Source organism: Xiphias gladius, chromosome 23 (genome assembly GCF_016859285.1).
Source record: "Xiphias gladius isolate SHS-SW01 ecotype Sanya breed wild chromosome 23, ASM1685928v1, whole genome shotgun sequence".
Lineage (NCBI taxonomy): Eukaryota > Metazoa > Chordata > Actinopteri > Istiophoriformes > Xiphiidae > Xiphias > Xiphias gladius.
The window spans coordinates 5,739,190-5,883,368 of record NC_053422.1 but is presented as its reverse complement, the minus strand read 5'-3'; the positions used below and the strand labels follow the sequence as shown (position 1 = coordinate 5,883,368).

Here is a 144,179-nt window from a genome sequence, read left to right as displayed (position 1 = left end):
CTCTCTATAAAGACCTTAACCAGTCATAGCTAATGTGTTTTACTGGTTAATAAAGCACGATGCTCTCTGGATAAGTTATAAGCCAATAACGAGGACAACGTTTGGGTCGCCAGGTTGTGAAAACTGCCTTTGACTTGGTCAGACCCCTAGAAAGAGGGCTGCCGATGATCTGGACCGAAATCCGGTTATTACCTTCTTATTAAAACTTTCAACTGCAAACTAGACATTTTAAACCCTCTGCCAACGGCCCATTAACGTTTACAACCATGGAACATCTATTGATGAGTTATATAGGAGTTATTGATACACTGATACACCGAAGTGGAATGGAGAAACACAAACTTTGTTCTTATTAATGGCTTATAACTGAGCCACGAGGCAATAGTGAAGGGTCTATTAATCATGAATAAAGACAATAGTTACAACATTTGAGCCTTTTACAAGGAGTGCTTTGTTAGAAGGTGGTGCCACGTTTCTTGACTTTCTAATAAAGCCCATTTCCGTTGTTATAGATGGCGATAAGTCGTTGGCCGCAGTGGTAAGTGTCAATAGGATGGTTAATATTTGGATTTCGGTTCAGACCAAACGCCGATCACCAGCCTCTTATTAACCATCAGAACCGCAAAAGACCCTGTTTATGATTCGTCCCGATTTAACACCGCGGGCCCGACGGCCTCTTTGGACCGCGAGAGACCCAGGGGTATGTATGAAATGTGTTACCGGCATTTAGAGACAGCGGCCGGCGGGATTTTTCCATAACCCGGCGGCCCGAGCAGGTCGCGTTTCAGGCGGATTTTTAAGATAAAGCCACCGCTCGGTTACACAAAAGACGGCGCCCCAAGTGAACCGCGGCAGCGCGAACCGGCGGCGACGCCATCGCAGGCTCTGTGGGTTCGCGTATGTATTTCAGCGGCGGCCGCGGGTTTACGTTCCGCTCCGCGCGAACTCAAACGTTTTTCTTTCTCCCCGGGCCCGCGGCGCGGTTAACACCGGCCCATTTACACGTCGCCGTCTGCGGCTCTCGGTGCGGGCTCGGACAATGTTTGGCCATTTACCCGGCCTGTGTCTGCGCGCTCCGCGGAGGTCTCGACAGAAATGGATACTAATTGCGGGGACTGTACACTGCTGGCTGGTGGGGCGCCCGCGGGCAGCCGGAGGACCCGCTTGTCACCGCCTAATTGACAAGGGCTTGTCTGTCCTGGGAGCAGCTGGTCCTAAGCGCTGGCGCACAATCGCAATCTTGACACGGCCCTCCACTCGCCCGGAGGAGTTTGGGAGGGGAAACGCCGTTAAAGCGAGATTTATTGAATCTCCCCTTTGGGTGACGCTGTATTAAGTACGCAATATAGGCTTATTTCCGCGGGTGCAAAAGGGAGCCACACTCCCGGTATTAATAACAGAAGGTGCCAATTAGGCCAGACAGGTGACATTTCTCGTGGCATTATGAATCACCGCAAACAAGACAAGCGTGGGTAAATAAAAGCCACGAGCAGCGCCGGGTCTGAAATCGGTTTTAAGGAACAGGTTATTTTACTTTTCGCAGCTTACATGACACATAATGAGCCTGTATGCGCAAATCGGATGAATGCAGGGGGGGGTGGGGGGGGGGGGTCGGATGTGTTGCACCAGCCATTCAGCTGCAGAGGCGAGAGCACAAATAACATCAACCCTCACAGTAAAAATAATCAGTTCATTATTCCGGCCTGTTTCTATTAGGCCGAGCCTTTATAGCTGAATGCATCGAGAGGAAAAAGCCAAGCGAGTATTGTTTTCGCCTGCAAGTGGAAAAGGTTTTCCTCCACTTTCCCACTGCCTGTAAAGAAATGCTGCTTTTCTGGCCCCTTTTGAACTGAAAATCGTGATTTTTTCCCCTGGTGTTCTCCGGACGCGCTCCTTTCTTTCTGGGGAACAATGACAACACTGGAGCACCCCGCCGGTGCGCCACAGTTGGGGATCCCCCGGATTGTCTCGGACATCTTTGGATTTCATCAATCAAAATGACTGCAGTTTTCCATAAAAATGCTGAATTTGGTCCTGGAACCGAGCGGGCAAGGTGGAAAATACGGGGCTGTCTTTCTCGATGATAAATGGCCATCCTTTGATTGAGCAAATAGAGAAATGCGTGCCACGGTACTGAGAGTGAGCACTCGTGGTCTCTGCCTCAGATCGTGCCAGAAATGAGTCGGCCAGAGCCGCTAGGCTGTAAAAACCAACTTCCTTCCCCCCAAAACTAGGAAACGTGTGAGACCTAAGAGCAGGATAAACCTTAAGTGGACATTTCTGTAATTATGTAAAACTCGTATGGAAAAGTACTGACCTGACTTTTCTTTTTTTCTTTTTAAACTTGGCCACCAGTAGCAGAGTGATTAGTCTGTCGGCTGCTTTTTTGGAAACAAATATCAACAGTAACAGCAAGAGGATGAAGGCTGCCTCTTCTACTGGCAGATATGAGGTTGAGCTACCGGTGCCACAACACTGGTCTTGCTCCCCAGGCTACTGGGTGTAGCAAACCAGATTAGGACCTATATATCTAACTATATATATCTAACTATATATATATATATATATATATATATATATATATATATATATATATATATATATATATATATATATATATATATATATATCTAACTATATATATATATATATCTAACTATATCTAACTATATATATATATATATATATATATCTAACTATATATATATCTATATATCTATATATATATATATATATATATATATATATATATATATATATATATATATATATATATATATATATTATATATAAAATGAGGTGTTGTGTTATGAGGTGATGTCTTTGCCTGAGACTGCAGGAAGCTGATCCACTAGCCCCGCACGTCTTCCCACCAATAAGCCCCATGTTAACATGCAAAGTACCGCATCCCATTGACTAAAACCCGATTACCCGGCATCTCGCAGCAGCTCTCGTCGGAGCAGACCTGGAATAGAAATTTGCACAAATTGCAAAGTAAAAACTTTTAATTTCCCGAAAGAGCAATTGTGATTTAATGAGCGTGCGGACGCGTCTCAAGGTGTCCTCTCTAAATGGCCTCAGTGCTGCGGCTAATTATCCAGTACTGACATTTTGCCCCGCCTCGGGTCAGCGGGTCAACAGCTGGAGATTAATGGCACCGGAAGGAGGTTATAGGACAAGACAACAAGGAGAAATCACCGTTATATTACTATAATATTTATACAAGGCGTTAGATTTCGGCTTTGTCGGTAGGTTTAGCAGGTTTGGGTTTCAGTCCCGGGTCTTATATTGTGCCTCTCACAGCCTATAGCGTCGTTTTTGACCTTATTGCCCTTTATGATTTTTTGATATATCCGACGTCTTATTAATATAACATTTAAACGCGATTAAAATAAGGGTTTGTAGTCTGCACTTGGTCGTGAGTAGTGACCTTATCTTACTGTTGGGCCTTTATGCTCCCTTTTTCCATTTTAATGCTTTTTATTGTAGGATAGTCCCCCCCCCCCCAACCTCCTCCTTTCTCGGAGATACAGCAGAGTTGACTGGCTTGTCGTGCTTGAAGAATTGTTTAATTTCAGGGCCCCGGCGTTTCCTGAGGTGAGGTCTGCATTGGCTGCTAATAGAGATCTAATTGATGGGCCGAGTCCCGTTTCCGTGCTCTCTCTCCCTTTATTGCGCCCCGGCGTCTGCTGTAAAATAGGTCTGTAATCGGATTCCGCCTATTTCTCCTGGAGCAGGATGAGAGTTCAGGGCTGCGGAGAGAGATGGGACAAAAAAAAAAAAAAAAAGAAAAGAAAAAAACAAAAGGAGGGGAAAAAAAATCGTTATTAAAAAAGTTAAGCCCTGAGTAGAAATTCGAGGCTACTGTTGCGGCTTGATGAAAAAGAGGCGAGTGGGCCGTAACAGACAAATTCTCCTCGTTTTTGTTTTGACTTTTGCTTAAATAAACCTACATTATTCTCTCAGAAGCCTCTAGCCTGGCTGTGACACACTCGCTGGGCTTACAGAGACCTTATCGGGTCCTTAACTTCAGGGATTTACAGTTGGGCTTTAATATTCGTACACCGAACCCCTCTTCCAAAATTCAGAGTTATAAGATTAATATTGATCTGTCATAAAAGGCTTTGTTATTGCGGCCAAATGCCTTCTGTAATTATTATTTTAACGTGGTTATATGTTCTTTCATGACTCAGACTCTCAGTTCATGATCTAATCAAATACCACACAGGCCAGTCTGCCAGTGTTGTCATGCACCCAGAAGGTAAAGAAGATGCCAATCAAATCAGACTTGAGACTGGCAGCGGCGGAAACAAACTGATTCTCCGGTTTTTTTTTCTCCCCCTCCTCTCCACTTCTCTCTCCATCTCCTATAGAGCTTCCTGGAAGGCTGTGATTGGCTGCCTGTCCGGGCAGTGATAGCAGCCCTGGAGCCAAGGATGATTGATGATGGTGAGGGCAAGGCCGAGCGCTGGCAGCATAAAGCCCCATAGACGCCTCAATAAAGAGCCCGGCTAGTGGAGAGCCAGGGCCCCGCTCAATAGGGCCCCTCCGCCTCCGAGGACCCGCGGCTGGAGGAGTGCATGGAGAGACAGAGAGAGAGAGGGAGAGGAAGAGAGGGAGAAGGAGAGGTGCTCTGTTGTTGGATAATCCGTTTAGCTATCGAGCCAGCAGCCGTCTGAGGCTGGATAAGTGCAGCGACGGATGTGTGTGGGGTGAAAATAGCAGGGGTTGGCTGGTGGAGTGCTGGAGGAGGAGGGGGTGCTGGGACAGAGGAGATGGAGAAAGAGAGAGAAAGAGAGAGGGAGAGATGGATCGTCCAGTCTCAGGATGCATAATGGGAGAAAGGGAAGTGGATGAACCGAGCTGGAAATGAGATCTGCAGGCCGCTTTTCACACACGCTAGAAATTATCACGAGCCAAAAAAGTGATTAGTGGCTGAAGTGAGCGATAAGACCTCTCTGGTGCTGCTCTGGTGGCCATCCTTCAGCCCACGGATGCATAACTGGGGGTGACCTTTGCTTCAGCAGATCAATGAGACCCTGCTAGGTTGGATTCCATCGGTGCCGCGTCCGCCGCTGTGGCCCCGGACCGCATGCGGCCCCGCATGGAACCCCCCGTGCACAGCAGCTCTGAAAAGCACAATTAGGCAGCAATCTGCTCCTACCAAGCCAGCTTTCAGCGGCTCCTGCATGGCTACACGATGTCCTGCAGACCCTCCTGGCTGGAGTTGGCGGGGCGGAGGCCGGAGAATGATGGCCTCATGACCGTCTTCAACCTGCAGGATCCAGAGGGATCAAAGATATGAGATCGTCATACAGACCCCCGCATATGTTGCACTTACACCCGATTTTCCAAGTACCCGGTTGATTCAAACAGGTTTAAAGTTACGGCCATTTCAAAACAAGCTGAATCGAGGTTCCCAGAGGCACAAGAAGTCTGAACTGTTGTTCATTAAAACTGAAATGAGTTTTAAAACATTTTGAAAATGTCCTTACCTCGAACATACTTGGCACATATTCTCTCTTAGCAACGCCCTGTGTAATTCAGTCACATTAATTTGTTGTCCTATCATATGCAAAGTCAGTGATGGATATCGATGCTATTTTTAATATTGGTAATGTCCTTAATGAAAATAAAGCTTCCGAGGTTTCTACAAAACGTGTGCTCTTTGGTTTTTTTTGTTTGCTTTTAAAAATCTCTGCTCTTCCCTGCATTGATTAAGGAGATGAAGTAAACGCTCAGCTGTTTGTTAAAAACAGTCCTTTGGGAGAAATGCTAGTCACAGGCCATCTGAGACCAATCCAAGCAGACCTCATGTCCAGTGTCTTTAAGCCCATGTCAAAAAAAAAAGTGCCAGTCATAAGACAAGTCATTCAGATCCGCATACCTACATGTCGGACATACAGGTAGCTTTTCCGGATACGAACCATTTCTTTTCAATGACAAAAGCCAAGTTGCTTTCATCAGTTTTACTGGTGCGCACTCAACTGGCTATTGATTATATTTCAGTCTTTATGACTACAGGTGCTCATAGTAAAATGTTACTGCATTCAAACCTTTCTGGGGTGGCCGATGGCAAAGCAAAAGGCAGGGCTAAGCGGGTACGACTGACTCGTACACAGCCTCAACCATAGAGTCGATCAGAACGACTCAATGAATGAACGATGTTATCTGACGGTGCAAATTTTGTTTTTACAAAAACGTGCAACACACACCTCCATGGTAAATGGAGCAGCATTAACACCGAAGGGAAAACAAACCTGCAGGCTCAGCTGTTGTTGCTTTACAGGGTCAAAGCGAATCAAGATTTTGTTTTTCGACAGGGGAGACAAGTCAGGCCCCAAGTCCTGGTTTAGTGAGTAAAGTCGGAGTCAAGTCCAAGTCTCAGTTCTGCAGCTCTGCAAGTGTTTTCAAAAATGAGACCCCATTTGAATGGACAACCTTGTTTTTTTTGTATGTTACGCTGAAATCTCATAAAGAGGAGGTATAGACAAGACAAGACAGTGGTAGATATTCTAAACACAGCGTCTTCACATTCAGAACACTCACCATGTCCCCGAGGTCAAGAAAGAAACTCTTCGCACAAAGTTATAAAAGAGTTCAGAACAAGAAACTAGACCTTCGGCCAGCTTCGGCGACACTAATGCCCTATATATCCAAACGTGAACAAAACTTCTCGACCAGGTTTGGCAGTAACAGGGCCTCATCGGAGCATCGGGGTGTTTTGACGAACATTAAGAAGCGAGGAGCCACAGAACCGCAACGAGAAAATTACGAACAAAACCCAGGAGGCGACAGAAAAGTTGAAAACACTCAAGAGATTGAAATACCTGTTCAGGTGCAGTCTGAGGCTACAGACTTCACCTGTACTTACTCCTGCTTATACTGTTTTTGGCTCATTACTGAGTTTCATGATTCAAATTAATGACTTACACCGTTTACTAATGAACCGCCTAACTAACAACAAATTACATCTTATTGCTTTACAGCCAATTAAAGCCTCAAAAAATCTGTGCAAACAGTTCAAAAGCAATAGGTTAATGAGAGCATAGCAGTCAAACGTGTCGTTATTGATTTTGGGATTGGTGTTGGGGGCTTATTCATGGAGTATCCATAACTTGATTCTGCCTCAGATTTTAATTGCCTAATTGGAGAGATCATTTAGCAAAGGGAAACCATTCCCCCTGATCCTCCTCCGTCCTTCTGGTAGTATAAACAGTGTGATGACGGCCATGTGAGCGTGTACAGTTACACCCTCCCCAGCGGTGGAAGGAGTATTTCCTGAAGCAGAGGTACCAGTACGACAACGTAAAAACACTCTGCTAAGAGTGAAAGTCCTGCTTTCAGTGTACAGAAGCATTATCAGCAAAATATACTTTAGGTTTCAGTACACATTCTGCAGTTAAACGCCCCTGATATATTATTATAATGTAACAGTTATTGAACGCTGATGCAACGAGATGTAAGCAGCATTTTACTGCTGCATCTGCTCGAGGTGGAGGTGGTTTTAAGCACTTTATTTACAGTCGGTCAGGTTAGGACGGGGATTTCCAACGTGGCCCCGCCAAAGGGACGCAAGATAAGTCAGAGGGGTCACGTGAACCCTCTAGAGTCCTTCCATTCAGTGAATTTAGGGAAGGTGTTTTAATTATAGTAACATAAATTTGTTTATGTTTATACGTCATAGTTTTCTTTTGAAGGAAATTTCTGAAACTTATAATGGCATATTTACCAAGACACAAAATTGAGTTGGAATAAAATCACTTTTCATGTAAATATACTATATTATGATTTTATTTTGTACATTTTGTAGCTGCATTTGTGTGTGTAAATATTGAAACCATATTATTCCCAACCTTGAGCTTCTCCATAATATTATTTTAAGTGGTTACCACTAAAAAACTGTACATTTTTACAGGTGCCTGTGTTGTACTTCTTGTCTTTCGGATTCCTGGCAGCTCTATGCTTTTTTAAATTGACATAATGATAAATCAGACCTATTGCTGAGTTCGTGCCGAGAAAAGGGCACCGCGCATGAGAGGTAAGGACAAAGAAAAAAAAAAAAAATGAAAGCATAGAAAAGAAGCCAAAATAACCTAAATAATAAAATAACCATAATAAGGGTTAATGGGGTAGGACAGAAGAAAAAACATAGGTCTGCTGCACAAAAGACTTTTTTTGTGAATATTGAATAATTTTTCCTCTTTGGGCCAAGATGTGAAGAGTTAGGGAGTAATTAACACGTACATATTTTGTCCACACATTCTTCTGGAGCCTACATTACCCACAATGCAACCCATCTGCCAACGGCTCAGGCAGAGATTGGCGTGTGTTGTGTGAGTGGCAACTAACGGAGCCTGGACATGGCCTCGAGCAGAGATGAGGAGGGGGCTACGGTGGTCTGGTAAGCTCACTTCTTTCTAACCTCCAACCCACAATCTTTTTTTCACTTTCAAACTCGTAGTCTTCAGACCCAACCAATGTTTTTTCTTATCAGACTTCACACAGCTGTCCTGGGAGCCACAAAAGGTTTTATATGATTTTTTTCACATATGTAGTCGTATTCCACATGACCTGCAAAAGACTTTGAGTTCCCCTTTAAAATTCTACGCAAGTACAGTACTTAGGTAAATGCACTTATTTAATTTCCACCACTGCCCCTCCCTTCATGTTTCAAAAAATGTAAAGGGTTAAAATGAAGCCAGATTATCATATAACATGTACATTACAGAGATCTAGATTCATGCATCCAAATTGGATTCGATTCGTGATGGTCTCCTCATGACAAACAGATGTTTTCCACGTCTAAGTCCAGCATGAACAAATCCAGTCCTGCGTGGGTGCGTCAGGCAGAGCCATTATCCAGCACCGAATAATTTCATATTGCGGCTGTTGTTCTGCGCGTTGTTGGTGGGCAGGGGTTAGCGAAAGGCCAAGACGGATCCAAGCCACCGGCGTTGGCCGCATGGGGAAATGTTGGCAAGCAAACCAGAGAATAATCATAGGCTAATCGGATTTCGAGCTCTGATAATGGAGGCCAGGCTAAATAAGAAAAATTCCAGGCAAATTTGTGCAAATGAAAAAGGATTCCTCCTGACATAATGGTACGGTGCAAGGCAGCCTCTAATGAGCAATAATCTGTCTAAGAGCCTCTCTCTCTCTCCCTCTCTTTCTTGCTGGGTTTCTCCCTCCACCTTCTATCTCATCCTGTCTCACCCTCCTGCTCTCACCCCTCCCCTCCCCTCCACTCCAGCTCTCATCAGCTTTCCTCTGTTTTCCTGAGGAGGTGCATGTCACAGCCATGTGACGCAGCGACGGAGGAGGGAGGCGGGAGCGCCTGCGGTAGTATGGGGACGGAGACTTCAATATTAAATGGTGACGCATCACAAGGATATATAATGTACACTGCAAAAAAAAAAAAAAAAAAACCAAACTTCATCTTATGATACCACTATCATATCTGCCAGGTGAAATGGAGCTGCAGAGACAGCAGCTGGTTAGCTCAGCTCAGCGTAAAGACAGAAAGGGGAAAAGGGAGAAAGGGCTGGCCTGGGTCTGTCCCAGGGTAACAAAAAGCAAGAAGGAAAGCAGTACCAAAAATAAGTAATCTGCTCCTCAACATCTCTAAAGCTTGGTAGAGGTATTGCTGGACTATTTGGCCAAGAAAATAGTCTGGCAGATGCAATGACGCACCTAAAAAAATTACAGCTTTTTCCACTTTAAGGGTGCTGAGAGGCAATTTTTTGAAAAAAAAACCTTTGGACAAAGCCAGGTGAGCCGTTTCCTCCTGTTCCCAGTCTTTATGCGAAGCTAAGCTAAGCTAACTGGCTGTGGTTTCCCACTGAATGGACAGATACCAGAGTAGTATCAATCTCCTCATCTAACTGTCTTCGAGAAAGCTCATAAGGACATTGTTAACCCTTTTAAAGGAATATTATGGGCAAACAATTTAAATTTTTCTCCAGTACAAATGAACTTGGTTCAAGAATATTCTAGACTACGGTGTCAATTTTCTACATTCTGATGCAGCAATAGCCAGGAAAAAGGTTAGATTTAAGAAAACGAGACCTTATCACTTAGTTGCCAGTTTATTAGGTACACCCAGCTGGAACTTATACAGTCTGCTGCAGCTCGGCAAGAAACCTAACCTTCAGTTTAAAAAAAAAAAAAAAAAACTGTTTTAAAGAGGCGTTGATTCAATCTTATGGTCGTCTTGGAGGATGTAGTTCGTGGTGCTGTCGATTTGTACTGTGTTGGAGGTCTTTCTAATATTTAATCTACCCTCATTGATATTAATGGATTGGATAAAAAAAAAAAAAAGGTTTTTAACAGAAACCTTGATGACTGTTGCAGGGATGTTGTATTGGACTGCTCTGTTTTTAGGTGGGTGTACCTAATGAACTGGCCACTGAATGTATGACTCAATAATAGACAAAACTTAGTCAGAAAGGTGGAGTAAAGTAAAGTTAAGGGCCAAAGGTTAGAGGTAAACCCAACAGCGAGGCCTCGGCCAGTAATACTGGTCCGGAAACACATTAACGATGTACAGTAAACATGACAAACACTAAAATGGCGGTTTTTCCTCTTTACAGCACTGATACACTAAACTGTAATATGTGTTATAATCTCACTATTCGCAACAGCAGCAGCAGCAGCAGCAGCAGCAGCAGCTGCAGCTGTGAGACAATTTTAACTCCATAGAAAAATACCCCCCCCCTCGGCCAGTAGCAGCAGCTTGGCTCTGTGTTCCTGACAACTTCCATAAATTATTGGAGATTTTCATATTTCAAATTTCATCTGCATTCATGTGCGGCGGCCAGGACCCAGTGGAGACTAGCGTCGGGGTGTCGGGTGTGGAGGCAGCAGCCCCCTCGGTAGCAGCGCTGCCACTGGCTGCCTGGCTCAGTGGCCCCAGAGACCCTTGGCTAATTGAATTTCATTCCCTGATTAGATTATCCTTGCGGCAGCTTGCTGCCAATCTGAAGTATGGGTGCCTTCTATCCTACTTAACCCTTCTGCCCCCCACCCGCTGTTACAGGCACGCACACACACAAACACACACAAACACACACACACACGCAGGCACGCATGCACGCCCGCGCACACACACACACACATGCACACACACACAAACACAAACACGCACACGCAAACACAGACTCACACACACAGCCGATATATTCAGGAGCCATCAAAGTTGGGCAGTTTTGTTATTTTTCTTTTGCATTGTCTTGCCTTGTAAAAGTGGCCATCTTTCACCGCCTGGCCCTCACCACCATTCGCTCTTTGCCAAACGGCCGACTCTGGCAAACTGTGAGTGTCATTACTCCAAGTTAGTATTTCTGTTTGTTTTGCTTTTCCTCCACAGGCTTTGTTCAGTGACTGTGGCGCCAACTTTTCGAGGGACGGGCTCAACGGCGGAGAGGAAGCCGGCGGCCACAGGTCCAATCATGACAGGGATCGGCGCTTACAGCTGAGATTTATTTTTTATAAGACACTTTATTCATCACCCAATTCCATTTCCCAAGTTAAATCTTGTAATCATCCATCCCAACCTAATTATCCTCTCGCGTTGTTTGTGATCATTTGTGTTTCAACAACAGACTTTCGTCGTTACTATTTATGCATGGCTTATTTAACGCCTATATTCCGTCCCTCTATTGTACATACGGTGTACATACCATGACAGAACATGTCTTTGCTGTAAAATAAAGCTCTTTGCAGACAAGCAGTGGTGCAAAGTATCATTTACTCACGGACTGGGCTTAACAAAGGTTTTTGACGTACTTCTACTTCACTTGAGTTCTTCCATTTGACGCCACTTGTACTTGACCACATTTCAGAGACAAGTATTCGAGTATCAGCTACATTTTTTTACTGGTCGCTGAACAGTTCCAGATTTTCCGTATGAAATATATAATCTGTTTATAAAATATGATGCATTTTTATAAATTGAACTATTCAACAGTACACGACTGAGTTAAAAATAGCTACAACATTAAAATACCCCTTAAAGGTTAATGCATTATAATAAAACAAAGTCATAAAAACAATTATATTTATCTAACAGTATGACCCTCGAAAGGCTCCATTATACATAATTAGTATTTTTACCTGTGATATTTGTGGTATATTTTGCTGATTACAGTTCTGTACTTCTACTCAAGTAAGTAAGTTTTCAACGCAGGACTTTTGTGTATTATTTTCACATTGTGGTATTTCTACTTTTACCCAAGTTCTCGGATCTGAATACTTCTTCCACAACTGTGTAAACCACCAAAAATTTTACGTAATGGCAAGTGATACAAACGGAAATAGAAAGCTAACCTCACTGCTAAAGAACTAAACAGTGAATCGCATTCTGTTAGTGCTCACACACTGAGTAGCAGCTGTTTTATTTAATAAATAGCACTAAAACTGGACAACAACTCAGGCTGTAATGTTTTCTGATGCGGTGAAAGGTCTGTTTACGTCAGTCACGTCTGTAAACGTTGGCCCATATCTTTAATTATGGTCGAGAAAGGCACAAAACTGCTGATTTTCCTCCGATAATCTGCATTGACTTAACACCATTAAAAAAGGTGCCACGGACACATTTACTCACGCAAATTTGAAATTCTTAAGGAAAGTTTGATATTTGTGGTGGCGGTTCTGGGTCACACCAAAGCCGCCATTGGTGACAGTATTCCTCTATCCGTGTCATAAAATACGCCACACAGCGATGCCACAGCGTAGTATTTTGGACAAACAAGTCCGCCAGACATCGTAAATGGACTCCAGCCTCATGACCCTGCAGTGACTGCAAACACCGCCTCAGCCCCCGCCCTCCCCCCAAGACTCTGGGACTAGCAGGCCATGCCAACGAATGCATTGCCACATTTCGGTTTTGGGCCGATGCATAACCCAGATGAATATAAGTGTTCAGTGAGGAAAAGTCATGTTCTGATATAATTATCATCTATTGCTTCCTGTAATCATATCAGATCTCTTTTGAACAATAATCTCATGGTGAACGTCTGGAACGGAGCCCTCCTCCCTGTTTATTGTTCTCCACTCCGGTAAAACACAATTGAATTGAGGACTCAGCTATTAGATTGTTTGCTCTGTAGAATAAACTGAAATCGTATTTTTGCTGGAAATTATCAATACATCTTGGAGAGCAAAAGTAAGGAGACAGAGCAAAAGTAGACCCTGGGTAGAAAGAGAGGGGGAGGATGAAATAGATGAAAGATGAGGAAGAGTTGATGGGAAGACTTTCACCAACTGGAAAAGGGATTTATTGACATACTGAGGTCAGATGTATATGCTACAGTTTGCAAATCACATCAAAACTGTAAAATACTGCTCCTGCAGGGGAGATACTTTATTGTGTGCCTGTTAAATCCAGTAAATAAAATGGGTATGTATTGAAATGTGGAACGGAAGCCGTGTACAGTACATAAAAATGCCATTTCACTGTTGCGAATAATAAAAAATTAAGCAAAAATTGCCTTTTGTGGTAGCACAGCAAATAAAGCCAGTTGCTCTGCGAGCACTTGTACCTGTCTGAAAAGTTTCAAAAGTTATGAGGCTCATTTATCAGCTAGATTACAGTGTCAACTTTTAAAGAAAAGAACAAAAAAATACAACAATATCGCTATCAGCAGTGGTTAATGGTCTTCTAGTGAACAAATCATCCGCTGTACACATAACAAACACTAACATAGCTTCAGTTTGGACCAATATTACAGCAGTTTTCTGTTTTTGTTCTGTAAGCCATTCCGACAGAATCAAAAAGAAAATATCGAAAATCATACTTACGGACTTTAAAGCGACGCAGCAGGTCCGCAAGTGCTTTGCATCCGTTCCTGCGAAATATTGATGACACAGTTTGAGGTGAAGCAATAGCTTTAATCCGATCAGCAAACTCAGACAGTAAACATGGACAGCTGAAGAAATCCATACTGAAATGTGATTTTTTTAAAAAGCAGCGGTGCAGCCAGGGAGTTTGTGTCTGGCAGTGAGATATTTGCAAACAGACAATAATGGTAGAAATATATATAAATGTCTCTACAATTACCTTGGGTGATGGGGAAGAAACTGTACTGGCTGATCGAACTCTATTGCTCAAAACTTTGGCTTTCTTTTCTTGTATGGAAATAGCGCAGTTTGACTGGCTGCCTCTGTTTTCCCTCTTTGACACCTAAACCAAGAATTGTGGGTGGCTAGTTGAGGGAAACAGTTCCCCAAAGTTTAGTATTAGTGAAACTACGCACCAAATAAATAAGGAGCCACTTACTGAGATGAAACTAAACAAAATTTCTGCTCTTAAAATGGAGACTATGGGTAATTTTTGGCCTTTGTTTAAGAGCGTGACACCAGTTTAACCATCTGAATTATCTGTATTTTTGAGATAATGAACCTCGAATTATGTTTGGAATTGTTTTTAAAATGGAGTTTGGAGCCACTTTTTGCATTCATAGTTAATACTGAGGACACTTAGGTCATGTCCTCAGTGTGGTTTCAGACGGCGGCGCCGGAAAGAGGTTTGAAGTGATAGGCTCGTGAACCTTTTCACGTCACCTTCCCTCTTCTCATCAGTTTAGTTCCAGATGAAAATGGTAGAGGCTTTTTCTTTCTTTTTTTTTTTTCATTTTTGATCACTCCCAGAGCAAAAGCTATTAACAGCTAGCCGTTAGCCGTTTTCTCCGTCATAGTAGACAGGATGCAGGTCTTCGAATGGGGGGGGGGGGGGGGACTTGAGAAACTCCGCTCAGCTGTGGCACTGGACATCGGCACAGCGAGGCAGAGACGCAGTAGCTTTATCATTTTGTCACCGTAAAAACTGAAAGTGGACAAAAAAAGTCAGGTTTTCTAGCAAATGTCCAATCATAACCGTAACTAGGCGCGACAGACCTGTCAAGCAATGCTGTACTCAGAGCCCAAAGAGTTCGGAGCGTGACGTCTTTTATTTTTTAGCCTTTCCAAAAAACAAAACCACAATAGCAAGAGTAAAGTGTTGGAATGGATTAAACAGTGTGTTTGTCTGGTCTAACGTCAGCCGCAAAAACTAGCATGTCTGGCTAACTAGAGTACACAATGCTGCGTCACAAGAACGTACCATTCACCAGCTGTACTATTTTCTGGGGTTACAGATTACGTTAAAAAAAAAAACAAAAGGAACCTTTCATGACTACCATTCACAGTTTGGAAGCTGATTCTCGATACTACTCAGCCCACAGTTTGTGCCCCTCGTGTATTAGCATACATTTAGCTCACAGAGCTAACCATTGTCTTTTTCTGCTGTTCTGATATTTACAGAATCCTAAAAGACACTTCGGACCATCTGGATGGAAAAAAATACTCTGTCCACTGCCCAAAAAATTCCTGCCTTTTACCATTTTCCTGAGTTGTAGGACCGTTTTTTTTTTAAAAATCTGGCCGGCCAGTGGGATGCCATCTTTGTCTTGATACGGAAGGAGCGGTGCAACTTGGGTAACGGGGGTTAAAAATATTTTTTACCATTCAGTTGGCAGAATTTTTTCTTTGAGGATTCTAGAACAACATTACGTGTCTTTAAAACGAACTTCTGGGTTTTCATACATCGATGGTTGATTAACTTTGAGAAAAAAACAATAGTTAGTCCTGTGAGCCGAATGTATGCTAACAAAGACGGGACCGTGAGTTTTTTTTCTTCTCCTACTTTCAATGCAAGGACTGAGTATCTCTGCTGCAACAGAAGGGCAATGCTGCTCCTTCCACGTGTTCTGCATATATTCAACTGGTGACAATGCTTTTGGCCTGAGACCTGTAGCTTTAGCCTCAGTCGGTCAGCGTAACGTATGTATAAAGTGACTAATTAAGACTCTTTTGCGGTCGTGTTGTTTTAAAACGAGTCAGCTGGAAAGATTAAAAACTGAGCCAGAGACAACATTTTCAAACAAGTCGTGGAGGTAGCGCTAGCTGAATTAGCTAGGCGGCTACAGCTGATAATGTCGGGTAACTCTTGGATAGAGGACAGTCGTCATATTCAGCTGGTAAAACTGAGAAATTTGCCAGAGGAGAAATGAGAGGCTGATTTTCCCTGCCTCCGTCTGAATTGAAGGAGCCATTAATTCTAGAAAGTTTGAGTGGTAAATATGCCACCATCACATTTGGACCCATCATATAGGCATACATTTATAAAAAATATCACTGAACAATTGAGTTGCTAAGTGGGACAAGCCGCTGGTTTTGGAAACAATTTCCACTAGTTTGTATTCTTAATTTGAAAATTTTTCTTTAAACATTATCCACAACGTTACTTAACTTAGAAACCGTACTCTCCTTGACAAAGTAACCATCCTACAGATTTATGTTATGACCACCACTCAATTCAGCATGGCAGACGAATCCAGATACTACAGTACCCATGAGCCTCAGCCGGTAAATAAAAGACAGTGCCCTAGTTGCTCAATTCATCCAAAACTTGCCCAGGATCCAAAAGTAAACCGATTTGATGGATTGTATTGTCAGTTCTGTCAACGGTGAAATCTTTAGCGTCCACCTACCGTCAGCGGCTCACTTAAAAGAATTTTAAGCACTGTGATTGAATGTTTCACGGCGCAATGCACCCTGGGAGTCGTAGTTAACTTCTCCCCTGAACTTTTTATGCACACAGGCTGACTTTTATTTTTTATTTATTTATTTATTTATTTTAAATCAAATGGTCAGATCAGTTTTTAACACAGTTGTTCATCGTTTGGCCCTGATGACTGAACTGGAAGAGTTTCATGCCCAAGTGCTCCAACTGTCAGTCATGTAACTACGCCCACGGGAAGAATAAATGGGACCTTTACCTCTGGATCCAGGGGTGCCCATAATGGCTCCTCCCGCTTTGCAACAGTATGAATATAGAAACAGTTTGTTTTTTTTTGGTTTCACTGAGACGGTGGGGTCACGCTGGTGAGTTTCATTTTGTGCCCTTAGTATTTCCGAAATCCGAGGTGCTTGCGTTGGTTTCAAATTAAGGTTGAGCGAGTGAAAGAGAAATCTGCTCACCTGTTTCGGCCGGTCCAGGAGCCTGAGGACGCTCAGGCATGTGCAGAGGATCGGCAGCCTTCCTGCTTCCCCCAGTAGCCATCCAACCATCCATCCATCCAGCCAGCCAGCTCTCCTGAGTCACTTTTCATAATTATTGAATTACATTCCTGGCAACCCATTAAGCAGGACATTCTCTTCTTAACCACCTGCTCTTCCCCCCTCCTCCACCCCATTTTACGCCATCAATCTTTCAGCGTTACCGGAGCCCCTAAAAGCTTTCTGACTGCTCTATAATGGGGGACAGCGCGGGGTCAGGGGGTGCTACAGGACTGTGTGCTCAGCAGCAGTGATGCCTCAGCATTCGGCTGGGGAGTGGGGCAAAGGGTTGGGTGTTGGTGGTGGTGGTGGTGGTGGTGTGAGGGGGCAGCGGGGGTCACTGTGTGCAGCCTGGCTGTAATAGGTCACTGACTGGACCTTTGGCTGGGAACAACAGGGGAAAAAAAACAAACATGTTTGTACGTGTGACTGTTTGACTGAGTGTGTAAACATCATGCGTGTATGTCACGTCACCTGTTCAGGTGCTTCATAAGTAAAACAGAGCTGAAGAAAAAAAAAAAACAGACTGTCAGATATAAGCCCTTCACGTTCAGTACGTTTCATCTTTGCCATTAAGTGTTTTAAGAGTAAGAACGAAGCTATCACTTGGGTATCGAACACTCCCCCCGTAGTTGATGAAACAATCTCACAGCAAGGTCCAATTAGTAGCTGGTCTGGGGCTTAAGATCTTATCGTCCGTTTTCATTGTATCACATTATACCGGTGAGGTTGTCTTGTCAGGTGCTGTTTCTAAGGGGAAAGGATGAACTTTCACTCTCAACTTTCAAGCCAACGTGAACGACAAGTCCACGATGTGCTCAGAGGAATTTAGATTGGAACAAATTCGAACTACGGGAGCATACATTGAAGGACGGTCAGAGGGGGGACATAGTGCCGTCAAAGGGTTTTGAAAAGTTTCTACGGACATTTGGAATTTTTTTTTTTTTCTTCTGAAAATGGGTCACAATTGGAATCCATTGTAGCTTTCCTTCAAACTAAATGCATGCCAACCCAGTACAAGGTCAAATTTTCAGATTCTCATCACTATCAACAGGGAGGCCTCAGTAGATTCTTGAAAAGCATTACACAGGATTAATCTTCTAACTGTTATCAAAGTGAAATAATAGATTGCTGTGATGTATTCTTTTTGTGTGTTTTAACCACCCTTGAGGTGATACTCTTATTGTCATCGGGTTGCATTATTGGATTTTAAGCAAAGAATTGTGAACATGCTATTAAAATCACACGGTTTGTTCCATTTAGGGCTGTATGTACTTGGATTATAAAAGACTTAAATATACCGTAAATTTTGTAATCCTATCTGGTTCCACCCATTTCAAAATGCAAATCCCCTTAAGCATCCACTTTATACAAACACACTTAACCAAAAAGCAGGCGTGACTTCCTGTTCGGTGTAATAGCGGCACTATTAGACACGTTGGAATGCTAAATGCTTTGACACCGATCACATGAACACCACTAACATTTTGACGTGCGAGGCGTTTTGGTGTCTTAACGTGCAGCGCCCTTTTCACCGTGTTGTCCGGGAGATTCCGATCGAGTCAATGTTAAGTGAATAGCAAGGTTAGGTTTGACTCTACCCTGCTGGCTTATTGGCTCGCCTGTCAATACCACTGCAGGAAAAATCCATAAAGCCTGCAAATGTTATCTCAACATCCGTTTGTGGGCGTGCGTGTCCACTCGTGCATGTGAGGCTTTAAAGGTCTTATACAATCCTTGACTCTAATGTCTCCTCGTGTCCGTTGCGGTATACCGGTATACCGCAACGGACACGAGGAGTGTACTTCAAAAGAAGGATGTTTCATTTACAGTCTAGTTTCTGTCCACAGATCTGATGCTACAGTAAGTCCAGTATTCATTCTGCCTTTAGGTTTGGTTTAAACGCCACAAAATCTCCGGATGAGATTCACTACGGGATGTGGCATCACATGGTTATAGTGAAACCTTTTAATAGGGTACTGCACGTCTTAACTTGCTCTGACGAAGGCGTGCCAATCCTTGAAACATTGCCGAACCCTATTAGGAGCTTTAAACCGGTGTTTATGATCTAACTGTTCCGGCTACTTGGAGCAGTGGCAAGAAGCCGCAAAGACAACACTGACGTATCACCACCTTCCGAGTTGATGCGGCGAGCCTCTTGACAAACGGTTGCTTGTTTACGCATCACACACTGGAGTCGTGTTTCCCCGTCGCTTGATCAACAAAAGTCCACCAGTGACTCTTCTCTTCGCCCTGTTTTTCTCTCTACCAACTCTTGAGAAAAACATCGGGCTGAATGCTCTGTATGTTCACCAGATAGTTGAAAACTTTTCATGGCTGCTCTTTGGAAGTGGGTTGTACAGCGGCTTGATCAGACCTTTTTCTGCCGGACACACTGCCGATGAGACCACCGAGCGTTAAGCAAGACGGTGAAGTTTTGGAGCGTCGACTGAAAACAGTGAGTGGAAAGACGGTGACGTGCCCTGTAGAGCTGAGGGGAACTGTCGAGTCCGGTGAAAACTACCTGTGGGTTTGTCACTATGAGCAGCACTTTTTCAAAGGGATGTAGATAAAGTACTGATTAGAGCAACTTAAAATATATCCCCTGGCCTAAATCCTCCAAAATCATGTGGCTCTTTAGTTGCTTGATATTTGCAGAGCATTCTAGGCGAAAACAGCCGCCCGCTGCTTGCTGCTGGAAACCAGGTTGATGAGACTGGTGAGACTGAGCACTTGTGTAGATGTGCCACAAAACCAAAACAAAGAGATAAAAGAGGCTTAAAAAGGCTCAGAAAAGCTGCAGAGTAGGTGATCTTCGAGTGACCCTGATCTAAGGGATTTGAGCCAGATTTCATATAAAAAACTGCGGCTTTAACGTTCACTTTCTGCCAGGGTTAGGTTAGGGAATGAGACTCAGGTCCTGACAAGGGTAGCGGAACAGATGTGTTTTGTGTTTGTGGTTACGCGTAAACAGTATCAATGCAGATGGAGGGCTGGTGCCTCACCTCGCAGCGTGCTACTCATTACCTAATGCTCAGATCCCAACACATATTATTCATCTCTGACAGCTCGCCGCGCTGCGTAAGAACCAAATACACACATAAACACACTGGCGTGCGTTGCTGCACGCACTCAAGAACACGTGTACCCCTAAGATAACAGGCTGTTAGGAATGCATACACACTTTACAGCTCCTCAAATCCCATATACTGTATGGACGCACAGAGCACAAACATGCTGCACACAAAAGTGACCTTGCTGACCATACTTCAACATATGCTTCATACACACACACACACACACACACGCACGCACACACACACACACACACACACACACGCACACACACGCAGGCACTGAGAGCATATGAGTAATGAACAACCTTAATAACACCTCCAACTTTTCCTTTTCCTCTCTCTGCTGGCTGTTTAAATTCACATCCCCCTTTAACGTCGCTCTAATCTCATTACTGCCGGGCTAATGGCTCTCCTTCTGCTCCTCCCAGACGCTCTGCCCAGACCTTGGAACACACACGCGCACGCACACACACATACACACACACACACACACACACGTACGCACGCACGCAAACACACACAAAGAGTGTTCAGGGTGTGTGCTGCTGCTGCTGCTGCTGCAGAGGAGCTACATCTGCAAAGTATGGCCGAGGGAAAAGAGCTGAGAGAAAGCGAAAGAGGGAGAAGCTGGTTTATGGTGTTTATATGCATGTGGGTGAATGTTTTTGTGGGCGGGGGGGGGGTGGCGGTGGATCAGCGGCCAACTCCACTCCAAAACCCTCCCCTCACTCTCTCTTTCTCTTCTCTGCAATACCACCGCCGCCCCCCACCTCCCCCTCCCCCTCCCCTCGAGTAAATCTATAGGGAGGGAAGGCAGAGACAGGTGCATTTCTCCACAAATTGAGTTAGCCAAGACATGCCACATCCAATTGGACTAAATTGATGTGAGAGTTTGTGATGTCTGCCGTGGGTATTACAGCAAAGGTCAGTGTGCCGAGACAATGACATCAATCTGGTCCACGTGGCCGAGCGCTCGGGCCCCTGCAGCCCCCTGATTCAGATGCAAACCTGCAAACACAGCCAGGGGAAGGAGAGGGCGGACAAACGCTGGTTGCAAACTGGTGGGCATTTTGTGATTGCTTTTGAATGGGGGGCTCAACAAGACCTCGACACTCCCAAGTTGTTGCCTTTTGGCGTTATATGCTACGGATGGTCGATAAAATACTATGGATACCCTATAGATGAAAAAGGATCATTTGTTTTGATTGGAAAGCCCAAAAGGTATCAAGAGACGTGAGGGATACGGATACTCAGTTTGGGCTGTTCACCTCAGTACTGATGAAACCAGCTGCAGCGTTACTTCCAATAAAGAAAAGAAAAGACAGACGCATTCATAACAGAAATGTAGGAATGGTCCTGTTTAGCACTGCTTTCTATATGCCGTCATCAAATTTAACCCATAACATGAGACTGAATGAATGAAGTTATAACAAGAGTCACGCTGAGTCCTTGCACTGACGTACATTTTCATCACATTGCTCCACAGAACCAACGATTTTAAATTTTAGCTACGCTTGTACAAGGCACTTTTGGTCAACCATGGGATGGACTGCCCTGAAAACGTACAGGTACGGTCACTGACTTTGGTGAGCTTGGGTCTTGCGTGACCTTCCAGTACTTTTGCCACACAGTTCGTGACAGGATACCTCTTCATCTAATGACTGGCTTCCTAATTGCCCGAGCTGTGCTTTGAAGTTGTCGCTAACGTACCACATGGCATGCTAACGTACGAAAAGTTAGCGTGTTATACAAAGCTAAACGGCTGCAAGTTATCATGATAACTGTATGTATAACATGCTAACATGCTAATGCTGCAATGAGATGCAGTGTCTGTAGAGCGGCAGAAACCCGACAATTTTTTGTTTATTGGACTACCGCTCCCCAGCCCCTTGCCGCACCGCCCTTGTAGTTGCATCATACAGATAGCCTCACTTAACGATTTCTTTTATTGTCTTACATCTCGGTAGCGGTTTGGAAGCAAGTAGACAGAAACAAACAGAATAGCTCCAATTTGAATATCTGAATCAACTCCGTCAGTGTTAATGTTGGAGGCAACAGGTGACACTTCTGTATTTTTTTTTTTCCCCCGTAGCTCAAGGCTCGCGTATTCACGTGCGAACTGTGGGTATGTTAATATATTCAGAAACAGAACAAATAAATGAGACAATACATTTAGTAGGTGCCCTGCTCAGAGGTACTTCAACAGTGGATTTTCATGCTCCTTTTCCTTTATTTTCTGACTGGAGCTACAGTAATCAGCTAATACTAGCTACCAAGGCTCATTTACCAAACCACTATCACTACTAACAATATTCTATTTCTATTACTACAGGTCATGATGTCAATACAACTTCAAATGCTACAGCCGACCATTAGTGGAGTCACTTAACGCGTACACCACATTTTCTGGGATGTTAAACAGGCCTACAACCTTACAAAGTCTACTGACGTAATTTTCCTTATGAACACATACTGCCCATCAATTTCAGATCCAACACGTGAGTGGCAGTGGTTAAGGGCTACTTTGCCTCTACTCTCAGGAAATCCAATAGAAACTTCATCATGCTGTCACCTCTGCCAGGCCCCGCAAACCCAGATTTCAGGGGTATGGCTTTCATCCCACCTCTATTCAGAGAGCCATTTTCTTTGATCACATTAGCTTTATTGCTCCTCTTACGGTTCCCTCCGTCTTCTCACTGCTACTCTATATCAGCCCAGGGCTATTGGTTTTCATTCTGTGGCTTCAATCTGGACCCGGACCAGGCTGAGCTAGACCATCTTACACTGACGTTAATTCATATAAAAGCGAAATGAACAGCAAAGTTCAACTCCTGATTTCACGAGCTCACTCAATCAATGGCACATAACATTTGACAGAGTGTATTAAACGGTAAGTAAACCGTAATAATAATTTGAGGATGAATGAAGCAATAAACACTCATTTAAACTTTACCTGAAGTGCTTGTGTGTATTCGGGTCTGTTTGTTGGTATTTACTTTTACTTTTAGCAAATGTAAAAACATGTGCAAAATGACTGAACCACAATACTTTGTGGATAAAAGTGTCTGTTTTAAGTGTGGCTTTACCTTTTTTTAATCTTTATTTAACCCACCAGCGGCAGTACTGGAGGGGCTTGCTGTGCAGTTTGGTTTCGGTTAATCTCACCTTTGGTTTTTGCCAAACAAGTGGAACGTGACTAATTTCACATTAGAGCATCTGCAGATCCCAGCCGATTAAGGACAAGTCATCATCTGCTCTGCTTGACAAGGTTTTGTGGAACCCATGGGATCCCCAAAGAAGTTTCAATTCATCCCCTGGAATCCCATTTGCTGTCATTTGCTGGAGAGCGCCGGCCTGATGCATAAACATCGTTCCTAATATGCCAATTCATCATCAGGCAGCCAGGGGATTCTGGGTGTGTTCTGATCAAATTTGCACCCAGCGATGATGAGGGGCATGTTGGTTTTGCTGCAGAAAAGTGCAGATCCAGCTATTTGTCACGTCAGGCTTCCACAGGGGAGGGAAGATACACGGCATAGAAATACAAGCGATAGAAAAGGAAGCTAAGTGGTGTGCCATAGCAGTCTCTTTTGTACGCTTGAGAGAGCGGGCCAGAGACTTGGCTCCAGGGACGGCGATGTCGGTCGGTCTACTGCTCCCGTTCAGACCGAAATATCTCAACAACTATTGAATCGATTACCTTGACATTTCGTACAAACATTTATGGTCCCCAGACAATGAATCCAACTCGCCTTGGCGAGTCCCCTCACTTTACCTCTGGCATCACCATGAGGTTTAGCAAATGTGGTTCTAAGTGAGATGTCTCGCCAATTACTGTAATAACTGACTATTGGTCAGTGGCCATCGTTAGGTCAGATTTTGAATTTGTACTTAGTTATGACCGAATACCTGCAAAACCAGCAAAATCCCCATCAACCTCAGCTATACTTTGAGTGTAGCCTATTGCTAATTAGCAAACTTTAGCAAACTAACACTCTAAACATACCTGCTGAACATCAGTATGTTGACACTGTCACTGTGAGCCTGTCAGCATGTTAACGTTAGTGTTTATCCTAAACCACCGTTGTGAGCCACTAGCATGGCTGTAGACTCATAAGGCACCAGTATGCTTCTACCGAAGTGCTTCCGGAAGCCCCTCCCTCCACGCCTTTGCGACGCCTGCAGTGGGGGGGTAACCGATCATTTCTGTAACTTTCCAAAACTGACAGTCCGAGATTCACACCCATTTTACGCCGTCATGTGCCAGTTTTTTGCCAGACTGTTTTTGGAGACTCAGAAATGCTGTAAATTCAGCTCTGCTGCTGGTAAAAAAAATTACTTTAACATCCTTGAACAAGCAACATATGGGCTATCTAAGCCATGGGCAATGCGGCCCATTAACATGTATAAATCCCCCGTTTTGTGCGCCAGCCACTCCACGATCCACATTCATTGATTTCAGTGGGAATATCGAATCTACCTCCTCCAGCTCTGTGGTGCCGCACCATCCTTCAGAGCCCAGAGAGTAGCCTTCTGGGAACAGGAAGTGAATCAGAGTCTGCAGTGGACAGACCGACTCTGATGGCTCCCATCTGGCTGTTCTTTAAGTATTCCATCCAATCAAATTAGGTTTGATTGATCAACAGGCGCTGCCATTGGACGGCGGTCATGGCAATATAAATCACCCTCTGCCATCAATACGGATGGCTTTTCAGAGGAAGAGCAATAATGACACAGTGTACATGAAATTCAAGGAACTTGACTTCCTCACGTCCAATATACAGCTTACTAATTTGAGGTTTCTGTTAGCGAGGGGAGAGATGATGAGATTAGGATCCTAGCGCTCAGAGATGGATGTAATTCAACAAACATTCTGGATAATCAAACAGAAATATTCATTGCATCAAGATGTGCAGATCAAAAATCTGCCACCTGGTGTCATAAAATTATTTACTGGCCTATTTACTTCCTATTACTTACCGTGTATTATCAGCTGTTGTTGAGCACTTTGACTATGAAATATGTGGCTGTTTTTCTACAATAAACACAAGATAACGCCACTTTTCCAAAATGGATTTATCTGTGATTAAAGAAGAAACGTCTTCAGCTCTGTTCAGAGTCAACCTGATTAAACATTCCTTCCCAATTCAAGAAACTTTCTGTCTTCATTATTCACAAATTATTAGTGATGGGACACAGTATTGCCTATCAGTTAATTATCAGTGATTTCCCCTTAAATCCATTTCAATACCACATTTCACATTTGCATTTCATGGCTATTATCAATGAGAAATGCTCTCAGGTAGAGTTCCACACACAGGAAATGAGAATCAGTATAAAGGCTCTAATATCAAACCATGTTGGGACTAACCTTTGGATGAAATGCTATGTTGGTCGCGCCAACAGCAGCTTAAGCATTAAGGGAACGGTCGAGGCACAATAAAGCATCAAAAGACAGAACAAGCCGGTATGTATATAAAGGTATGTCTGCGAAGATTCCAGGTCATGGTATTCTCTAAGTGCTATGCAAAGGCAACCGGACTTGCCTGAAGTTCTCATCCGAAGGGCTTCTTCAGGTTCAGTTCAGAACTGGCAGATCTTTGACAGGACTTGAGCCAACAGGGAGGGGAAACGTGCATGAAATAAGTAACTTTAAGGGGCAAAACCGCCTAATTTGACATGTAGACAATACTGATATGAAAGGCCCACACCTGTGCACACCCACACGGGGGTTTTCGGGCATGGCTGATTGGAATGAGCCACGGGTCGAAGCTGCGGGGCCTTTTTGCCGGAGGTCTTCTGGAGGTCAACAAAGTCCACATATTAAAGAGTCTTAAAGCTTTCCGTTGCTCTGTCCTGACAGGCGCAACAACACTAACTATGGGTTCGGGTGCCAGTTATTCACAACCTGTGCGCAGGCACATGCACCTGAGGAGTAATCAGCCAAAAATAAGACAAAACACCTGTGTGGATGAACAGTGGGGAGGGGGGGCTCTAAGAAATGGAGGATTGAATGTTGGTCCTCCAGTGATACCGAGGAAAGCTTTGTTATAATATTAAATTACCACAGTCAACACGCATCCCAATCTCCCATTCAAGGATGTGTTCAATTAACGCCAGCTGATTGTGCTCTTGACCTCCCCGGGTCTACTTGAAATGACACCGGGCCGAGTGCCCTGTTGTGCGCTATGACTGTGTGACTCCGAGGCCTTTGTCGGGACTCTTTTGACTATATGGAAATAATAATTCACATGAGCTGCCCGATGGTTTTATGCAGATTGGAGGCTGGGGGGCAAAACAGAGAGTCTCGTGTACAATTGAGGCCACGCGTTTAGCCGGAACACATCAAAGGGATATGAAATCGAGAACCGGGTGCAGGAGGCGAGACAAATTAGCAGCTTTGGAAAATGATAGCAGGTGTTTACACGTGGTATCTTATGCATATTATAATGTAGAAGAAGGGAGGGGGTGTAATAAACATTACAATGCGTTGTATAATAAACAATATAATTCACAATGACCTTGACGTTTTATGATGGATTGGGAGACACGGCCTACTGTAATTGCCGCCCACCCTCCCTCCCTCCCTCCTTCCTTCCTTCCCTCCCTTCTTTCTTTCTTTCACCCTGACGCCTCCGCTCGTACAGACCAGTCTCTCTCTCTCTCTCTCTCTCTCTTTGACATTAAAAACCGCTCCATCATTCTCGATGCGCCGCCTTGTCGCCTGCCGCTCAGATGACCATTAATCGCTTAATTCCAGTAAACCTACGTGCGCACAAAGGGCCGCTGTCTGCCGCTTAATGCATGTGTGATTAAGCTTTTAGGGGGCCGACCACACGGCATTATTAGCCAGCAGGTCCTTGTATAGAGGGCCAAATGCCTTCAGGGGGCCCGAGGATGGTGTGGGGTAGTGGAGGAGGGGGTGGATGTGGAGAGGGAGAGAGGGGCGGGGAGGGGGCAAGTTAATGACACTGACCCTCACTTCCCCAACAGCTATTCAATTCAACAATAATAACGGGTCACGCAGCTGATTTATGAGGCTGGGGCTAATAATTGTCAATTGCTAATGCGGGGGCGGGGAGGTGGGGGTAATGCCAGTGGACTATGCTAAATAAAATATGCCCTGACCCCACTGGGGGTGAAATGCAGCGGGCAAAAAAAAAAAGATTTGACAGATGAGGGTCCAGATAGATCCCCCCCCCCTCCGAAGCGGCTCGACCGAGTCTTAAAGCACAATGTCGGCTCGGCGCCTGCGACGCCGAACCCCCGAACCGTTTTGAGAGACCGGGCAGCAGCGCCCGGGCCAGACCTCGGGCCCGCGCGCGCCCCATCCGTCCGCCTGCGCGGGCCCGCAATAAATTAATAACGACCAAACAATGTGTCGCGGAGAGGCCGATTCAATTACTAAGTTTATTTACAGGGGAAATCTCATGAAGGCCATTGACCGACGTTAAACAGCGCGGGATGAAACGATGACAAGAGCTCCGATAAGAATTTAATTCCATCTCATTTCAGACGATTTTATGAATCAAATTCTTGAACACTGGCAAGAGATTTAATGATCACATCTTTGCGAAATCTTATTTCAGACCCGGTCGATGGCATTTCTCTGCGTTAATGTCGACTTAGAGGTTGGAGTAATTTAGTAATTGATTCCTCGCCCGGCTCTCGCCCGTGCCAAGGCCGCGTTCGAGGGTAATATGTTTCCTAATCTTATCCCCCGGAATAAGATTTTTATGTTAATCCACTGGCTGCTCTCTTGGTCACTCGGGAAGCGCGGATAAAGGCTCGGAGGGGCCGGAGAGGCCGGGAGAGAGGAGCCGTGCCGCGGCATCCGGAAAACAAGGGGGACGGGTTAATGGGAGACGGCGGAACTATAGCACACGACACAACCTGTGGTCCACGAGAATGCCGCGTTTACCTGGTTTCCTCGTGGAGAGTCTCCACACAGGCTAAATGAAAGGCTGGTAAACTGACCTCCACCCTAGCGTCATGTCAGCGTTATGCTTGTCATTTTCATATTGACAACGAGTTGTACATACGCGAGAAAATTGAGTTTAGTCATTCGAAGATTGATTTACCCTCCTCTGCATCCCCACCGATCACCGACGCGCGCACACGGCCCACGGATTGGTGCCAAAGACAGAGGACGCATCAGGTGAAAATGCGTCAAAAAACGTCAAGTGACAACAACAACAACAACAACATGCCCGAGCCTGCCTGCGCACAGCAGGCTGGAACACTTACGTCTTTTTGTGCTGCTGCACGCTTTTTTTCCTCCGTTTTTTTTTCTTTTCCTGAAGACACCAGCTTCTAATTGAATCTTGTCTCTTCTCCAGATGTCACTTTCCATCTGTGTGCTCGGAAACGCGATGCGCCTTTTACGCACCGGCCTGGAACACCTTAAAGTCTGAGGTCCCCCCCCCCCCCCACCCACCGTCTCTTAACATGTTCTCCTAAGTAGGATTGTTTGAGATGTTAAAATTGCAACAAAGAAAAAAAAAACAAACATCAAAACGGATAATGATTTATTAGGGAACATTACTGTTGTGGATCAAATGTGAACGATCACTGTGGAACAGAGACTCATTCATTCCACCTCATCTGATTGCTTCATCTTCCAGGTGAAAGCAGGACCCTCGCCTTCATCCATCCTGTCAAATTGAGACATCACACTAAATTGCCACGAGAGCATCCCCCCAAAATGATTTTTTTTTTATCTGCTCGCGAGCCCCTCCCCTGCAACACGCGGCCTTATTAATAACCGTTTTGATAAGCGTAGGATTTCCTCGGGCGGAGGAATGAGACATTGTAGGTGAAATGTGACAGCGGGACCCTCCCATCGCGCTCTCTCTCCCTCCCTCTTTATCCTCCTCTGCTTCTTTGCCTTTTCGGGGGAGTGGATCCATCCAATCCATCCAGAGACAATGGCATTTTGTTCCCCTTTTTGTCCCTCCTGTCGACCCGCATTCCTATATTGCTGAGCAACGATAGTGCGCACTAAATGGAGAGGAGTTGCTCCCATGTCCCGGCTATTGTCCGGCACTTGCCAGGAGAATTTAGGGTCTTGCACACATCGCATTTTCCTGATTTATTTAAGTGAAGGCATATGGTTGAGGCTCTTTATTTGCCACATAATTACGAATTAACCACCGCTTTACTCGAATTAAAGGATCATTATGTTACTGTAAATCACCGTTTTCGCGCACTGCGGAATGCGTGGCAGCCTGCAGCCACCGTCCCCCCCCCCCCTGTGCAAGTGGACATGAACCGTCCGCACATTTTTGCATCTCGCAAAAGCTTAAAACAAAAAAAGGAAAACCAACAACAACAACAACCCTTAAATCAGCTCAGACTGCAGAGTCAAAATATCATACTGCGGCTTCTCGGCACACCCGAACCAGCTGAAAGAATTAAAAGATGTTGAAACTATAAAAGAGGAGGCGTTTGAATGGCTGGTGGACTATGGTGGAGGGACTATTGACCGTAAGAATAAAGAGCGGCCTCAGTGAAAGAAACCGATGGCTAAAAGCTATAATTGTATTTGCCTCGGCGAAATATCAGAAAAGACTTCTCGTTTCTTTGAGCGTTATTAGATTAATTCCCAGAGATGGCTTCTTTTCTCGCCGCCAGACGCGTGGAGGGAGGACGGTGGACCATTTGGCTCTTTGCTCCCAATAATCAAATTAACCATTTGGTACAACTTTTGGGTCCCAGCTCGTGTGTAGAAAAGGGGGAAATAAAAAAAAGAAAACATTTACATAATAGGGACCGGGCTGTGTCGAGAAAGAATTAACTTTTCTTTTCTTTTTTTTTTTGGACTCTCGTTGAGCTCTGAAAAGACAATGTACACACGAAAGAAAGGGGAGAAACACACTGCAACACGTCAGCAATTGTGGAGAAAAATAATTGATGTGAAATGCGAGCGGCCTCTCTCTATTTTAACAGATAATACGGGCGCTGCACCTCGCGACCTGAAGCCTTTGCGGACAGAATCTCTGATTTATAAAGGCCTTTGGTTGCACATTCAGTGTCAAAATCCACGTTTATACACACACACACACACACACATATATATATTATGAAAGCAAGACCAGGTTTGAACAACTCGCAGCCTTTATTTGGGTCTGGGGACATTGGCACGTGCATCTGAACGTTTATCTGGAAATTAGGAATCTTAAACCGATGTATCAGAACGACCGGAGCCAGGATTACCTCAGCTTTTCCAAGAAAAAGAGCTCTAAACGAAATTGCAGACCACTGACCTCAGAGGCTGAGATGGGTGGTTTACCAGGGGGAGACCTCTTATTAGTGTCCTTAGTTTTTAAATATCTGCCTGGTCCCGCTTTTAAGAAATAAATGCGGGAGTTTTTTTTTTGGGGGGGGGAAGATTTCTCCAGCCTCCTTTAATTACGATGAAAAATAAGATCAATATTGTGAAGGACAAAATCAAATCAAATCACCGAGGTTCTCCAGAAACAAGTCAAAGCCAAAGATCTATAATAATTCTCTAATAAAACCGAGTCGCTTGTGAGACAAACGTTTATAATATCTACAGTCCAGACTCATATCATAGCCACGTATGATTAATATATATATACTGATATAAACCTACTATTGAGCATCAAACTCAGACCCTCTAGGATTATTATAGTGTGGAGCCTCCGAAGAGGAACTGTACCACACAGATCAGTCACTGAAACGCGACCGTCGGTGAAGAAATTCAAAACATCAAACACTCGTCTACTAAATTTAATTGATGCGCCATATTTCCTGCTGCGCCTTTTCGTGTTTTGATCATTTGGAAGAGCAAAAAAATAAATAAAAAAAAAAAAAAAAATTAAAAAAACAAAACCCACAAAAGAAAGAAAAACCCGCAGCTTCGAACGAGGACTTGAACTCTGTCCAATAAAAAAGAAAAAGAAGAAGAAACACACGGAGTGTGTAAGCGCCATACAAAACGGTTCACCTTATTACCCAAACCAAATTAACCACTCAGCCAATATTGTGAGCCTAAGAGGTCCGATGACTGCCTCGCCAGTTCGTTACTTTCATTAGAAAGATGTTATTTGCCAAATAAACGGAATAATGAAAGTAATAAAGACAATTACAAACTCATTAGAATCATAAAAACACACCAGGAAGTTTAGCAGAGACGATTCTGCAGCAGCGCGGGGAAGGAATTGGGGAAAATGTGGCGTTTATTTAGCACCAAAGAGGCAAACAACGCCATCAGAAACGAAGCCGGTAAATATGGTTATTACTGCGCGTAAATTGGCGAGTCCCGGGCTTTTAATCCACAGAGACAGTTCCCCACTTTCATTTTCATTTGGGCTGCTACACAATCACGAACCTGAAATGGCAATGCCCTGATCTAACACTGCAAATCGCTAATTAAAAGCAATAAATTAACAAAAAAGAAAAAAAAAAAAGGAGAGTCACAAGTGGTGCAGTGTAAGGTGGAATAAAGCAGAGAGGAATCAAAACAAAGGGGGTATTCGGTACTAGTCTGCTGAACCGTTGTCGTGGATGTGATTGGTGTGCACACCTGATTTATCTGCACATTCAGTATGAGAATTTGATTTTTCTAAAACAGAGAGAAGCCTGTGGTATGAAATAATTCAGCTCAGTGCGTCTTTGCATGTTTAGGGTTTTTTTTTCCCCCTACTAGCAGTTTTTCCCTGAGAGAATGCAGAAGAAAAAAAAAACGGGTCACACACGGTGAGGAAAAAACAAACAAACAAAAAAATGTTACTGAAACCAGCCGAAACTGGATAGTCACGGTTTTATTCGTCCAACAACCACCATTTCTAAAAACCCAGCAAGTCCTTATATCTAAACGAGAAAAGAGCTCGCTGCACTTGATAAAAAAAAACAAAAAAACAAAAAACCAAAACGCTCATGTCTTGCTGCCTCGGCGGAGGAGACCAGAGTCAAAACCAGAGCGAAAACAGCCGGAGCAGACGGGCAGAAAGAAGAAGGCAGAGGGGGGATACTACATGAAATCCTGCCCAAGGTATACGGTCGCTTAAAAGGCTTAAAAGCTTGGAGAAAATTGGATCAGGGAGAATCGTCACCCAACTTTCATTATTTCCAAGTGGTGTGATTGAATTAAAGGGCAAGATGGTGGTTGGAGAGGAGTGGGGTGTACGGGTAGAGGGGTGGAGGGGGGGCGTCGGCGGCGGAGGGGCGCGTAATGGCGTGGTATTAAATTCTAATTAGAGATGCAGGGGATCAATGATAGGGAGGTTGGACAGCCCGGGCCCCCAGTGCCAGCCCAATAGACTGATGAGTTATTGTCATGTAAAAAAGCGCTAGCAATAAGACCAAACGCTTTGCTATTGTCCAAGCGGAAAGAGCCAAGTTTATTATGAGGACTATATGCTCTAGAGACCTCGGGCTAGGCGGCTCTTAGGGGGCTTTTCATAAAACAGGGCTAGGTTCCTATAAAGGAGGCCAGTTTTGGAGCGGGCGCTGAGCAGTGAACATCTACCCACCGTCCAGCCTCCTTCCAACCAGTTCAAACCAAACAAGTCATCTTTCCCCCCATCTCAGACCGCGCGTCCTCCTCATTTTGATTTTTTTTTTTTTATTATTATTTTTTTTCCCTCTCTAACCCTATTTTTTTGGGGGGTGTTTTTGTTTGACATTTTTCCCTGGACGTGCAGCTCTCTAACTCCACCGAGCCGTCTCAAATGTATAAAATGGAGTATTCTTACCTAAATTCCTCTGCCTACGAGTCATGTATGGCCGGGATGGACACGTCGAGCTTGGCATCGGCCTATGCGGACTTCAGCTCGTGCAGTCAAGCCAGCGGGTTTCAGTACAATCCCATCAGGACCACTTTCGGGGCCACCTCCGGCTGCCCGTCCCTCACGCCGGGGTCCTGCAGCCTGGGGACCCTGCGGGACCACCAGAGCAGCCCGTACGCCGCAGGTAAGCAGCGGCTCCGGAGCCTCGACCCGGCGTATTATAGCGCGCCTTGATTGCATTTGAAAATGGAAATGTGTTTAGTATTTACCAAACGAAATTTGCTTACACAAATGAAAGAATTTATCACGTTAGAAGCGATTGCAGGCAAGCGGTAATTCGGTTACGGGGTTATACTATCCCAGTCACACCCAAAACCGCCAACAGAATTATCTTAAGCTGCCAAAATGATAGGCATAATTTATTTACTTTGCGATGAGACATAAAGCTTCGAAAAATAATTAGATAAGCGAAGACTAAAGCTCATTATTGACACCGAATTGGAGTTACTGTAGCAACGAGCGGGGCGGCGGGGAACATTATGACAAGTTTCTCAAACTTAAGCCTCGGTGCGAGGAGCGACAATTAGTTTAACGGTACAATTAACCGCATCACAGGTCAGCAGCCTTATCAATTCAGAGGTGGTTCGCGGGCGATCGGAGGCATGACGGGATTGGGGGGCTCTAGGTCCGGCGCCCTTAACCGGATTTTAGACTAAATATCGAATTCGAATCTACTTCCCCTCCGACAACCTCGCGGTTAACCGCGCTCCCGTCCGCAAGACCACCGCCGGCTCTGACGGTGACCGTTGTCATTTCGCCCGCAGTTCCCTACAAGCTCTTCACGGACCACGGCGGACTGAACGAGAAGAGGAAGCAGAGGCGCATCCGGACCACGTTCACCAGCGCCCAGCTGAAGGAGCTGGAGCGGGTCTTCGCCGAGACGCACTACCCGGACATCTACACCAGAGAGGAGCTAGCACTCAAAATCGACCTGACTGAAGCCAGAGTGCAGGTACGCAGCCACCGGCTCCCACGACGGGCGCCGACCAGCTCCCGTTACGCACAACTACGCACAATTACGCATCGGTGGATTTATTATGCAAATAAGAAACTTTTTAACATAATCACTCTTTTTAAAAAACAAAACAGATTTTAGTGAAATAAAAGCTTTACTGCTTTCACACAATGAACCACCCGCCTCTGTTGAGGACCGATGCGTTTGTGCATTTCTTTAGGGACACTTTCAGATAAACCACCAAACGCATTTATAAGCAAAACGAATCAGGGGGTAATTCACCTCAACTCTGCTAAAGAGCCATTCTGGTCGTTATAGTTGTTTATTATTTATTTATTCATCTATTTTGTTTTAAAAACCGTCCGTCCACAGTGGTTTAATCCTTTAATCCTCTCTCAATTTTCCAGGTGTGGTTTCAAAACCGGCGCGCCAAGTTCCGCAAGCAGGAGCGGGCAGCTGCAGCGGCCGCAGCGGCTGCCAAGACCAGTTCCGGAAAGAAGGCAGACTCCAGAGACGAAGACAGCAAAGACACCAAATCCACCGACCCCGACAGCACAGGGGGACCGGGCCCAAACCCGGTTCCCACCTCCAACTGCGGTGGGCCGAGCCCCACCGGCGGGCAGGTCAACACCACCGGGAACGGACAAGTGGACCAAGTGAAGACCTCCGTGTCCACCGGCATGGGGGTGACGGCACCGAGCCAAGGCTGGGCCACCGCCCCGGGGACCATCACCTCTATCCCGGACTCGCTGGGTGGTCCATTCGCCAGCGTACTGTCGTCCTTGCAAAGACAGAACGGAGCCAAAGCTACATTAGTAAAGACCAGCATGTTCTAATGAGGCTCTACAGCGAGGGGGGTGGGTGGGTGGGGGGGAGAAGAGATACGTTTCCTCCTTCTCCGGAGACTGAAAAGCAATTCCCCAAGACAGACTTACGGACAATAAGAAGCCGTTTAAAAGAAGATGACAACTCCGCTATTTTATTTTTATGCCCTGCGTCGTTTCTCGTGGTCAGCTGACACTTTTGCTGTAAAAATATCCATCTTCACAAGTCACGGTGTCTCATAACAACAATACATATCTATATTTTCTTAAACAAGAGCAAGCTGGGCGAATTTTGGGACTGGATGTCCCGAGATAAGGCGCAGAACAAGGCGCAGAACACGGCGTCTTACTGTTCTAACGACAAGAAACTGACCCACCGTTGAGATGAATTATGCATTAATTCAGAGCAAGATCACACGTCTCATCCCAAACCAAAAGCTTCCACTACACAATTTAAGACCGAATTCTGGATGAAGTGACTTGTTGAGATGAATATTTTTTGGGGGGTGGGGGCAATTTGTGAGCAAACCCAGACGTCTTGCGCACTGGAAACCCCTGGGGGCACCAGCGAGCGACGGGGCCTCGTTCAGTCACGCTACATGTCAGAGTTCAACAGCTGCTTTGTTCGGTGGAGAGACGTTTGAGACCCGCCACCGAGGACGCGCTCTCAGAACCCCCCCCCCACCCCCCACCCCCAACGCGCTCGGAGACAGACGCCGGAACAACCGGCGAGACGCTGACACCTTTTGCTTTTCCGTTCCCTAAAAGACACAACCTGCTGTGTGGAAGTAGCCTCTTACAGCTGCGTTTCTGTTTTTTTTGGTTTTTTGTTTTGTTTTTGTTTCCAGAGCTGCTGAGAGTTTAGTTTCTTTAAATTATCGATATAAACACAATTATTCCCTCGAGAGAGAAAAAAAAAAAGGCACAAACTACTGCGATGTTCACCTCTGACAGGAAATCTGTATGTTTTGTGTGTCTTTCTACGGCAGTGTTTTTTGTGGCTCAAATTGTATAGTGTTAATACGTATTATTGTCTCCTATAGTTGAACCATAGGCCATACTCCCTCGTAGATCGATCATACAAGTCTTTTTTGATGTTTTACAAAATTTCCCTTGGAAGAATTTATTTTGGGTAAAAAAAAAGAAAAAAAAAAGGGGGAATGGATGCAAACATTGTATTTATTTCTATATAATTTGCATGTTGTCTGTTTGTCTGATTTTACAATGAGTTTCCCTCCCATTTTGTGAGCATTATGTAACATGTTTTGTCCAGGATCTGAAAGTTATTTATATGTAGGTAATGAATGCTTATATTTAAGAAGGAAATATTTCTACATGTGCACATAGTTTTCCAGGTGTACCATTGAAATGGTTGTTGATGATAAAAAAAATAATAATAATAGTCCAAGTTGCTTTCGTCATGTTTTCTTTGGACTAAACTAGCCAACGAAGGTATTAGGTAATATCTTCGTTGGGGGAAAACAAGTCGACATAGTCTTTGAGTGAACAGGCCCTAGGCCACTGTCCGACTGTGCTTGCTCATAAATGACCTTAAGTAAAGGTCAGTCGGTCATGGTCGTTTGAAAAGGGCCCGAGATTTCAGCACCACGGACAGCACCGCGTCGCCTCGCAAGCCACTGCGTCCTTGAGATTTAATTTTAAAAAAAAAAGAAAAAAAGAAAGAAAGAAATTTAAAAAAAAAAGAAGAAAGGTGGGAATATTTGCCTTTCGGTAAACAGAACCGCACGGACTCCACGATACAAATGCCCAGAAGCGAGCGTAAGTCCCCGGAAACAGGATGAACGTCCCTGACACCGAGGAAATGTCACTTAATTGGAGGAAAAAAAAAAAAAAAAAGAAAAAATTAAAAGAAAAGTGGAGACCAGTTGGTCTGAACCGGGCCGACACGGCACACTGTGCGACACCAGTGATCACGTATCTTAAAAAACCCCCCACTTGATTACTATATTTCAACTGCGTGGAGCCGGGGAGTCACCTTCGAGGAGGAAGACTCGTTGGCCGAACGTGCACTGACAGCTGCGGCGCGAGGACTCGACCACGCCCGGGCGGACGCTCGGGAGGGGAAGAAAAGCCGTGGCCGGCTGAGCGGAGGGACCTGGTTTTCTCTGCGTTTCCCTCTGGCAGCGCGTCAGGAGTTCGGCGTCAGGAAATTCAAATGCATTATCAAATATTTAATATTCAATATCTGTGATCAAAGGATTTATTGACCGCTTTTCTTTGGTTCAATAAAATATTAATTCATGTTTTTCTTTTTAGGTTTGCTGCAAAATTACAAGACAGACGCTCATTTTTAATTTATAACATTTTATTTATAAACATACAGTATGCTATAAATGCCATTGCATTTAAACACCAAATGAATCTATATTTCGGATAGTGTTCAGGTGAATATTACAATAAATACAGAACAAACGTAAAGGTTTTCATTCCCCAACTATCCTGTTAAGAACACCGTGTGTATATATAGAGCTCCGTCTCAAAGATCCCGCTATAAGAGACTCAGCCGAGATTTATTCTTTAACTAAATGAGGATAAAAAATAAAATACACAATCGGAACGGAAGCTTAAAAATACTGTAGATCAGAGATATGAACCCGGAGGAGAAGCTTGGCTATAGGACGCAGTTCAGGTGGAGGAGGAGGCGGCTGCTGCTGCTGCTAGTTTGCTTTCATACAGCAAATCATTTGGTTTTAGGCTTAAACGTGCATTTTTTAAATTTTTTTTTTTTTTTTTTAAACATCCACAATACATAACTGAGCTCTTCTCATACAAGTTCATAAAAAGAAAAGAAGCAAGTGACTTAAAATGTCCAGCTGGCGGCACAGATCTTTAGTTTTCATCCAACCAAATATTGCACAGGTGCAACTGCTGCTGGTACGTAATGTTCATATTACCTCTGCTGTTTAACTAGATGTAACATGTACTGGTGATTTTTATGTTGCTTTTTTTTATTTTTTATTATTTCATAAATGAACCCTACCACTGAGCAATTATCAAAATTATCTCAATTATTAGCATACATTAGTCTATATCGCTCTAGAGTAAAACATTCAAAATTAAATCAATGGTGTCCCCTGCAGTATATATATTATATATATATATACTCTATACTGTGTCTTCATCCAGATAGACAACAAATGTTTTCCTTTCTTCGTACTGGATTTATCACTGCAAATCAGAGGAATCACAAGGGTAGAAATATGAAATTAAGGGTGTTGTTTGTGTGAAAATAAACAGTACTTATCAACTGAAGTAAAGCCTGAAGTAAGGGAGGGCTGCAGCCTGTCTGTCTGCAGTTTTCAAATTTGGCCAAATCCCTCCCTCCACCCCAAAAAATTCTAATAATAATAATAATAATAAAAAAAAAAAGGAGAAATAAAACACCACGTAGCTGGTGCTTTTTTTCTTCCTGCATCACCTTGCTTTCCTAAGGCACATTAAAGTCCTGACTTTCCAAGCTGACAGGCTGACCCGAGGAGCAGCCTGCTGTGACCCAAAAGCACAAAAACAGCTCACAAGTCGTGTTATTGCCCTAATGATGAACTACATCCATAATATGTGTTTATATTAGAAGATAACTTTATTCTGAGCACAGAACGCGAGACACAAGAGATCACTGTTTGGGCCGAAGGATCAAAAAATAGTAACTTACTATATGTTGAGTCTGTGGATCTAAATAGTGGGTTTATTGAGACCTCAATTTCCCTTTCTAAATGAAGTTTGTGTATCTTTTTGTTTGAATCTAGTACTCCATTGCAGGGACGTCAAGTGAATAGTAATTTTCAGATCCAGCCTGTTAAGAGAAATTAAAAAGTCCAATCTGAGCTGCTTCACCACGCATTCAGTTTTCGTTCTAGTTGTTAGATTCTTATCATCCCAAATCAAGAAAATCTTTCTTAAATGACAAAAAGCGATTCAATAACTATGTGATATACTGCATATCCATTATATGGAACTGTATGGTAAATATTCACATTTTTTTTCTGTCTGGGAAAATAGAATCCGATTCCATTTAACCTAGATGTGAACACCATGTTTTCTCTGTGTGTGTGTGTTCATCCTGACGGTAACGGAGGCCAACATAGCCTGCCTGTGCTCGAAGCATCTGTAAATGTTGTTGCGTTTTCTTTTCAACATGGCCGCCACCCCAGAACAGTCTCTCTCTCGCTGCATGATGAAACAGAGTTTGTGGTGGTACGTGGACCAATCAAATCCAGATTTCACTCACGTATCAGATGACATAAACACTAAGAATATATATTTTTTTTAAACATTTGACTGTCCCCGGATCCCAGATTGGCCCACATGATGAATCTTCATTATCATTAAGCTGCAGAGGATGCAAAGATCCCGACATGCTGTGAAGGACATGATCTGCAGATAATCGGGTTAAAACAGGGATGAGGTTTCTTCCATGAACCTTGTGCTTTTCTGTTGAGTGTCACAACGTGGTGGGCTGTCCGGCCGCTTGAAAGGAAAAAGAAAGAGAAGGAAACCCACAAGTTTTATAAATAACATTTTTTTCCCCTGGGATTTTAAGGTCAATGACATGCAGGTCTAATGAAAGAAAAACCTCTTAATTTGCGATAATGACTCAAGAGTCGTTTGATTGAGTCTCTTGATTTGATTTTGTGGTTTTTCTGATCCCCGAATGACAACAGCTGCTCAGCGGTTATTTAAACACAAGCCAGAACTTTTGCCTTTCTGCAGTCGAGGTGAAAAAGGATGGAAAGTTACAGGCATCCTCTCCCAACTGCAACATCACCAGTTTCTCTTCCTGCCGATGCAGCTTCAGATCATCCCTCCTTTCCACTCTACTTCAGTGTGTCTGACATGTCTTTATTAAAAGGTGCACTGGCGAAGATTTTCACGTTAAGCTCAGCCTCACAGCAGGGCTGCAATTTTTCAAAAGCTGAAACCTTTGAAATACACCTAAATTCATTCATCATAGAACACTGTCACATTTACTTTGAAAACAATAAATCAAACAACCCTGTCTGTTTTTCTACCTGGTTCACTATTACTGTTATTATTGCATTAATGAAAACTGCATTTATTCATTAAAAAAAGTGAAATATGGACAACATTGGAAAACAATAAAGAAGAATTACACCTTATCCTTTTTCCAGTTTCAGAGAATGATTAAACTCTCTCTTAATGAGCATTATGTAACAGGGAAGTTGTTCATTCATTTCTGGTGGTTGTGTTTTTTCGCTGTACATGATGGTGTGGTTGATTTCCTTGGAACATGCTGACAGAACCTGACCACATTCATAATCAATTTTTGTTTTTGATGGATGGACGGAAACATTTGTACAGAGATGGTAGAGAAAGGGAACTGGTGCGAGGAAGGAGAGTGAAGAGATAGGGGGGTCGAGGGGGTGAGGAGGACACGGGATGGGAGAGATGGGTGGGGGTACTCACAGCGGGAGCGGATGTAGCACTGGTGGCAGTTGAGGAGGCCGTTTCTAATTCGGACGTCCGTCCCTGTGGTCGTGTCGCCTAACTGTCCCTTGCACACCCCACACTGAAGAGAGAGAAACAGGGGAGGGCATTTTGATTAATTAGTTATTACATGTGAATCTCGAAGGACAAAGCTGGTGTTATTTTGTACCTCTCTTTTTGTCAACAAATACCATCAAAGACCAAAACAATCAATGTGTTTTACTTTTACCTACCAACCCTGTGTGTGGCACTTTGCCCCAAGCCCCCTGATTGCTATTGAAAAAGTAAATCTTTAAATACAAAAGTAATTCATTTCTTTAAAAAAAAAAAAAAAAAAGAAAAAGAAAAAGAAAAAAAGAAGGTTGTGATTTCCTAAAACATCTGGGCACTGTAGTGTTTGGCAAATGTTCATCAAACAGGAGTAAATAGTGCATTGGTTGGGGACTATTTTCAGCGGCGGATTAAAACACATTTAGTCCTCTAGTGAATATTATCAGCAGCTAAATGGTGTATGGGAGATTGACGGAAAATCAAGTGGAGTGTGTGTGTTCATCATAATGAAGGAACACCCAGTGCAGCAGTGTGGCTCACTGATGTGTGTTAAGTAGCTTTAGGACAACAATGGAGCTCTGAGGCAAAGAGGAGAAGATACACAGAAAATACTTGTTAGTAGGATCAAGTCATTGTTGGTCTTTGTCTTTTTATGGATTTGTTAACTATAAGAAGAACCAAGAATATACCCAGACCTGTCCTTTAATCATATTTGTGCATTTTTACACAACGTCTCAGGTAGGATTCATACCTCTAACAGATGAAGAAAAAAACCCCAAAATAAAATACAGAATGAGACTAAATCTTTGATGAAAAAGAAGCACTTCAGGAAGTTGAGCACTCTCTTCGACACCCACCTTAAAGCAGTGAATGTGGAAGTAGAGGCTGAGGGTCTCTATGATCATTGCTGCCCCTTTCCCCAACGGCTGCCCACAGCTGGAGCACAGCTTCTTCCCACTGACAGACCTACAGGGGAGGGAGAGCGAAAGAAAAGCTTTGATACTTGAAGGGATTTGCCGTTCTGGAAAATTAACAATGACAAGGAGAATAAAATGCTGCTGATCAACGAGGACTGCTACAGAAAACTGTCTTACACCCAAAATATCTCTTAAAAACTGAGCACAGTCCTTCATAATAAACAACAACTGATCCCGATCTGAAGGTTAGATAGCAGCCTCTAAACTCCCATGATCCTTTAAGTGGCCTACAGTGAACCAAAATAAATATATTACATTTATTTTATGGGAAAAAAGTATGGTGGTGAATTATATTCCATGTCCTTGCCTAAAATATTTCAGGTGGCTCCTCCTGCTATTTAGTCTGTAAGCTTGTCATTGCTGTTTTTGTTTGCATTTCTATTGTTCAGGGTCCTTGCGTTCAGCAATATTCATCAGGGCCGGTATGAGTGCTCTCTGCACAGCTGACGTCATTGTGTGTTTGCTGCTGAAGTGTTCCCATCAGTGATACTGTTCCGCATGTCTCCTGTCTCCACTGTGTGCTATTTTCTGTTATTTTACTGACGTCTGATCTTTGACTGAAGAGCCCTAGAATTTCTTGATACCTCTGGCACGTTTACGGCAATGTTTATGAATGTGCTCCCTGCACAATGAACAAATGCACAAATGAAAAGCTATAAATAACCCTCTGCTTCTGTTTGACTCCACATTTGTTTAATTGTGTTGAAATTCCAGGCCGGTTGGAGGCAGGTTGAAGTGCTACATGTCATGATATTGGTGGAGAAACGTAGGCAGCAAAGCAGAAGATGACAGTGCAGAAATGAACCCCCCCCCCCACTCCATGTGGGCTGTTTGTGATGCAGTACCTGTTAGGTGCTGGAGGCAGCGTGTCTGGAGTTGGTGGACACGCTGCAGGGAGCTTTGATGAGCTGTGGCACATGTTATTATCAATGGGACCACTCCTGGAAATGGACAGCAACATGCAACGTGATGATGATGATGATGACTCATAGATACAGCGACACTATTGGCTGCCGGAGTCGTAGACGTGAACCAATCCAAGCTAGCTGGTGCTGTTTCGGCACAACCCAGCCATACTTTATTCTTTAAAATGTAGTGTTCCTACAGTATATGACTGTGATGATAACGATTAAAAAACATTTTTCCTGTCAGGCAGTATTATCACTTTATACTGCATGGTGGAGGACTATGAGGGAAAATTGCAGGTACAAAATACCACCTGCTGGCCAAACGAGGGAACTGCAGGTTCCAAATGCCAAATCATCCAGTCTGTCCAGAACCCTACTCGTGGCTATTCTAGCCATCCGAGATACACATATACACCTGGGATAAAATGCAAGAGGGCAATAAAAAGGTAAAATCAAAATGGACATGAGGAACAAAACAATGTTTGCAGCAAAAATGGTTAAGAATCTCATGCACGCAGAGATTCTGCCTCTAGCAGACAGAATTTGTGTCGGGTCAAATTATGTCTTAATACAGAACAGATGCTCAGTATAACATAAAAACAAAAAACGCATGCTGTCAACTGTGCTTAACTGTATCTTCGTCACTGCAAACTGAAAGTAAATGACACCCTCTTCTGTATTATTTTAACAGTGTGCTCTCATCTCAACCTCGTATGTGAGAGGGACACAAATGGATGTCAGATTTTAAAAGGACCGAACTCTGGCTTGAAAAGACAGCATCTTTCTCAAACTAGGAAAAATCCTTGATTTGTGGTGGAACTTTGACTGAAGGCCATCCTCTCTCTCTCTCACACACACACACACACACACACACACACACACACACACACACACACACACACACACACACACCCACACCTCCTGTCTCCTGCAGGCCGGCTGGGTTTGTTGCTGTTTGCTGGGAGATCTTGTTGCTTCTTTACTGGAGTTAAGGACTTGGTTGGCATCGGAGGAGGTTTTTGGCCGTTCTGCAGACTGTGACCGAGTGTTTCTGGCTGACTGCTGCTCTGACTCGCCAGGCTGAGGATCACAGAAAGAAAATGCGTTGACGTCATTTGTCAGCCGTCAAAAATACGCATCACATATATTTTCTGTACTGAGCTAATCCCACTGAGATCAATTTTTCCTGCAACACTGACTCGAAAACAGAACTGAGATAAAAGTTGAAGTCACGTTCTACAACCTGCAACATGCATATAAAAAAATAAAAACTATCAGAGAAAGAATTAGTGCGATTTCACTTTCAAAGTCCATAAAATTTTAAATTTTAAAAACAATCTTTGCTGAGATTCCAACTTGTCTGTGGGCCCCTTCAACCTCTCTGAAGTTTCCACTTTGCATGCACTTTAATCAACTCTTTCTCATGAGGCTGGTAAACTTCTCATAATTAGGGCCAAATAAAAAACAAGCAGTATTGTCTCCTGAGACTTCAGAGCCTCATTCTAAGCCGCTGTGGATCAGAGGGTCTGCTAAAACTGCTAAAATGCAACATTTACTGCTTTGAGACACTGTTTGCCAACCTTCTGCCTGTTTTCAAGCTGTCGTCAGCAGTGCTGACGTCACTGGTCCTGTCATTTTCTCTCCATTTCCCCTCCACGCTCTCCGTGCTCCCCCTCTGCGCCATCCGATCGGAAACAGGGAAAAGTTAGTTGAACAGCCAATGTGTCCGCTCTTGAAATTTTAACTAGTCTCCACCCCCCTCCTGAACTGATATTCAATGAAAGCATACATCTGACAAAGCAACTATCTATAAATCAATCCGTTATTCACCGACTGCCTCTCCAGAAGTTCCTGTTTGCGTTCCCAGTCAGCCAGCGAGCGGACGATGGTGTCCTGGGGCTCAGAGGTGGAGGAGAGCTCCCCTCGGCTGGGGGAGGGCAAGGCTGAGGAGTGGGGAGTGAGAGGCGTCACAGTCTCCTCCAGTATCCTACGCTCCTGTCATGATTGGAGAGTCGGGTGAGATATCAACAAAATGCAGGTACTAGTAGTATCGTGGGTTAAGATCATCATTCAGAAAATACTTTTCGTTTTAAAAATACACACATATTACACATTTAACTAGTGATGTCATCCAGAACAATGAGTCCAAAGTTATTTTGATTTCAGATATTCTGAGTGTAAGTCATACTGGAAAAAAAAAAAAACATCACAGATGCAGCATGTGCCCCCAGGCATAAACATACACGCACCTCCTCGTGGTACTTCCTCTCTTCCTCTGCCACCTCCCTCTGTGCTTTCTCCCACTCCTCCTTCAGCTTCTCCTGCTCGCGATGGTACTTCTCCTGTTACCATGGCAACAGACACATGACATACAGCACAGAGCCTCAACGAGGAGGACGACTAAACTGTCTCCAGGTGGATGTTTTGGCAGGAAAACAGAGATGATGCGCAGATATATCTGGCATCGAAAGGGGTTCGAGAGGCTTTTCAAAAGGCTTCTTTCCTTTTCTGAATCAGTCGATGGTAAAATTCTCTCCTGGCGCATCCTGCTTAATTTAATCTAAGGAGGGAGTGAGACCAGTAAATCCTGCTGTAGTAACTGGTAGACTATATCAGATTTCCTTGAGGGATGTAGTCTGAATATAGGCCTTAACTTGGAGACATAAATGAATGCGAAGGTAACTCGCTGTTCCTCTGTTATGGCAAAACACTTGCTCAGATCTGATTTGCTTGTTAGGGATAAAAAGCAAACAAAATGAGACCAGTAGCAGGGAGTGCAGACAAAAGGCAAAAGCAGAGCATGCATAGCTTGTTGGGCACAGGGTTCCCTCACAATTTTCATTTCAAAAGTTGCCATAAATCTTTAAATTTCATTTAGGTTGTTACTTTACGTACTCTACTGCAACAGTAACTGGAAAACATGACCACAAAAAAAATTGACATCCCTCCAACACTTAAGATTATTCTACACAAGCCCAAACCTCGTGAGACTAATTTTTTAGTCTTGTCAGAGTTGTGTGGGAACCCCTGAAAGACAGCCGAATTAAAGGTTAAAGATTTAAAGTGAAAGCAACTGAGGCAAGACAGATGACAGACCAAGGTCGAAGCACAGAGACAACACAGAATCAATCAGGGAGGTAACAAGCACATTGATGCACCAGACATTCTTCCATTTCAGCACATCTCATCTCAAACAGTCCTGCAACAACCGGAAGGAAGAGAAATCTGTTCTCATCACTGTTGTTTTCTGGATGTATTTATCAGGATGATACTGTAGACGACTACAGTACAGAATGGATACAAATTAATCCATTAAATGTTGGAAAATGTGTGGACTTGAGATGCACCTCTTATTGGTTGAGGAGAGAGAGGGTGATTTGGGCAGCAGCAACAGCAGCAACCTTGGACAAAGTCCTTGTCTGTGTGCAGGAGATGGAGACAGGGATAGAACCAAACTAGAGGTTCTTCCACTGCACAAAATCGCCCTCTAGTGGTCAAAGTGTGCATAGGAGTAGTTGGGATGTGCCTTCAGGGGAGGATACGCTCAATATAAAACAAATACGGAGGCAAGCTTTGCGAGTAGCAATGAGATGTGGTTAATCCTTCCGACTGTAAGCTGAGCAAGTCAGTGACAACACAGAAGCTTACTGTGCTATTGCATGGTTTGAATCCACTATCAGGGGTTGGTATTCAGCACAATGCAGTTTGAAAGACATAAATGCCTGGGCTGAATTGGTTTGAAAAGTGAAAAGTTTTAAGACACTTAGGCTACATATAACCTTTTAAACAACATTCCACTGACTATATGTCAACATCAAGTTAGGACCTGGTCTGGGCTGAAATCTAGTCACTGAGACGCTGTTTAAACAATAGTTATAATGTAAACTAGATGTTTAAAAAAACACAGACTTTTCAAGGAAACTTAGCCCAGTTTAAAGCCAGAAGTCTACGCATTTTTTTTTTAACTGAAAATCATCCAATCCAGTTTGACACACCTATGATATCAGAGCCTCGTGGAAGGCGTAGCTGCTGAGTGCTACAGAGCAAATAATCGTGTTATACCTAAATTTATGGGACAAATAGGAGAATAAAGCTATACGTGCTGAGTGCCAAAGTTCATAGCTGGACCTGTAGTTCAGATGACACTTTAAAAACTGACTTCCAGTTTGTAGCAAGTGTGTGAGGCCTCATAATTAGCTAGTGTCACATTTTCATTTAAGATCTAACCCCCCCCAATTCCTTGTATAGGAGAAGTTTGTACACTCAGTAGCAAAAATGCAATCGATTTTTATCCTCACAGTGCTGGTGCCTTGCTCTGCCCACTGGGCTCCACAAGGAACCGAACCCCTAACCTTGCAGACTCATGCGCCATGCTTTACCCTTTGAGGTATGCTGTATACCTGCAGCATGCGCTCCTGCTCTTGCTGCCACCTTTCCTGACGCTTTCGCTCCTCATCCGGGTCCCAAGACCAGCGGTCACCCCGCTTGGCCTGGGGCAACACCGGGACTGACACCTGATGGATCCCAACACACACACACACACACACACAAACCCACACACACGCACCAACATGCGCAAAAACACACGAGGCAAACAAATAATCATGCACACATTTACACACACCCACAAGCCATTCACACACACACACACACACACGCACGCATACACGCACACAACCATGAAGCCAGTGACAGGTTGATATGGCCCCCGACACACACATACACACATCAACACCAATGTGCACACACATCCACCACAGGAAAAGAAGAAGGGAAGGGAGGAGACAGAAATAGTTGGTCTACCACAACAGCACTACTCCAATGCTAGCCAAAGGACTCCTACTAAGGAGAGAGAAGACAGAGAAAGAGAGAGATGAGCTCAAATGAAATTGAAAGCAGTCTCAGCCGTCGTCTACAGCATCCTCATCTGGCATGCTACATCAACAGCTCTGTGTGTCCTACGATGCATAGTGGAGCCCTGACACAGTGGGTTCCCAGTTTGAGCCATAACTACACTAAAAACTAATACTTTACAGAGAATGATGATAACATTTTTCTTACAAACCACGTTATTGGACTGTGAGACATGATTGTTGGTATGTATTAAAAAAAAAAAAAAAGCTAGAGCCTGACTGATTTGTCATATTGGCCTATCACAGATATACTGGTATCTGTTTGTGTTTTAAGTGAGAGACTCTTTATAAGCTCCCTGGATTTAAAAAAAAAAAAAAAAAAAAATCTTACCTGTAGAATTTTTTTTTCTTTCTTTTTTTTTTTTTTAACTTTTTCAGTTAAACTAAACTACTCGTACCCACGGTAGCGCAGGAGGTGATAAGCCAGATGAGAAGCGTTAAAAGGGCTTTTCAGTCAGATGATTTTACTCACGTTTCCACGGCGGTCCTTTTCTGCCTCTTCTGTAGAGTAAGTGTGAGAGAGAACATTAGTTAAAATACAGTTTTGGATACAGTTGATGAAACTAAATGCCTTTTTTGATTGGACAAATATTCAGGGAAATCAGAATGTGCCCAGTGGTTTGAGATCCTAAGGAGGAAAGATGCAGGTGAAAGAGAGAGAGACAGAGCAGCCCATGAGAGAGAAAACCAGTCCACCAAAAGCAGCAAACTACAACTGAAATTCTCCGATCAGACACTGTACAGTTGTCTTTTCTTCTCCTTTGACTGTTCTGTTATCAGCTGAAATGTTTTTATGATCAGTTTTATAATAATGTGTAGAAGTGATCAGGATGCTGAGGTAAGACCTATTTCAAGCCAATTTTTGGAGCTTTTGGTGGAAAAGCTAGAAATGTGAAGCATTTTACTAAATAAATTGTCATAGGTGTCCCACTGTTCAGAAAATTTAACATTCTTTCAGTAAATGACAAATATTAACCAGATATGAGTTTTCATAGTCAAATACATGTATATATTTTTGCCACTTTCTCTCTCATCACGTTTTAACTTCTTTAAATTTGATTCTCAGATTCATTCTCATAAAAGCAGACAGGTTGACTTCCTCCTTCTTCCTTTTTACAAAACGGGACAAGGCCAGTATTCCCTCAGATATTTGGTGCACATATCTTTTCTTTAACTTTAAATACAAATTTTTTCTTTTTACATGATTATTGTCTGCTGATTGGGTGCAGTCTTCTGTTCATTTTGTATTTTTTATTGTTATTTATTTTCTTTGTACTTTTATAAATTGTTTTATTTATTTAATAGTTTAGTATTTTTTTCCTTTGTTTAAAAAAAAAAAAAACCTCTCCTGTCACAGCTGTTGTGACATGCTGTTATATATATGTGTACCAATTAAAAAAATAAAATTAACTGAATAGGTGACGAATTTTGTTGGAGTTTATTTTTTTTTTTATAAAGAAGGACCTTACAACAATTCATCCTATTCAACATGATACCAATTGAATCAAAATGAAGGTAGCTGTTTTACTTTCACAATAGACTGATGAGTTAGACCTCAAACAACTCTGCAATTGTTTCATTGTGCATAATTGTAGCACAAATGAGAAATTTCATTTCACAAAATGGAGAGAGAAAATCACTGATCATCCAAAATACTCTGGAAATTAGTTAAAAACGAGGGGATAGGACTGAAGTGTTGTCGTCTAGCTCTTGCAGAAAACGGCAGGGACACCTTGTGCATTCAGCACCTAGGGGAAGAAACATGAGCTCCACCGATGAATGAAAGAGTTTACCTGGTGGAGCGAAGAACTCCCAACGTAACTTAGGGTTGCTGGTTGCCAGCGGAGACCTGACACAGTTTGCAATCTCTAAAGCGAAATAAAAAAAAAAATTTGGGTGGAGGGAAAAGAGGGAATGAGGGAAAGAAGGGGGGGGGGGACAGACAAATGTCAAAACCAGGAGTTGGAATGGAAATCGAGAGAATTAGAGAGGTCAAATTGGGGAAGCGTTTCATAGTAAAGTTTTGATACTGCAGGCTAAATGGACTCTAAGTGGATAAGAAGTTTTTAGAGTCTTTAACGAGGTTCAGATTTAGTAGAAAGGCAGTATATTTTCTACCAGACTAGCATTTCAAGACAATCCTAACACGAGGGCTAAAAACTGTCAGAAAAGACAAAATGGGAAACAACAAAGCATTATTTTTATTAAACTATCAAGGTCATAGTTTAGGTCTTTTATACAAGTTTTTGTTGGATCTCAGTCCTTATTAGCTTGTGTACCTGTCTCCTTTTGAAAAGTGAGAGGAGCCCTTTTTGTAAGTGCCAAAGAAGCCATTTCACCAAAGGAGACATGAAAGGTGCAGCAGGGCTTTGTGCAGGTTGTCAAAATAGGTTGATAATGGTAACAAATTATCGACAGCCCCTTTGACTCTGATTCTAACGTCTAGCAGTACAACAGCAAAACAGAAAGAGTGCCAGGCTGAAAGGCAAAAGTGAAAAAACCAGCAAGGAGGATATGCTAATCAAACTCAGAAAACGAGGAGATGTATGGAAAAGAAGCTGCTGGCTCGGTACTTGGATGCGAGTAGTTCACTAACCTGCTGTCGTTTCCTGCGGTGGGTGATTTTCAGATGATCCTGGCGCAGCTAAGCTTGGTACATTTTCTCTTCTCTGTGACAACTCTTGGGAACTGGGAACACTTGCCTGCAGGGAGATTCAAAAGTTACATGTATGATGCCTGGGTGATCGTTTCTTCTTCCACCTGGATTCGTTTAGTTTAAATAAGTTCTAATGGCAGCTTCACCTGTAAAGTTACTGGCTGACTTTGCTGTTTGCTGACCCCTGATTGGACAAGACTGGACATGTTTTGACCAGATGGTTCAGCCTTTTCTTGTTCTTGTTTGGCTTCTGAAAACACAAAGACAACACTTGTTTTTTTTTTTTTGTTTTTAAAATCACAAATGTTAAAATCAAATGAAGAGCAGAAAAGTAAAGACACTTTCCATTTTCATTTTTAATTTTTTCCCAATGGTTCTAGGTCAAATTACATTGGTCCATGACCGTCTATGAGTAACCACAAGGTGTCAGCATGCTGTTCAGACCTGTAGGTGGTGCTAGCTGAGCTGCAGCATTTGACTTTTTTCCCTCTGAAACAGCTGCTATCTGACTTCCATGCTTCCCAAAGCTTTCTTCTGGCTTCTGCAGTTCCTATACAGGACACAGTTTGATTCAAATGTAATTACCAGTGCGTAATATATGTGTTAAAAAAAAATTAGATTACAGTCCAAGATAAGCTTTTAAGATTTTACAGTAAAAGGAAAGATTGAAATCAGTTCCAACTAATTTCTATAGATGTAGAAAGAGAGGAAGGGAATGTGTTGTCTCCGTGTGTCGTATTTTAGATGTATCCTTTTGCAGACTACAGTCATACTAAACATGTTAAATCCATGCACACAAAGGCAGATGGGAATTGGTTCAGTTTCAAAATAAACAAAGCAGGGCTTGCTGCTGCAGTGTTAAGCCACTTAAAGATCTACTTTGACCCCAGAGTACTAATTTAATTTAAGAGAGTACTTTACAAAGAAATTTAAGTAGGGCGCTGAAAAATATGACAGTCTGTGCTATGAAATCCGTAAATACATTGACTCGACGTGGCTGTATACTGTCACTAAAACAATCTTTCTAGGCATTTAATGGTATAGAAACTGTTGAAGGTGCCATCTATTGTGCATCTACAAAATGGCAGACAGGACATTTGTTTTAGGATCTTTCTTGTAAACTAACTAATCACCGGTTTTTAAAATTACTGATGAAATTATTCAGGCAGTTTTTTTTTTTTTTGGTGCAAATGCACATTTTACAAATAAACCTTTAAATTACTACATTTTTTCTAAATCTGGTTTGATGCAATGCTTTTTTCAAGGCTTCACTGTAACCAACAATAACAGCAATCTGACCGTTGGTAGTGAGGTGGGACGACTGGGTGGCGTCGAACGCTTAGTGACTTTCTCTTCTTGGACGTCCTCAGAAGCTGCTTCAGTGCCACCCTGTACCTCGTAGGCCTTTGTTGACACTGGTCTTGCTCCTCCGGGGGAGGTGTGTGGACTGTGTGTGGGTGATGCTACAGAGGAGGGAGCATCTACAGTGCTGTTGTTGGTTTTGGAAGGGCATGCCTGGAAATGAGGAGGAGATTCCCGTCCTTGACTCTCGGGAGTGGTGGGAACGTCGTCACTTCTTATGTTGCCGTTGACTCGAAGCAAACTGTCCGCCTAGATGAGAGGAGTACAAGTGTGATGTGTTTCCAGTGGCTCTCAATGTACTTAAACACAGTACAAAGTACCAATAACAATGTCCAGGAAGATACACATGGACATGCAGCAAAAACAAGGACAACAAAGCTGAGCTAAGATAAATAAACATAAACATATGACTTAATATTGTATGTGAATGATATGTTTGTTATATCAACTAAGTTTGACCTGTTAAAGATTCTGCACCTCTGGACTTGAGTTTGGGCTGACTGTTTGGTTAAACCTCTGTTTGGATGGACGCTGTTGTTGCAATACTTGTAATGTGTGATGTCAGCAATTTGATAAATTTGGATCATAACTAATTTGACGAGAAACTAAAAATATTAAAAACACCCAGTGCCCTCATTTTTGGTCACTATCAGCCTCTCATCTCCGTTTGTTATCAGCTATTCAACCTGCTCACAACACCATGCTGGCCTCGATGACAAAGAGGCACTAATATATGTGTGAGGAGCTCCTAGTGAGCAGTAACTTAAGACACAGTGGCGGAGTTGGGTGAATGCAGGCTCTCAGTCTGCCCCCCCTCCGCCTCCACCTTCTCATCCCTATCCGAGCAGCTTGTGTGGGCCCTCTTTGTCTGCTGGGAGCCCACTTCACATTGAGAGGGCCCTACTTGTCAACTTCTTAAGTCAATAGGGAACAGAGGGCTCCATTCAAAGCCGGGCTCCACTCAGACTCCTGACAAGACATTCCAGAAAAGGGCTCTGCTCCATTTGGTCTGATAATAAGCTGCCCCTCCCTCTCCGCCACACCAAAACATAAGATCTCATTTTGAATATTTCCATTTGGAAGTTTTTCCAGAAGAAAAGGAAATGGATCCTGCTGAGAGTACTCTGAGCTAATTTGAAACATTACATGCTTCTTCTGGGAGGGGAAGTTCTGTGTCTTCCTAGAAACCAGTCAGCTCATCACCATGGCGGTTCTGTGGCATTCTAATGTAAATGCCAAGAGAGCTGGGGGTGGATTTACCCACCAGCCTGCAAGGAGGGAAGCCAAGACTGGGAAGTAACCGCATGCAAAGTGGTCAAGACCACAACCGTGCCCACTACAGAGCTGGTACTGTTACACTAATCATAGCGCAATCATTTAATTCATCTAAGAAGAGACCTTTTTCATCATCATGCAGGGAACCTGAACAAAGAAACGCTGTTGGACAATTAGATAATTTTAAGGCATTTTAAATTAGGTGACATTTCAGCATGGCAACCAGGCATCTGACAAGGCAGTGGCTTACATGGCATTTAGAGGGTGGATATAATCCAGCCCCACAAATGCTTTCATTGTTATTGTTGGGAAGTGATCTCACAATCCTGGTAATGTTAGCTGTATACTTGACCTCTCTCTGTTGTTCTGATGACATGTGCCTCGGAGTCAAACCCACCTTGCCGGGCCGCGGTTCAGCCGCTGCGGCTCGGGACTCGAAGTAAGGCCTGGGTGTCAGCAAAGGCACCGGTTTGGGTGACAGGGCTCGGGTGGATGGTGGCTCAGACGAGCGGGAGCGAATCTGAGGCCGCTGGTGTGAGGACAAGTCTTTGGGAAACTCCTCGATTCGCGCCTCCAATGTAGATGTGAACTTTGGAACCGGAGTGGACTGCTGGCGCAGGTACCTCATTGGCCCATTGGGGTCTATGTCGAAGGGGTCTGGCGTTGTTGGGGAGGAGGACAGGGAGAGAGGGAAGGGTGAACAGGGGAAGGAGGGGTCAGCGGATATGCTGCGATCCAGGAGCTTTGGCAACTGCAGGCGTTCCAGGACTGCTTCACTGATGGAGAAACGCTGGGCGTAACGCTGGAGGATGGCGGATGCCTCCTCTGGGGTTCTGGCTCTTCTGTACGCATCCCGCAGCTCCTCCTCACGACGCTCCCTGTTGATAGGAGGAAAGGAGGTACAGAGACGGCAGAAACTCAAAATTCAATGACAATAAATCCAAAGAAAAAGGCAGACAAACCGATTCACCAGTGAGGTGAGAAGTGCAGTGCAATAATACCAGCAATAACTGTCACAAGATGTCATGAAAATTAACCACTACATATATCTTTCTTTAACTAGCGTAAGAGTGTTTAGGATACATAGGGAGTTCAAAGCATATTTGAACTAGAACTGTAATAAAAACATTACAGTTATCCATCCCAGCAAGAGATCTATTATTTCTACTTCACTATTATTCAAGCAGATATGCTCTTCCTTTTTCACTTTTCTCTGTGGGAGACCTACTTAATTGAACTCCAGGAGGAGTCGCTGTCACCTTTGAGCCTGCTAAAGGGAATTGGGATGAATACTGAGTTCCCTTCTCTGACAAAGACCTACTTTTCCGCTACTCTATTATAATTCTGAACATGCACCTTCGGCTTTTTAGTGGATTACTAATGAGACAAATACTCATTCTGTTATTGTGTATTTCACATACTTGTCCTCCACTATCTCTCTGTACGTCTTTATGCTTCTCCTCCTCTGGGAGGTACAGGTGTCTCCTGACATCAACCGCTCCATCATCTTCCTCTCCTCCTCCTTCTTGATCAGATCCTGGGAAATACTCCTCCTCCGACTTTTCCATCGGGCCAGGTCCTGACACACACAAGCAGGTTGCAAGTGTGTCAGTTCCAAATGAAACAAAACAAGAGGGCTTGGCTTAGCAGCCATGTGAGACATTAAGCACCATTGTGGCCCTTGAAAACTGAATTAAGTTTTTTAACTGGGGCACAGAAAGATATTACTGGAGATATTACTTCAGCCTGCAGGCGTACGGAAATCCCTGCGTACAACTGAAAACTCCTGACACAATGAAGAAAAGATATACAAACTGTGCGGATGAGACTCAATTCTCATGGAACTTAAAAAGTCATCTTACTCCAACAAAAAATATACAAGAAAAAAGAATTTTAATCCAAAATAAATAAATGCACACAGACTAAAAGAAAAAAAGACCAGAAATGTAAAATCTGACAAATCTGAGAAACTCACGTCCTGCCAGTGATCCTCCTCTTCCTTCATCCTGTTGTACTGATTGTGCATCAGTTCGTGACGCACCTGACTGTGGGGCTGCAAGATGCCCTCTTCCTCACCACGCATGTCGATCATACTCACACTCCTGGGGAGGAGGGAGAGAGAGAGAGACAGACCAAGAATATGGATGATGAAAAACATGAGTTGACACGTCACTTCTATGGAAAGACATGATTTTTACTTTAAAAGTGAATTAGTCAAGTTAGGTTTTTTAGTTTTTCATGTTCTTTTTATTTTTATAATGCTGCTATTCATTCCATACAGTTCCCTCAACACATTATACTGCAAGTACAGTAGAGTATGTTCGTATGTTGACCTTTTTATCCCTTCCATGCCGTCCTGTGGACACTGAAAGCACAGTGACCCTGACATTTTACAAGACTCACCAGTTTTGGTTGGTTAATGTTTAAAAAAAAAAAAAAAAAAAAGCACTGATAAATAATTCTCCCTAGAGGTGATAATCCACCCAAAATCTATGTCTGTACAGTAGCATTACAGAAAACACATCATTCACAAAAAATAGCAATCCATCATGATAAGGAAAAGAGAGTAACCTGTAACCAGTGGCTCAGTACAGACACCAAAATAAAATGTGTCTTTATAAGATGAACGTAAAGTGTGTACCCTCAAAGATAGTTATACCTATTGGGTTAGCATGAGGCTAAGATTTTGATCCAATACAATGTCCCACCCCTCTGCACCTCCAACCAAATCAGACAGCATTTCTACCTCGGGGTTATTTTTCCTTTAGTTCCTTCTATTGAATGATCCCATATTGTCTCATGTCACATTCCAACATTTGTTTCAACAGGAAATGCATTACATGAAATATTTCAAGATGCCACTTAGAGGGACCTTTGAAAACATCAGCTTCAGGTGCAGGCAACTGTTGTTGTAAAGCTTTTAGTAACATTCTGGATTGTGAGTGTATGAGTTGCAACGATCAGTATATTCATACAGGCAAAAAACACAGAAAGTTTACACTGATCTTTATATTTGTTCAGTCAGTAATGTTAAAGCATCCGTTTTTAGATTACAAACATGACAGAAAAGTGCAGCCTCACTGTTAGGATCATGCAGCTCTACTGGGTGACAAACACAGAATTAGAATGGGTTAAGTCATTTTATTCTTGCTTAAACAATTCCCCACAAGTCACGAGTGTAATAATTGGTTTTGTTTAAAGATTCAGAACATGGATGCATTGCCAACATACAAAAGGTTCTGTTGGTTTAAAATGACAAAAGGTGCGGTATCAAACATTACAATTTTCTTACTCTTACAGTGCTCAATCATGGGCAAATGTTTTATGGAGCCCAGTGATCACTGGGTGGACCAAAGAAACTAGCAGGAGAGTGTTTTCAACCTAGGAGAGGACTGACCTGTTATTTCATTTTAAAGTTTTGGACAGTGGGACGGGTAAAAGGTACAGGTGTAATGTGTGGGCTGAATTACCATCTATTCATAACTCAATTTATTTACTTGCATGAGAGTCATCTCCTGGTTATGAATCCTTTCTCCAGCTTTATGACAAGCTGCACTTTTTGTATCTTTCAGCTGCAAAGGAAATTACCATGGTGATTTGATGTGGGTTTTGTAAGGTAAATGGTTGGGACGCTAGGAGGATGGTTGAAATGGTTGTGTTACATGAAACATGCAGCCGGCAGAAGCACTGAGGTGATGTTGGAGCAGCATAGTTTAGTAAGTCCTCTCCTCAGCCACTGCTGCAGGCACTGAGTTAATCTGAGAGGAACGGATTGTTGCCAGCCAAAAAGTCAAAAAAGCAAGTGCGCTAGATCTATTGAAAACATATTTTCATGGCATTTCAGATCAAGTGTAAGGCCTAGGGACATTGTTTGACACTGCTAAAGCAACACTGCCAAAAATGTTCACCTTGACCAGTCATTTAACTTATCATTTTATACAATTTTTTTTTTTAAGTGATGCAAGTGGGAAGAATCTGCTTAATTGGGAGACATTTTTATTTTCCATGGAAGGATTTTTTTTTTTTTTTTTTTAAATGAGATCATGTTGTAACAAATGTATTGATACATCAATGCTGACCATAATTACTCCGACCTTTCACCTCCATGAAAACAGAAATCTGCATAAATTACTGTCTTTAATAGAACATTTTGGTCCATTTAGTTCACTCTTCAGTGTAGTTCTATAAAAAATTTTGACTGAAAATTATTTTGCTGGAGCTCCTTAGTCTAAAACGCAAATTACGGATATTCAGCAGAGCTCCAGTATCACAAGAGTGTTTAAGGGCCATTTTAGAGATTTTTCTTTTTGCATGAGTATGACAACACAACTTTCTTGTAATTATTCTGACACAAAAAAAATGGTAAACATAAAGATATTAAAACCTGTCACAAAAATATTGGCTTATGGAGAAAAAACAAAACAAAAACATAACGTCAGTATGTGAAATAATTGTCAATGGCATCAAGAAAAAGCTCCTTAAATGACTTTAACCATTTGGCAGTTTTTCTCCACTTGCATAAATAAAGAAAATCCAATTCAACACTCGGTGAATGATTAAATGACTTATTGAGCGGTGTCGGTTTTGTAGCGCAGAGCGGCGTTGTGCCAGGCAGCTGAGCCCGAGTGGTACAGAAGACAACTTACTGTGAATCATCTGAAACACTATCTGTGAGGCTGAATCTACAGAAGGCAGAGAGCATGGAGAGAGAGAGAGAGCACAATCACAAATGAACACAGGTACATTCGAGAGAGAAACTCATCATCCACTCGTTAGTATTAAAACACAAACAAAACACAGCGATGGGACATTTGATTCTTAGCTAACATGTGTAAACGTGTTGTGATCACAGCTGACAATGAGGTAGATATGACAGATTAAACACAGAATATGTACCCGCTAGGGTTGATTAATAATGTTTGAAACAAGTGTGCCCCGTGGTGTGTGTGTACGCACAGATGTATTTGTCAGTTCCCGGGTTTAATGATGAACCTCAAACTAAGCACAAGGGGGCAGTCTTTTCCAAAACACAACAGAAGACAAATTTACTGAAGCACTGCAAACATAACACTCTGCTGGCATACAACACATGCATATGGCAAAGATCTTAGATTATTATAAATGTATTAAAAATAAGTAAATGCATCTTTAATGAGACAGCGCGAGAGCGACATGAAGGATGTGGGTCTCTTTCTGTCTGGGGCCACAACTTGTAGGTTGTTTGGCCTTAACCACAAAGGTCTTTACACAGTCTTTTTTTTTTTTTTTCCCCCTGTGATGTTGGAGGGGTGTAAGAGAAAGTATGGCCTGTGGTTAGTTGCCACAAGAGAAAAAGGAGACTAAATTAAGAGAAGAGTCAGTAAATCAAGACCAGATAGATTGTTTTGTAAGATGTCTATCTGCCATATGGTATGTTGCAGTAATTTGCCATATGTTTTTTTGTAGGAAGATGTCTGCCTGTGATACAGTGGGGCTTACATTAAGGCCAATTTCATTATTTATTTTGTTGTCATACAGGGAATGACCAGATTGAGATGGACAATGGACAAATTGCATTTATATGCATTTAAATATGTGCATGAATTTAAACATTGTTTTTGTAATATTTTGGTTCAAACTGGATCAAAAATTCAATTAAATTCATTATCAACTGGAGTTATTCCCCAATTGGGTCTCCTGAAGAGATCAAAGGTTTCCAACTAAGGTCATGCATTGTTAACCAAAGAACACAAATCAAATAGCAAGGAAATGAGAAATAAAAAATTTTTTTTTTTTCAGAGTTTCCACGCAACAGCTTTTTAGCAAACTATCAATCTGCATTCATGTTAAAAATCTCATGCGATCTTTAGGTATTTAAGTCATCCATGCTCACAGAAGCATTGCTGTCTGAGGTCAAGGTCACATGCTGAGATAGAGTATTCAAAAGGATCATGGGAATAGTAGATGCCTTTACTAAACGTTGAATTGTGTAGTTCTAGTTCAGCGCGGCAAAATTTCATAAAATATAGTGTAGTTGCTGGACGGGGCTCACGTTGCTGGAAGATTGCTGTCCAACCAAGATGTCCCTCCTTGTGGGTCGTCACTTTCACTCAGTGCCCTGCTCTTCCGTCGGCCCGAATCGCTTGTTTCTTTTGAGGTGGTTGCCATGGCAGCAGGCACAGGAAGGAAGGAGGAGGGATTCGGGGTAGTGATGTGTTTAGGAGAGATCAGCGTTCGATGGGCCCGCTTCTCATCCTGCTCTGCATCTGCAGCTAACGGGGGACCAGTGACTCCCCTCCTCACCCCAGCCTCCTCCCGGTCTGTTGTAGGTGGATGTTTCCTGGTCCTGTTGATGGGGCCTGTTGCAACCACTGAGGCCGCCGCCGCGTTTCCTGCTAGAGTTGTCGAATGGTGGAAGAGTTCCTCCGAGCACGAGCGAGCTGGAGTACTGCAGAAAGCAAAGCAAACTAAAACGCACTGCTGCCTGGTTATTATCCTACATCATCAGACAGCATTCCTCTGGAGGAGACTACTGTAAATGGAGATTTTTTGAAGACATAAATGAAGAAAATAGCACAGCATGGTCACAAATCCATAGCAGACTGGATGTGAAAACAAACAGTCACAAAGCCAGAGCAAAATTTCACTGAATGCTCTGTTGTTTGTCACCCTGTGATGAACAGCTACTTTCTCAGAGGCTTATTATTGAACTGTAAATTCCCAAAATGCGTGGTCGGGAGAGAGAGAGACCGGCCAGCTGGCGGCAGTGAAAGGGCTAGGCTTCACTCCCCGCCTGCTCAGGGTCAGGGAAGGAAGAAGGCCTCATTTCCTTACATCCTGAGGGTGGGTCGCATGTTCATGTTCCCTGCGAGTGTGTTTGTGTGTGTGTGTGTGTGTGTGTGGACACATACGGCACATTTTTGTGTGAATGTGCTGTGTGTATAATGTTGTATTGAAACTGTGTGCAGTTTCTTTTCCTACACTTGGTCCATAGTTTCGAGGGAAAGGTCAAGTGCAATATAAATGGAAACTAGAGGACTATCAGGTTTTCTAGATTCCTGCTAGTTCTATTTCTCGATTTAGATTTCATTAATTCAAAACATATAATTGCAGGTACTTTTCTTTTACTCAGCCAAATCTCTGGTTCTACTAATGAGCAATGTAGACCCTCAAATCTTAGATGTCATCCAACCTTTTTTGCTCAAGATAAGAAACAGTTAACAGCTAACACATACCACCACAGGGCTGCATGTAAACTCTACTCTTCCATCCAAACAAACAAAAAAGCCGATATACCAACACAACCTTTCTACACAGCTCAAAACACAGATATGCTGATGTGACACAACCAGTTGTAGGGGCTGCCCTGCCCATAGCCTACAATATCCATAATTCCCTGATGCAATTTCACCCTGAAAACCAATCTGGCAAAAATCTAAATTCTCTCTCTCTAGCAGGTGATTCCATGTAAAGAGATACCATTACCCTGCAGGAAGAAGAACAAAGGACAACAAGGTGAGCCACTTGTATTGGACTTCTGGCCAAGGTTTAATGTACTTCCCCTTGCACAGTTGCAGCTTTTACTCCGAACAGGTTAATCACTCTGCAGCCCACAGAACGTAAATGAAAGCCCTTTCCTTTCTTAAACGTCGACGACTGTAAGTTAGGATTCCTTGAAGATCATCGGACCTGGAGGATCTTATGCTGACGAGCTGAGGAGGAAAAGAACTGTTTTCCCCGGACCTAAACCCCGCGCTGTTCACCGGACAACAGACGTGCCATCGGTCATCACGCAAGAGAATCCCCAAGTAAGGCTGGTATCTGGGCAGAGTTAGTGTTTTTTTGTGTGGTGTATTTAGTCAGTGTGAAGAAAGTGTTACTCACTTTCATCTGTGGGTTTGCACACTGTGATTCAAGTAGAATTTGGTCCTAGACCGCTTGTTATCTTTATTTTGTTTGCTGCCTCTGTAAACAGACCGTGCATGCTCTATTTTTCCTCTCTGTCTTTCCCTCTCCAACTCCCTCTGTCCTAATCTCCTCACTCTCCTCAGCATAGGGGCTTCAGCGCTAGATGGGAGGCTCACATGCTCTTTCTGTATGCACCTAGCTCTCACCTGTGCACCTACGCACAGCCTCTCCCTCTCTCCCTCTTGTTCAGTGCACAGCCATGCATGCACGCACGCACACACACGCACACACACACACACACATTGATCATTTTAATTTCTAATTATAATTCCAAAATTTATGGTAAAATATTTGTGAGACTGACCATTTATGAGACTGATTTGATAACCCTGTTGCACCTACGCAGTTTTGTTTTAGAGGTGGCAACACTAAAATGTACAAATTCCAGCCTTAGTTTTCTTCTGGAAAGATACAAGCTGTTACCAGCTAAAGAAGCCCATATCAAAGCCTTTCACAAACATCCTAGAAATCCCCCTTTTATCTTGGAACACAGCTATACACAAGTCAGATTTCTACTGAGGATTCTTTACACTCCCTTGAAATGCTGACAGAAAACCAGTGCCAGAAAATGCTGTAAACTGGGGGTGCGATTATAATAATTCTCCAGAAGGACTGTGAATCAAATGTCTGCTTGACTAGAAAATAACACAGAATAAAGCTGAATTGTGAAAGAGACCTAAACAGAGGCATTTTTTGAGAGAGAAACACAGCAACTACTCATCACATTGGACCTCTGAGCTGTAAAATATACAACAGCATTGTGTCTTGACAGCTCATAATCCTCACCTGGTTACCTGACACCAGCTGTAAAATATGTGGCCCTGGGCAGGCCTGCTGGGTAAAGAACCTGTTTAATAACAATGTGTTCCTCTTCCTAACTCACTGTCATGGTGCTTGGGATAAGAATGGCAGCGGAAATGATGATCTGGTAATGGCAGTGCCAAAAAGCGAAGTGGCCGGATGGAAACACCAGCTGTGAAAATTGGAACCATTTTCTACCACATAAACAGTTCTGATGAAAACTGTTTACACTTAGGTCTGTAGATTATCCTCACTGATGGGAACATTGTTTTTGGACAGATGTGCTGCTGGTGAGATTTTAAAGTGTAATTTTAGAGTGTTTTGAGTGGTACAAATAAAAAAAGAACAATTCCTTTCACCTGGACTGTATGGTGGTGCAGGAAGGGGTGTCAGAGGCAGTGATGCAGCAGAACCAGAGACATTGCCCTTTTTATTCCATGCATTTATCTTCCTCGTCCACACCTGGTGCCTACATTACCCGCAATGCAACTCGACCACCCACAGTTTGCTTGGAGATTTGGGCCTGTTATTCTGGTAGCAGCTAATGTAGTCTTGGACTATTAGCCTCAAGCAGAGATGAGGAGCAGCTACAGAGGTCTGGTAAGCTCACTTCCGTCCAACTCCACAAACCCAGAATTTTTTCATTTTCAAATGTAGTCTTCAGCCCCAACCAAAGCTGCCTCGAGTGATATCATTTGAGATAATTTATCAGGCACCGCGCAGCTCCCCCTGGAGCCACTAAAGGCTTTATATAATGTTTTTACATATGAAGTAGTACTTCTCAAGACCTGTAAACGGAGTCTGATGTGTATAATCAGTGAAGTTTCCCCTTTAGAAGCAACATGCAAAAATTCAAAAGCTATTTCAACTATTTCTCTTCAGAAAAATATAAACAATAATTATAAGAAGTCTACCATGTTTTTGATTTGATTGATTTAGAGAAACTACTAATGAGATATAGCTATAAAAAGGGAAATGGGCCGATGATTTTAGGTATAGAAAAAAAAACAAGAATTAAGGTGAAGACCTTTGTTCAGAGGTGACCATCAGATGAGTTATATTCTTCGTGGGGGGCTCTGCATGGGGTTGGGGGACGCTACAGGGCAGAGGCTCACTTCTCCTCCTCATGCTCGCTGAAGGGATCTCAATGCAAGGTGTGGATGCAGTCTGCTCCCCTTCCTCCGCATCCTTTATACTCTGATGCTCCTGCTGAATCTGTGTCTGGGGTTTAAGGTGCGGGGTGGGACGTGGACTTGGGGCGTCTAGGCCAGGGATCTCACTTGGACTGTTACATCCCCCATTCACCCGCACAATGCACATGAAAGGAAGATGTAATCACATTGGATGTGGATCACAAGATGTGGAAAACACACAAATGTGGTGATGGATAAGTAGACTCACATAAAAGGAGGCAAAAGGGGAAACACACAAATACATTTACAATATGTGAAGGAAGGAGATGGAGAAGGAGAAAAAGGGAAAACAAATGCAAAATCAATGAATACATGTGCTTTGATTTAACATAAAATGATGAATGAATTTAACAACAAGGGAAATGACAGATTAGCAGCGCACACTCGGCGATACCCACAGACACAACACACTTACAGTACACATTTCCCTACTGTATATCCACCTACTTGCAGCACTTTTTGGACCTCTGAACCAACTGGGGTAAGACCAATGAGACTGCAGATATTTGTTCGACCTCCTGCTGCTGTCCCTCTATACAGCCAAATAATGATACATCCAAACCTCAAAACATTAGCCTTCAAAAGCTGCTTCCACTCAAATCCTAACACTCGCTTACACTACACACAGCCAACACTGTGCACACCGATACAACAACTGATCAAAGCACATTACGGAGTCTTACTTAGCCAGCAGAAATTTGAAACTTCTTCAGTGAGATCCACTGTAGATGAAATGCTTAATCCATGATCCCAGCGCTCTTGCATCGTGACATGCCAATCCAATAACTGCCAATAGAACCTTCAGCCTTTAATCTGCCTCATTTTTTTTTTCATGTATCACATTTCACACTTTTGCTTCAATCAGAGTCTGAACCAATGAAAACGCACATCTGGCCTCCATCAGCCACTCCCATCTATACGGCACTGGACAGAGAAAAATAATCAACTGCTGAATGGTTTCATTCCAGACATCTGCAATTTGACACAAGTGACACTCTTGCAGAATTGTTAAAAAAACCAAAAATCAATCCATAAGGATGTTGGTGGGAATTAAAATATCAAATAATAAACAACATAAGATTTGTTTTCCAACACCTACAATAGTTCTGCAAAAATCTCATTTTTAAGTTTCTTCATGGTCTGCCCCTCCACCAATATATAGCTCCTTTCTGTCTAGAATTTCTCACATTAATTTAAACATAAAATGATGAATGAATTTAACAACAAGGGAAATGACAGATTAGCAGCGCACACTCGGCGATACCCACAGACACAACACACTTACAGTACACATTTCCCTACTGTATATCCACCTACTTGCAGCACTTTTTGGACCTCTGAACCAACTGGGGTAAGACCAATGAGACTGCAGATATTTGTTCGACCTCCTGCTGCTGTCCCTCTATACAGCCAAATAATGATACATCCAAACCTCAAAACATTAGCCTTCAAAAGCTGCTTCCACTCAAATCCTAACACTCGCTACACTACACACAGCCAACACTGTGCACACCGATACAACAACTGATCAAAGCACATTACGGAGTCTTACTTAGCCAGCAGAAATTTGAAACTTCTTCAGTGAGATCCACTGTAGATGAAATGCTTAATCCATGATCCCAGCGCTCTTGCATCGTGACATGCCAATCCAATAACTGCCAATAGAACCTTCAGCCTTTAATCTGCCTCATTTTTTTTTCATGTATCACATTTCACACTTTTGCTTCAATCAGAGTCTGAACCAATGAAAACGCACATCTGGCCTCCATCAGCCACTCCCATCTATACGGCACTGGACAGAGAAAAATAATCAACTGCTGAATGGTTTCATTCCAGACATCTGCAATTTGACACAAGTGACACTCTTGCAGAATTGTTAAAAAAACCAAAAATCAATCCATAAGGATGTTGGTGGGAATTAAAATATCAAATAATAAACAACATAAGATTTGTTTTCCAACACCTACAATAGTTCTGCAAAAATCTCATTTTTAAGTTTCTTCATGGTCTGCCCCTCCACCAATATATAGCTCCTTTCTGTCTAGAATTTCTCACATTAATTTAAACATAAAACACGCGGGCTGGAGACTACATCATCATATACAGCATAGCATATACATATACAGTTGCAGGACTTTCTTTAGACAGATTTTTCGGGTACAGGCAGAAATGTGGACTTTCTCTGCCAGAAAATTTATAACAAGCACGAGTTTTAAAGGGTTTATCTGCAGCAATAGATTTCGGGCTGAAACAGGTTCATGGTTGTACAAACTGTCCTGCTTATTAAGCCATTACAATCCTTACTACCAGTATCAAGGACCATAACTTGCTCTGCAAGTTAAGGTTAGTTCAGCCAAGTCATTCAACTCACCTCTGTTATTAAATGTAAAATATGTAAGCCTGCGCCAGAATTTACGACAAATGTACTGTATGTAGGAAAGCCTGTTTTGTTGTAAGTTATAATGTTCTCTGATCAGAAAGACGCAATATTTAATGTAATATTTGCGGGTGCTCTGAAACAACCCAAATAATTAAACACCTTATATCTAAGCCTGTGCAAAATCTTGTGGTTGAGTGTGTCATTGTTATTCTCTAAGCATTCTCATAAATTTTCCAAACTGTAGTACAGAGTTAAGTTTCACAGGACACCATTCAATCAGTGAAACATTACACTCTAGTTAGTAACGTTAGCATGTAAACTGTATAAAACAAGGGCCAGATTTTGAACAGTTTGTCTAATGATTAACTGAGTAACCAAAGTAGCCTACAAAAGCTTTATGTTGTTTCACTCTGTCATTTTTAAGCCTCTCTCATTACAATCACACTCACCGGAAAGGTCTGTCCCCCCCTATAGGTGATGTGGCAGTACTCCAACTCTTGCGTCCTCCCTCCTCTTTATCGTTTTTCTTTTTGCGGAGCGGCATGGGAATGTATCCACTCTGGTTGCTCTTGTTGGGAAGGTACTGGTTAAAGGGCATGGCAGTCCGTGGCTCGCTGATGGACGTCCGCCGTGCCAACATGTCATCCTTACGGATGTCTGGCATCTTCCTGTGGGGGGGACCGTCGGACTCCGAGTCGCTGCCACGGCCTGTTCAGAGGAGCAGATGAGGGAACGAAGGAATTTATTAATGGTGTCATCGAGCTTTTATGTGCATCACAGAGAAATCCTTGCGCAGCTGATTTCATTGCAAGGTCAGGTTTGCAGATGTACTTCTAAACACAGGTTGAAACCCATAATCACCATACAATAAGCTGTCTTTAGAAAAGAACACTAGCCATTTTAAAAATAATATTATTATTGAAGAGACAGTGACAGTTAAGTAGAGCTTCTTTTCATTATCTAGAGATGCAATGAAGGATAAACTTATTCCAGTTAGAAAGAAGTTTCACTTGTATTTTCTGATAAAGGTCACTGACCGAAAGCTTAATTAATATATGTGAAATTACTTTTAAAAATATTGAGGAGGCAATTCAGCATAGTAGCACGGGCACTGCCACTTGAACATTGACTTCCATAACCTTGATGTTATGAAGATCAAGCTATGATTAATGGGAAACAACTTATCTCAAGAAGATGTGGCACTGTATTCTGGCAGTAAAATTAATTTTCAATTTGAAGAGATTCAAATTTTAACAACACAAACATTTGTTAGAATCCAAATTACTTTGAAATTATATACTCTATGGTATCCCCTTTAAATGTTTACATACAATGTGATTAAACAGCCATCTAGTAATTTTGACGCACTTATGATGAAGCATATGAAGGCAACAGTCTCTCTGATGTGTTCAATCACTTTCTGAATGATAATGTGTTTTAAAAACGACCGTGATTCCCCTTTAATTAGCCCAGAGAGCAAAAAGCACCCAGGCTGCTGAGTCATTGTCAGAGAGGGACAGAGAGTGAATGGGAGGGAAAGACAGAGAATAAACCCAAAAATAAGCTGAGCAGAGAAACTCTTTATTGAGGTAGTAGATACCCCAGATGTCTCATCTCTAAAATATAATATTACTTAAAATCTGCATAATTTATCCCCAAGTCTTTACATCATATAGGCCTACAAAACAGAGTTTTGTAGTGATATCATATGCAGTGCATTCCTGCAGCTGAACATAAATCAACTCCAAGCAGGTTGATGGCCTGTTTTTCTTTTTTTTTTTTTTTAAACAAAGCAAGTAACATAAATCATCACTGCATTTGCATTGTGCAGCTCGTGCTGACGAAATTCTAGCCTACAGTTTCGGAAGAATTCAGTTAAGATGCCTCTGTGTCTGTCTGCCACAGATTTTAAACACATTGTTAGCTCTTTAATGTCAGCGGGAACACCTGGCTCTGCAGAAGTGCATCGCTCAAGGACTTTCCCTGCTTGGCGTCTGAAATTCCTTTGCAAGAGTACATACAGAGAGAGAAATGAAGATCAAGCTCACTGAGGACGTCACATGCTTACAATTCCACTGATCTATCATTAGCATACCAGTGATTCCCATCTTAATTTAGCCCTGTTTTGGTAATTTTATTCCACATTCAATATGTTCAAACAGCAGAAAATGGATACCTGCAGCCTTGCTTTACCCAAGGTCTCCCAAAAATTCCTCTCCAACATGGTCAGCACATGGGCTATTGGAATTCCCCTAGCTTTGGATGCATGTGTACTCGGTCTATGACATATGAATTTAGGACTCAATGTATATATTTTCCAAGAATAAACCCACAAATTCAACCAAAACTCAAAAAAATCTTCCCTTGGTTCTGAACAGATACACGTGGAAGCAACCACAGCTATCAGTGGGGGAAAATCACATTTTGAACTTGTGAAAACCTCTCTATGAATAGACTTATTCATTTTTATGTGGTCTAAAAGATTGACAGATCGAGGTCCAAAAGAGGCCTGAGGTATCTGCAACTCCATCAGTGAATGGTTCATTTATGACTCTTAACCCATCAATTGGAAACATGAGTGACTCTACCATCCAAGTCTATCCATCTTTAAGCAACAACATATGTCTTTATGGGGTGATCTCGTCTCTCTGCACATATGGTAACACTGAAGCTTAAAAGAACGTTTGTTATGGGTCAGTGCCATATTGTACCAGAGCTTCTCAGAATCTTATTTATATATCGATATTCATCAACATACAGTCATGCTACAGGAAAAGTAAAAGCTGTGGAGTCCAGTTAAATATGCTTTATAGTAACTTGGTATAGCAGATCGGTGAAGCTTTGGAATACTTTGCATGTGCGCAATGAGCTGTTAGAGCAATACTGTGTATCTGTAGAGTTTGGAAGGTGGACTTAAAAAGGAACAGTGTGTATGGTTGAGAGGGAATTATGCTTTCATTAGTGTATAATCACCTGAAACTAAGAATCATTGTATTTTTGTTAGCTTAGAATAAGCCCTTCATATCTACACAGGGAGCAGGTCCTCTTCCATGGAGCCCACCATGTTGCACTGCCATGTTTCTACAGTAGACCAGAACGGACAAACCAAAGATGACTCTAGAGAGGGCCTTTCGCGTTTTTATGTTACCTGAAGGCCACTGTAGGTTCTTCTACATGCTCGGAAGGGAGGGTATTCAGTTGGTTGCCATCTGCAACCTAAACGCTAGATGCTACTCAATCCTACAAACTGATCCTTTAACAGCATGTTTTCCCACAATAACGGGAACTGCAAATGTTAGCATGCCCGGCTAATTATCTTACTATCTACAGTAGTAACCTAGCATTAGCATTACCTGGAAAGCAAAGGAACAAATCATTAGCTAACTAATATAGCAGGTTATGTTAGAAAAATCTTTGTTCAGGACATGAACATCGCCTGAGTGGGAGCCAATCCAGGATGCTACAATATCAGATCGTTGGTTTACATTATTAGCTCTGTCCTGCTTTTAGCTGTTTGATTTCAGCAAGTTCACAATCCAGCAACCCCAGCCAATGTCACCCGAGATAATTACGTTTGCCACACACATTGATTAGCCCATTGGTTAGTACTAAAACAACAATAAAGCATAAATCTAACTACTGTGGTTACATTGTGTCTACAATAAGCACCCAAATGGGGTTATGTTAGAATTAACATTTTAATTAAAGCTACAGTTTTATTTGCAATAGTTAACTATAATACTGGGGCTAACTAACCCTGCTCTGCAATACAAGAACAATTATGCTTTTTTTTTTTTTTTTTCTAAACACATCGACAACGATCATCAACGGGTGAGGATGTTGACTTTTTTTGTGTAAATTAGCATCCAAGCTACAACAGCTAACATTTGCTAGTGTCAGCTGTCATTTCAGGTGACAAAGTCAGTGACAATGCCTGATGAAGATCTGCATTAGATTGAAATGTTGTTCTGTTGTAATACATTTGCTGGTAGCTATCAGTGCAGCGTGCGCAGCTTTTGTCGGGCTAAAAATGAGAAGCCTCCTTTTGTTTACTTCTGTGTAAAATCAAAGACCCATTCTTTAAAAGATAACTCAAATTTTGAGTGGTAAATCTGCCTCTGTTATAATCTGCGTATGTGCCAGGGCTTAGCAAAGGGTCAGTTCAGATATAACTTAAAGACATACGACTTAAATGTGCTCATTACTATTCTATGTATGTCTGTGTGTTTTTAAACATTTTCTGTCAGTTCATACTGATGTTTGATAGGAGTTATGTCCTCGAACAGAGTGTATTTCAGATATGAGCACCTAAATTTGGAGCTTGCAGTGGTACAACCTTTTAGAAAAACCTGAATGCTGGACTTCAGGGCAATATTTTCTACAAAACCCTTAAAAACATCTCAATGACACCATTCAATGTATTATTTCAAACAGCCTTTCACTGACATCAGGTATCGTCCTGCAAAAATTGAATGAGAAGAGGAAGGGCTTTACTATATGACCATGAGAAGCACAAACTGCTTCATTGATCAAAACTGTATCCATCTACAAACTTGACCCAAACACAAGAAAATCGCCAGTATTGAATTTCTTTCAGAGATTGAATTATACTCTCTTTCCTTTCCCCCAGCTACTGTCAGGGTGAAGTCAGTTTACAGGTCTGAATAGTAAAAGGGCTTCTACTAAAAGGTCAGGGTAGGGGAAACCTTGGCGGGTTCAGTTTCTGTAAATTTTAATAAATTGATACTCTTGTTCTGCATGTACTCAAAGTTCCCTGTGATTGGCTGATAACGGCATTGTTACTCTGTTCTCACTTCTCTCACTTGTGCCTCCTGGGTGTGATCTGAACACTGATATTGTGAGAACCACAATAATGGCTAGGGTTTAGAAATCTGATCAGGCATGCAAATCTCTATCAAGCTGTTGAACTAAATATGTGGGTTTTTAAAAGACTAACCTTGCTGTTCTCCTAAACGTGATTGAGCCACAAAGTGCTTCTGACAGCAAATAATTCAACAAAAACATAAAGAAAATTTCACCATTATGTTATTATATATCATCAATCCGTAATGTTCAAGGCATTCCAGGAGTCACTTCCCCAACCTGCCTCCTCATTTTTTTTTTTAGCAGTTTCCTTGATTTTCTTTAAATTTTTTTCTTCAAGTTTACTTGGATCAGATGTGGGTGTATGGGATTAGGAGCTGCTTGACAATGCGAACAATCAGCTTTGGGTTTCACATGCTGTTGGAGAGATTAAATGTGGTATTGTTGTACAGTAAAAGAAAGAAGTTTTAAATAATGTCATGTGGCAGCTTTGCATTCTGGTCTAGTGAGGCAGTGGAAGGAGGAAATGGTGTCTTTCACTCCTTTGATGGACTTCACCTTGATTAATCGTTGAACGCCATTCAAAATGTTTTCTTTAATGCACTTGTTTTGGATTCAGAACATCCGATACCAAAATCTAGGGCTGACTTTTTTTTCCCAGTCAAATAAAATACACTACCAAACAACTAGATTCTTTTTTTCTGCTTTTAGTAGTAGATATTGTACTAGAGTGGAATTTTCTTATTTCTGCAGATAAAGCGCCAACTTTCACAACATCAACTATGTTTTTGGATTATTTGATTGTTGGTGACAGCAGTTTAGGCTTTGGATACGGCAATTTCCTTTGCACTTCCCTAAAAACAAAAACACAGTCAGACAGGATGCTTGGCCTTGCTCTGTATTTTCCGGCATGAAGTTCAGAGAAAAAAAAACAAAAACAAAAAACACACATTAAAGTTCTTAACGACTGCTGTAACCTTTCATAAGTGGTCATCAGAATTTAGAAAGGTAAAACTCAAATAGAGAGTAGTAATCAATATCTTTCAATGACAGCTAAATTGTATTTTTTAATTCCATTTATGGCTTCAGCACACAGCATAAAACAGCCTCACAGCTGTTTTGCAGTTTGTGTTTGTCTTGAAAAACTGTTGTGCTGACATGTTGGATGCATTAAATTACATATGCTTACATGTGTTTATCCACACAAAAACCTATTATACACCGATAAAGCATTGTATAAAGATTATGTACATGCTGTCAGACCTTTATGTTCTGTCTTTTCTCGTTAGTTAGTTTTAGTATCTGTACTTCCTTAGTGTACTATCCACCAGTGCAGTCTAGTAGAGTGCACTGATTTCTGAATCATAAAGGAGGTACAACCACCTAAAAACACACTAAAAACTGAGGAAATACTTGATTTGATACTTGACGGGGAAATATGCTGTAGAGAAGAAAGTGTAGAAGTAAAAGTGAGAAATACCTAACTCTACCTCGTACAATTTAGAAGCATGCTGGGAGAATTAAGATTACCTGTCAAATGCACAGAGCATGAGCCTGTTTCCATGACTGTCTGACTCATGAATTAGTGGGTAAAAAGGGAGGTAAAACCCATCATACATTAATTTCCTTGCATGGTACTTCACATTTAAAAACATGTTCCTGGAAAAATAAAAATTCTCATGAATCTTCGTACACTTCATTTGATGAGTTAGCCTACCCAGTATTAACTATCAGTTTCACTATTCAGACAGCGAAGATATAACATTATATGGAATGGTAACCTTTGTTTTCACAGGGAAGCTGGTAGTTTCGTCATTGCTGACAGATCAGTCGTGGGTCAGATCAAAAATCACTGAAAGCCTCCATTCATACAACCACACCTATCTCTCTTCCTTGTCTAAATATAACAGGACACTTGATCTCTTCCTCTCTCTTGTGCTGTCACTCAACTCATGCCACACTTCCACAGAGCCACCAAACAGCCGTAGCCCAGGACAACAGGCTCAAACACTCAACACAAAGACACTTTCACTGAGACAGGAAATTCTCAGTGAAGTGTGTCATAAATTGAAATGAGACTGCACGCTTGGACAAGTGAACACACACACACACACACACACACACACACACACACACACACACACACACACACACACACACTTCGACATGTGGACTGGAGGAGCCGGGGATCGAACCACCGACCCTCCAGGTTTGTGGATGACCTACTCTACCTCCTAAACCACCGCTGCCCCTATGCATATAGAAAAGGATAGAGAGGAAGAAGAAAATTTATTTATCATACTATTACTTGTCTAAAGGAGGAGGGATAGTTATGTAAAAAATATTTTAAATTAGAAATATTAACTAGTCTTCTGTACAGATTTCTCAACTTCCTTTTGGGTAGGCTGGCTGATGTGCCTTTAAACAATAATGTTAGTCAAACTCTGTGTCTACAAGCCCCAACAGTGCCGAGGTGTCCTTGAGCAAGACACTGAATCCCTGCCAGCTGCTGCTCTGTCACCAAACCTTACCTCTAACCTACCAGTGGCAGGTGGGCAATTCAAAAAGATTATTGAATCACGATATTATTTAATGATTCTGCCTTCTTAACAGCCTTACATGTACATAAATTAAATCTGTAATTCCAACCAGGTGATTTAACATCTTGCAGAATGTTTTACCTTTAGAACTGCAGCAGAAAAAGACAACCCTGTCCACATTTCTATAGTCAGTTGAATGAAAGGACAGGAAAGGGTGGTGTGGCTGGCCCAACAACAGCAAAAAACATTTAAATGTCGGTACAGTAACTTGTATTTAATATTTATATTACAATGTTGAGCATTTATCTGATGTTCTCAAAAAGAGCTACCACTGAGCAAGTTCAGTGTGTCACAGTGTTTAAACTACAGCTAACAGTCTCCAGTTTTTATTCCTCTCAGACACATATTTGATGTGCGAATAACAAATTATTAAGTGTGACTGTAACGTTTCATCTGATTGAAAACAAATGGATATGTGGTTACAATTCAGATCCTTTTCTATTCAACAACTTTTAATGCTAGACAGATTTGTTCAGTTTTTCCAGGAGAACAAATAAATCTAATGTCTTATGTTTTACATCACCTGACACTGTCAGAGGATGTCATCTTGGTGGAGCCTGTGGTAACATTACATAACTGAAATGTGTTTAAAGCAAAAACAGATGTGAGTATACGTTATTTTAACTTGGCTTGAAGTTTTTTGACACTGCAGATTGACACTGCAGATTGACATCAGAGCAGAACAGTTATGTAAGGAAAGTATACAAGCTGCTTTCAAAAAGATGGTGTAAATGATTAATTAAGTGATAAAACACTTGATCCCTAATATGTAAAAATTTTAAACTGCACACACGGAGTGCCCTCTCTACAAAAATTGCGAAGCAGTTTTGGATACAAATAGTCATCCCAGAACAGGCTTTCCTAAAGCAGCACCAGAGGCACAAACTGCCTAATTTACAGTGAATGTACACTGTGTCTATATACTAAATTTGACCTAAACAAAATCAACACTGCCTGTAATGAACTTCTTCATTTGGCTGTAGCTAAAATGAAACAATGGCAATAGATTGACTTCAAAACAGCACTAAGATCGTTCACGTTATGTTTTGGTAGGACGCAAAGGTGGGGCCATCACTATAAATGCAAATGTTGTTGACTGACTGACTGAGTGATGAAGTTACACCATTGGTCGGCTGGCCAAGTGTTAGGAATTTTCCCATTGACCATTGCTCTTCCAAAATTAATTGGCCCAAACAGTTTCTATTGTGTCATCAGGGGGCGTTTACAGGCAGTGTTGCCAACTCAGTGCCTTTGTTGCTAGATTCATCAACTTTTCACACCCCTTTAGCGACTGCTTTTTTTTTTTTTTTTTTTGCCAAAAAAAAAAAAAAAAAGGATCAAGTGTCAAACTTAGCAAATTTTTGGATAAATCATAGCTACTTTCCGTAGAAGAGAGTCGCCAGTATTGCCCCCATGAGGGTGAGTTGGGCCATCCCTCCGCAGGCACACCTCTATGCATCTGATTCAATTGACAGCACAGCAGCTGCCACAGACGTGAATGAGCTTCTAACGTTCTCTCTGAATGATCATTTTACAAGTAAGTATAGCTGAAATCACAGCACAGCTGTTGTCTTTAACTTATGTGTATGGTGATTTTGTCAGACAACGTCGTGCTTATGAAATCAAGATTTCAGCAGTACAGAGCAGCAGCTTGGAAATGGCTTGGAAGTGACTACTGGTTAACATGTAGTCACTTTTTTCATACTTGTTCCGTTGTCTGACAACAGAAAGACAAAAAACATGTAAATGAAAACAGTTTTATTGGGAATTCGGCTCCATCAAAATACTGTATATGTGAGCACAGAAAGTACGAGAGAAAGAAACAGATGAAGCGCGGTCCAGCTAGATACTAGGTTTTGACCTAATCTTGTTTCAAATAGCCTTTGACTAACACTGGGCGTTGTCCTTTGAAAACACAGGGAGGAGAACACCAGGCTTAACTACGATAGCACTAGAGGGACAATGAACCTCATTTATCTATATATTGTATCTGTACACCACAACTGACCCTAACAAAACAGCCAGTACTGAATTACTTCCCTTCCTCAAGACAAATGGCTGTTGAAAAATGACACAATGGCTATTGAACAGATTTAACCTGCAACCTTTAATTTAAAGGCTGGTCATTCTATCCACAATATCACACTTTCACAATAAATCAAAACTGGTATTGGTAATGTTCAATGTGAAAAGGAGAGTGTAAAGTGTATAAACAGAGGCCTATTTCCTACCATCGCTGCTGCCGCGGGCGACCAGGACGTCCGGCGACGGGGTTTGTCGTGAGCGTGAGCCGAAGGAGTCCAGGCTGTCGAAGGAGTCCTCGCGGCCGTGGCGTGGGGGGGAGAGAGAGTCGCTGCGTTCTGAGTCCCAGCAGTCGATATAACCACTGTCACGGATGCTGCGCTTAGGGCTCTCTGCCTCCTCCACCTCCTAAACATTTACATACACACCCAGGTTACATTAAATGCACAGAGGTGTGTGAAATGCATGTATACAAAAGGAAAGCGACATAACATTTGGTGTAAAGTACTAAAAGTAAGCAAAGTACCCAAACATTGAGAAGGGATTCCCTTTCCACTCATCAGTTGTCACTTACTGTAAGTCTTTAAACTTGTGTTGTGTGTCATGTCACACATTCTTCCCCACTGCAAACATCTTAGTGTAACTCTGCAGTCCTCCTGCACCCATTTATCCATCAACCTCTGCATTTTCTCATCTTTTCTTCGGCCTACATCCCTCTTCATCACTCTCTCTTCACCTCAGGGACCCCTCCCTTAGTCTGTCTATGGTTGAAACATGTCTATGCAGCTAATGGAAGGTGGGGAAAGGCCTTTCCTGTCTACTGAAAGACTTCCTGTTCCTGACCCCGGTACTGTCTGTTATGTAACTCCCAAACCCCCCAACAAAGTCTTTATTATGCTTTCAAGTAGGTTCTACTTCCATAGAATTTCTGTGTGATTTATCTTTGTCTGACATACACCTAACTTGCTTTGTAAAGAAACGACATTGCAAAGTCAGGGTTCACTGGTCAGATTGGTGGATGGGTGTAAACACATCCCTTAGAATCCGATGATCAAGGTTGAATTTCGAGATTAGTTTTCTCCTATAAGTTTTTAACAATTTCATTTTGTATCTTATCACTGGCAGAATTTTAGACCAAACTTCAACCAAGCTGTTCTTGTTGCCCCTCCCTACAACCTATGCATTACCTCTCAGGTTGTGCTCACTCAATTTGCACACAAAAAACCCTGATATTACTGGAATTATCTGGCTAGTTTTGAGAAATCTCACAGAAAACCTATGCAATTAAAACCAAAACTGCATGGTTAGATACCACTAGTGGCTAGTAAGAAAAATTTGTTTTTTCTCTAATTTCAGTGAACCATCCTTTAACTGCTGCACTTATCCTGAGCTACTTTCAATAAGGGTGCAGATAAGAGTGCAGCTGAGCCACACATTCACCTGCTTCTTGCTTTACAATTATCATTTTTGTAAGGTCCAGCTTCCATTAAGTAAGCATTAAAAGTGAACTGAGAAGTGCCACTTCAATGTTAAATGTGTGCACCTGCTATGCTTTCCTGGATTTTCAAATCCCATTTTATTATCAATCTCTTTTTTTGTTTCATAGAAACGTGGCTTTGTTTTGGTCAGCTGCAATGCGTGAACATCTGGGAAAGTGATTGCGCTGAGTTGGCAGCAATTCCTCAGTTTTATACAACAGCACAGGGATGTCACATTGTGGAATAAATTTCCTGAGGGTGACATCATGGTTATTAGCAGTTGTCATAGAGTGTGTGTGTGTGTCTCTGTGTGTGTGTTTGTACACGTTTCTTGGGGGCTAGCTAATGCTAACTTTTCTGGTCCCTCGGGTCTGGGGAAGGAACCAGGTCGAGATGAATGAAACTAGAGCCCAACTTACCAAAAGTCATCACTAGACCTTTGGTGGTGTGTGTTATACCATGCCTGAGATTATTTCACTAACAGTTAACACACTAATTCAGTGCATTGTATAATAAATTATTTAGCAGAAAACTTTGTGTTTTGCTCACATATGTTTCTGCAGGGATCAAAACTATGATCTTCTGCTTACTAGAAAGGATAGACTCTCTTCCCCTTATTCTATACTCCATTAGGGGTGGCCGCTGTGAGATTTAAAATACAATGTACAACAATACAACTACTAACTGTATTTTCCCTGTAGTATAGATTTTAATTTTTAGCCTTGAATATTACCAAACGTGACTTTGCAAACCTTTCGCATCTGTGACAGCAGGCCCTCAAACTCTTTCAGGTCCAGTGTGGGCCCGTTGTAGGAGGTACAGCTGTTGGCAGCACGACCCAACCAGTAGATGGTGATTAAAACCTGAAGGAAATACAAAAATATAGTCAGACATCATGATAAAATGAGATGATACTCTCTTTTTAAAGAAAACTTCAGTCAAAGTAAAGTATGGTACAAGTACAAGTCGTGCTTACTAATGCTCACTCTTTTACACCTTCTAAACTCAACTTGTAAGTAGTGACGCAATCCATATGATGATGATTATGATGATATGTTTGTGCGTGTATGCATATGTAATGTCCAGATTCATTAAAAATAAAACTTAAAAAAAGATAACACATGCTATGCCACTTAAGTTACCACCAAACTGAGGCTATAGATGTAATCTTATTCATTAAACCTAAGAGAGAGAGAACTGTTTAGGCATTTAAAGCAACAGCATCATAGGTCATCCAGTGATCCTGAGTGCAATCTCAAATTCAAGTTCCTCACTGCAATCAAAACTCTTCATAATCATACCTTGGATCCAGACATACTGTCCATTACACAGTCAAGACAAAACTCGTCAGGCACGTTAATTGTAAAATGAGTCTGAGACCCAAGTTGGCTTGTTTAAAGCAAGTCATCGCCTCATATTGAGTAAAATTGAATAATATTTGGCCATTGTAATTTAATGTCCTAATTGAAGGACAGTCGTGCAATTCATCCAGTAAATGTGCAGCATTTAAATACAGCAAAGCATGCCAACATTTGAAACATCTCATTACTCTTCTAGATGGGTAGAATGGCTATAAATAATATTTGTCTGCTCATGGTTGAATTGAAGGAAGATAAAAGTGCATGAGGAAAACACTGAACCCATTCTCCACTCTGTTCCTTTCACTTTTTCCCCTACTAGGCAATACAAGCTGGTTTCCTGCTTGTTGCAATCCAGCCTCTTCCAAAGAAATTACATGTTAGCTAACGTTTCCTTCACAAACATGACAAGACTGAGTCAATGCTCTGACCCCGAAAACAGCAACAAGCACTTCTCCTACTAACACTGAACAGCCTTTCAGGTACCAAAGTGATTTATATTTGCCTGTTAGCTAGCTTAGCCTTGACTACATAAGTAACTAGGCCAATCTCATCTCCTTCCAACACAGTAACCCTGTAGAATCAGTAGCTGAAGAAGGCTGTCTGTCTGACTCTTGCTTGTAACCGAGTGACCCGAACTGATGCTGAATGTGACTGAGGAACGGAAGCTTTCTGCATTCACTGTAACTCCCTTTGGAGTCAGCCAAATACCTAAAATGCAGAATGTACAGATTGGCTGTAGCCACAGGGAGATCACACAGAGCTGCACCTTTAGCACCGTTGGTTAAGTGTTCCCAGCTATATTTACTGTGTCCATGTCAACCGGCCCTCCACAGGGATTGCTTTGATAAGAAAGCTCAGCATGGCTTAATGTGTTTATTTCAGTCATACTGTCAGTGTTAACACCCTCTGTCATTCAAGCACACTTGGAGGAAGAGCAAAGCAACAGGCCTGCTGAAGAAACACAAAGCTAAAGTGTGCCTTTCTGTTGGATACTGTGTTGATTCCTGAAGGGAAATTCATCTTTTAGCCCAAACAGAGGGTCAGCCTCACTGAGCTGCAACTCTACAGAAGGGAGGGATTCAGTGTCTTGCTCAAGGACACTTCCAAAAACTAAACACCAGATCACCTGGGATCAAAGCAGAACTCTATTCAAATAGATCAAAAATAATGGTTATACATTTGTAGTTTAGGCATTAACCTTTATGTAAATTACGTGCACATGATGCAACTGCACAAAATAAAATTTTATATACAAGCACTGTGCTGAAGTAATACTGCACCTGCTGTGGTTATGGCTCATTATCTGCACATTTTAGTACCCTAAGCAGCAGAGTATATTGCCTCTATGTCACCAGTACAATGAACATACCCGTGCCAGTTCCCCCTGGAAGTGGGTCATCACCACATGTGTTTCAGTTGCTTACTAGTTTGCTCTAAATGCATCCATATTGATCCCTACTACACAACCACAGTGGGAAAACATGCAACAATTGTGCTCACATGATTTAGATATGCAACATTAAGCCTACAACACACAACTGTGCAAAAACTGAAACTTGGACACAAGCACCGAGCTACAGTAGTTCAAAAAAAACACGTCAGTGGAATTCTGACTTATGGAAATATAAAAGATGGGCCTGGCAGTGAAGCAATGCACAGCGCCACACTTGCTTTGCCTGTTCAGTTTCAGCAGCTGTCTGCTCTGGCAGATGTGGAAAGACCTGTCAAAGAGGTTCCACCGAGAAACCACAATCATCTCTGTGTTTAATGTGCAAACACACGTAAGTGATGCATACACAAGGGCATGAATAAACCCAAAAATGCACCTACAGTGTAAACACATACATAAACGCTCATGTTTGCACACATTTAAGCACCTGTCACAATACGCAGACCTGTATTGCTACAATAGACGCATATTCCCTATACCAATCATTACAATACACACAGGCACAAGCGGCCCTTCTTGTTCCCACCTGAGGCAGCTAAACAATCATCTCATGAATCCGGCAATATTCCGCCCATTCATGCAGTACCTGCTTTTTATTTGTAAGTCCCATCTGTTTGCTATACAACACCTTTATCACCGCATCAGCAAATTCCATTTGATGCAGTTCCTTCACCTCTCAATGTGTGATGTGCAGCAGAGACAGCTGCTATCAAATCCTAGTCCTCAGTCTGAGTCCGCAGAGTAAATCCATAGCGTAGCAGCATATCGTAGCAGCAGGTCCTGGCTAAAGCAATCGCAGCCGAATGTTTGTAGGCCGTTTGTTTTTGATATTGCTGCAAACGCTGGCTAATGTGGCTGAGAGTCCCTGTGTGTAGTCAGCTAAATGAGCTGGCAGCCCAGGCCAGCTCTGCAGCTTGACACATTAACTTGTACAGTGCACAGCAGCATCACAGAGAGGGAGAGGGAGAGACCAGCACTGCTTTGACTGCAGAGTGGGCAGGGCTAGCTGTTGTAATTCTTAAAGCAGCATCATTAGAAAAAGACAAGAGGATGTTGAAGAACGTTTAAGGAGACAAAGACAACAAAAGGGCCATAAAAGTGAATATTTAAAAGACTGAAAAAAGGTACAGGGAAACCTCAATGAGTAGAGTAGAAAGAACTAAACCTGGTATAATATGCAGAAAATTAATATAGAGCAGGTATGACATGAGTAGGTAGTGGACTTCAAATATTCTAAGACAAATAGAAGAAAAAAAAAAAAAAGAATAGCCGAAGCACAAATAAAATGGACTAAAGCTACAAAATGCAGACCAAGCAGAGTTAGAATGAGCTACTATAGAAAGACCTTTACTGATAGAATGTGTAGGTAATGTAACGAGTGTGTAAAACAGTGAAAGCAAGGTGAGCTGAAATAAGCACAGTAAAAACTGACAGAGATAAGACAGAATATGTACAATAGGCAGGAGAATGTAGAACAGACAATCTACTTAATATATACAGCCAGAAAGAATAGTACAGATAATAAAAAACAGGCACAGTACTAGGAAAGGATAGTTAAAGAAGAAAAGTCTTAAATGTTAAAGCTAGAATTGGTTGAGACAGTGCAGACAGAATAAAAGGTATTCTGTCAGATGTATTTCATCTAAGTAGAATAACACAGAGCTACTGTAGGGTGAACAGTAATGGTAGAGCTGGAAACAGGCAACATATGGGCAGCTGAAATAAAGGATAGTGACAACCGCAGCACAAACAGAAACACTGCGCCATAACAACAGTTTCCTTCCAAACATACATTTAGCACACAAACAAATTATCCCACTGTAATCCAGCAGTATCACTTACATTCTTGAGTTTTCGGCTGCAGTCGCTTCCCCTGGAGAATGAGACAGAGAGAGGGAGGGAGGCAGAGATACAGTGAGACATTGACTTCTGGTGTTATTTAATGAAATATGTTACATAAAGATAACAGTAGACACCTTTAAGACTCAAGAACTCCCACATATCCATGCAACACAGTAGCAAAAACAAAACTTACTGAAAATATATAGGAATCTGCAGTGACTATAGCCCACACAGGGGGAACTAACAGACTCTACACTCGTATCTCTGGTTCGGTGACGCATTTATTTAATATTTTCAGCAGTTATGTTCAATCAAAACATACAGTTGGTGAATATTTGTGTTATTTCCCCTGGATCATAGAGCGAGCGAGCGAGCCTTTTCTACAGCTGCTATTTTGCACCAATGTTCATCATTCAAAAAGACAAACAACAGAACTTCAGAAGAGACAGACGTCACAGTGGCAGCCAGATGGTTCAACTGCCAAGTGATCTCCGGGAGGTGCAGTGCACAAACACCACAGCAGTGGCCACTTAACGCCACACATGCTGCCAAAATGAAAAAGATGTGGATTTTGCGTTTCACCACTTGAAGCTATAAATGGGAATAGGAATGAAGCAGTTGTAAAAACTGACCCCAAAACACACTTGTGCTGTGGAAACAGACACTTCTAGGCTAAGAAATGGAGACAGAAGACAGAGAAAATACAGACACAGGCACAAAGAGTTATGACAACATACAGTATAAGACATGAATTTCATGAATTAGACTCAACTAAACAAAATCACCAGAATTATTGTCAATGTTGTTTTTCTAAACTGTGACTTTTAACCATGAAAGGCCTGTGTAGTCTGAAGAAAGACACACAAGAGAAAACACTTTTTTAAATAAAGTGAAGTGATATGTCATTCCTTACATGTAGCGATGAAATTTGTGTGAAACACAAAGCAAGTCACAAAATAAAGTATAATAGGTAGCGTGTTTGAAAAAACTGTAATAATCATGCAAGACTCCACAAAACAAGAAAAGTTTAAAAAATGTTCTCAGACAGAGTTTAAGGCAACAAGGGCTTGGCAAAGTCTTCTTGCCAAAGTCAAATCACCAGAATTAAGAGGCCCGGCTGAAGCATTTTGCAGGATTGGTCGGCAGTAAAACATAATAATGTTTTCCCTCTTATCTTTCATTATCAATCATATCAAGATCGGTAAGAATAACAAATATCTTTTTTATTGATATAAAGTTCACTTTACATGGATAACAGACCACCTAATATAGAAAACAAATTATATATGGAAAACACGTGGGTAAAGTAATCGCGTTACACGGAATGCTGGTTTGCCATATATTGAAAATAATAACCTTGTATGGGTATGAGCATCAACTTAAATGTATAACAGATCACTTTTAATGGTCAACAGATGAATATCAATAGCAGCTCTTCTTACATGCTATATATTTAAATCTATTCATGTGCGCCTTTCATATTGCTTGTGTTTCTTTTATAACTTGTTTTAATAGATGTTTATATCCTATGCACATCATTTTGAATTGAACTATACAGATAAATGGCCTAACTGCATCCCAGTAAAGAAACATCGTAGGTGTTTAGAATAGATTGAGGTTTTCTTTAATCATGTGAGTTACATGATACAATGATATTGTTGTCAGACAAAAACCACAATATCTACAAAATGTAAGAATCTCACTTATAAAATAGACTATATCATGTGCATTTTCTTTTTAACCAACTGTAACCTCTGAATTAATTTATATGTATACATACATTATGATGCATGTATGCATCATGAGACTGTTTAAAACTAGTTTCCAGAGCCCAAGGGTCACAAAGCCCATCTCACTGAACATATAGGTAAAACCCCAATCGCAGTTGCACGTGTTTTCCATGTCAGCAGTAACCCGAGAAACAAAGAAGTGTTAGAAGAGCGAGGTGAAAGTGGCTGGAGGGAAGGACGTGTAAACATCATTAGTAGATCATATTGAGGGGCCCAGCCAGTATAAACATCTGTCATATTCTATCATTTTCTTTTCCGAGACCTTGTTTCTATCAGTGTCAGTACCCATAATTTTATTCAAAGAGTATCAGCGACAAACAAACATTACTGTCAAAAGATGTACAAGCTCAAATAATGATGCAGGCTTAGCACGACTGGCTAGCTTGTTATAATTTAAAAAAAAAAAAAAAAAAAAAAATCTGGCCTTGGAAGTCCTGAAATGTTTTTTGGTTTTTTTTGATCTGTCAAGAGCAGCCTCCCAGAAATGTCAAGCCTTGGTTCCATGTTGGGCGAGGGGTAATTAAATAGTTATTACTGTGTATGCTACAATGTGTATGTCTTTTAGATGAAAGCATGAAATATTTGCCAATACTTGCTGACAGTAAAGAGTTATAGCAACTCAATACTAATTACTATTAATGAAATCCTGAAGGACATGATTTTTCGTGTGGACTTGCATTTCAGTTTTTCATATTTATTTCTACCCGACTGTGAGGGAAACACAATTAATGTGTGTGTGTGTGTGTGTGTGTGTGTGTGTGTGTGTGTGTGTGTGTGTGTGTGTGTGTGTGTGTGTGTGTGTGTGTGTGTGTGTGTGTGTGTTTTTTGCAGCCTTTCAAAACTGTGTGAAATTTGCTTGACATGTTTATGGAAACAGGGCCACCATCTCCTCTCCTCTCCTCTCCTCAAACTGTCACTTATCTTGGAAATCGATCTGTTTCCATGAACTGGAGATATTTCATGCCCGAGCTCATAGTGTACCAGAAGCTGCCTGTCTTTACACATCCCTGTCCAAAGCTGTTTCCTGGATGAGTAAAAACCTGTCCAGAGAGACCCAGGGGGGAGAAACACCAAAACTGTTTCCTGTCATTGGTACGAGCTGCAAGAAAATAGCATCCTGTACGACAAATGGGTTACATAACTACTGGAAATAGCACAAGGCCGCTTAAACAATGACACCAATGTTTCCTATCGGGTATGGGATTGCTCGCCTATTTTTAGAGTGAACATACTCTTATTTGCTGAGCATGGAAATCATCTTTCACAGAACTAGACGAACCAGTGGGGCTAACATAAAGGCTTATGGATTTGTAATGAGTATTTTCAAATAACAGGCATTAAGTATATCATTTTTATTTGAAATTCTATTCTAACTATTTTATTGTTCAAATGTGGTGAAAAAAATAAATCTTCAATCTGTAATCATCTGCTTGAACTGAAACTTTGAAGTGTTGTGAAAATTAAGCACAAACGGCAGTGCCTTGTACTCCAGCAGGGGCTTATCCCAAAATTCACTGTGTCTGTTTCCTGGTTTACTAAAACACAACTGCCGTGTAACGTTACCCTGTCACTCAGATGACGCAGCGGAGGCACTGCGCATGAAAGAAGCATGGCGAGATCGGATATACCATGGCAAAGTTTAGTCGTGAAGCAAAAGGCAGGCAGGACTGGGAAAAAGCGCAGGCAGGGCTGTGTAGCATAAACTGAAGGACCTAACTTAGCAGCATTCCTCCAGCAGAAAATTATACAGTGTTTGATCAACTACTTTATTGTCATTACCCTCTATTAATGCGCCCTAGCAGTCATGCAGCTACGCGCACACGCACACGCACTTCAGTGCTTTCAAACAATTCCTTGTCCTAACAGAACCAGTCAAGCGGCTCCTCCCGAAACCAGCTACCATTAGCACTGCCCCCCTCTCTCCCCTCCATCTCAAGCTGCACCTTTCTAAACCCTTCTGTGAATGACACCTCGTTGATGCACGGCGAGCACGAGGACACTGCGTGTCGCAGACATTTACACTCGAACAACAAATACAGCATATATGCATTAAAAAAAATTACATGCACTTGCCCTTGTTACCAAGCAACGAAGTAAGAGCCATGGTTCAGTGAGTGATGTAAAGCCTCTTGTTGTCTTTGCACAGAGACCAGTTGTGTTGAACAGATATGCCATTGTTGCTTTACTGACACAGACTAATACAAGCTTCCATAGACTCTCATTTACTTGTTTGTGTTGGCAGTGAACTAGCTAATTGTCTGATGAAGAGAATGAAAGACACGGTGACTGACAAAGAAATGACACACAAAGAAACACACAACCAGTGTTACAGACAAGCTATCTATTAACACACAACTGAAGTGTTCATGATCAACACTCAGTCCATCCACTTCATAAAATTCAACTCTGACTTTATTTTAAACATTATTAAAATATACTCAAAAGCTCCAGAATGGCAATTAAATGGACCTTGAGGTAGGACTGTTTTGTTCACTGCTGTTTCCAAAGTCAGGACTGAACTTTGAAACCCAACTCTGATGCTGAAGGATGACAAGGCCTTAAAGAGCACCCAAAGAAATTTGAACATCCACAACTCCGTGACAACTGGGCAAAATCCATTTGCTGATGAAGATCATGTGATAAGATTGAAAAGAAAGATCATGAGATTTGATGTGAGATTTGATGACTTCATATTTACAACAGTCCAATCCAATGTAGTAGTCTGTAAAGGCCGGCAAACTCATTTATTTTTAGTCATTTTAATACATCTTTAATTACTATAATAATTATTATCTATCATATAGAATCTTTTAAATATAATGAATAATTCCTATAAACGACTTACGCCTCAACTTGTACTGTGCTTTGGAATAAAACTGAAAGAGACACACAGACACACAGACACACACACACACACACACACCTGTCGAGCAATGAAGTAACACTGAAGCTCAGAGTCTTACTTGGCGGTGGGGCGCGTTGATGTGTCCTGCAGGTCTCCAGGGTCAAACAGCTGGGAGCCTTTCAGTCCCAACTCCTCACAGCCACGAAGAAACACACTGAGGTTGTCCTGCACGAAACACACACACACACACACACACACACACACACACACACACACACACACACACACACACACACACACACACACACACACACACACACACACACACACACACACACACACACACACACACACACACACACACACACACACACACACACACACACACACACAGAGAGTTTCTGGGTAAATACACTGTCAGCAGACATACGAGGCAAAGTGCAAAGTGAGGTCAGGTCCATTCACTGCACAACGTCTCAACTCAGATACTCCCATTAGACCCACTCCCTTCTCTCTCTTTCCCTCTGATTAACTTTTTATCATGAGATTATTGTAGAAAAACACATCACTTGCACTGCTACACTACATCAACAAAGGGAAAGTAAAGTCTGGCTTATTAAGCATGTTACACACTTTTAAGTCAAACATGGGCACACATGTAAACACAGCTGTAGAATTACCTCTGCACTCCAATACTACACATACCCTGTACTTCTACTTTGTCTATTCTCATTGGCATTATGACTTCTCTAACCCTATCATTAACATAAACACAATTCTAACCTTAATCTTTAAACCAAGTCTCAATCCTCAAATGAACCATTTACAGACCTATGAACTGGCCAAACTGTCCTAATATTCCAAAAAATGTCCTGGCTCTCAAGGTAAACAGGTCAAATGGGTCCTTGCGAAGACAGAAGCACAAGTTTGTGTTCATTTACTGCATATTAAGTCTTTCCCTGACAGACAGACAGACAGACAGACAGACAGACAGACAGACAGACTTCTAAACAGTGCTTCATGACAAGAGTCCAGGCATTTCTCTCAGTTTACCAAACTGAAGGGGATTAATTATTCTCTTGCTTACGAAAATGCAGACACACACCGTCTTTGCACGACATGAAAATCAGGATATCTGCTCGACAGAAACGTGACACGACCAGGTTTTGTGGCTGGCTTACGCGCATCTCCTCTCTGAGATTACACCAACTTTCACTCTTCACCTTATGCTTCCTTCAAATGTTTTCCCGCTTCCTCATTCACCTGCTTTTCCTCAATCTCTCCTCCTTTCTCTCCGTCTCTGCTCCTCAGTCTCTCCCCATCTTCTCAGTCTTCATCCCTCTCACATCTCTGCTCTCTATCAAACTTGTTGTCGGATGCAACCTGAGCCAAACTCTACTCGCCTGTTCCCAGGTTCTCTCTCTCTTTGTTTCTGTGTCTCTCTATCCTTCCAAGGGCCACAGCCAAAGCCCTTCCCTCCCTCCCCCTCCCTCTCTCTCTCTCAGGAGTGTCAACATTTCCTCTCCACCCTTATTGTCCCAAGCACTCTATCTCTCTCCGACACCAAAACACAAATATAATGTGCTTATATCCACATACCGCATGCACACGTTTAGACAAAATATTGTTTTACTTATACATCATTTGAAGTGCACAGACACACAAAACTGCACAGACTTATTTATATGTACACAGTGGCTGGTATAAAAATGCATGCAGGGCTACAAACACACACACACACACACACACACACACACAAACTTGGAAAAGTTTGTTCTCACGATCCTTTGCCATTTGTTGCAAAACACCTCCTCCAAACCCACCCTGCAGCTTCCTGTGTTTTTGGGACAGCGCCATCTCTGCACTCCTGCTGAGGCAGCGCCACCCACCCATACCCGGGCACAGACACACACACACTCGGCCATCTCTTTGTCAGAGGATACAGTAATCTCATCTTCTGACAGTTTTACTCCAGGGAGGACACACCTACTACACCTACTACAGTGGGTCTCACAGTGGGTCTCACACTCATTCACACAGACACACACAGCTGAACAAGGTCAAGTTTTTTCTGTCCATTGCATCCAATTAATATTAGTGTGGGCTGTATTTTAAAAACCATTTCCCAGACATCAGAAATTAGTTATTACTTTGAACAATAAGGGACTCCCACGGGGTATGTATTTATTTTCAAATCACACTTTTGCAAACCTAATGGCCAACTCTTAGAAACATTTAGTGACAGGAAACTTAGTGTTTATAAATTTCAAAATAGTTGGAGAAATCTGGAAGGGTAGAGCTGAACGCTGAACTTGTTTAATGAGAAAGTATACTTAAACTATGCTTGCTAAGATGCCGCTCGCCACGGGTGGGAGACAGCAGAAGTCTTAGACAGCTCTCAGCTTTTGATGTGTGGGCTCAATTAACTCATGAAATTTTTTTCATGAAAACACACAGATTTGTGCTGGTTTTGGGCATTTAATCCCTTTGTGTCCCATAGTTTAAATGGTCCGGTTTTTGATTATAAATAGCAAAGCATGAAATACGACTAATTCAATAAGCACTAATTTAATTCTGAAATACTAAAGCCCTGTCAAATAAGGGCTGCAGTTACAGCTAGACGGCAAGAATGAACACAGAAATTCGCTTCTTTACAAATAGACACTGTCTCGTCTGAGGCACTGAACTTCTGCTCTGAAAACAAGACAAATAGATGTCCATAATATTTAGAAGGAAACAAAAAGAAAAACAGTCATGCACTCCTCCTACCTATAACATGTTGTGCAATCTTCAACTGTAGGTTCTGCAAAGCTGTATGATAAGGAACCACCAATGAAACTATACTTGTAAGAGTGTAAGACTAATAGGAAGCTCTTGAAAAGTTACAGCCAGCTTATTCAGATATCACAGAGCAACTTCAACTTCAGCCTCAGCAGCTAAACAACTTTGTCCCACATTTTCCCCCATCCTCCATCAGCTGGTATTTCCAGTGGTCTGGACCAATAAACATCGAAAAATACAAACAAACGATTAAACAGGCTCATTTAATTTAGCGGGTGTTTGGAGAGTGTGTCTTAAATAGTGAGCGTAACTTTGTGGTGAATTTGCCGGTCACAGCCACAGGAAACTGGGTGTCTACTGCATAGACATGACTGACAGCTGAATGTGTTTGTAGAAGGATTGGGGAGGTAGGAGGCTGACTCCACCACAAAGCCCGTCCACTGTGTTAAGAAAAAAAAAAAAGAAGTAATAATAAATTTGGGCAAAGGTCATCCCCGTTGTGGAAATACAAACACTTTGGTGAAATTAACAAGTGATAAAATTAAGCAATAAATTACAGCAAAATGTGCAAAGGAGAAGAACAATCACCAAGGGCCTTATAAATAACATTTACAACCAAAACTAAAAACGTTCCATAGTAAAACGTTTTTTAAAAAAATACGAGTTCAAAAACAAAGGTTAACACCAAATGACAGAGCCACATATTACAAGATCCATTATTACTGCTTGTGCATATACTGCTGATTAGTATTGTGTTTTTACTGTAAATATATGAGTATATATGTGTGTGTGAGAACAAAAAAAGAGCCTGGGTTGCCCTAAACACAACCCTCACTGCAATCAATATCTGACTACAACCACGATTAGGCCACAATGGTTTCTCAGGGAAGAGGAACCATGTTCATGCCCTGATTTTGGATCTTGACAGAATCCAGAACAAAGCTGGTCAGGATGAGGAAACGACCCACTTGGATGTCAACAAGATATTTTCCCAATTCTTTTTGTTTCTGCCAAGGATAACACCCAAAAATAAGACAAAAGGGTTATGAAGGTGAGAACCCAACCATGCTGCACACTGCCCCAAATACCCCCTTCGTAAATACATTTTCGAAAAGAAATTCATATGAGTTCTTCTTAGGCTGCGTTTGGAACAAGTTAAAATCTGTGTGAAAGACTCAGAACACTCATTCATTGAAATTAGGTCATCCTGGCAATGCAGTGGGGATATCAAGACAGAGGGTAAATAAATAAATAACCAAATAAATAAATAAAATCCAAGGCTGTTTGGCAAAAGTTTAACCTGGTTCAACTTTCACTGCAACACAACGCAACATCATTCGGCCAAAAGCTGCAGTGGCAAATCTAAGACATGCAATCGCACATTATCACGGTGATTATTTGTTGAATTTTTTTTTTTTTTTAAATTGATTTTTGTTTTTTCACTGAAAAAAGATTAGATCAATATTTTCCACAGGAGACAACAATAAAGGGAAAAAATTGCAAATATAACAGCAACATTAGCAATATCCACACGACAAATTTGATTATCATGTTTTATTTTATTTATCATAATACCTCTGCTAGGTAAAAACCTTAATCTTCAACCTGACTGACATGACTGACATGAAATTTTGAGTTGAAGCTGAGGTTCAGTCCACACGTGTGGAAGTGTCCTTGGGCAAGACACTGAACCCCAAATTGCCCCAATGTATCATCGGTCTGTTAGTGTAAGTGTATGTATAGAAAGCGCTCCGTGTATAGAAAAGCGGTGTGTGAATGTGGCCCGTAGTGTAAATCGCTTTGAGTGGTCAATGAGACTAGAAAAGTGCTATATAAGTGGAGTCCATACAATCCGTTTTTTTTTTAAAAAACATGCCCGTCATTGAAAAGTAACAAATGCTTGTTGCCGTAAACTTGATGTCTGGACAACACCACTTTTTTAAGCATGTGAATTACTACCATTCAACGTGCAAGGCGATCACCAATGCATGGCTGTTTACACGCTGTAATACATGAGCATACCACTCGACCCAGAGACGGCTGGGAACAGAACACGCAACAACTAACCTGTTCAGATGAACACTGAGCCATACAGTCTGAGCTGCCAAACTGAGGTAGCAGCTCTAATTACAAAACAGTCCAAACTCCTGAGAGAGTCATTTTACCATTAGCCCCCAAAACAGGAAGAGGAAGGGGGAGTAGCCTGTGTTTTATTACGATGGGCCAGATAACAGCAGACCCCTTGTTTGTGTGTTTCTCACCTCTCCAATCAAAGCCAGGGGGAGGAAAGAAATCCAAAAGCCACAGGAAGGTCAGAGACAGAATTATGAAAATGGAAATATAAAGGGTCATATTGTACAGACACAAATACACCCGGAAGGTTTTGTTTTTTTCAATTTTTTTAACTTTTATTTTGTTGCCCTCAAACTACTAATGTAAACATGTTGTCGTCAGTGGATGATTCATTTGCCCTTTGGGCCAATTAGTAAGGGTCATGTCATGTTTTCTTGTCCTATAATTGTTCTGCATACCCCTAGGGCTAATTCAATTTTTTATAATAATGTTGTTGTTACATCCATCAATCACTGGTGTTCGAGATACCATACAAACTTGTGACACAAACTAACAAACAGTCTAACAATCGGATGATCCTTAAAATACACACTATAACAAAAAGCATAAAATATTGTCCAAAACTGATCATCAAGTTGAATCAAAAATCTCTCAAAAAAATGTGTGTTCCACCTGTTGATATCAATATTGAGTGTAATTCTGAAGTGAAACTGCATATTCAAACTTGTCCGTCAATTTTGGCAAAACATTTTTTTCTTAGAAAATTAAGAGTTGACAATTAAAAAAAATTCAATAGTTATCAGTGTAATATTCCTAGACAGAAAGGTGGAACTTTGCCCTGATTGATTAACCAGTGCAGTTGAACTGATAAGAATCCATTAGGCCACAAATACAGGAAAATGATGGACTATAGTGAGGAGTGCAGGGTAGATAGAAAAGAAAACCAAACGAAACCAAGAATTAAGTTGCAACAGAAACTGACTATTTATGTCTAAGCACTGATTGCATAGTTGAAATGTCACCAAGATGGAGTAAGCACAAAGCTCTTGGGTTTAAAAGCTCTATCAGGATAATCAATTTTGTTATTCTAGCTGTTACTGTATGGTGGAAAAAGGCCATTAAAGAATGTGGCTGTGTAATTATCCACCACTTGTAAAAAGCCAGAGAAGGCCCATTGGCAGCCATTAGAGACACCATGAGATAGGAAAGCCATTTCAGCCCAAGACAGACTTCCTTGACTGTTCAGCTGTTATCCAATAATACCCCGCTTCCCTTGCACTTTTTATCTATAAGTACTAGAATTTCTGCGCTAATCGCACGTATCTCTTTTGTACATGATCAGCACATTTTTAAGCTCCTTTGTCATTACTGACCCCAAGGATTTGTTCAAAATTTGTTGAAAGCAATCATTGCTCTAACTTTGATCCGTGTTATTAAGGAAATACAAAAAACAAAAATACATCAATGAGGGGGGAAAAGGGATGAGCAACACATTTCTACTTAAAAACACAAGAACATGCCGAGAAGTGAATTTTAGAGCAACAAATCTCAGAATAAGGTTAGGTAACATATCAGTTACACAGACCCATACACTGGCAGATACAATATGTATAATTTTTAATACTAAATTTAGGCACTGATCCAACTTTTTCTCTCTGAATACCAATTCCAATACTTTAATTCAGGGTATCTATGGATATCAAGTACTGATCCGACACCAGAGCTCTCTTTTTCACAAGTTTAAAATCTGTCACTGCTCATGGTGTGGAAATCACTGGGATCATTTTTAAGCTAATAAGAGGCAAAGGACTGAATCGATTTCTGGCTTTGCCTGTCCGGTCCGGTGTAGGGGCTTAAACCAATTTGATTTTGTGCGAACTTGCTGAACCGACATTTGTCATTATGACGGGTTCTGGCAAATTAAAAAGCAGCCTACATCAGCAACCTGTGGCAACGGCGTCACAGCGCTAAATCCAACTTGTATTGCATTAGTAATAAGCAATATGAGAACGTGATTAACATAATATTATGTTTGTTTATAAATGGACTAACAAGCCACGCGCATTTTACTGCTGGGCCGAGGCTGGCAACATGAAGAAGATCAAATTTCAGTAGGAGGAGGAAGATGAAGACGGCGCACATTGCGTCTTTTTTACCAGAAAATTAATGTGTTTTTTGGGGTGATGACGAGAAGACATGGCAGACTTACAAAGAAAACTAAAACTGCGCCAATATGACAACATTATGGATTTGAAGCCGACAAGGTGAGCCGAAAAATGTAGACGAGGAAACGTGCAAACACTGCAGGGAAAAAGTCATAGCAAAAGCTGGTAATACCTATAATGTGCATGCCCTTTCTCAATTTGCACTAGGCCAAGGTCTTATTTCATTCTTTATTTTCATGTTTAGAAGATGATAAGTTAAGTTGAATGGGTGTTGTCAGAAATAAAAACAGGATGTGTCACTCAGTTGTCGTGCTGATTGCGGCGCCGCTTTACTCTCTGCTCCCTCTTCTTCTTAACTGTATTTATCGGCAGTAGGCAAACCAGTTTAGAGGTACATTACCACCACCAAGTGGACTGGAGTATATAATATCATGGGCAGTCTGGTTATATTCCGAATTTTTATTCCAGGTCATGTGCAACACCTAGTGTTAAAAAAAATTTGGTATACTGGTCCGGCCTAGTGTTTGGCTTCATATCAAACCGGTTTGAAAATTTTTACACAGGCCCAACCCTAGCTTTGGAGCTGAAAACTGAGTCAGCAGCCCCTTATGGCAATTAATGCAAGACAGAAGCGAATCAAAGAATTCCAGTTACCTGATCCACTTACTGAGGTCAGTATTGATGATTAAACCATTCCAGCTTATCAAATTGGTGCATCAATAACTAAATTCACAGTTTTATTCACGACCTTTACTTTTTGTTATGTGTATTTTGCACTTCGACCTGGTGTGGCATCTACACTCAACAAGATTATCACCCGAATACCAAAAAATATTAAAGGAAATTTTAACGTGAACAAATTTTAAGACAACACTAGGTAATAAAATAGAGAGTATCAGGAAGGAGAGATGAAAGTGCATTTAGCGTGAGCTCCAATACAATCAACTTTCACTGTGCCTCTGTTTACATGTTGTTCCTGAAAGGCCACTTCTTCCAGAACAGGAAGGTCTTAAGTTATCATGAAAGGGCGCTACTGTGTTGCACTTTACTGAAATGCATTCAGGTCTCCTGAATTCCAAGGACTCTCATTCACAGCAGGAGGCAGACTTCCTAAAGATTCTTGAACAACAATGTACATTATTCAGTTCAGGTTCTGGGAGCAGGCAGCAGTTTCTATCGGATCTAATGAAAAAATACTTTAATGGTTCTAGTTTATCTAACCAATTTTGCTTTATCAAAGAAATACAATGGAAAGGCAGTAAATGATGTAGGAACATACAATATGCTCCTGCAGATATTTCATGTTGATGTTGTGTTGTTGAGTATTTCACAGAAGGGGCATTTACCGTCTTACTGTACAATAAGTGAGCCGTGAAGGGCGCAGTGTCACAAACAGCTGTTGAAAGACACCTTGGTTGTGGGGACTGAAACAGATCTTTCAGTTGCAGGTATCTGTAATCAAACCCTGATAACACACCCGGTAGCTTATAATGTAAAGTCTGTCCAAGCCACTAAATCTGCATGTCTCATGATTGTTGCCAGTGCATGTCTCCGGTTGTTGCCTTGGTTGAAACTGCGGTTCAATAGTAACCAGAATTTGCTTCCTACACCACACCGGCAAAGAAGAAAACAGTTAACTGCAATCAAGTTCAGGTTGGATGGATATTTTTCATTCATAAGTTGCAAATGCATCATAAAAGTCATTGATGTTGCTTTGACCAAGACTGAAAAAATATAGAAATCTGAAATAATTTTAAACTCCAAAACACTGATAGAGTAATATGGAAACATTCATTAACAACCATATATAAAGATCTGGGGTATGACGAGATTGCTAACCTTTAAGCAAACTTTCTGCTACGGATTGGCTGCAAAGGTATGAAAGCCACAATCTCAAGTTACAAAGAGTTCAAAGGATAGTGTTAAGCTTTGGTGGAAAAGCTGTAAATTCGGGTATAAAAGGTTGAGAGAGCGTAGAGGACTTACCAGGCCAGCAATGGGTGTTGGAAGTCTGTTAATTTTCTTCACCAGGCCTGGTTTAATGGAGCTCAGCAACCTAACAAAAGACACACATGGAAGAAGACATCACAAGCTGAATTTGAATTAAAAAAAAAAATAAATAAAAAAAAGCAGAGATATAAAGCCTTTAACTTTAACTTGTTTACATTACAAGTTGTGAAGAATATGTCAAAAGATGCATTGCAAAAGGTGAAACCCAGCACAAGCAGAGCGAAATAACTGCAGGCAAAAGAGATAAATAGTGTATGAAACCGAGTGCATGCCTCTTTAGAGAAAGGAGGGGGAACACAAAGGGAGAAAGAAACACTTTTCGTGGTTCCACAGTAGCGTCTGGAAGATTAATAACTACACGGATCCTAAATCAGAGTGGAGAATCACTGGTGCGCCTTCCAACCCCAGGGAGCTGTTAACTAGGTCCAGTACACTTAATATTGCAGTGAGCTACACATGTCGAGGGTGGACTGTATGTCCATCTGCTATCATTCCTCACTGCAAACAGAGAAATGCAGTGCGCACATCACTTTTTTTTTGGGAAAACTAACGTACATTCCTACAAACTTTGCCTACTTCTCAGCCGTGAATAAGAACTTTCAGAGTTCTTCTCCCTTTCTTCCTCTATCTCTGTCTCCAGTTTCATCTTTTGCGTGCATGATATCAGCGGTCCTGTGATGTTCACGGCATTCCAGCAGCTATTTTGCAATGCAATGCTGTAACTGACCTTTTCCCTCCGTCTGCCTTGTCTACTTCACTTCAGTTAGAGATTTCCTGCTTTATATTTCCCAGAATAACTTTCAACAATTCCGGGAGAAGGCTGTTTTCAGCACTACACACACAGTATGTGTAGGTGGGAGAGTGAGCAACAGTGACGACAATATTTTCCCTCTTGAAAAATTGCATGGAATGAAATTAATAGGGCTGAGCTGAATGCCTCAAAGCTTCGAAGCATTGACTGTTGCCATGGTAATCGATGTCCAAATCAGTATTCAAATGCTGTTTTTAAAAAAAAAATCATTATTGCTATATATGCATTACAACAAAAATCCCAAATAGCCCATGAAGTAAGAAATAGTAATCCAATATCCGATCTAATGTTTCCAGCAGTGACACTGGGACAGCGACACGTGCGCATGTGACAGGCTTTTAAGTTACAGCAACGCTAGGCAAGATGAAGAAAAACGCAAGTGTCAGGAACAACTTCCAAATTTGCGAAGATGACTCCCGCAAAGTCGACTGCCAGATACGCCAAAGGAAACAGGCATATGTACAAGAAGTTTGGCAAATCACAAGAAAACTAAGTAACAGCTTAGCTTTTGCTGATGTTGGTGCAACCTGCATTGTAACAAAGAATAACATCAAAGTCCTATTTTTGTCCTTACATATGTGTCCCCTGAGGAATGTCATTTTAAAATTGTTACAGCATTCAGAGTAAGAGGGAATGACTACAAGAATGAGAGTGATTTCCTGGATTTCAAAAAACAGACACAACCAAAACAAATCTACTACGTAAATACAACATTTTATGAGTATGTACGGGGACAAAGATGTTTCCGGACACCTTGTGCATTAGGAAAAAGAGGAAGAGCTTGGAGAGTGTTTCACTGGTGGAATTAGTGAGGTCAACACAGAGATCCCAATCTGTTCTCTCCTCTGCTGCTTGGATACCATTTAGTGCATTACTTGACTAAACAATTGCATGGTGTTAGGACAGGGAGGAAAATCATTTCCTAAACACTTGCTATTATTTAAAAAAAAAAAAAAAAAAAAAATCTTTTTTTTTTGGCTGTAAAGGTCTCAGCTCTCTGGGAGATTTTTAGTTTCTATTATGCTGATTATGGCTGGTGATAGGGCAGATAAGGCTGCACAGCAAAAAATGTCCATCAAAAGTTTCTAGGACCCAAAGGGACATCTTCGAATGTCTTTTTTGTCCGACCAAGTCCAAAATCCAAATAAATTTTATTTACACTAATAGAAAAAGAGCAAAAAGCAGCAAATCTTAAATGCCAATGACAAACGATTAAATAATTAACTGTTTATCAGAACCGTTGGCAATTCATTTTCTGAAGATTGACTGACTAAACAATTAATGAATTATTCTTGGTGATTATTCCCACAATGCCCCTCATGTTAATTTCCATGACTTTTCATATCTAAACTGGATCTCCTCCCCAACATAAAGCCTGTTAATATTGGTTTATTAGGGATGTGATTGGCAAAGAACAAAAAAAGCACGAAAATATAGAAGTTCCACAATCACATACTTATTTATAAATGAGTGAGTTTAGAAATAATTTAGAATACATTCAGAAATCACAATTATTTGTGATTGTGATCGGAGTAAAACAGTACCTCCAGAAGTTCCATGATATTCCAGAAACTCCAAAACCAGTCGCGATACTGTTAAATTGGTCCTGATGTTTGTATGCACGATAAAGACAGTGTAAACACTGGGCTTGTGTAACTGAACTTGGCACAGAGGAATGCAGAAGAGAGAAAGTGCAAGTTTCTGTGTGTGTTTTCAGTCTCATTCCATCACCTCAGCTCATTATGAATGGGAGGACAAGAAATCAAGTGTCACACTGTACGACAATTCAACAGTACGCCAGTGTCTGATCAATGACCCACAGTGCTGCAGACGAACAATGCCCATATGAAAGGAAAACTTGTTTGATTTTTAATGTTCTTCTAACTTTGAATTATGTGTCGTTATTCTAGGTTCACATGATTGTCTTTGTTTTCTTCTTTCAACTTCCTATGAACTGTCAGGATATTATGATACTGAAACACATACAAGCTGAAAAGGCAGAGCCCGATACCGACTGTATTTAAATGGGCACCTGCCATTTATTTAATACAAGTAAAATGCAGGAAGAAAATTTGTGAGTGCTCACTCGACCTGAATATTATGATTCTGACCCTTGCACACCTATGTGAAGGTCCGGAATCTTCCTTTACTGTTGTATTCATTTTAACTCACTATGGAAAACAGTATCATCTCAATGCCTCAAATAAAATAAAAACATAAGTAAATTAAAAGAAGCTGTATTTCAAAATTACAGTACAAAAAAACATCATTTCCTTCAAGAGAATAAGAACAACAAAGATGAAAGCTTAAGAGACAGCCAATGAAAAATTTATATACTAAAGAGAGTCATAAAAATAAAGGTGTAGTTAGAACTTACTCGCATAGCAGTATGCCGTTCTCCAAACCTCCTCTGAAATCTTTGTCACCAAAACATCTTCCTGTCACAGCCTATAGAGAGAACAAAAGGAATGCGTTAACAAAATATAACAGTGAGAGTGACTGAGGTCAAAAACAGAACATCAAAATATCGTTTCAGTTTCTAAATCTAAAGTCTAGACACGCAAACTCCACTGGGGAACCAAAAAACAAGTATAACAACCTTAATCAACACTCCTTTCACGTCTTTCCTTCACGGTAAATCCTGGGAGTGGTATGGAGAGGAGCACAAAGAGCTGTCGGCCGTATATCAAGTCCTTCTCTGGTTAACAGCGCTAAACACTAACAAGCTTGACATAAGCCACAATCATCCTGACCAAATGGCTCTTGCGGGCTAATGTGTGGTGACAGGGGATTTATCGCGTAATAGTTGCTCAGACCCTCTGAGGAGAAGCTGCTGCCTGTTTGCATGTATTTGCATGACTACATTGCATCATCAGGTATGTGTTTTCGTTCTTACACAAATATTACAAAAAAATGTAGATGTGTATTTTTAGCTGCAAGTCATTTAAGCGCTCAAAACCCTTGGGCAGCATACCTGAACATGTGCCAAAAAAGTGCAAGGTTCAGTTGCAGCACAATTTTATGAGGCAAAATGAATCCTAATTGCTGTTTTCTGCTCCTGGTGTTCAAGCTTCAGCTTAAGTGTTAACCTTTCACCTTCACTTATGAAAGTGAAAAGGAAATCTCAGTTATACATTTCAAGCCCCACATGAACACACACAAACTTCAAGTGCAAAAACGAACACCAACGGTGAAATAACTGCCTTCCACTCAAAAATATCTGATTTTGCAAGACTTTTGTGACCGAGCCCACTTAAAATCCATTTGTTCACAAAAACACTAGCAGGCATTTGACCATAGAAAGGAGGGACCTCTTTGGTGTCGGTTTGGAAGCCAAAACAATTACAAGATTAAATTTCCTGAGAGTTTCTTTTACATTTATTTGCACAGCTGTGGAAAAAAGTGCAGAGATGTAGGGTGTCTGGGCCGGCTGTGCGTTTTTGTCAGCTTCTTGGCTCGTCACGGAGCCTGGACCTGTTAGAAAAGAAATGGACTGCTGTATGTCAGCATGTAGGCCAACAGTAGGCCTCATTTCTGCTGCTGGGGGGCGCAGTGAGGGACATGTTTGGTGTTTGGGAGTTGGACAGACACAGAGCCAGATAAAGATAGACAAACAGAGAAACGAAAGTGGCACAGACTTCCCCTGTATGCTGACATTTAGCTATTCACTGCCACCATTCCCTACTGCGGCAGCACTTGTGAACAGGGCATTGTGTGCCTGGTGTTGACAGCACAAAAGCGATGAGTGAAGCCTGAGTGTGAGACCTCAAAGTCTGCTTCACAGTACAAACAGTATGTTGACTTGATACGGAGGAAGACATAATATTTGTTGAATAAACATCAATGGGCAGGGACAGCTATGTGTCAATCGTCAATGGCAAAGAGGAAAAGCTGCCAACATAATAATAAAAAAAAAAAAAAAAACAAAAAAATTGCATCAGTCTCTGACATCCGTCCAAAGGTAACAAAAATCTCCCCACCAGCACCTCTAAAGCTCATTAATTAACAAGCTACAGTATATCTTGTTTGGTAATCTGCACAAAAAACAAAGAATAAAAAACATCATTAACAGGGGTTATGTGATAGACTGTGTCTTGGCTGGATGGAGTCAGTTTAAGAGGTTCTGTTAGGTGGATTTTGTTAGCCGTTTCCCTCGTTTTTAGCCTTTCTGCTAAGATACATGGTCACTGGCTCCAGCTAAATATTTACTGTGCATCTAACTCTAGGCAAGAAAGAAAATAGGCATATTTTCCCCAAATTTCCAAAATCTATAGGCTAGCAGAGCTAATCTTAAAAGTCTAATCTTAAAAGTTTTACGCAGACTATTTAACACAGGCAGCCTAATGTCGCTAGAGCGCAATTTATCGGTTAACAGCGAGAGCAGTAGGATTAATGGCAATTATCTTCCTCCTCTCTTATCCTCCTGCCTTTTCCACTGAGCTTCAGTCTAAAGTTACTTGGCCAGAAAAAGTTCTTTGGCTCTGCCCAGTGAGGTTTAACTTAATCAATATGATTAATTGTCTCCAGATCTGCCGAAGAGAAATAACTTAATAATAATAATAAATAAAAAAGTGACGTCTTCTGTCTGCAACTATGTAACTAGATGACAGCAGACTGTGGATCCAACTATTACTCAATAACATTTCCACATTTTATGCAGCAATCCCAGGTTTAGTACATTAGAAAGCAGCATTACCTGGTTTTCTTCATGAGAGAGTAACATTTCATGGTCTGATCTCTGTAAAGATTCAATGGCCTAGATACTTTTATATCTGGAGCTTAAAAAAATCTGCAACTGAGCAGACTGACCTTGATTTAGGAGCTCCTTATTAAATGTGTCTGATGGATATTGGTACTGTGCTTGCTAAAACTGGATGACCTTTAACGTCTTTGACATTCAGCAGACACTGTTATACAGAAACCCTCATCATACAACAAATATGGTCAGATGTGATGTCTTTCTCACAAACACAAAATCGCTGAGAGGAAAATGCAGGGGTTCAACTTGTGTGCTTCAAGTTACAGAACAGCCTCTATAACAACTAGGTCAGCTCTTCACTAACATTGTCAATGTGTGTGAACGCACAGGGAGATTATAGGGTCACACCAACTTTACAAATTGAGATTACAGTGTCATCACCTTTACAAAGATTGGTGTACAGTTTCAGAGCAGACACGAGTGCCACAACTGCAGCAAAAGAGGGAAAACAGACAAAAATGTCACTCTGCATTATTATAAAATGAAAAACTAACTCTTCTGAAAAATATCCTTATACAATTAAATGAATCTTAGACGTTTTTATACAGGTGGTATTATTACATTGCAATTGGAAACACAGAAACTGGTCATAATTTCATAAGAAAAGAAATGATGAGACATTAAAATTTGTGCATGTATTTGAAACATTTTTCCACATCCAAGAAATCCAAAATTTCATTTCCCTGACCTCTGGGGGGCTCAAACCTCCAGCTGAATACCAAAGTCTCAAACGTTAACTCAATTAATATTTTGTCCTTTTGGGTGCATGCATATTCACATAAATTACACATTTCTCTTCTGACAGTGACATAGTATGAACAGTAGAAAATGGCAGGGATTCAGTTTTCACATTATCTTGCTTCTCTCTGGCGGTGATCGCAGAGCTGCTGAGGACCGTGATTCATGTACATCTGTTGCTCCCATAAGTGTCATCCTGAGCTGAAGAGCACGTGAAAATCCTGTCTGGCCAGAGGGAATGCTCAGTTTGAGATAACGCACATTTGAATAACACATAAAACCGTAAAATGTTTTTCTACTCAAAAATTTTGTGAGGAAGGGTAAAACACATGCATGGGCCATACTAAACTGCAATAAAGTTAATTTAACCAGACCCTCCAGTGCTCACTGTTGCCTTTTCATCAGGACGCTGATTGGCTGGTGGGTTTGGCATTTGGGGAGGGTATATTACCCTGCTGAATAGTAAAACCGTGTGAGTAACAGCAGGAAGTTACAGCTACAATGATATACGTGGTTGAGGTGGCAGATGACTTTTGCATAGAAAGAAGTGATGTTTATTGTAGGTTAAGGGTATGGTATACAGAAAAGCATAAAGTCTTATGAGGTGGCCATTAAACACTAAATCAGAAATCCCATGAACATCATAGGCATTAGATCCAGTAAAAGAAGTAATAAAATACCAACAGAAGACCACCCAGACTAATGTATTACTATTATACAAATACCTGTATAGAAACACTAGGGTAAAAAAGAGTTCAAGATAAATGTGATGCTGCTGGTAGAATAGAAAAAAAGCTTTTAAATTAAGTTAAACAAATGCCTCAATGGAAAAGTGCTTCCTACACATGCTGGAAAATTCTGGCTCTGAATGTGTTTTCAAACCACTGTAGGGATATATGAGTGGACTCAATTAAAAAGAGGAATGTGTTGCCTTTGTTGTTTTCAGTGGAAAGTCACCTGCATTGTTTCACAAACAATCCAACAATACTGGATGGCTTTTTTCCCTCCTTTTCACTTCCCTCCCCTAGGAAACCCTTCATGTCAAGACTAAATTCCTTCTCATGGCTTCAAGCAGCCATAACTATCTCTTTGGTATCCACAGAGAAAGGAAGTCTCCGTTGGTTTAGAAATGCATGAATGAACTTTGCAGAAGCAGATATACCTTTTTGCCAAATCCTGTTTACCTGAGGCAGCAGTAGTATGTGAATCTATTTTTTCCTTGATGAATTCTAAAATGGAAAACCCGATGAAGTTTTAGCTTGAAAAATTCCAGGAGACATTGCTCTCATTTTTTGAGAGATAAATCATCAACGTGATGAGAAGAGACTCAAGTAAAATCATGAGCTTTCAAGAGCGTGCAATCAAGAGCTTTATTCTTTGTCTGAACTAACTTAATGCAATCCGTCCACTCTGAGGTCCATCCAATGAAAACAGATCTGCATTGCTGCAGTAATCTCAGAGGCCCTGCATTGAATAGCTACCTGTCCCAAATTAACAACTAATAATTCAAGGTTTGCAGACAGGCTGGTTTCTGTGACGTGGGGGAAGTAAAACACTACTTACTTCACGGCCCCGAGGCCAAGTACGACCGGACTGTTAAAGAGTTGACAGCTGTTAGCTCAAAGGCTGCCAAACGTAAACAGAGACATGTGCTCTCAACCTACAGGTTTGCTTCACACCCCTGCTCTATAGACACGCCTCCTTTGTAGTCAAATACTTTACAAGATGTTGTCTTAGGGTGTTCCATAATCCTGACTGAATCCAACGCCATGCGTCCAAGTTCAAGAACACATGTAAACACGTCTTCTGGCCTACAGCCACTAATCTCATCAATTCAATTTGGCAAGAGAGTTTAATCTGTAAATGCTTCTGGTTCTGATGAAAAGTACAAAAACAACAGTGTGCAAAATGGCCATTCATTAATACAAAATTTATGACATGAGCAGGAGAAATGGAGGCAATCAATACTGCTTAAGCATAATTTGTGCAGTCTAGTCTCTTTTCCAAGCAAGAGACTGAACAATACAACCACTCAATTTGTTCAGTATTGCAGAACTTAAATCAACTGATTCCAGACAAGGCAAAACACGGCTCTGGCACAGAAACACTTAGTCAACCGCAAACTTTTTAGCATCATAAAAAGATGGAAATCTTACTTTTGGCTATATGAGAAATACGATTTGATGAAAAAAGAAATGTCCAAAGACAAATACAAGTACTGAAATTGGTAACATCTGACTCTTCATATGGGGGGGGGGGGGGGGGGCCTCTGGCTGAGGGTCCCCTTGACTCATGGAGTTTCAACAAGTTCAGCCAAAGGTCAGGAGCGGTATCTGACTACGATCAATCATCCAGACCCTTTCACCAGCTGCCACCGCTGCCACCACTGCGGGGATCCTCTATTGTGACTATGGACTGTTTGTTCTGTGCTTGGTGTGCTGGCATGCTGGGATGGACCAAGGGAGGGAAAGGGGAATGGGGAGCTGTAGTGGTTGAGAGCATTTATACTAGTCAGCTTATTATGTTTTTAAGATAATTTGGCAAAAAGTGTCCCCAGCCTGAAAAACCTCTAAAAACCTCTGTAATTTTTGAACTTTTGTTTATATTAAACAATCTGAAGGCGTCCCCTTGTACATTGGGAAATTGTGACTTAAGAGATCAAATGATTAATCCAGAAACTACTCTGCGCATTTTTCAATAATGAAAGTCATCTTTGGTTGCAGCCCAACATAAAATTAATTTTCCATCTCACTGAAGTGGCCCTGAGCAAGGCAATCTGCGAGTGTTTACCTACACATGATCAACAGAAAATGAAGAAAAGATAATATAGACAATATCACACAGCATGTTACATTATAGGTTAGCAACAAAATATGAAAAAAAAACACAGCACATAAAATTAGGGATTTCCTGAAAGACATTTTTTTCAGTCGAACAGTGAGATACAAAGGCTGTTATAAACTCTCCTATCCAGAGAGCAAACAGAGGTACTTCAGGCATCTGGGGCAAATGTGGGCCTGGAAAACAGAATAGCTTGTGTTTCTTTTTCCTCCTTTTCCTAATTTTAGCATGCACCATGAGGTTTCCCTGAGTTGGCAGAGGTTTTATAAGATTTGGGATAGTACTGGATCATGCTTCTCAAGCCTGCATGGCAGATCACCACTAAATCACCGCAATCAGTTGTAGATCCAACCATTCACCATGTCTGACTGATCTGGAGGCAGTGACGCCAGCAGATACAATAGGGTATACAGTATATACTGTAGCAAGAGCCAGAGAGATGATCATGCACATTACATCGAGATGTAAGTGAACTCTGACTAGCATTTATTAACTGACACAAACACAAAGATTAATGGGCCCCAACAGGACCACACGTACAAAAAGCATTCACTCACTTACCCCCCTACATGCCTATCTACACATTACCACAGAAATTTAATGTCAGAATGCAGCATGTGTTTACAGGAGGCTGACACCCCCCCCCCAGTTGAGCCAAGCTGGAACCACACCAACGTTGATGCCCAGGCAAGAGACAATGAACAAAAGAGTATTCAGAAACAGGGATCATCACAGGTAATGACATTTAATATGCCATAATTGGCATGGTATTATACCGTGGAATCAGCAGTGGACCAAAACGTCCTATCCCAGAGCTGGACCACGGTTTCTGTGGGGTATATTTATAGGCTGATTTGATGACAGCAGACAATTTAGACTCCATCTGTTGTGATAGATAACCATATCTCACAGACTAAAACCTGCAATGGCTAACATCTTGAAAAACCAACTCAAAGAACAAGAATAATGACCTCTGTCAGAATAAAAGACCAAACATTAATTCAAAAAACATTCAGATACAAAACTGTCATTTCATTTTCTAACAAGAAGTCAATATAAGAAAAAATTATGTGTGGGACAGAATGTTATGTAAGACCTTTGTATTGGATTACTATAAGTCTACCAATCACATTTGCCAACCACACGCTGTAGACAGCAGCAATGAATTACGCTGATTTGTAGTCATGGAGAGCACAATAAAAGGGAAAGAAAGACATAACACATAAATAAGTGTGCTGATCAAGAGTGGAGAAAAATCCCTCTGAGCCGAATCAGTTAAACAGAAGTGTAATTTTACTTTGTTTGCAGAAACAACATTTAAGGGAACGCTACCGGATTGTTTGTCAGGGTTTATACTGCATACAAGTTTGTACAACATCTTCAAGTATACTGCTTTCAATGTCTTAACACACTGAATAATGTGAAGAGGGCTTGACTCCAGCTCGACGCCTTTCCAAATTCCTCACCGATTTTTATGTATTAAAAACACAAACACTCTTGCTACTTTTTGTGCTCTCATTTACTCAGAAAAGCACAAATGTTCCCAGGCACACAGTGGATCCTGTGAGAGTCATCTGGCGTGGGAAACCTTACACAATCCCCGATTAGTCATGTACTGCTCCCACTCAGCAAGACGCACTGGTTTCATCTGAGCAGAACCTACAGTATATTTACATGTTGGACTGTAACTTTCAACTGACACTCACTGGGAGAAGCTTATACTTTATTCTAGAGCTGCAATGACTAGTCAATTAATCAATTAGTCCCTTGAGAGAAAAAATTAATCTGCAACTATTTTGATTATCAAATAATCTTTAAGGTATTTTTAAGCAAAAATGATAAATATTTGATGGATTTTAGGTCCTCCAATTTGATAATTTTCTAGTTTTCCATGTCTTACGTTATAGTAAACTGAATACCTTTTGGTTTTTAAGTGTTCAAACAAAACAAGACATCTGATGACATCCCTTATGGCTTTATTGGTTTTTGGGACCAAGCGATTAACTGACTAATTAGAAATAAAACTGAAAAATATTTGAAAGATTCATCGAAAGTTAAAATAATCATCAGTTTCAGCCCTACTGTATTCATTATAAAAAGGCAGGTAGTTCAGTCTCTTACTGAGGATGATGATGGAGAGCTGTAGAGGTTAAATTACTTACCCTCTGGTTACAGAATAGTTTCACTAACAACTGAAGATAGATACCACAACCAGAAACACCAAAGCATCCCTTGCCGTATGTCCAATTTCATGCAAAAAAGACATTTCTCTTTGTTTTTTCTGATCATAGTACAGAACACTTAGATTTAGATTCTGATAAAAGCTCCCTATTTTCCAATCAAGTTTGCTGCTGTTTAGTTGACCGCAAATAAAAGGACAATTTCTTCCTTCAGGACAGAAGTGGTCCAAATAAATATTTAAATACAACAATACGGCCAACTCAGCATATTGTAAATCGCAGAAAAATTTTAAATAATTTAAAATTACTGTCACTATCATGCTAAATTGGAAACATATACAGCAGCCAAGGGACCACTTGTCTGTCAGCTGCATCAGGCTGCACAAGCACATTTCTTCAAAACTGGAGCTTTTTTCAATGTAGAGACGGGCCCACTGTCTGTCAAGATAAACTGATTGAGCTCTGAATGAATGCCCATCTGCTGTTTGTGTTCACACTGTAAATCTGGAGACCACCTAGAAGTTTGGTCCATATGTGGCCGGATTTTACTACATGTCATCATGGACCTTTATTTAATGCATGAAAAACATATCACTGTTTTAACACAAACGGAAAAAATATATAAAGTAAATATACACTCATATGCTCAATATAAAATTGATACCAAAATTAAACGTGAAAAATAACTAACTTTTGAATTAAAACAAACACTGCAAACACTGCTACTAAGGTGGGTCTACGGTTTTCCTTTTTAAAGTGCAAGTTGTACTGCATACGATGTTATGATTATTAAGACTCTCCATGACACAATTATTCTGCAGTAACTTTCACCAGTACATGCTGCAACTAGGCAAAGATGATGTGATCGCTTCGAGCTGTTATGTCTCGTGTTGCTTAGACACGTACACATCAAAATGCTGACTGCCAGACCTAATTTAAAGGTGACAGATGAAGCCAATTGTCATGCAGCCTAATATGACACAGCTTTGTAGCAGTGTTTGTAACTGATTATACTACCTCAAAGTTGAAGTTCTGGTAGTGTTTACATTCCTTTATAAACCCTTTTGAACATTTGCTGGACATCTTTGAAAAACAGTCTCTCTCTTGTTTCTGTCAGGACTATTATCAATCATCTCACTAAATATCTAATCAGATTCTTATGAATGGTAGATGCAGCTATTTTTGAGTTTATAACTTAAGCCTAATCAAGTCAATTACCTTGAGCATTTTGTTTTCCAGACTAACACTACAGAAATAAAAGAATATAAAACACAACACATCATATCACAAAGTACACCACCTTTTTCACAACTACAGTACAGTAAATAGGCAGGAAAATTTGGGTTTGTCTTTTCAGTGAACAGAAAGTGACCCTCTCACCCAAAGCCAGAGCACCACATGAAACCTGACAGCTTTGAAGATGAAAGCTGCCCTTATGTTGTCTCCTCGAGGGTGTTTTTAAAGTACACTGACATAAGTGCCGGCTAGCCTGTCGTAGTGCCGTTACATCCCACTACTGATAAAATCTATGTTCTCTTCTTGAGAAGATATTGATGCAGTCATAACATCGATCGAGATAAACTGAATATAAAAACAAAATGTTAATACCAACCACTTCTTCTTATCAAACCCTAAAGACATACATGCCTTTAAACAAAACAGTGTGACACTTCCTCATGATTGGATGGAAATCTGCAGAGACACACACGCACGCACGCACGCACGCACGCACGCACAAGCTGTTATATTCAACTAAACACTATGTGACAGTAATTCCCAAAGGCAACGGCGGAAGTTGGAGTGCAAGAAGTTTTCCAGACTTGGCTCAGCTTTAGCCTCTCACTTAAACAGAGTCCCGAATCAAACACTTCTCAAGAGAGAAGTGAGCCATGTCACACATCACTATTAACAATGCTGCAATGACACACAAGTTCAAAGGTCAAATTACAACTCTGCTCTCTTTGAACATTTGTTTCTTTGTCTCTTTCAGTAATGGAGGTTAACGAACAAGCTACTGCTAATTTGCTAGTGACAGGTTATTCCAAGTATGTTGGGAATCATCTTTGAACGGCTCATCACAAAAGGTGCATTCTTACTCTTACTGGCATCAATCAAACTTTAAATACATAGTGTCAGTGGATGCCAAAGGGAGCAAAAAACAATGTCAATTGGGAACCATGATCTGTGATGTTTAAACAAAGTAAAACTTTTTTTGTGCACTGTTACAGTCCGGGAAAAATACAAATTTAAACATCCAACTTTCATGACATTAACAGCCAGCTATATTCTTAAACAGTACAATGAGTAGAATTTTAACAAAGTATTATACCTTATTATACCTTAAAAGTGAAACTGAGACCGGTGTTAAGGATATTGGTTGCCTCTACCAACATCTGCATTTCATCTTGGCATCAGAGCCGACCAAAGATGCTGCATCTTCTGTTACACATGATGATGGCAGTCTCGGCTATATATATATATATACACAATGAGATGATAAAGATTTCTCAACCAATACCCTTTCTTCAGCGGTAGCTATCCCTTTAATAGCTCTGACTGTGTAAGGCCATTGTGACCAATGTTGCAAGTTAATGTTATCGTCTATGAATCAATTTTCTAAGGAGCTAACAGTGTGCACTGTATCACCAATCATTTGCAAAACCAGGAGAAAGACAAAATCATTAAATAAGCAGAGGGAGGCTTTTTTTTAAATAAATATAGGAGGGAACTTCCATAAAGTATGTAATGCAATGTATAAAACATATATAGAAAATAAAAATTTTAAGCACCAGAGTTCCTTTGGGATTCCATCGAGGACCAAACTTTTGTTCTTAGTTACATTTCAGTGGTTCACAACAATCTTTGGCCTTATTAGATTTCTAGGTTTGGCTACAGAAGCAGTTCTTGTTCTCTGCTTCCTTTCCCATGAAAGATGAAAAGTTGAAAGTGCTTACGCCAGTGTTCTCATAAACTCATCGTTTGAGGATGCTTGAAACTAAAAAAGAAGGTCAACCTTCAATTGTCTCCAGAATAAAGCATAGCCGTTTCAAGTCAAGCTGTATATTATTGTCTACACATTCTTCTGTTCAACATCCTCACTTTAAAAAAAAAAAAAGAAGAAGAAAAGGGAAAAAAAAAGGATACAGTATTCAACGCTAAAGCAAGAGCTACGATTTCAAGGTGATATCTCTGCAGGTGGAAAAATGACGGCTCCACAGATTTATGAAAACTTAACACTCAGGACCATAGGGAATATTAGTTTTCTGAGTGAAGCAAAGAAGTAAAGAATTGCACTCTAAGCCATCTTCATGGAGAAGACATTTGAGCTGAGAGATTTCAAACACCAGGAGAGCAGAGACTGGTCACTGCATAGCTCCTCAACAACAGGGATGTGGATCTATATGTCATGATGTTGACAAGGTAAAGAGCAAGTGTGTATCGGAAAACAATTTTTTAGGGAATGAGGAACGCTGCACTAAACATTTACATTCAGGTACAGTACATCTTATATCATGCAGTTGGGTTTCCACAGCTTTAAAAGACCTATACCCATATAAACCTATACTTCTGCTTGAGAAAAGAACCTTTTTTCTGATTTTCATCCATGAATTGTTTGCCATTCCAGTCTTTACATTTATCTGGCTTTTTATTTTGGAGATATGTGTTGAGTGCAGGCGGAAGGACTTTCAAGCAGTCAAGAGTCGTTTCATCTATAGATCAAATAAACTTACAGAAATAAGTCGTACTCTCATAACATACCACAACTTTTACGGTAGGTATTAACTTGAATGCTTGGATGACAAAATAACATTTGTTATTAACCGGCATTTTGATTAACTAGCATTTTACGCTTATAGCTGTTGTCACTTACTGGAAACATTCATCTCTCCCAAGAAAAACTCCCACCTGCCCGCACTGATTAACAGCTCTGACCCTGTTCATGTTCTGGTCCATGTTTTCACAGACAGGTTTCTTCTGCTGCCAACAAGACCTCTAAACTGAAGCAGTGGTTCCGGATCATTGCAGACGGCAATTCCCCAAGCAGACAGGAACTATATATAGAAAAATAGAATTTCTCTCCCTGTTTTAATATTTTGGATAAACCTCTAAAATTAAGCATGCTATTTCTTTGCAAAAGTGAGAGAGGAGGAATATAAGAGATTTTATATTCATAAGATGCTGCTGAAATTATTCCAAGAAATTCAAGCCTAATCCAAAGCATCAGAGGTTTTCTTTATGAATCTATCACGTTGTGGCCGTGATTATCACTCAATGAGGCTAAAACAGCTTAGCAAGCGTGCCACACACTCCCACACTGCAGCCATTCACATACCAGACAATGCCATTTCTACTCATGCTTGCCCAGTGCAATTGTATACTTAGCTGTGAATAAGAACAGGATGGGCTGCCGGAAGCCCCCAAAGTAGTGCAGAAAATGTTCAAATTTTTAAAAGTTCAATAATAAAATGTAGTTTCTGACTTTGCTGACAAACACCAGCCTTCAAAGTCATGTCACATACAATGGTCTCTACATTCAAACCGTACAGCTGGCGTTCAGACAGAGGAGACTGCTTTCTTCAAAACTTGTTTTCCTAAGAGCTGAATTCTGTCCCCTGGTTCCCTTCCTTATGCCTACCATTCCCCTCGACTCGATAAGTCCCTCTGATTAAACAAGCCAAATTTCCTGCAACTAAAATGGCCTAGCCCTGAGCTAAATGTTAGTATTCCTGCCAGTCTGCCCCATTTCCACCCTGATTAGATGATGGAACAATGTTTGGGTTGTGGATTAACCCCACTCCTGGCCCCCATTGATGCTACTCACTTCCACCCCCATTCCCTCCGATGCTGTTCTCCCCCGGTTCTCTACCAAGCTTTGTAGGGCCTTGAGTCCACATAACAGGGAAAGGAAGGAGTATTTAGACTGAGGATATCTTGGCAGCTGTCGTGAATAAAATAGACAGAAGGGACCTGTGCTAAGAAGAACGAGGGAAACTTTGACTCGATTCTCATGAAACAGGGTGCGCGCTGAAACGCGGGTTGAAAATTATTACACTATCCTGATTCAGCAGCAAGGTGTTGCTGACAGTTGTGACATTTGTCTGCCAAGTCGTTTACCATTTCATAAATCTGCATTCATGTGAGTGTGTATAAATAGGAGTGGGGTGGAAATAGTTCAAGTCACACTTGATGCTATTCATAAGCCAATACAATACCAGATCCAGAGACTTGTGTGATTATACAGTAGGCGTGTAATTTACCATGACAATTTAGCTTTTGAAAATGAAAACTATAAAACCAATAGTGACACAACATACAGTAATTACTTATGAACAGTATATGTGATTCAGCAGTTCCCTTTCTCCAAAGCACCTTACAGAGCAGTGAGTACACAAAATTTTAAGATAAAGCTTGGTACTGGTCCAGATCAGCACTTGGCTGATCAAGAATGAGTCTTGGAAAGACTTTACTTTGCCAATGCAATATCTATGGTTTGAAATAGGTCAATCCTAAGGCTGACACCTTGGAATACTGCATGAAGCTACGACTCTGGAACAAAACATGGCTCCAGCTGCACTTGGAGGGATTGTTTATATAAAAATGCAACTCTCTTATCAGTAAAAATCAAAAAAAAAAAAAAAGTATATCCTATATATCCTAACTACCACACAAGATGCTGAGACTAAGCATATTCATCTAAATTACTTCTGGGGTGAGATATAAGTTGCTGGAAAATAATGTATTTAAAGAGGGACCAAAATTCTTGTCTAACCACTAAAGAGTTTCTTCAAAAGCAGTATGCAAGTACTCCATCTAAAGAGAGCTAAACTCATCTTGTCTCATAGTAGTTTCATTTAGTATTGAACATAGTGGCTAGGCTGAGAGGAATGGGTGAGCTCTTTGCAGTGAAGTGATGTCTGATATCTGTACATTGACTGTCAATTAGTTCCTCAACTGTACAGTACAGGTGTTGGAGGAAAAAAAAAAACTGGTTCACATGTTCGCTTACAGCTGCCATTTTATGCCACCAAAGTGCAAAAAATTGTCTTTCTTCACACGAAACATTTTTAAAGAAAAAGGAATATACTGTATAGTCTATTATATCATTGTCTTACATTACGTTTAGGCCCAATCTTTGATTTCTGCCACTATAAATTTTAAATATATCTATATTCATAACTTTTTATTAACTTTTTATAGATGTAAAACTATCTTTTAATTTGTTTTTAAATGACTACAGCTGAAAATTAGACCTAGTTTACTGCTGTGCTAGAGCCATCACTGAAGTAAACAAATATTTAACAGCCTAAGAAAAACATTAATAACTTAAGATTTAATAGTTGTCTGCATGTATTAAAAGGCCTGTCAGTGTGATAAATGTGACAGAAGGTCCCAGTCCTTTTCATTTTGGTGGCGATGTGACTACTTCGTATAATGTACAGCTTAATCACGGATTGAACCTTTAAAGTTTTGATAACCCTCTGCTCTCTCTGTAGTGCAGATCTGCCGCCAGTCAAAAAGCTGCTGAAAAAGGAATGGGGTGGAAGGGAAATGGTCTGATCCCACCAACAATGTCCCTTTAGAGGAAGAGGGAGACCATTTTGGTTTGTGACACACAGGGCTTTCATTGTGTCGCCCCACACTGACTCTAAGGGGTGTGAGGGGGAATGAACCTTCCAACCTTTCTACTCTGTACACACTCCAGGGTCCTCTGAACTCCCCACCGTGGTACAAATGCCGCCTCTTCAATTTAACCATTACCCTGGGTTTGCGGTTACAAATCCCCATTCTACTAACCCAGCTCACTTCACACACTTTTTCAGTTTAGCGAAATTAGACAAAGGAAGTGAAAGTGTGAATGAGTACACAAAAAAGGGAAAGCACAAAGTTTAAAAATAAATAGAAGAGACATAATTTTCTCTTCCATGAAAATAAATGTGATGGGAACTTTCAAAATTAAGGAAGAGGGTAACTCTGTGGGAACTGGTAGGGGTTGAGTTGATAAAACACACAAGGACAAGTGTCTTAAAATGGACACCTACTGTCTGTGGCATGGATCAAAGATGTGACCTTGACCTATAAGACAGCCCTTCCAACAACTAAGGCCCCTGTGTGTGTCTAAAGATCAAAAACATCTAAACTCTGGTGGTTTCTGATTTTACACATTAACCAACCAACACAGATCAGAGCAATACCTTAACATACATCTCATACCTAACAGGATTTTAGTGACAACCCCCCACAGCTTTGCACGATCAGAAACAAAGAGCCTCCGTGTCAACACCAGCCCTCTGAGCTAAGCTTCCTAAGCAGCAGGGCTTTTCCAGGGGCCTCCACTAGTCTCCAATATCCTGCCTGCTACAGTTTCCATGAGGCCACGGACAACATCCAGCCAACGGCCAGACTGGGAGCCACTGCCAGACAGACAGACAGGTAGACGCCCTGGTCTTGACCTGATGGGATGGACATCTTGATGCCAGCATTAGATCAGCCAGGTTTTAAAAGTGCTTTTATTGAGCAGAACGGGTCATTTAAACTTCACCTCATAGACAAGCCTGCAATATCCGCTGAAAATACTGGAGCAATTATTTGGCAAATTTGGGATACTGGTACTACAGAAAGAAATCACAAGTCCTACTTGCATGTGGCTGGCAAGATGAAGGTACTTCATTTAAATTGTGAATTACCACACATCATAAATTATGAAAGCAACTAAGCAACACATTCCTCGGCTTTTCTGAGTACAGAAATCACTCCAAGGTCAAATTACAATTTGTGTTACTGGGGATTTGATTTGGGATTAGTATTGTCATGAGTATTGTCATGAGACTGCAATCTTCACCCAATTATGGCAGGTACCAGATTAGTATCGCTGGCAATTGCTGCAATTATACTAAATCGCTGGATGTCCCAGCTAACATTAATCCCATAGAAACGTTGCTGGAGCTTCAAGCAAAGAGTTCTCACTAAGTGATTTTTTAAAGTGAAGTGTTATTTTCTTGTAGACTGAGCAACACAAAATTTGGCAGAGTGTGGCTATGGAGTGCACTATGCTCAGTATAGTATCCAGGCAACAGACTGTAGATCTTAGTAAATACAAGAAAGCCGATAAGAAGTAGATTCATCTTCATGCTGTCATTTTAAGAGAGGGACCCTGTGAGCCAGCCAACACAAACAAAAACCCTTCTAAACTTTCAACATGATAAGATTCTGTCCTCCGTTGTGTACACGTTCAGACATGCCCTCCTCTCCTCATCACAAAGCTTTGTCCTCATCAAGGCTGAAATAACCAGGAGCTTCACTGACATACTGTGTCAACACTGGAGCACAATGGGGTTTAATCAGCATGTTTACAATGGCTTCTGCTATCACAAGTGTTGGACGTTTGAAACACTCTTTTGCCAGTGGTGTAATCATGATGAAGAATCCACTTGAGAAGCAACTCAACACTGATTCAATTACATCTTGGTTTCCATCACGCTTTCAATATAACAGGCTACTAGCATTCCCAAAATACATACACACTGGGTAGTTATGGTTCAGTGTTCAGAAATATGTGAGATTTTATATTATATATTTATATGTTTATTTGTTTTTTTAAAATTTACCAAATTTACAAAAACATTTCCAAGTTTTTAAATAACATACTTTAAAAGCCAAAATGTACTATCAATAGTTCAATCTGCTTATGAACCAAATCATATCAAACTGTATTTTAGACACGACAGACATGAATTAGTGGTTTTTGTGACACTTTAATTTAAATTACGCAGGTGAACCAAGTCCAAAAGTCTGAATTGTATTCTTACATGCATATTCTGTATTCACAATACTAAACCATAGCCATAATGCAAAAAAAATGAGTTAGCCAACTTAAGATGTGTAATTGCAAGTGGATTCTCTTTGACTGACGCTGTCACTGGAGGACACTACAGGATAAGTGAGCATGTTAGACAGGCCTTTAATGATTTCAAAGCTCGGAAATGCTTCCTCTATCCCACATTTAGAACTTAATTCGTAAATCTGTATTTGGAAGGTAATGAAATCCCTGTTCCCCGACCATTTCCCAAAGCTAAGCCCCTCTGTCACCCCTGGGAACATGGACGTCTGTCAGTCCACGTTAGCAGTGAGCTCCCATTAGGAAAAGGAAGCACTGGAGCCAGGCTTTCCTTAGCCCAAATGCACAGAAATCCTGCCATTGTGCCCCTCCCCAGGGGTTTAGGGGATTTAAGAAAGAATCCTGGGACCGATACAGTATCTTCCACAGAGAACAGAATAACAGAAGGTGCAGCAGGGAAGCAATAGTGATAGGTAGTGTAGAATGATTACAATGCCACAAAAGTCTTCTCACATCCCCATAAAAGAGATGCATGAAAGGTATTTGGTAACATTTTTTTCCCATATGTCAAAATTCTGTTGTTGACGTAATATTATTAAACAATGTCTATAGTGTACACGTCAAGATAATTCAGCTTTAAAAAATATTTACTTAAACATATGTAGGTCAGAATGGCCACACAACCCAATTCTTTCTTTTGGGCATCACAGTCATACCATGTAAATGCTGACCAGCTCCGCTACACATGATTCAATTACAAAGGTACGGATTAGATAATGACTGAGCATGCCAAGCTGAGATAAAGAGTTTGGGTTACTGTATCACATATTTAATGCTTAGTCCCTCCAAGGTGAAGTTGATATTACTTATATGAGTTAATTTATATCAGTATTGGCCTCAGAAACACTGCACAGGGGATTCCAAAGTACTGTGCAGAGGCTAAAGTTATGTCTTCTAATATTCCATGTGATGAAAAGCAGGACTAAAGACCAAAGAACAGTGCGCTGTGTGATTGTGAGCTAAACCATAAAAATGTTCACGTGCTAAAATTAAATAAGATCATGAAAACCAATAGCCTACACTTATTTACATAGTGGCACTTACTTGTATTACTCATAATGCCTACACATACACTTGCACAGCTGCAAAAACTGTAAGCAATCTGGGATGGACTGGTGCCTGATCAGTATAGGCAGTAGGATCAACATTAGTGTTGGAATTAAAAACTGAAGAGAGAATTTTTTTTTTTTTTTTTGAGTTTAGCTTGCAAAGTCTGAATAGTTTCACAACAGCTATAATGCCTAAAATCAAGAGGGGTTGTCACCAACTGAAGCTTAGGATTTGCTCACATTGCATAAGTTTCTTAGCAGCTGTTTGAATAACTGATTATATCACTGAGAACATTAACAGTCTATTGCTGAGTGAGTGCACAATGTGAAAATAAATATTATGTTAAAAGTACCTTTGAATGTGGTTGGTCTGCACACTAGGTAAACGACTGCAGAAAGATACGTTTACAGATACGATCTTACGCATCAATTTGTTTAAAACAAGGAAATGTAGAATTAGTGATTGCGTTTTGTTTGAACCTCCCCTCAAAAGTGAGTCAGACTGGATCAATCAGACTAAACCAAAGGTAGGGTAAGATTTTGATTTACTCATTCTGTTCACCACATTGATTGCATTTAGCTGGTAACGTTATTCACAGCTAAATACAATGCCTACAACAGCTGAGAAAGTTTAAAGAAAAAATCCCCCTTGGATATTCTTAGTTGTCAATTTGTGATGTCTAGCACATTCTAGGAGTTGTTTTTGTGATCCCCCAATCTGTCTTGTCTACTTCAACTCAAGATAAGTGAATTCCATGAAAGTCTTTCAACAACCCCCAAAGAAGGGTCATGAACTTCTAGCTTTCAGCTGTGGATTACAGTACATGTTAGGATGGGGAACGTGATAGCAACCATAGTAAGGGTAGGCTGACAATTTTCAAATTTAAAAAAAAAAAAAAAAAAAAAAAAAGTGTCTCTTTCTCCAGACTGTAGTATATCATGTGTCGGCCCTGAAGAATGGCATGGTGTCTCAATTTATGCACCAGAGATCAGAGAGGTTTTAGTTCCAACTAAGGGGATCTCACTAGTTCCTCTTGTCTCAAGTGGCCAGTCCAGTTATCCTGGCTATGTCTGAGTGTGTACACTCTGCACTTTCCCATTTTTGGCCAAAGGATGACCAACAGAAAGCGGGATCTGGCCCATAAATTACTGCCGGGCTTGGCTAGGTTCTGTGGGTTTGGAAAGGGAATGACTTGGGCTGATAATCAGCGCCAAATAACAGCAGTCAGACTAGTTTTTGGTCAGAAGCTACCTTGGCTCCTTTTTAAGGTTATAAACAATACCATGCCTTCCTGTAGTCTCAAATAAAAATATCATACTAACTAGTAACTGAGGTTACTGTGGCTACAAATTTTGGTATCATCCATCATATTTGCTAAATATCAATGAACAACTGAATTTGTAAAAAGCAAACCAACAGACATAATGGACCCAGACAGGTGACATAAAGTACATCACCATTTGCTGTTTTTTAGTAGAGGCAAAAGGTCAAAGGTCAAAGGCCACAGTAATACATGCAGATAAGCTTCCTGTGCCCCTTTAATGATAATGTCAAAGTTGGATTCATGCCACCCAGGGGAGCTGTCGTGCTCACCTCTGAAAAAGAGGGAGGTGCAGCTGGGTAGATTAGTCAGGATTAGAGTTTATCCCCTGCTACCAGCAAGCTGATGGGGATAACTGCACTCAAGAGTCCAGCACTGTAGCCATTCCACTGTAGGTATTTATTTGACACTCTTAACAAGAAAGAACTGAAATAAGTAAACTACTACTGTTTTGATTAGGGACACATTGGCAAGACAATATAAGATAATACTGGCCTAATATAGGATAATACCACTGTATTGGATCAAACTAAGTGAATATGTCGGTTAAGCAATGTCTTTAGTACACTATGTTGCAATCCATATAACAACCCCATTAGGAAAGAGTATCAAAATGCACAACTATACTGTAACCACTGTGACATAGCGAATGTTGTTGTAAAAAGTAGTTATTAAAAACTTAATATTAAAAATGTATACCTTCTTCTATAAATAATAGTTAAAATGCAACATGCAACTCTAGTTACACGTTACAACAGTAGTACAGTAAATGTTAAAAACTTGTCCTGAAATTGCTCAGTGCAAGTACACAAAAATGTACTTACTTACAGTAAATCAATATGTCAGTGCTTTATTTGAGGCAAAAAATGTATCGGGGGTCAGAAAGGGTCAGAAAAGTATAGATCGTGTACTTTTTGTCTAAAATGCATTTTTTAAGAGTTTGTATATATTGGGTTAGTTCTTCAATGAGCGATAAAATGCCCTGTCACAATTCAATTGTTGGCAACATTTAACAAATAGCCCCCCTGAATTGCCGGTCTGGCTGTGGTCCAGGCCTGAAGGAGCCTGGGGAAACCTCTGTCTGCTGCTGTCGTTACACAGAGTCTGACCTGTTGCAGTCAGAGAGAACAGGCCTCCTATAGGCATTTCCAACATATGCCATTTAGCGGATGTGTTTATTCCCCTCCCAACAGTGAGTGCTTGTATTTTCAGCATGGTTGAGCACAGTGGAGATCCAAACTTTCAACCTGCCAATGGCAGTGCCAGGCTTTAGCCAGAGCTACAAACAAATGATAACCTACACTTATCTTGTGACTGGTTAACAGACTTGTAACCAGCCATCAGCTTCTGGTTGCCAAGGTTAACAGAATGGTTGCTATATATTAACTGGCATTACAATGGTCCTATGTAATTATAGTCCTTATTTGTGTAGGAAATTATAATCAAGAATGATTTTATTACATTTATTTTGTGGTACTCACTCTCTCTCTTTCTATCTCTGTCACAGACAAACAAAAAGCTACAAATTGGATCTGACTCAGTGGCTTACCTTCACTAATGACTCAAAAAGTACTAAAAACATTTCCAATCTCAATTTAGACTTCAAATTTGCAAGGTAATGCATTAGTGGGTAAACTTATAGTAGGCAGACAAATTGTTGTGTGTCCTCAAGCACTGATCATAATGTATCAACAGTCCAAAAACCTGAGGTAACTGCTTACATTTTGTTTGGGTTCTACTGTCTCACTATTGCTACAATTGTCTACTGGGTACACACCAACAGGTTATCACTTGATTAAAACTCTACACCTGCATGAAGTGAATCATAGGAACAGCTGCCCTCTCATTTGCCTAGAGGTAAGATTTTACAAATGGAACAGCAGATAAGAGAATTTTTAAATACAGCAAAAGTGGGTGCCAACAGCGGTAACCTGACTCAACTGAAGTACTGTTGTGCACTGCAATTTACACAACCAAGTTGTCATTTCTACTGTATGTCGTGCAAAGCAAAGCAATCAAACGGTAAAGGAGGGAGGTTTTATCATCACTACATAGATGTGACACTTTCATTTCTTTTAAGTGGTTATCTGTAAGATCCCCTTTTTTCATGACATCTTGAAAATGGTTCTGATCTTATTCGATTACCTCATTATCTACTGCTAAGCACTATTTCAGCACTACACTACTCAGAGACCGCTTGTAAAACAGTACAGCCGATATGGCGTTGTCCATTACCTAGAATTTTCTGTCAATGAGGTTTAAGTTTCTGGACACCAGGTGGAGCTATTTATGAATTCAGTCACGGTGGTTTTATTACTCTTCTACTGATTACCCAATTCTTCTGCTCTGCTAACTTGTTATTGCTTTCTCTAGTATCATAAAACATAAAGCTTCTTCTGTGCCTAAACACCATGAAGGACCGACCACACACCAGGGGTGCAGAACAACAAATAAAGCAGATGTAGACATTTTCATGATCCGTGTATAATCTGGATCACTGCTGCATTGTATCAGCCAATATAATAATATAACATTGTTTTATATGGAAATATTTCAGATAATTAATTTTCAAATCATATTTCAGTTCAGCAGTACTTAGGGCTTGTTCAATAATTGGTGAAGGGACAAGTGCAGATGGGAAATCATCAGAACGAGTAACTGGTATCTAAACCACCTAAAGTTTTACTCTGAGGATTCACTCTTGTAGAAAAACATCCAATAAATCTCAATCTCAATAAAAAAGTATTTCATATACACAGTGATCCAAAACACAAATTGAGGATGAGAATCTATATTCAGGTCCTGACAGCTAAACAGTTCCGTTCCATATTTATTCCTCTGAGTCAACAGAGGTTTTGTAGTTCACTACCAGGAACCCTCTCTGACTCAGGAGCAAACTGAAATATGTGTGTATAGTTTGTTGTGGTTTTCATTCTAATGTTATGGAAAATGACAGAACAGAAGAAGAGCAAGCATGAAAAAAATGTGAGAAAAAGAAAGAAAGCAGACGCTTATTCTCATGCAAATAACAGCTAATGGTTTTAGCTAGATACCAAATTCAGTCAGGGATGGCAGCACAGGGGGCAGGGCCATGCGTATTATATATCCTCCATTACATTCTTTTATCCTAAACCAGCAGCTATTCCATTTAAATATCCTTCTCCCTTAAACCTCTAGAACACTCACATGTATAACTAAATACAAAACTCTTGGAAACAAGAAAAATAAAAAATAAAAAACTCAACTAGCCTGCACAATTGTAAGACAAAGATTCCAGTGTCTATGTTCTTATCAACAGTACGGCTGAGCAAAGAGCCAAATACAAAAATGCTTTGTTTATTCCTTTAAGATACAAACCAATGGCAGGCCTTAAGTAGGAAAGTATTAACATTTCAAATTTTTCCACTGAAGATTGATTTATGTACTTACTTAAGACTCATCTACAACATTGTTTTGAGAAACTAATCTATAGCATTATGGTATTAAATCCCGTAGACTGTATCTTCACAGCAAAGATGTCATATCAACTGTACAGAAATTCCCCTCTGATATAGCAGTAATACACTAGTGACAGCAATGCTGCATCATGTAGGCCAGTCCAGACAAATGCCAGTCAGCTGAGGGACGATTGTGTCACTTTCCAGAGTGTGGTGACAGCACGCATTATTGTTGGGGTGCGACCAGCTGGGGAGCAGTGTGTGTGTGTGTGTGTGTGTGTGTGTGTGTGTGTGTGTATGTGTACATATGTCTGAATGGGATGGGGATTGAGGGGCTCAGGAATGTTGGGGTGAGTGGGCATAGATTCATGTGTATGAGACTGTGTGTGAGACAATGAAAGCCATCCCACTCAGTTCTAAAAGCCTCCATTCATGGTGGACCTGAATCATCTGGTTCTCTGCAGTGCCAAAGGGAGAAGAAGAAGAAGGAGGGGAAGAAAAAGAAAAAAAATCTCACATTGAGTCCAACAATCTGATTTTTCAACTTAAACAAACAACAGACAAGTAACAAGGCAAGAGCGGAGGTAGATTTCTCTGCCTGATTGAAGATACTGTCACTTTTAATCCTCAACATTCTGTTGAAACAAATTGAACTGAAGATAAACAATCACACTGGCAATGAATCCAAAGCCAAACTGAAGAAGACAGGTTGACTCCAAAAAGTACAGATCAATCATTAAATATGTAGTTCAGGCAAAGACAAAGTAGGAACCTGTCAAATCCAATATAAGGACACAATTAAGCAGTGTTAAGTGGTAATGCCGGCATAGAAACGTCTTCACAATGGCAATGTTGATGTTTAACAGGTATAGTGTTTATTATATTTTTATCATCTCATTTTAGAATGTTAGCATGCTAACATTTGCTAATTTGAAATACATGAAAAAAAACTATGGTTGATGGGCTATCAGTTTTGCACATATTTGGTCATAAACCAAAGTATTGGACAATTTGAAATTTAGACCTCATGATAGTGCTAGAGAAGAAGTTAAGGGACCAAAATTATTACCATCCAGTGGAACACGACTGTTTTTAAACAAATTTCATGGCAATTCATCCAACAGTTGACGACACATTTAAAAAAAAAAAAAAAAAGACAAATGTCAACCTAATGGTAGTTTTTTTAAGAAAAGTCAGGGGATTGCAAAAGTTTATAGGATACATCTGTATCTAACTTTGTGCAAACCCATGAAGTAAATGTTGAGATATTTCACAGAACAACTAAAAACATTGAACTGGTGGTGGCATTATGGGAAAAAACAGGGGTTATTAAGATTCATCCTGTCAACATCATAGTTATCTCTACCAATTTTAATGGCATTCCAGACAAAAGTGGGGATATTTCAGTCTGGAACAGAGTAGAGTAGTGACCGACTACTCAACAGAAAGACCGTCAAACATTGCCATCCCCAGAACCATAGTGCAAGCAAAATGGTGGAAAAAAATCTATTGTGCTTTTCAAAAGATCACGTACAATAAAACAGAGCAAGCTAACAGCCAGCAAGAAAGAGGAACAGGGTCTTTTCATATAATAATCAAACATTATTGTTATACAACTGTAAGTCTGCCTACCATCCAGTGAAGGTTGCACTTGCTCCCTTGATAGTCAAAAAGAGTCCAGCTCCCCAGTGCCCCAGCTCAGAAAACTAGGAAACCAGCTCAACCCACATGACCCAATTAGAAACATCCCCTGGATGGTGGAGAAAAATCTGTCTCTGTCCTATCCATCAAACAGTCCCGTATGCCCCGTAAGAGCAGCTCCAGATAGTGAACCGAGTAGGAAGAGGTGTGTATCAAATCATGTAATATGTTTTCAAGATTGCTCATGGTCTTTTTCAACAGAATTAAGTTTCACACCCATAATAGAAAGCTGCCCATTACAACCTCAGCCTACAACTGCTGCTAAATAAGCTCCAGCAGATGTGAGATGAGAACGGTAAAATATTACTTCAAAGATATTTCTTGGAGTGACTGAAGAACAGTGTTGTCCCAGCTGATCTAAGAACCTGACCCTGTGGCCTTTCAGTCAAAGATTAAAAAACAGCCTTGTGATTGAATGGTTTGAGTCCCCAATTGGGTTGAGAAAATCTGTTTGGATGAAGTGAAGTATTTTGCCGACTTTAAACAGTTACCAGCTGTGATGGTGGCGGTGACTGTAAAAAGCAGATTTCAAGTACGGTTGCTTTCTCTCTGTATCTACTCCACAAGGCCAGTGGTGAATATTTTAGATAAACTTGAGTAATTTAAAGAAGACAGGACAGAACACTTCAACAGAGTTTTGTTTGGCTGTTTCAATAACATCTGTGGTTCATGGATGCTGCTTAATGAAAAGGAAAGCAGGTTCTTCAAGTAACTTAAAAGGCTTTGATTTTATGGTTAGTTCAAAAGAACATTAATTACTGAAACAACTCCAGGGCTTTTCCAACATGCTGGAACTTTGATGAGGAAGTAGCACATCGAAATTGCGAGAAGACAGCATTATAAATTCTACTTCAAAAGTTCCTTGTAGTGGCTTCATTTTTCTTTTAAAAAATTATTGATGGCAGCATCTTGATTGAAGCAGCTGCGGTAAGTGCAAAGACCAACAGAAGCAAAGTTTCTCCGGCTCATTAGCTTTTATTTCCCCCTTGAAGGTGTCATAATAATACTAGAACAAGATTTAAGCTTCTTACACCCTTTATGAGGGGGCAAAGATTCTGACCTCATGGTGGCGAACACCTACAGCAAATGTTGTCCACAACCCAAAAACTTAAAGCAAAAAGGGTGATTTATGCATATGCTCACAGGGAAAAAAGAGATTCAGTCATGGTGATAAAGATATACATGAAAAACATGCATATTGCAATTTTAAGCCTATCGTACTATTACAATGTAAGTCCTTCTGGACAAAAGCGTTCTCTAGATGCTCTAAGTATAGGTTTAAATGCCTAACCACCGAGTCATCACAGTAATATGCTGTCACCATCTGTCAGTTATATTTCTTTTCAGAGTGAGCATTAGGTGTACTGGCTAGTGTGGCAAGTAAAAACAATTGTTAACAGCCTTCCTGCAGAGAGTGGCTGTGCAGCCCTGGCATACAGCCCACTGTACCTCCTTCACTTAGGACCTTATTGTCTACTTGCATGTTTGTGTGTTTGTGTGTGTGAGAGACAGTGACAGAGAGAGAGAGAGAGAGATGCACTGCAGTCTTAGTTCTTTCTGAGCCAGAAAGCCAAAGGGACATCAAGACTGAGAAGCAGATATTATCTGTGCTCTGCTCTTGGTGGCTGTTTTGTAATTCTATCCATCTATTCATTCAAATGTAATTATTTTATACTATTTGGGAAGGTATTCTTGTTTGGCATCTTAGTTAACCACAATTTCTGGCATTCGACATCATGAAGCCTCACTGTCAGTAGGCCTTTAACCTGATAAAAGTTGTCACATACAGGAAGGCTGGCATTAGCAAATTGTGTCAAATGTAATACTAAGAAAGACCAGAGAGGCTTTGCAAAGTTTTCTTTAATATTCTAGCAGCTAAGAATCCTCTCTCTTGCTAGTCTTTGATTTATAGTTTTTCATCAAAAGCCCATAAAACCTATTATTAAGCCTACAGTACAGTTTTGTTTAAAGAAAGGCCTTTCTTGGGCAACCCACCAACTATCCATTCTTGGAAAAAAAAAAAAAAAAAAAAAAAAAACCCATCTTGACGATCAAAGGCTACAGTGAGTAAAAACATCAATTTTGTAGGAATGCTGTTGTTTGTTGTATCATCAGCTTAACTGGATAATGTTGCTTTAACCCAGTCCAATGGCCTACTTCATTTCAATATATTTGGTTGTGAAATGAAGTACCTGCAGATTTTACTAGATAAGTAGGGCTATTTGGCTTTTCTTTTCCTCCCTGCTTCAGAATAGCACATCTTATATGTTTGCTCCCTGTCAGCTGTGCCATCTACTTCGTCGTAAGGTACAGCCTTCACATATCCACTTTTTTCCATTATTGTAGATGAACAGCAGCCAACAAATCCACTGTTCTATTTGAAAGCTCCTTGATATGAAGGGCATTATACAAATCAGCTAGAGGCAGCACACACGTGAACACCAGAATGACTGACGATTTATGATGTTGCCTTCGAGATTAGTTGCAGCAAATGAGGTACCAAGGCAACCCTGGTCAACACTGGCAAATCTTTTACTGTTTATATAAATACAATGGATTTCCAAAAACTACAAAACGTGGAATAACTTAGTGGATTCATGTTACCTCAGTGACTACATGAAAACAAATGTACAGACATGCACACATAGTGCAGAAGGAGGGGGCTAATCTCCCATCTACTACGGTAATCCACCACCTCTCAACCCAAACATGCATGCGTGTTCATAAAGGCCCATCTGGACCAAGATTGGCCGGCATTTGCTGACAACTGCATCATTTGTATTACTATATCGATGTTTGTTTGTATCCCATGGCATTTTCTTTGCAATAAGTCCGAACCTGCTTAAAGATACAGAAATACTTACATGAAAGCATTTGTTCATATCTATCAAACTTTATCAAAAATTGTCCTATTAGGGGGCTGAAATAATAAGAACACATAAGTATGAGTGAGAAGGTCATCAATCTGCTTCTTTGAAACATCTAATCCCTTGTTCTTGCTTTTTCACTAATGCCACTGTTACAACACGCCAGCTCTTTTCCCTGCTTCACCAGGAGAGGACAGAAGGCTTCTGCTCAGATTAAGAAGGTCATTACCACTGGATTAGTGACTATCATATTACTTTCAGGGATTTCTCATTCGTGTGAATGCCTGAGGCTGTATAGTGCCGATTTATGTATGAGGTTAAATCATATTGTAACACTTATAGCGTTTTGTAGTGCCATAGCTCAACTGAGCAGAATGTTTAAAGTTATGCTGTGAGCTGCTTAATCAATATCCCTTAGGATGCTTCAATGAAAGCAGTGTAAATGACTGTCAAAGTACTGAAGCTATGGCTAACAAAGCTTGCATAACAAAAATTCTGAGACAGATTTGCTTCACTCAACAAATTGGGTGGTTGAGTTTTTCCAAGATCATGAGTCACTGCATCTTTTACTGTTGAAAAATTCAAAAAGAATAAATCACGGTCAGACAAAAGATCTGCAAAAAAAAAAAAAAAAAAAGATTTTTAAAGGAACACCTTTTTCATCAAACCCTAGCTTATAATATAGTTTTTTCATTTCTCTAAAAACAGGCACAAATCAGATTCATTATCCGCTTTACATTGCAGTAAATTGTTTAAAAATGACTCTACTTAACTTCAACGATAAACAAACTGACAACAGATGTCAAAATGTAGCTTTGAGAGCAGATGAACCAAGCAAAAAACACAGGCAGCTTAAATGAATCATGTCCATGTTTCAACTTAATTCTCATCCTGGAATAATACACTTAACTGTGGACTCTAAACCCATCATTCAAGCTGCACGGTCAGGATTGGGTGGGGGGCTGTGGTACACCATGGATTTCCAGCTCTTCATAGCATTAAGGTGAGTGATGAAGAGGACATCCTCAATCTGTCCTAAACCCTCCTCTGACAGATATTTCCTTCTCAAATTACAGTCTTCCATGGCTTGTAGTCATAGCAGTGCATCTGACGAGAAAAATCGGCACTTAAAACATCAGTCCACTTTGTAGGTGACAATGGCCCCAAACCGAGAATGACATCATGGAAGGATTCAGGAACGATTACATCAAGAGCAAAGTACAGATCTTCCTATGTACATGACTTTGACTTTCCAAAACAGCCCCGGGCCAAAAACAGAGGTGTGGTATTGCATTTCAAAAGACGTTGCTGTCATGATATCCAACAAATAAAAGAGTCCATACCAGTGCAGATTCAGAGCATTCACATTTTATATTCCAGGTATGAAGGCTCATCCTCTTATTCACAGTGTCACTCAGACATTTTGACAGGACAAATAGATGGTGAATGTGCTTCAGTGGGACTGACCTTGTTCTGTTTTGATTAGGGGCCTGTTGCTTAACACCAGGCTATCATGACACGCTTTGAAAAAACCAGACAGGAGATCGTGATCGTTTCCTTTCCCCATTTGTACATGTCAACAGCGTCTGTGCAGCAAAAAACAAAATGTACCTCAAAAAGAAATTCGAAGTATCTAATCACAACTGCAAAGACTGCAATGCAGGAAATTCACATCATGATGAATGCCAATTAGAACTTCAGTTCAAGCCACCAACACATTTTCAAAGACATGGAGTAGATGGCACCCAAATTTAAGATGCTCTGATCAGTAAAACGCCATCATTATTTTATATTCCAAGGAGGAACAAAAAAAAAAAACCTAATCGCAAAAGAATGACTGTGCAGCAAAAGGCAACACATATTAAGGGGCAACACATATTAATGTCTTTCCCTGACATCTCTCCACATGGCCTCACTTTCTCTGTCAGTTCAACAAAGGAGATAAACATGATGGATGCAATTTACTTGTTTGATTCTGAAAACTTTGACTGACTGTCGTGTTCCACATTACACTCAAAACAAAATTCCAAACCTGACCCAATCACAAGACCTAAACCTAGTGGTATTTTGTTGACCCAGTACAGTAGCAGTATTTCCCCTATATGACTGCTGCTGCTGATTTTTTTTTTTTTTTTTAATAAATGAGAGGGGAGAATAGAAGGAACATTAGATTATTTTGTATTCAATTCACACACCTGTGAGTAAAGCATATAAATGAGAAACTTTGCACTTACCTGATAATGAAAGCACAGCAATTATTACAACAAGCCCCTGGTATATGTCAACAATGAAGCAAGCAACACTGATCACAGATTCAGGATTATCAATGAAATGAATGAATATGAAATAAACAACATTTGGAAGATCTATCTTGATACAAAGATAGTGGGTATTCTGCTGCCTAGCAGCAATGTTTTTACAGGGGATCAAAAGGATACACAATTTTTTTAAAGACACAAAGTTTTTAAGTGGTTTTACATGTTGCCAATACACATTTATTGATCGCATTTTCTCACGTTTGCTTCACTTCCACTGCCACCACTCCTTCCTGGGGGAAAAAAAACTTAGTATACTAGCACTATTCAAATTTTGTGTTCTGTAAAGTAACACAGATCTATATCCATACCAAACTAGGCAGAAAGACGTATGGAGAGATGATATATTATTCATACAGGATGTGAGGATCATCATCAGTGTTCTTGGCAACAATTACCCTCTTTTTACCATTTACTTGGCTCAGTGCATTGTTTCCTGGCCTTAACTCAATGTTTCCATGGTAAACACGAAGAGTTGTCATCAAGTCTAGTCCCATCTGGCACTTTCTCCTGATATACTACATCTCATTCCAATTTGTGATTCTGTTATAACTTAAAAGGATAACAAATACCAATACATGGTTGGAAACTGGTTGCAGCTGTATTTTGCAGTTGTGTGTGTGCGTCTGTTTGTTTTTTCTTTTTTTTGGTGTGTTTATAAATATTATAAACTTATAAATATTACAGCGCTGTACACATATCAAAAATACTTGTCCTAAGATTAAATGATGCATGCATACTGTGAAAAGCAGACTGAGGATTAAATCTACAGTCAAAATAATATCTACATTGAACAGACAATCTAATAACATGGACCAGTATGGTGATTTGATGGCTGGCAATTTCACTGGAATATCAGCCACTGACGTGTAGATGATATCACTTTTCCTTTCAGGTATGTCACAGTGGAACTTTGTATTATTCACAGCCCTCTAAACATGCCATGACTTGGATAGAAGGAGGTGGTGCTGAAATTTCTAGTATAGAGAAAGAAAGAAAGAGATACTCAAGACAATACAGAACTAATCGAGAGTAGACACTGAAAAAGTTGAGACAAGCACTGGAAGAACATCTTCCGAGAAATATTATTTAGAAAATACATTTTGGGTTTGCTAACTTGTTCTGTGGGGATCACAGTGTATGAATTAATTACTGAATATCTTCGCACTTTGTTCATAAAAACAACACATCTGAAGATGTTATCTTGGGCTCTGGCAAGTTGTGACTGGCATTTTTTTCGCTATTTTTTGAAATGACATTTTTTGGTATTTAGTTCACTTTCATTTTAGCGATAAATTGAAAAAACAATAATGAGGTTAATCTATCATAGAATAATCACAACTTGCAGGACTAATCTGTGACGGCTACGACTAGAGAAAAGAATTCTGAATAAACTGCACAACTACAAGTTAATGTACGAAGACAGTCCAAGATGACCTGCCCTTTTTTTGCAAAGATGCAACTGTCAGAGCAAAGTTTCAATTTTAAGCAGGTTTTAAAATCATACAGTATGTTCAAAACTGTACAAGAGTCTCTCTCTGGCCACACGGCATAACTGCCAGTCTATATAAACTTAATTCCTTATTTTATACAGCTTTTACTCAGCATGGGTGATTCCTCAAAGAAAGCCAGCCACCAACATGAAATACTTCAGTGGCTTAATCTGTAGTATTTGGCTTTATGTAAACTGACAAAATATCTTATTACAACACCATGTGCCAAACCAGGTTTACTGTTCTTGGCAAGTTTAGGGTTACATAATCTAGAAAGTTTTTCCATTTGTTCTAATACATACTCCATTTTTATATATAAGTTGGATGTCTTTCCTCCAGAAGCATTTTTAATCATAACAAGGTGAGTCATGAAATTAGGCAATATAGCAGAGTTATTCTCTCACAGTTATGGTTTGATATGAATTCGCCAGCAGCAAAATAGTCCTCAACCAACACTGAGGAAAAAAGCAAATTCATCAAACCACAAACGTTTGTTCTGAGAAAAGGCCAAGTCAGATAATACCATTGGGTTTCTGTTCACGCAAAGACCCTGTGGCTACATGACACAAATCAATCACGCTCACCAACTGAGGGTTTTCCACCCTCATCAAAGGGCAAGTCAGGCTCTTCTGAAGTTCTGAGGAGCCTAAACACCATCATTAGCTACAGTGTTACTGACGAGATGATGAGAAGAACTGGCAGTCAACGAAATAAAGAGTTCAGGTGTGAATGCTTCATATCAAGTTGTTGGGTATTACACACAGGGCCGTTGGATGCTACTTGTCTGAGCTCGGTTCCCATGTTGACACATTTTAAAGGACTATTTTGTAGTTCATAGTGGACAATATGGTTTTGTTGAACAAAAAAAAAGAAAAAGAAAAAAAACTAATTAACAAATCTGTGGTGGAAAAACGTACTTGGTTGGTTGTGACATGCACCCTCTCAAAAATGCAGCCATATATTGGTGCTATGGCAATACCACATGGAAACAACTACCACCATGACTGGTCAGCTAGGGTGGCTCATGTTTTCAGCTACATGTTTCCAGTGCTGGTATAGATTGTTACTGAAGAAGCATGAATTAAGTTCAAGATTCGACAATGTTTTCCTTCTGGGAAAATAAGGAAAAGATTGCTGAATCTGGAACTAAAAGCATCTATGTTTTCTCATCTAGCAAATCCATTTAAGTGCAAACAATCTCATGAATGAAATTAACATTAACATGATGCAAGGCAACAGTCTACTCCTCATTTGTAAGAAGTCATTGACAGTGCAAACCCTCCCATCTTTGTCCATGTCACAGTATGTGTGAAGGTTTACTTTTGATACATAATAAATGCATGTCACAGTCTGATAATTCAGGACAAGTCAATGTACCATTACAGTGGTGCTACAGCAATGAACAGGATAAAATCCAACACTGAACCATAAATCTGTTCCAACTCCAGGTGCACCTATAGCAGGACTACCAGAGCACATTGACAGAGAAGCACACAATTGGATTTCAACAGCAGTTCCAATGGTCTCTGTGCAGTTAGCTAATGCACAGCAGAGTTCACATTATTCTCGCCTGACAAAACAAACCAAAATAAAAGAGTAGCTGCTGCAGGTTAATACAAAGAAAAAAAACTTTAAAACCAAGCCCACTTTGTATGAACGGGCCCTAAAATAGCACCAGGAGGTAACCAAACATGCCTCTGCAAGACAAGCTTATGTTATCCAGTTGTTTTCTCGTATTTGTTACATGGACAGCTATAGTTAAGCATGACATACATTTGGTCAAAAGTTTGAGCTATACGTCTTCTTAATTAAGTATTTCAATGTAAGGGTCTTTGTTTCCCCCATAACACAATAGACGTAAGATTACCAGGTGCAATTATTATTAACGGGTAAAGTCAAATCTAAAATGAAACAAACATGAGAGAAAAAGACAGGCAAAGGCAGGGGAAGTTTAGTTTCCCACCAAAGTGAGTGGCTGATGGGGTGCACAACACTATGCATACAGGACTCCACTGTTTCTTTGCACATTCCGATTAGTCCCTGACAATAGATGGCAAACAGAGGACCTGTCGTCTTAACCTGTAGCCTCAAGTCCTGACACCTTATATGACACAACAGTTGAATTTAAGCAGTCAAAGAGTGGCCATTGCGTTGCTGACTGAGTCTTTGTGTTGATCTGTTCATTAAGGAACCAGTGACCTGTCTCTGGTTCCCTGAGGTGACTGAAGGACCATCACCAGGTGTGTATGGGTAATGAAATCAGTCCCCACGGGGAAAGGGTGATAGAAGAACAACAACACAGGAGCAGTATCAGTTCCCTCCCGCCTTTTCAGCTCTCAGCCCTGAGCTGCATCTGAGATTCTGGGTCAGTATTAGCTTTTTAAAGATGTGATATGGGCCTCCGAGGATCTTGGTGCCGCTAAATAGGCCGGTAATGGCCTCTGACACTCTTAAAGAGGATCTGTCATTTGTAATACTACTTTGAGATGTAATATACTTGCATTAGTTTAAACATTGCATGATAATAATTACATATGAACACATATCAGGTTGCAAGTAAAATATCAAGTGTTGAAAACATTAAAAAAAAAAAAATTAGTCTCAAACTAGAACAATGTATAAAAAAAGAGAGAGAGAGCATAAAAAACTATTATTGTCTTCTTGGTAATACAGAAGTAGTGTGTCAAGCTGTACCAATGAGAAAACTGTTTGATGCATTAAATATAATAGGATAAATGGTCGGTGGAACAATCCCCCCAATACAAATGCAGTTTGGCAGCTGATAGTAAAATGACAAAAAGATTTAAAAAATGTGCAGGGACAACAATATGATTTAGGCAGTACTATCTAATAGTGGGGGGAGGCAGTTCACTCCTGTACAGAGGCCCCATAATCCCTACCAACACCCCTGCTACACTGAATCACCCACTTTATGAAAAGCTTTGTGGCACAGTGGGCTTCAAATCTGATTTTTAAGCCTTTATGTAAACCTACAAAGCGGTGACTACATTCTACCAACTTGCAACAGATAATCAGCCAGTCAACAGTGTTTTGAAGGCTGACAAGAGGACCGCTCACTGCAGGATGACAAAGTGAAATGCAATGGGGGCAGGCAAGTGTCGTGATTGAAATTCTCCCAGAACAAAACCTCATTTGTCTGATTATTGTTCACCAGGCTCGCAATGAGGCAAAAATCCATTCCACATGATGCATTCATTGTTTTCAGCCAAACATGCACCAGGCCCCACAGCAGCCACAGCTAGTGTACAATGGCCCCTCACCAAAAACAGCTGAAAGTCTACTGCAACATTCAAGAGGGTCTCTTACAAATATGTGCACTATCCTATTTGGAATTTTAAGGCATTACAATACTTAGGGTATGGGATTACAGGTAAAAAAAACAAACAAACAAACAAACAAACGTAACTTTCTGTTTTTGGGGTGATAAGGTAGTTATTAACTCAGTACTGACTTTCTCAGACACACGTTATTAGAGGAATGTTACATGGCAGAAGATTAAATTATGAATACATTTGCGATAAATGCACTGCCAAGCAACGCTGTAACCCGCCACAGGAACTTCGCGGGAATATAACGGATTTTCGACTCAATCCGAGTCAAATTACCCCTGTTTGAGTCACCTTTCAACAGGTGACGAAGCAATAAAAAAAAAAAAAATCAAACTGCCGTTTGAAGGAGAAGACGCAGCAGATGCAGGATGCAAACCAGTAACTAAGGCCACACAACGACAACAAAACACCTGCGCGACAGGGAAGCGACGAGCTGCAGAGTAACTGCGTATTCGCTACTCCGTAACATACCTCTATCCATTTCTGCGCCTCCTGAAACGCGGAGTCTGCGGCCGACTCGGTCGCAGGGTGATGCTGATGAGACTGTCCTATGTCTGCAACCGGACTTGCCATTGGCGAAGAAGCTCGGCTCTTCAAGTATTAAAGCCTGTAGAAATGTGTAAAAGCAGCTCGGTGCCGCGTTATTCCACTGAAATCGGTCGTGAGCCGCGTCAGTCGGCCCGTTCCTCTCCGTCGGTTGTAGGTGTTGCGGCAGCAGCGGCAGCACCGGCGAGGCGAACGGACCACTTGCTGCTCTCCGGTATCGCGCCTGCTGGAGTCTGGGGGCAGACAGCCGGCGTTAAGTCACCCAGAGTCACTTGCACGGCTTCCGGCGGGAGCGCTCAAAATAAAAGTTTGGGTGGAGGACCACGCCGCATTACTGGGGGCATTTTCAATATGGTATAGCTGCGTCTATTGTCATGTCGCAGTATCACAATAAATGAGGTAACAGTCACCAATCTTATCAAACCCATCAAATGCCTAATGCATAACATAACTCTGAGGTGGAAAGTAACTAAGTACATTTACTCCAGTATTCGTAAGTACAATTTTGAGGTGTTCCTATTTTACTTGAGTATTTCCACTTCATGCTACTTAAAGCTTTTACTTAACAACAGGGCAAATATTATACATTTTATTCCACTACATTTATGAGGCAGCTTTATTCACTAGTCACTTTGCAGTATAATATTTTAATTCCAAAATATATGATCTGCTTCTAAAAAAAAATAACACATTGCTGATTGCACTAAATCTCCCTCTTATCAAGTCATTTTGGTCTGTGATTGAGTCTTTAAAGTTTTGTTTTCTTGAATAAAACTAAAAAAAAAAAAAAAAAAAAAGGAGAGTGTAATAAGAATATTCCAACCTATTTTCAAGACAGTTTCAAGTATTTTCTAAACCACCATCATGTTTCATAATTCTTCCTGCCTCATTCTGTCTTCTTTCAGGCTACAAACTCTGCTCTTTGAGGAACAAATTAAAAACTGATATTGGAGTCTAAAGTATTCTAACTGCACTGACTGATTTTTTCCAATTTTATTTATTTATTTATTTATTTATTTTTACACAAAATAAGGTTTTTACAATACAATTATATTCAGAAATGCCCTCAAGTGGTTGGGGAATTTTCTGATTATTCTGTCCAGTGGTATATAGAGACGTTCAAATTCATTTATGGCTGTGAAAGTGTGTTAGACATCCTAGTTAACGCCTTAAAGGAGGTACTGCGCACGCCTGGATGAAACACATCAACGCTGGTGTTGATACTATTTCTTACCAAAGTTACAAAAACATTTCTTGGGTTGGAAATGGCTCAACACGCCATCTGCTGTTTTAAATCATCCTGAACCTGGCACAGAGTCATCGATTTGGGACTTATTTACATCATGAAATTTATATTTTAATAAAAGACTGTTAATGCCCTCTAACCAGAGGTGGGCGACCACACTTTTTCTGTGTTTCACAAATAAAATAAAGATTTCACAAATCTGAAACTGTGCTCTAAACAGTCTTTAGCTTCTCTGGGGTAATCTACTCCAAATCTGATAAATCTAGGTATAGTGGTTTTCGATCTAGACTTGGGCCAATTGGGGTCTGAACATATACAATAAAAGTCTCACAGATCTGAAACTGTGATCTGAAAACACTGCATTCTTTAGCTTCTCTGGGTAAATCTGGTCCAGATGTGCCAAATCTAATGTAGTAGTCTTTGGTCTAGACCTGGTCTAATGTGGTCTGGATGGGGGGACTTTTTTGTGTTTTCACATAAAGAATAAAAGTTTAACAAGTCTGGATGTGGTTTTTGGTCTAGACCTGGTCTAATGTGGTCCGGATAAGAACAAAATTAGTGAAGTTACACTTATTTGTGTTATCACCATTAGAATAAAGGTTTCACAAATCTTAAACTCAGTTCTAAACAGTGTTTAGTTTCTGTGGGTAAATGTAATCCAGCTTTTTAGTGAAGTGGTTTTTGGTCTAGACCTGGTCTAATGTGGTCTGGATGGGGGGTGGGAGTGTGGGGTAAAAAAAAAAAAAAAAAAAAAAAAAAAAAAAAAAATCGCCCTTTTCCGTGTTTTCTCAAACAGAATAAAGGTTTCACAAATCTTAAAGTGGGTTTTAAACAGCTTTAGCTAAGATGTCTGCAACCCTTTCAACGACAATAAGTGGCTCAAAAGACGGAGAATCAGTCGTTCAAAGATGGAATCGTAAGCTAACATTAGCGTCCTGCTGACTAACGTTAACGGTACCGCTTCACGGTTAATCTTAGCTAAAGCAAGGAGGACAGTGCACACTGCCCGTGAGAATAATCTCGAAAATGTGAGGATTACGGACAAATAGATTTTGCAGGTGCAGAGCCAAACCGGGGGGGCGGTGGGAACTGGGGAAAATGCGGGACGGGCAGAGGAGAAGGCGAAGGGCTAACAGGTTAGCTAACAAGCTTGCCTAGCCAACCTCCCAAGTACAAACGCTAACACCATAACTTCGTGTCACTCCCGCTTAATGTTCCTGAGTTTTTACTTCTACTTAACACTTCCAAGTGAAATCGGCAAATGATTAACGTTGTGTTGGCGTCACATAACTTGGCAACCGATTCTCAAAGACAGAGAGGGAACCTACCGCCGATTTGAAGTCATTTCCAGGTTCTTCGAAGACTCTTCTGTCCGGTCGAAGTGAAAAGTATCCCATAGATTGCGCCATTTTTAAAAAAAAAAAAAAAAGGTCGGTGACTGCTCCGTTTCTCAAAATTTAAACCAAATGGCAACCGGAAGTAAATAGATGTCTTTGTTTTGGCGGTAGAAACCAGAAAGAAGTGTAACCGGAAATTACATATTTATTTGTTTATTTCCGAATTTGTCAATGAAAGCCAAACATATCATTCCGTATTAAAAAAAAGAAAACCCACAAGAACCAAACAATACAAGGCTGTTTATGTATTGATATTATTAGGTATACTTCATATTCAAGTCCAATTTTTCTAAACGTCGTCCGTCTATTGAACCATTCATTACTGAATTGAGAAATTACATTAAATCTGTGAAATTTGTTCATAATGGCGGATTACTTCACAAGTTTGTGGTGCGCTTGAACCGTGCTGCATTACACAGAGAGGCGTTTCTGTTATTTAATAGTAGAAACGCCTGTCCGAGAAAAAAATGTCCATATTTACAAGCCGCAGTTTTGCAACGTTTCATTATTATTCCCGCCCTCCTCCAGTCATTTGTTCGGGCTCTTATTTTGGTTGCGAACCCGCTCTGACTCCGCCGGTAATCCAGCAGATCTTGGCTGTCTTGACGCAGCCAAGCCTGACGGGACTTGCGCACCGCAGTACGATTCGCTCCGGTGGCCAAAAATACACGGAGCAGCGCCGCTCCAACACCAGTCAGTGAGGGCAGCGGCACACGGGGGGATCGCGCACCCACTTTCGCTATGTGGGACAACTGACAGTGCAGAGAGCTCACCGCTTCAGAAGAAGCGCACGCAAAACTCATCCTCACCCGTGACCTCCCGTTGTTGAGGCGAATAACTAAATTGTACCGTTCAGAAAATGTATTTAAATTCGTCAATCAGTATATTCTCATACTTTCGTCAGCTTGATTCTGGTACAAACGACGGTTATATGTGGTTTGGTGTTGGTTTTGGATTTGGTTTCTGTGATTTTTGTCTAAAAATAAAACAAATAAACTAAATAAAAAATAAAAAATTAAATGACAATAAAAAGTTGGTTAAGCAAGTTCAGCTGGGTTACCCTCCACCAGACCCATACAAGAAGATTAATAATGAAATGGCTGACTGGAAAATCTGTAGAGGCTATTCTGGACAAGGTTTGGAAAAGTGGAAAAGTTTTTGAAAGCTTTGCCATCCCGATCTACCCTATTCTTTTAAACAGCACTTTTTAATCAGAAAAAAAATCCCGTGATAGCCACTGGTTATTAGTTTGATGTATCCTATATCTTAGGAGGCCAATTAAGACTTCTCCGGGGCCTGCAGACACCCCCTTATTGTCCACAGGGTTGGTGATATTCTTACTTCTTTGCTGACCTCTTGTGGAAAAATGCAGCAGTACTGAAAAGCAGCAGGAGGAGGAGGAGGAGCTTTCCAGAGCAGGTCTACCGTGCGTATCCAGCTGTATCCAGTCGCCACTCCTCTCCTCCTGTCTCATTTCCCGGATACCAGACACAGCGGTCTAATTTCACGTTGAATTTTCCCTGCAGGATCCGTGCCAATGGCTTGTTTTTCACTAGGCAGGCTGTCATCATACGTTGCTCACGTGCTCGGCTCACCGGATTGACAGCCCCACCTGTGTTTGACAGCAAGCACTCTGAACCTGGAGGGGCGCCAGGACGGCTTGGCAAGTACCACTACCGCTGTGTTATTCCTTCTGTCTCAAGAAGTCGCTTCAATTTTCAATTTTCATGTTAAAATTACAATTTTATTTACTTCTTTCAATTGTTTTAATAGGCTGGTAGAATACCAAGAGTCTCTATTCTTCAAATTTGTTGACTGAAACAGCATTAACTACATGTCTATGCAACCACAAACATTGTGATAAAGTTCTATAGACATTTATTATTTCTATTTATTTCAAGATCCAGTTGCCTAAAATTCAAGAAATGTGGCTCTAATAAATATGAATAAGATTAAAACCTAGAGAGTTTTTGCAAAAAAAAAAAAAAGATATGAATTATATGTAGTGAAATCTCTGCAGAAAGGGTCTGTCTACTGTTTTGATTTTTTAACAGGCTTGTTCCAGTGTGTCACGTCTGGTTGTTTACGGTCCTGAGTGCCTGTAAAATGATGTTCATTATGGAACCAAAAGGATATTCCCTCAGCCCGCAAAATAATATTTTAATATTATTTTTTAATATTACTGACAAAATTTGTCAAAATCTTGGTGTAATGTATCGTGATGTAGATATTACACATAAAGTTGATTCCCGAAGGGCTACACGTGCATTCAGGGCAAAATACAATGGTTAAAATGTAAGAACAGAGTGGCTAATCTTTCAAAGGATGATTAAGAGTCTGCAGGTTTTTGCTCCAGCATAGAAGCTGATTAATTCAGGGAGAGCCCTTGCTGTTGTGTTTGACTGACAGAAACAAGTGCAGACTCTCTGCCCTCCACAGTGCATGGTTTGACAGTCCTGCTTTAAAAATGTGTTACAATTTAGGAACTGACACACTTTTACTGGCTTATACCAAAAAGAATGACCACATTTTGCCTGCTGGGGGTGCCAGAGGCCAATTCTTTTCTCTCTTTTTTTTTTTTTACAAGCAACCAGTAAAGTGGTACAAATCATACCTTGCTGAACATCCCCCTAATACTATCTGAAGTGGAACTGGTGTTTTTGACAATTTAAGCTTTGTGTTTCCAGTCATGACTAGTCACAGTTAGTGGGGGACGCGTGCGCGCAATAATGTCTCAGTGGTAGCCATAATTCCCCATAGTCAACTGTTATATGCCTGCCCCAAATCAATTAAATCAAAGTGTAAAACAGTGAAGTTGAAGTTGTGCATGCCAAGATACAGAGCGTTTAACCCTTTAAGCTGTTAATCAAAAAGAATTGCAATAGACCTCATCATTTATGAGAAATGAGCACTCTTCTGCTGAAAATAGATGTTTTGTTTTTGCCTTTTTCTTGCTGGAATAATATGCCAAGAATCAGAGGCTGGATCAGACAAGAGCCATAATCGATAAGCTGAAATTGATTCCCCGAATTGTGCAAACACAAACGATAACCAATATGTCACTTTTCTGGAATCTTGTTTTGGAAAGAGGCATTGGAACCCTCTCAAAAGCCTAATTTCTGCAAACTGATCTCAGCTTCTCCCTGTTTTATCCACAGGTTTTGAGGTTTCTTACTGCATTTCCAGCGGCTATTCAAATGTGGCTGATTGCCGTTTCTGTCCCGCTGCTTCCTGCTATCGTCATGGTATCTGGCCGTTATCGTGGCAAAGTTTCCACGCTGTGCCATCGAGCTCTGGCCTGGGCACTGAGGTTGGTGCGAGGGAGAGTGTGTGTAAGGAGCACGCACGCCTTTGTGTTCTCCAAATGCACCCATGGCAAAGTTGACAGTGTTGTGGAGACCTTTGACCTTTATGCGGAGACACATCCCTCTTTGTGCGTTGGTCCAGAGACTGGTAAGTAAGCACTGGAATAACTTTATTTGCCAAATGTACTAAGTCACAGTAAACTGTCTTTGTGAAAGCGTAAAGCTTTTAAAGTTTAATCTAAAGGTTACAATTTAGGTATAGATCCAGTGGTCGGGAGCCAGGATCAATTGGGAAAGTTGTAAAAGTCAAAACCTTGCTCACAGAAACCTTCAGTGCCTTACCGGCTATAAATAGCTACTAAGAAACTTGTTAAATTGCTTAGAAACAAAATCAAGTGTGGAATCAATCACAGGAGTTGTGGGTCAAGTTTAAAGCCCATTTATTATCAAATCAAAAGTGATTCAAATATGAATTTACAAATCAAGTGACCATCTCTGCTACGGGGAAATGAGCAATTACAAGAGTAGCCCAGATGAAACTAATGTTGCTGATATTAGGGGTTTGCCTTTGAGGACGCTTCCTGCGCTTTTAGCCATTGTGGCTGAACTCAGGCTGCTCGCGCTGACTATCCAGTTCTTCCTCCGCTCTGGTTTTGAATAAATCAGAAATGTACAACACATTTTCCCAGGCAGTGACTAGAACAGCAGTGGTAATTGTTTTAATGCACTGGCTACATTGTGAACCAGTAGTTTATTGAGGTAGAAGAAAAATGAGCCTTTACAGATGCTTTATGAAAAAGTCGCTGCTCATTACTTGAAAAAACAAGTCTGTAACTCTGCAAATTTGCTTTGACATCTTACAACTTACTCCATATTCGTAAGTCTTCCATGCTTGCTGTCGACAATATTAATGATATGGACAATTCTGTTATTAATTCTAATTACTATGTTCTGCCCACAGGCAGTCTGGTAGAAAATCGTTAAATGAGGGAACTGCCGCTTCCACATTTCACAGTACATCAAACTGGATTCTTCATTTTGTAATCCATTACCTCATCTTAATTAATCTGTTCTTTTAAATTAAATAATCAATCATGTCAGTTGTTAGTGTTGACATTTCAGATCAGTCGTTAGTCACAAACACGAAATGAGTATGAGTATTTACCACATTAGTTTGTTATATTATCGCAATATAATGCAACATAATTAGTGAGTCAGTCTAGTCTGTATCAAGAAAGGCACTGATTAACATTATACATTGTAAACTCTTCTAAATTCCACGTCCATTGCACAGCAGCATCCATTTATGATCCAAAATGACTACTAGAGTCCTCGGGTCTAGGCCAACAAAGAAATCACCACCGGGCTTGTTTTTGTCAACTCAGGTGGGGCGCTGGAAGACGTGGTGAGGCGCGTCGGTCCCTCCCGGGTGTTGGAGCTGGGGATGCACTGTGGCTACAGCTCAGTCCGCCTGCTGCGACTGCTTCCCCCTGCTGGCAGACTGGTCACGGTGGAGCTAGACCCACTCACCGCAGAGCTAGGAGAGGAACTCATACTGGTGGCTGGCTTCCAACACTCTCAGGTGCAGCCCGGAATGATCACCACAGCCTAATAAAAGAAAGTCTGGTGAAGAGAAACAGAAAATGACTCTGAACAGAAAACCAAAATCTAACAGGGAGAATTTAACCTCCTTTCCTTCACTTTTCTGATCCCCCTCAGTTCCAGGTGTTGACATCTAGCTCAGCGGATGCCATCCCAACGCTGCGTTCACTTCTTGAGCCTGATCCAAGGACCTGGGAAGGCTTCAGCCTGGTGCTAATGGACCACGATCCGCAGCAGTACCTTCGAGACCTGCTGGCTCTGGAGAGAGAAGAGCTCCTCTGCCCCTCTGGCTGCTCTGTCCTTCTGATCAACAGAAGAGCTGAAGATCTCAGAGAAATCCTGGATCACATCAGAGCGAGAGCAGACTGCTGCTGGATCAAGACGGAGTTTCAGTTTATGGTGGAAATCTTCCACCAAAAACAAAGTCCTAAGGTGCAGTAGATTGTCAAAGCAAAATCTAATGATGTGGGTGTGTGATTTCAGTTTGTGTCAACCAGTATTGTTAAATACATAATAACTTATCGGTGGATGTGTTGAATGAATGATTTTGAAGTTGTCAATCTGTTTTGTAAAAACTGCCTTTTTTTCTTGGATGACTCAATGGAAAAACGAAATAAAATAGTTTTTATCTTTGTCTTCGGCAAAGTCTGATTCAAAGTTATTAATACTAATGAAACAAGTGATATGTGTTAGAGCAGCTATGCTGTGAATTTGTCTACAGTTTTTGTCTACAGTGTTGGGATTGTTGGAGGTAATATACAGCAGAAAATAAAAGCATGACATTATAGATGACCATTATAAGCTTCACATTTTTTTTTTTTTTTACCTTCAAGGTTATTAAATGGCAACCGAATGACAAACAACAACAATTAAACACAGTTATCAAAACCAAGTGCAGGTCGAAAAGATGCAAACATTCATTTAGCCTTGTTGTACCGATTGAGAAAATTTCAAAGGTGTTCAAACAACGGCTTGATCTCACAACAAAAGCAACGGAGAAAAAAATACTAGATGTAGAGCACAGAGTAACCACTTGATGGAGCGCTCTGCTTTTTGAAGGAACAGAAACTCAGGCATGGCACTTGGTTTTGACCAGGCGAGCCTTTGAAGGAAAATGCCGCCTATGTTGACATGTTACATCTGCACCTCAGGGCAGCTCAGTAAACACATGTAAACATCTTTCCATACAAACAGGAGAGTCAGCCTTTGATTCTGTGATGCAAATACTCTTATATTTCCTGATTTACTCATAATGAGGTAGATGATCCACAGCTGTCTTGTTCTGACACACACTCCCCTCTTGAGCATGTGGTGTTGTTTACTTTTAGGGCCCCCGTGTCAGTGTTTACAATTAAATAAATAAAACATTATTAGGGAAATTGCTCCCAGTCAATCTTTTTTCCCCCCTTTTCACTAACATGGGCAATCATGCTCCAAGTGACTATAATGTCTGAGATTCAGTGTTCCAGCAAGCATCGTATATGAGGAGAATGAGGAGTGAAAGACGAATGAGGAGTGTTGTCTTCCGGGTAGAACTCAGGTGGAGTTTTCTGAATTAGCTTCCAATGGCACTGCTGAGGCGGTTAAAGCAGCTGGAAAGCCATTACACGGTTTAGAGACAATTTAGTGCAGAATTTAAATAAATAATATTCGCGCAATAACAAGATTTAATTAAATGCAATATTTCCAGGAGCCTCGGGGTAGGTCCAGAGTCCAGGTCACAGCCGGGGGAATGTTGTAGTGAGTAAAATTATACAAACGTAGAAAGCTCACTGCGGTTAGAGAGAGACAGATAAAAAGAGAAAGTCAGGGGAAGGGGCGGTCTGTATAAATTAGACATGGAGGTTAGGTAATACACGGAAAGGGATGAGAACATTGTGAATCCATCTAGTTTAACCGTTCACTGTGAATGTCTCCTCGGAGTATAACTGGCTATGGTGCTGGCAGAGTTTGATGAGCTGCATGAATACTTTATAATTTCATACACGGATCAGTGTTTGCACAGCAGGGGAAGTGGCGATTGCTTTTGTCGAATTGGACTTTGAAGGGAAAGAAAACACTGATTTCCAGGAAATGCTGATATGTTTTAAGGTTAGTTTGCCACTGGGGTTGTTCATTATGCATTAGCTGAACACCGACTGCTGTCTGACACAACTACCCCAAACCTCCGCACCATAAGGTCACATGGACTTCAGTTCAGCATGAAGTAATAACAGGAAAATAGACTACAGGCATTTCGTTACAGTTTGCTCTCCGACTGGTAATAGTGGAAGTGCTATTAACAGTTGACAGTTGCAGAGAAGCATAATCAGTCAACCGACTGATTAGTGTTCAAAGTTAGTCATATAGTCAGTGTCAAAATATAAGTAGGCTACTTTCATTCCAAATGGAGACGTTCCACATCTCGACAAGGCAAGGTGATGCCCACTCAGAGCAAGTGATTGCCTGCATGAAAGTCAAAGTACTGAATTTTATTATCGCTAATTAGCCATCTGGAGCATTTCACTTAGGAAATAGCAACATTCAGGGTGGGTGTAATCATCTGCGAGGATTTTTTTTCACCCATTAGAAGAAGTTTGCAATTTGTGTTTCTTTGAATGAAAGAACTAGTGTCTTTATGGCAGCAAAGGTTCACGTCCTTGGATTCTAGTTTTCTAGCAGAGTCTGCAGTCTTTGCAAATATTTACTGCAAGTTTCTGAACCAGCATATGTATAACAGTTTTGGCATTGTGACCGGATAGTTCCATTTAATTCAGAAAAAACGGCTTGGTGTAAAGGTAATTTGACTCCACTTTCCATACTGTGCCCCAAACCAGATTTGCAGAAGTGCAAGCAGGAAAAGCACGGATATATATTTTTAAGATTTATACCTATCCCCAGCCCATTGATACCCACCTAGTCACATGTTGGTGGCCTATAAGGCAAAACTACACATGCATTTTGTATTTCTGTTAACCTATCATGCTGTTTTTTATGTTGATAGTTACAACCTCGGCTGTTTTTGCTCTCAATCGGCTGCAGTGTACTACAAGATAATGGCTTTTTGATACTAGCGGACATTTTAGAGACACAGCATTACTGTCACGTTAGCTTTACCCCAACATTTCCCCGAATGGCCAGTATGTGTATGTAATTACACAAAACCACCACCATCTCGGCTCAGATAGTCTCCCAACTTGCCACAACACAAGCGTTAGAGCCAAGACGTGGTCAACTTCCCGGCTGTCAGAGGTGATTTAACATTTCCTCGCCCTAATTTCAGAGCGCCAGTAGTGTACACGGTGATGTACAACAAAATGTAAACACCATGCTGCATGACCAACCAATCCTCTGCCCCTTCCTCTGAGTTCCCTGTTTTAATGGGTTCAGTTTCTGGGTTCCTCCTTCGTCAGGTTATGAACTGCACTCTGTGCTATGGAGGCTGGAGAGCGGTTGTAAACACAGCTTTCAATTATAAATTAAACCCTAAAAGAGCCACGCTCCACTGCCCCCGGGCTCTCTGCACAAAGGCCCTTCATACCCAAACAGCCCACACTGCACTCCTGGGAACTTCTGGCCAGCTATTCATCAGGGTAAATTCACGACTGAGACACAAACTTCTTCAGTGCCTGTGAGTGTCAGAGTAATGCAGAGAATGTTATATTCATCTTTTGTATTGTGTGGGCCACTATGCCATCTATGATCCCGCACTATACTTCAAGTGGAGGTTTGACAGAGTGGGCAGTTTTGCTGGTTTTGCTGCCGCAATATTTTTTGTAGAATTACATAATTTCATCAAATGTAAAGCTGAAGATAATCAAAAGTGTGATATTCTGTCCCTTGTACACCAAAGTATGATTTCATGCAGAACAGAGCAGGACAGATGAAACAGAACTCTACATTTTTGCTGCTGAATCAACCCCCCCACACATACACACACTGTAACTTCCATACTCCGTGGGAAAAAGTCCTCTAAACAAAAAGGCATCATAAATTGTTTTTCGTTGTGTTCTAAAATGACCCACTTGAGTGTTTTTTCACTGTAGCCAAAAATGATTCATACGGCTGTTTTCTGGCCTGGCACGGCTATTTTTCAGGTTTGCTTAGGTTTTAGACACTAAAAAGACTTGGTTAAGGTTAGGGAAAAGTCACGGTCACGTTTTAAAGAAACCAACGGATATGAAGTTACTTCTGAAAGGCCACGCTGCTTCACACGGCCACCAGAGGCCCTTGTCAGGCAATCGCTTACGATGCGACAACGTTAGGGTTATGGTTTGGCTTGCTTTGGGCACAAAAACGTCTTGGCTGGTGTAAGGGAAAGAGCGAGGTTTGGGTTCAAATTCATTAAGGTTAGGGGACCTCAGTTGTCACAGTTATAATACTAGCCACTTGGTTAGGGCTGGGGAATGA

General features: G+C 41.0%; 3 protein-coding genes across 14 annotated transcripts; 2 read left to right on the top strand and 1 right to left on the bottom strand.

Annotated features, from left to right (window-relative positions):
• Positions 1–32,869: 32,869 nt before the first annotated feature.
• phox2bb (paired like homeobox 2Bb) lies at positions 32,870–34,777 on the top strand. The gene is made up of 3 exons (XM_040120380.1): positions 32,870–33,110; positions 33,751–33,938; positions 34,349–34,777. The coding sequence occupies exons 1-3, from the start codon at positions 32,870–32,872 to the stop codon at positions 34,775–34,777; spliced, it is 858 nt and encodes a 285-aa protein (XP_039976314.1).
• Positions 34,778–37,502: 2,725 nt separating this feature from the next.
• LOC120785007 (LIM and calponin homology domains-containing protein 1-like) lies at positions 37,503–134,966 on the bottom strand. Of its 12 annotated transcripts, XM_040119235.1 has the most exons (30): positions 134,815–134,962; positions 132,166–132,473; positions 97,124–97,194; positions 93,912–93,981; positions 85,025–85,131; positions 80,272–80,302; positions 76,371–76,481; positions 74,350–74,548; positions 65,144–65,402; positions 62,149–62,406; positions 58,405–58,800; positions 57,020–57,055; positions 54,349–54,475; positions 53,795–53,952; positions 52,771–53,251; positions 51,036–51,347; positions 50,181–50,286; positions 49,883–49,986; positions 49,677–49,782; positions 48,874–48,948; positions 47,553–47,581; positions 46,568–46,681; positions 44,417–44,509; positions 43,998–44,162; positions 43,748–43,842; positions 43,086–43,247; positions 42,105–42,200; positions 41,140–41,248; positions 40,211–40,313; positions 37,503–39,253 (listed from the first exon to the last, which is right to left on the bottom strand). In XM_040119235.1, exons 2-30 carry the CDS (start codon positions 132,265–132,267, stop codon positions 39,228–39,230), a joined length of 4,101 nt encoding a protein of 1,366 aa, XP_039975169.1. In that variant the 5' UTR covers positions 132,268–132,473; positions 134,815–134,962; the 3' UTR covers positions 37,503–39,227. The 12 variants fall into 12 exon arrangements, with proteins under 12 accessions (XP_039975169.1, XP_039975170.1, XP_039975172.1 ...); XM_040119236.1 differs by lacking the exon at positions 132,166–132,473 and having other exon boundaries at positions 134,815–134,966; XM_040119238.1 differs by lacking the exon at positions 48,874–48,948.
• Positions 134,967–136,219: 1,253 nt separating this feature from the next.
• On the top strand, positions 136,220–140,525 carry LOC120785485 (catechol O-methyltransferase-like). Its single transcript, XM_040120244.1, has 5 exons — positions 136,220–136,309; positions 136,410–136,546; positions 138,042–138,336; positions 139,574–139,770; positions 139,908–140,525. The coding sequence occupies exons 3-5, from the start codon at positions 138,081–138,083 to the stop codon at positions 140,229–140,231; spliced, it is 777 nt and encodes a 258-aa protein (XP_039976178.1). The 5' UTR covers positions 136,220–136,309; positions 136,410–136,546; positions 138,042–138,080; the 3' UTR covers positions 140,232–140,525.
• The last annotated feature ends 3,654 nt before the right edge of the window (positions 140,526–144,179 follow it).

Coding starts and splice junctions, on each gene's coding strand:
- phox2bb (XM_040120380.1), top strand. CDS start 32,870: ATGTATAAAATGGAGTATTCTTACCTAAATTCCTCTGCCTACGAGTCA. Junction 33,111..33,750: donor GAGCAGCCCGTACGCCGCAG/GTAAGCAGCGGC, acceptor TTTCGCCCGCAG/TTCCCTACAAGCTCTTCACG. Junction 33,939..34,348: donor TGACTGAAGCCAGAGTGCAG/GTACGCAGCCAC, acceptor TCAATTTTCCAG/GTGTGGTTTCAAAACCGGCG.
- LOC120785007 (XM_040119235.1), bottom strand. CDS start 132,267: ATGGCAAGTCCGGTTGCAGACATAGGACAGTCTCATCAGCATCACCCT. Junction 97,195..132,165: donor AGGCGCAGAAATGGATAGAG/GTATGTTACGGA, acceptor TTCTCTCTATAG/GCTGTGACAGGAAGATGTTT. Junction 50,287..51,035: donor GTCCCACCTCACTACCAACG/GTCAGATTGCTG, acceptor TGTCCTGTATAG/GAACTGCAGAAGCCAGAAGA.
- LOC120785485 (XM_040120244.1), top strand. CDS start 138,081: ATGTGGCTGATTGCCGTTTCTGTCCCGCTGCTTCCTGCTATCGTCATG. Junction 138,337..139,573: donor GTGCGTTGGTCCAGAGACTG/GTAAGTAAGCAC, acceptor TTGTCAACTCAG/GTGGGGCGCTGGAAGACGTG. Junction 139,771..139,907: donor CTGGCTTCCAACACTCTCAG/GTGCAGCCCGGA, acceptor GATCCCCCTCAG/TTCCAGGTGTTGACATCTAG.